A 144,179-nucleotide genomic window follows, 5' to 3' on the forward strand; every position below is an offset into this window, starting at 1 on the left:
CAGTTTCATATTGACTTTGGTAGAATAACTCGAGCTGACCGTGCAGTTTCAAGAAGATGCTCAAAAGTCCAGGCTTGGCAACATGAGTTTAACTCAGCAAGACATGGCTTCCAACAAAAAATGGACAACTGCCAGCATACAGCAAGTGGAAGAGTGGCCTTGGTGGAATCCCTGAACTAAATAGATCTTGCGGTCTCCAATTCTGTTATATGAGAGTACTTAGAACATGAGGGCCTAATTCATTTCCTTATTTAAGGGCAAAATGTTGAGGAGCATTAGTTTTGTGGAGAGGCATGGAAACGTTTGTACATTTTATGTTAAATAAACGCCTCTCTAAGGCCTGCCACCAAACCCACCGTGTCTGTCATGAGTGATTGATCTTTGCTATTGATCGTTGGCAGTGAGAGGGATCAAATCCTGGATGAGCCTCCATTTGCCATTCCACCTCCAGTTAATTCACAGCAACTGTGTGCACTTAATAGGTGCTGTCAAGAAACACAAGGGAAAGAGAAAAACACCAAAACACATGCACAGTGTTGTCAGAACAGTGTCACATACATTTATTAATTCATTTTGTAAGAAAATTAGCAAAATGTTAATGCTCTGTTTTTTTTTTTTTTTTTTTTTTTGGTGTAATTGTTTACATGTAAAAAGTGTGTTTGACTTGTGTTGATGGATGCTGCAGGAAAATCCATTGCATACTTCAAAGTCTTTATGTTGGTATGGTCTGTGCTCTTGTGTTTTGTTAGCAAGATTTATGCAGGAAAGAGCTGAAAGATAACTGATAATGTTGGACATATTAAGATTTAAGTTTTTTTTTATTTAAACATTGATCATTTACAGCATTATTGTACAGCTTTATTATTATTATTATTATTATTAATTTATTTTTGGTTAGCAAGGTTTCATCTGGCTAGACAGTAGAGACTTCAAATACAGTAGTTGATCTTTACCATTGTATAATAGTTGAGGAGTTTTGTTTCTGTGTATCTGTTAGTTTTCTTATTAATCTTCCTTCCTCAATGGGAGCCTATTGCAGCCCTATGAACCATAAGTAGGACAATTATGAAATTTGAGACACTTGTAGTGATGTTAATGAATAGTATTCTGACCAACTCTGGGGTCTCTAGGACCAACTCTATAGCACCACCTCACTTTTGTACTTTTGAACCCTTTTGGCTCATTTCGAGCGGTGCGGTATGTTTCGGTTCAGTACGGCAAACCCTGATCTGGCTTCCGTTTCCATCGCCAACAGGACCCTTACTTGATAGGCGTGATGTATGCTGTAAAGTAGCAATCGACGTCATTCTCGCGTTAAAAAGACAGTGACAGTAAACAACAGCTTTTGACTATGAAAACGGCAAAAATTGATTACCGTACTCTACTGAACTGAACCACTCAGTGGAAATGAACCATTTGATTTAGAAAAGTGAAACTTAGTACACCAGATTCCTCTCCTCATGCTGATCACATTCAACATCTTACATCTTAATTCATCTTATTAAGACTCTACCCATTAGAGCAGTGTTTCCCAACCCTGTTCCTGGAGGCACACCAACAATACACATTTCGGATGTCTCCCCTATCTGAACCATATATTACTGGTCTTGGAGTTTCTACTAACGAACTGATGAGTTGAATCAGGTGTGTTTGATTAGGAAGATTTGGAAAATGTGTACTGTTAGTGTGCCTCCAGGAACAGGGTTGGGAAACACTGCATTAGAGTTGTGGCCATTTTAAAAAAGTACAGTACTCTGTTTTTCGCTGCTACTCCTTCAGATTTTGCCTAATTCTTAACAAAGTTGGCCCAAAATTGGTTCAGAGGCTGTTTCACGGCCAAATTTGATAAATTGAAATAAATCTTGGTAGGCTTCATCAACCATATGATCTGATGGTCCATGCCAAAGTTGGGAACAGCGCCACCTACAGGTCGTGAGATTTGAAAAATGGCTCTTCTTGCTCATAATTTTTGAACAGTTTGTCAGGAAATCAAAACCTGATGTCTATGAATTCCCTGTGTCATTCCAATTCAGTGGATACCAGTTTTGGCAGGATCAGACAAACCATTGGTCCGCCATTTTGAAATATGCCATATCAAAAAAAAGCGTCAAGCCCCGAAACCACCAAAGCCTGTGGGCCCAGCTCACCCTCCTCCTCCTCCTGTGAGAGCTCTTCGGCCCCTGCCACAACGCCAGCGCCCTCACCCTCCTTCATCTGTTCTAGGTGAATCAAAAACAACCGATAACAGCTCTCAGTGATGTGAACCCAGTGTGCCTGCAGCTTTCTCTATTTCTGTTTTATTACGTTATAGAAAGCCTAAGGCCTTTTCAAACCGTTTGGCAAACCCATTTAATCTGCTACCTATTACACGTCAAACTAAGATTACTGTAGAGACAGAAAGTAAGACTGTTAAGTTAGCACTTTTAAACATCCGCTCACTTAAAAATAAATCACTTCTAGTCAGTGACTTAATAACCACAAACAACCTAGATTTTATGCTTCTAAATGAAACATGGCTTGAAGACAGATGCAGTGCAACAATCCTGAATGAAACAGCCCCTCCTAACTTTACTTTTATGAGTGTCTGCAGAGCTGTTAGGAGAGGTGGAGGTGTTGCTGCTCTAGTTAAAGATGTCTATCAATGCAAGCAAGTGTCATTTGGTGATTACTTGTCTTTCGAATACTTGGGTATTGTATTAAAAGGTGCTCCTCGCATTCTACTTATAGTTATCTACAGGCCTCCAAAATACTCTCCAGCCTTTGTGGAGGACTTTACAGAACTGTTATCAGCAATTTCCTCAGAGTTTGACTGTTTTGCTATTACTGGGGACTTTAACATCCACATAGAAAATGCAGAATCCAATATGGCAAAAGAAATCATAACTGTTTTGAATACTTTTGATCTGACTCAGCATGTACATGGACCTACACACAATCGTGGACACACTCTAGATTTAATTATCAGTAAGGGTCTAAACATTTCATCCATTGTCATTAAGGATGTAGCGCTATCTGATCATTTCTGTATTTTCTTTGAAATATTGATCTGTCCGACTGTTGAAGCTAGATCTGTCTCGGTCAAAAAGCGATGCTTAAATGAGAACACTAGTGCACTGTTTATGAAGGCTATATCTTTAACACCAAGCATATCTGCAGACTTGATTTTTTCCTTGATTCTTTTAACTCAAAAGTACAGAATGTCATTGATAACATTGCTCCTGTGAAAGTCAGGAAGAAAAGTGGCAGACAAAAAGCACCATGGAGAAACTCAACAGCAGTGCAAAATATGAAAAGACAATGCAGAAAAGCTGAGCGCATGTGGCGAAAGACAAAACTTGAAATCCATTATAACATCTATAAAGATATTCTTCATGCTTTCAATGTGGAATTAGGCAAAGCTAGACAGACCTTCTTCTCAAATATTATAAACAGAAACTTAAACAACACCCGCACTATTTTTGCTACTGTAGAGAGACTAACAAACCCCCCAAGTCAGATTGCCAGTGAAATGCTCTCAGACAGCAAATGTAGTGAGTTTGCTTCCTTCTTCTCTGAGAAAATTAATAATATCAGAAAGGCGATCAGCACATCCTTGAGCTGCCCTGGGGTAAAACAGATCAGATCACAACCTCAGAAAGCAGCTATTATGTCTGATTTCAAAGCAATTGATGGTAAAATTTTGGAAGAAACAGTACAGCACCTTAAAACATCAACCTGCGCCCTTGACACACTTCCCACATCTTTTTTCAAAAGAGTGTTAAACTGTTTAGAAGCAGATCTCCTAGAAGTGGTAAATGCCTCACTTCTCTCTGGGACTTTTCCAAAATCCCTGAAAACTGCAGTTGTTAAGCCCCTCCTGAAAAAGAGCAATCTGGATAACACCATATTGAGCAACTACAGGCCAATCTCAAATCTTCCTTTCATAGGCAAGATCATTGAAAAAGTTGTTTTCAATCACCTGAACAAGTTAAGGTTGAATGGATACTTTGACAACTTTCAATCTGGTTTCCGACCACATCACAGCACAAAGACAGCACTCATAAAGATAATAAATGATATTCGCCTTAACACAGATTCAGGTAAATTATCAGTGCTGGTTCTACTCGATCTCAGTGCTGCGTTTGACACTGTCGATCACAACATTCTTCTTGACAGGCTGGAAAACTGGGTTGGGCTTTCTGGGATGGTCCTTAAATGGTTCAGGTCATACTTAGAAGGGAGAGGTTATTATGTGAGTATCGGTGACCATAAGTCTGAGTGGACATCCATGACATGCGGAGTCCCTCAAGGTTCAATACTTGCACCCCTCCTGTTCAACCTATGTATGCTGCCACTGAGCCAAATAATGAGAAAGAACCAAATTGCATATCACAGCTATGCAGATGACACCCAGATGTACCTAGCCCTATCAACTAACGACTACAGCCCCATTGACTCCTTGTGTCAATGCACTGATGAAATTAAAAATTGGATGTGTCTAAACTTCCTTCAGTTAAACAAAGACAAAACTGAAATCACTGCATTTGGAAACAAAGATGAAGTTCTCAAAGTGAACATGTACCTTCACTCTAGGGGTCAAACAACTAAAAATCAAGTCAGGAATCTTGGTGGGATTTTGGAGTCAGACCTGAGTTTCAGTAGCCATGTAAAGACAATAACTAAATCAGCATATTATCATCTCAAAAATATTGCAAGAATTAGATGCTTTGTCTCAAGGCAAGACTTGTTCATGCTTTCATCACCAGCAGGGTGGATTATTGTAATGGACTCCTCACTGGTCTTCCCAAAAAGACCATAAGACAGCTGCAGCTCGTACAGAACGCTGCTGCCAGGATTCTGAGCAGAACCAGAAAACATGAACACATCACACCAGTCCTCAGGTCCTTGCACTGGCTTCCAGTTGCATTTAGAATTGATTTTAAAGTACTGTTATTTGTTTATAAATCACTCAACGGTCTAGGACCTCAATACATTGCAGATATGCTCATAGAATATAAACCTAACAGATCACTCAGATCATCAGGATCAACTCACTTAAAAATACCAAGGGTTCACTCAAAGCAAGGAGAGTCTGCTTTTAGCTGTTATGCCAGCCGCAGCTGGAACCAGCTTCCAGAAGAGATCAGGTGTGCTCCAACAGTAGCCACATTCAAATCCAGACTCAAAACACATCTTTTTATCTATGCATTTGCTGATTGAGCACTGTGCTATGTCCGAACTGTTTGCACTTTATTTTATACGTATTATTTTTATTCTTTAAATTCTTTTCCTGTTTTTATTTCATTTTTAATGTATTTTTATATCTTTTATGTATCATCATGATTCTGACTTTTAATGCATTTTAAATACTGTTATTTCTATTCCTTATGTTCTATTTTTATTCTTCTTCTTTATGTAAAGCACTTTGAATTACCATTGTGTATGAAATGTGCTATAAAAAAGAAATGGCCTTGCCTTGCCTTGCCTAAATTTCAATAGCATTTAATTGATCTGACATATCGTCTCAAAATTTGGTAGGGATCACTGACAGCATGACCTAAAAGTAACTGAGAAGTTTGAACATAGCGCCACCTAGTGTTCCAGAGATACCTTTTGAAAATATTGTCTAATTGTGTGTGTGTGTGCAATTTTTATCAGTTGTGTTTGTTTGTTGTCTTGTGCTAGTTAGCTTAGCATGTTAATTGGTTAGCATGCTAACCAGTTGCCATTCTTTGGCCATTCTAATGGCCTAACATGGTTGAGATTGCAGAAAAACTACATTTATTCATTCATTCCAATTTAGTTTTTATTTTATTTATTTTATTTTAACAAACTCTTAAAATTAATTTATTTAACAAACTCTCTGTTTAGTCTGTTTTTTGGGAAGCTTTGGTGTTCAACATTGTTTCAGAAATACAAACAATTAAAGATATAGAAATGTCAACTTCATTTGGTTGGTTTTATGTTGTTTAAGTTAGCTTTGAGAAAATAAATATGATTATTTGTAAAAGGAATTAGTTTTAAAAGAGGTAAACTTCTTTTTACCTCTTGTTTGATTCAGATTTAGTTAGATGGTCAGTTTACTATGGAGCCCCGCACATGACATGCAAGAAAAAAATAGTAGTAGGCTAAATCATGTGCATGATTTATAAATCAAGGGAATGATTACATTTTTTTTCTTGCATGAAATGTGTGAGGCTCCGTAATTTATACTCAGATGGTGCAACTTACTCAGAACTTTCCCCTAACCTGGGGTAAATTGAGCCACAGGAACACTTTTTCTAATAAGAAGCCATATTTTTTAGAACACTTCGTTATAGATGTATTCGGATCATTTAAAATGATAGGAAACATCCTGAAAGTACTTTAAATACTTTCATTGTGCTTCTGCCTCATTTTCCCTTATTTTGAGGACAACATAAGTGCAAAAAACTCATCTTACCCCACTCTCCCTACATAGGTTCTAGTAACAGCACTAGTACTTGACACTTATTTAGAGATAACATTTGACTTCTAAACTAAACATCCTAGCAGTGTCCATCTGTAGCAGATAAGTGTGGTGAATGACAGCCTATAGTCTGAGAGACACAAACACAAACACTGAAAGCGCTCATCTCTACCCTAGACCTTCACTGGCCTCCAGAGGTCCCCAGACCCTGCTGTTAAACCAGCGTGGCTTTGCATAACTCATATAACGTCTTTTTTTTAGTATTATTTCATTGAACACATTAAACAATAATGTTGTTTTATTAATTTAATCTCTGCCTTCAAAGGCTTCTGTTGTAATGGACATTTGCTGTAAACAAGCTTTGGTTCCCGCCACTTCCTGCTGCTGCCAGTCACGGAAACACCAGTGAGTGTGTGTGTGTGTGTGTGTGTGTGTGTGTGTGTGTAAGGATCAGTGTCAGCGTGCATGAATGGGCTCAGCGTTGACTGGGTTATAGTTTCTCATAGCAGATATCACTTGGCGCGCGGATCGACAGCTGTGGGCGCGCGAATAATGGTCGCGCACATGGCACATTATGGAGAAACCACACAGCTGAACGATGGGTGAGTATCTGCTTTAACACCATCATCATCTTCATCTTTCTGTGCAGGGCTCGCGCTACTGCTGCACGCGCTCGACGTAAACAAAGAGAGCGCGCTGTCGCGCAAAACCGAAAGTAGCACAGTAATAACAGTAATAACCGTGCAATAACAAAGCATTAATAATTCTCAACAGATCACTCTCATTAATGCACTATATCTGAAATGAGCGATCACTGCACGAGCGCATCGCGTCAACATCATTTAAAGTGATCGTGTCACAGTGAAGCGCCATGTTGTGTTTCATTTATTTCAGATAATTAGAAGGAAAGTTCTGGATGATCAAGACAAATCGTGCTTATAATGTAGCAAGCGAGCCTTGGATGCGAATGTAGTACTATGGAAAAGGCTCGAGTTATGAATATTAATAATAATGTGACGTAGGTTGGCCAGTAACACTACCTGATTGGATTAAAGGCAGATGTTTATAAATTCAGTTTATGAGTAATATTTAGGATTTATGAAGAACCCCTGGACCAGGGGTCTCAAAACAGTTACAACAGTTTTATTGAAATCTAGTTCTGTCCGTTCATTTAAATCCATTCAACCAAACTTTTTAGGCAGCTGCTGTTTACACTTAGCGATAGATGTTATTTGCATAAAGTGAAAAAGAAATATATTCTATTTACATTAAGTGACAATAGCATTTTCTTAGCGATATGCTAATGTTTTTACACTAGGTGAAAATAGTAATATTTTTAAATAGTAATTAGTTGCTATCTATACTTTATATTGGCAGATACTATTTGCACCTCAGTGTTTTTGTACATTAACAGGATGCAATAATATCATAGAGTGTAAATGATTGTATTTATTAAAATGATTAAATGGATGCTGCCTTATTGCGAAAATAAAAACCCTACCAAATAAACACTTTTAATATTATTAAACACTGGTTTGAACATTATTTTAATTTTTATTTTAAAGGTGCCCTAGAATCAAAAAATGAATTTATCTTGGCATAGTTGAATAACAAGAGTTCAGTACATGGAAATGACATACAGTGAGTTTCAAACTCCATTGTTTCCTCCTTCTTATATAAATCTCATTTGTTTAAAAGACCTTAGAAGAACAGGCGAATCTCAACATAACACCGACTGTTACGTAACAGTCGGGATCATTAATATGTACGCCCCCAATATTTGCATATGCCAGCTCATGTTCAAGGCATTACACAAGGGCAGCCAGTATTAACGTCTGGATCTGTGCACAGCTGAATCATCAGACTAGGTAAGCAAGCAAGAACAATAGTAAAAAATGGCAGATGGAGCAATAATAACTGACATGATCCATGATAACATGATATTTTTAGTGATATTTGTAAATTGTCTTTCTAAATGTTTCGTTAGCATGTTGCTAATGTACTGTTAAATGTGGTTAAAGTTACCATCGTTTCTTACTGTATTCACGGAGACAAGAGCCGTTGCTATTTTCATTTTTAAACACTTGCAGTCTGTATAATTCATAAACACAACTTCATTCTTTATAAATCTCTCCAACAGTGTGTAATGTTAGCTTTAGCCACGGAGCGCTATCAAACTCATTCAGAATCAATGTAAACATCCAAATAAATACAATACTTACGCGATTAGACATGCAGCATGCATGACGAACACTTTGTAAAGATCCATTTAAGGGTTATATTAGCTGTGTGAACTTTGTTTATGCACTGTATTATAGTCGAGAGCTCGGGGGTGGGGAGCGAGAGATTTAAAGGGGCCGCAGCCTGAATCGGTGCATAGTTAATGATGCCCCAAAATAGGCAGTTAAAAAAATTAATAAAAAAGAATCTATGGGGTATTTTGAGCTGAAACTTCACAAACACATTCAGGGGACACCTTAGACTTATATTACATCTTTTGAAAAGACATTCTACGGCACCTTTAAAATAAATGAGCTTGGCAAAAGGCGGATTCGAACCCGCGTTGATTGCGACATAAGCCAGGTCTGCTCTACTGATGTGAAGTTTTGCACTACTTTTTTAAAGCTTGAGTGGCTCAACCAGACAGTGGTGGGCGAAGCTAGTGTAAATAGCATTGGCACTTAGTGTAAATAGACACTCCAAACTTTTTAAGACATAGTTTTTTATTTAAGACAACATTACTGATGCTGCTGTTCATCAAGGTGACAAACTCATTTAACCTGTCCAAAACTAATGACTTCTGAGTAAGAGGAAATCTGTAGAGTATGAACTGTCGTCAACTTGCCATATGCGTGAGCATCCATTGTTCAAAGCATTTGCATGATATTTCTTTTTTTTTTTTATTAGGTTTATCAATAAGTATACAAAAATATACAACCCTATTAACATCAAAATCACAAACAAAACAAAAAGTAAAATAAAGAAAGAAGAAGAAAAAAAAAAAAACCATACAGGGCAGGGGTAATATTAAATATAAAAAGAAAGAAAATATAAATTACATTATATTAAGTAAAGGTGCCTCAAAAGGCACATTTTAACAGCCAGGTAAAAGGTCACACAGCATACTGTCAACTGTACATTATAGGAAAGAACCAATATTATGAGATGCACACAATGATATCGATTTTAAGGACTTAACATTGCTGGAGGTAGATAATGTATACAAGTAATACTTCAAGTCTTCACAAAATATAATAAATAGTGGCTTTACAGACAAAAATTTGCACTTAATCAGTGGTGTATAAAGTACTTAAAAAAAACATACTTGGGTAAAAGTATAGATATCTTACCAAAAAATGACTTTGGTAGAAGTTAAAGTCACTGTTTAGAATGTTACTTGAGTAAAAGTATGTGATTTTTTTGTATTTAAGTATGAAAATATTTTTTTATATATTAAACATACTTAAGTATTAAAAGTAAAAGTACAAGTAAATGTAAAATACAAAAGGAGCAAAAAAATATTATTAAAAATTGTTCTACACAGTTTGAGCAGCAAGATTGTGTTCAGTTTTAACTTTCTTACATTTTGTTTCTTTGAATTTAAAAAATGCTAAATGTTTATTGTGTTTTAAATAAAAAAATACTAATATATTAATTATACATTGATCGTTCATGTTAATTCATAGTGCATTATAACTAATGTAAGAGGCAACTTTAAAATGTTAAAATGTAAATGTTGAAAGTAAAAATGAACAATACATTTATTAACCTTATTTAATGTTACAAATGGACTCTTATTGTAAAGTGTTACCATTTCATAACAGTCATGCTTAAAACTTACCACCTTTACACACAAAGGCATAGCATGGGTCTATTATATGTATACTCTCACACATGATTTGCCTCTATTTTAGAAAACTTGATGATTATCTAGTGAAAATATGTGTTACAGCACCAATAAAAACAGAACTGAAATCGAATACATTTCTGATTTGTTATGCTTCTGTCGCTGCATGATGAGAATACAGTTTAAATATGCAACTTCGCTGGATAATGATGCATAACAGCGAACAAATGGATATAAACTACTGCAAATGAATGGTAACAATCATGACATTAAGCAGTTGCTGTTTTTGTCACATTGTTTTAACCGCTTGAGTTACTACTAATTTTATCATCCTCTCAGCGTCGCCAGCAAACATACTACTGTTCTCCGCTAATGCAGCGTGTAGTCAACAAACAAATTACTTTATAATGATATGAAAACATGTACTGTAGTGTACACTGTATACTGCTTTTCCATTTGAAATTTGCCAGTCACTGTGCGTTCACGACAGTGAAAACCCAAACGGTAATGCAATATTTACAATTGCATTTGGATTATGTCACAGTTTATGCATCCCCATATGGAAAACGCAATTGCAAAAACAATTTGCAGTTTCTTTAGAAAATAGTCCGGAATATCATTCCATACAGAATGATGCACTTCAATGTAATCTGAGCGCTTGGACTCAAAAAATGATCCTCGCTCGGAAGTGTTCAAAATAAGGAAGAGTTGGGATGAGGGAGGAATGCTGTCACTAGAGTGGCCCGCTGACTAGTGGTGGACCATATTGAGGGTGAAGAAATCCTCAGGATGAGATCCATTATCAGATCATTTGTGTTGAATTGAAAGTCACTGTTTTTAAATGATGAGTGCATGTGTGCTCTTCTGGATCTCTCTGCTGCTTTTACTTGAATTATAGTTTCTGCTGTTATTTTTAAGTTGGTTCAGGCAGTGAAGCCTGCAGTAGTTGCTCTTGTGTGTTGTGTGCGGTTTGTTCCTCTAGCCTGAGGTCAGAGCTCTGATGTGCAAACAGCCGCCCGCAGCGCTGATGACACGCTTCATGAAGCTCGGTGCTGCTGCGTGCACTTCAGATGACAGTTTGTTGACATACTTTGGTCTTTTTTAGTGTGAATCATCATAATTCTCCAGGACACGCGGCCCTTGACAGTGTTCAGTGTTTGTGTGACTGGAGGGAGTGGTGAAGTGATAATGTGATGCTGGCACTGCATCGTTTCCTGTGATTGTATCTCATGTGACGGGCAGAGGCACGTCAGGGCATTTTAAACGGGCTGGCACTGCCTCAAATAAGGGCCGTGAGTGACCATCAGGAGCTGAACACAAATCTGTGGACCACTAGTAAGAAGTGCTAACCTGCTGTTGTTATATCAGGGTTTAATTTCTTTTTTCTGTGTATAATTCTGTGCCTTTTCACTACACCTTATAAATAATTCTTTAAAATAGTTTATTACTAGATATTATAATTCTAATTAATGTGCAATTAAACCAGCACTTATAATAATAAATAGTATAATGGGACTTCATGTTCATATAATAAAGAAAATTAAAAACAAATCCCCATGCATTGTTTAGAAAGAATGATAAAGCACATACAACAATGATGATATAATATAGTAGTCAACATTTGAAGTGGATCAAAGCTTTTCATCAAAGTTGTTCAAAAATCTTCTTCTTAGGACAACTTTGATGAACTTTCTTGATCCACATCAAATGTTGACTACTATATACTCCATAAATGTCAAGGTTGGGAATGAGGGATGAAGTGACTTGGTGCAGAAAACAATGGACTTTATTTACTAATAAAATAAAGCAAACAAAACTACCCCAAAGGGGAAAAAAGGGTGACTTTACTTGGGACAGGGAGACATCACATGAGGGAGCACTGAATGATGATCTGACACAGGACTGCAAACACAAGGAGAACAAATAGGGAGCAAACAAAGAGTGTAACGAGGGAGGACAGGTGGAGCAAACGAACCAAAAATCAGGTAACAAGATGACAATAGACAGGAGAGCACATGGCTGGGTATCGATTCAGATGTCCCAATTTGATTCCATTTCGAATTTTCGATTCTCAATTTGATTTTCAATTTCGAATCTCGACTCGATTTTCGATTCAGAGAATTCAATAAACTATTCTTTTCACAGCCGTATAAAATGCACAACACCGCTGTATGCAGCGTCAAAGAGACACACACACTATGTAAACAAACCCGTTGTGCGTGAGAAGCACACGGCAGAACGAGTGAAAAGCCTTGTCCAAATACCCACACTTGCGGTCTTTGCTCTTGACCACTTGTCTACTTACATGACGTTTTTCCTGTATTTTGTGTTCAAGTGGGCTGAAGACTGCAAGTGTGTAGAACTTGTGATTGCCCAGATGGGACACATGTTTAGTCTTGCAAAACATGCAAGCGTTTACTGCTTTATTATTATTATTGTTATTATTTTATTATTTTCAATACACTTCTAAATGTCTGTTCAGTGGTCGCTATGTAACAAACAGAAGACACTTTTAAAATTGTAGTGCTTCTTTGAGTGATAAAAAGCAGTTGCAAATTTTGTACAAAATACTCACAGCCTACTCATCTTTGCATCAATAAAATGCGCAACACTTTATATTTTACTACCAAATTATATGTAACATATAATTAATTTAACTTACAGTCATATGTTTTCCTTGACATCTTGCGATTTCGGGGCATGTGAGTTCAAGAATACTTAGCGTTGAATATCGCTCAGAAGTGGTATTCAGGAAAGTGTGCATTAAGGGCATTGCACTTGGGCTTTTTTAAGACATGGGACAGTCTTGCACACTTACTTCCTGTCGCGTGCATGAGCTCTCAAGTGGCCAAGAACGCAAGTGTGGGTATTTGGACGAGGCAAAAGAGACGTGCTGAATGAAAGTGCACGTTCACTCTCTGACAGCAGAGGGCGCTGATGGAACGGCAGAAATGCAGCGGTTACCCCGGAAACCCCATAAACAAACCAACTGCGCTAGTAAAGTTTTAAAATGCTTCAAACAGCCATTCATTTTTTTGTAATCTCAATGTTGTTCATCACAGCACCAAATATTTAAAGACTTAATAGGCTATTTATTTTCAAACTTACACATTTTTATATTTTAATCTGGACTACAACATGCTCTAATAATTAGAAATGTTCTGATTATTTGTTATTGTTCAGTAACACTTGATGACCTAAGGCTTCATTAGTTAACATGTTAATTCATTATTACCAAACTGACAATAAAAAAATACTTTTATTATAGCATTTATTAGCATTTAAAATGGCATTTATTAATCTCAGTTAATGTTAATTTATAGTTAATTAACATTGCTAAAATCGAAAGTTGTAATTATTATTTAATGGACCTAAAACTAACAATGATCAGTTGTGTTTTTTAACTAATATTACATTCTTAATCTTAGTTGATACATTAACTAACATTAAATAATGAGACCTTATATAGTGTTACCTGTTGTTCTTTATAAGCACTTTAATCTGTTTGAAACATTTTACTTTATAATTTGTGTACTGCTTTATTGTATTTAAATGTTCAAAGTTTTTTTTTATAAGAAAAAGAGTTCTTAAACCTGTTAAACTGACAACACTTTTTTTGCAACTTACAATACCGTGATAATACCGTATGCCGTGATAAAACCTTCAGCAATTAATCGCAACATGAAAATTTGATACCGTCACATGCCTAGTTGTTTATTGTGTCACACCCAGAATCGCCTCGTCTGCTGCGTTATCCAGTAATTCCTCGTCTGATCACTCCGGCTAGAGCTGCGGCCCCTGTGGCAACAATCCCTGCCCCCACGACTGCCATGATCAACATTGCCGCTGTCAACATTGGCGGCTTACAGTAAAGACACCACGAATGCCACTGCCTCAGCGATGCCCAGAAAAGCACGGGCCAGTGTCTCTGTGGTCACTGCTGCAAGCCGAATTTGAAGATTTGTGTACACAATCTTTTTCGCTTGTTCTCGCTTCTCTTCTGGCAACACATTGACCTCGTCTACGTTCTTCATCTCCTCTTGAATCTCTTCCTCCACTATCTGAAGCAGCTCATTGGTGTAGCAGCCGGTTAGCTTCTGCTCGATGGTCTCCATCAGATTTTTCACCTGAACCCTGTTGCTCCTGTATCCATTTTTCCGGTTTTTCCAGTATTTACTGTCGATGACGTGACTGCAGCCTCCACATTTATCAACAAGCTCCTGCAGCTTCGGACTCATCTTCACAAATTCCTTGATGGTTTGACCTTCCAGCTGTTCGCCGTGAGTGAATAAAACCACTGAATGATTAAAGGTATCTTCTCCACAATACTCCACGATTTTATCCACAATCTCCATTTCTTGTCCCGTGTATCTCTCGACCTTCAGGACGATGATGAACATGTCTGGACCTGGAGAGCTTTCGATCACGGATCTAATGATCTCGGATTTGATGGTCTCCTCATCCAGAGCGGTGTCAAGGAGTCCAGGAGTGTCAATAACGGTTATATTTTTGCCATCGATCTTCCGTTCTGCACTGACACATTCAGCCGTCACAGACTCGGGTGAAGCTTTACTCTTGAAGACTTGCTGTTTTAGAATCGTATTCCCGGCGCTACTTTTGCCATCTCCGGTTTTCCCAAGAAGCACAATCCTTTTCTCAGGTTGAGATTTAGAAGCTGTTTGAGAAATATGCTGTTGTTAGTAAATTAATTTACTATTCTAGTAATAAACTATGAGGTCTACAGATCTTAATTATTTCTTAAACATATAACCATAATATGGAAACCCATTTCTGCCACATAAGAAAAAAAAAATCACTCTTTTGATTATGCCAGGGTTGGTTAACCTCTGTCCTGGATTGCCACAGTCCTGCAGAGTTCAGCTCCAACCCTAATCAAACACACCTGAACAAGCTAATCAAGGTTTGAAGGTTGCTGGAAAGCTATAGGCAGGTGAGTTTTTATCAGGGTTGGAGCTAAACTCTGCAGGACTGAGGCTCTCCAGGACCAGAGTTGGCCACCCCTGGAATATGCTCATGATTATGAGATAAAAACTGCAATTATGGCGTACTAAGTCATAGACTTATGATGATATTCAGTAATGCGATATATCACGATAATAAATAAGCACTATATTGTTATCGCAGGCACTTAAAAATACCGTAAATAATAATTTATTACCAATTATTAAAATTTTTATAATGCATATAAGAATATTTTCCATATAAATGCACAACACCGCTGTATTCTGCGTCAAAGGGACACGCGCTCAAATGTAATCAAGCCCAACGAGAAGCACATGACTGAACGAGTGAAGGAGACGCGCTGAATGAAAGTGCACGTTCACTCTCTGACAGCAGAGGGCGCTGATGGAACTGCAGAAATGCAGTGGTTACCCCGGAAATTAACAAAAAATAATACTTTCTGTAACAAATGTAGCTATTGCTCAAACTTAGTTAATGCAATTTTATACAATTTATGGGTAAAGTATTTTTATATGCATTATAAAAATATTAATAATTGGTAATAAATTATTATTTACGGTATTTTGAAGTGGCCACGATAACAATATTGTGCATATATCGCATTACCAAATATCAGCACATGTCTACTGTTAAATATTACTAAAATCAAAAGAACTTATTTAATGGACCTGAGATAAAACTAACAATGATCAGTTGTGTTTCTAAACTAACATTAACAATAAATAACACTTTCTGTAACAAATGTAGCTGTTGCTCAATCTTAGTTAATGCATTAAATAATGAGATCTTATTATAAAGTGTTTCCTGATGTTCTTTATAGCCCAATTCTTTTGCACTTTAATCTGTTTGAAAATGTTACTTTATATATCTTTTGTGTACTGTATTATTGTATTTAAACATTCAGAGTTCTTGAATGTTTAAATACAATAATATTTAAACATTCAAGAACCTGTTATACTATGACAACACTTTTTTTTTTTTTTTTGCAACTTATTTCAATATCATGAGCTTCAGCAATTAATCGCAACATGAAAATCTGATACCGTCACATGCCTACTAAGTCATATTGATGACATCAAAAGTCATAATTTATGCAATGAAATATCAAAATTATGTCAAACTCATTATTATGGCATAAAAAGTCAGAATTATGACATATTAAGGCATACATTTTAGGTAAATATTAGAGTGAAATTGATAAAAAAAAATGAAGTTATGATAAATAATGACATAAAAAAATTAACTGACATCTCAAATCTCATAAAAAGTTGAATTAAATCAATTAAAAGACAGTCAAAATTATGAAAAGTCAAAATGATTACAAAAGTTGACAATATCATAAAAAAAGTTGAAATTGTGCCATAAAATGTCGTAATTACTAGTCTCAGAAGCTATTTGAGAAATTATTATTTTAATAAAATCTAAAGACTTATATTATGTTTTTAAATCTTAAAAAACATTGAACCCCAATGATTTTAATCATAGGGGGAAAAAAAATGGAACATTTGTCAAAATATAATTTTTTATGTTCGACAGCAGAACTAAAGTCAAACAGTTTTGAAACATCATGATAACTGAATTTTAATTTTTTTGGGTGAGCTGTACCTTTAAGAGAGGTAGTGTGACCTTAAGTTAAAAACTTTTCTTATTAAATATGGAAACACTTGCAATTGTTCACAATTAAAAAAAAACACTTCAAAATTGTGTTTTAGAACAAATAGAATAATTTTAGAATTCAATTAAAAGCATATTTTTTAAAGATGTAGTTTCTTACCTCCCATGTTCTTGTCCTGTCTTCAACTGAGGTGCTTTAATGTCTGAAGTTATGTTGTATTGATGATGTCTTATCCGGTCTCAGTGGTTCTCAAGCCTGTGCTGGGACCCTCACCACTGCACATTTGGTATGTCTCCCTCATCAGACACACCCGATTCATTGGCTGATGAGTTGAATCAGGTGTGTTAGATAAGGCAGTGCAGTGGTGAGGGTCCCAGGACAGGTTTGAGAAGCTGACTAAATAACAAAAGCTACTATAAACACAAACACCATCTGATGTGTATCAGTGAACAGTTTCGCTGCTCAAAACACTCTTGAATGACAATACAGACGAGCTACAGGAATTACCAGAATGACCAGTTCTGTGCGTTTTCACACCTTCTGCTTCTGAACGTCACACCCTCATTTTCACAGCAAATTCCTTCTAAATCAGAGCCATGAAACTATGCCTGCGAGGTAAACATAATGTCAGCTCAGTTACTTGCAGTGAAAGAACATAAAATACTGAGGTATAAATGATTCATCAATACTAAACTTGTGAAGGTTTACCTAGGGGTTGTACGATATAGACAAAAAAATATATTTTGATATTTTCTGTGATTTTAACAATAATAATTTGACAAGTGTGTTATTGTGATAGCAGTGACAGAAATGATTTTTTCAAATACATTTCAATTGATTTTTACCTTTTTATGGGCATTTTCACCTTTACAATTCAATTTTTTTTTTTATTAATTATATGCATATGCATCATCTTTTGTGTCAATTTCATAAATGTGATCAAATTAATTTATAATAAGACACAAAAGGGCTGTTACCAATCAAATTAAATCAGTATCAACAAAATTGCAATGCAGAGGAAGGGTCATTGATTTAGATCATTTACACTGACTGTTTAACCCTTTAAAACCTGAATGTTTTTTTTTTACAATTTTTTTTCTGAGCAACACACAAAAGTAGAGACTCATAACTCAAGGAGAGTCAAAAGATTGGTATCATTTATACCTCACTATATTTTTAATTTAAGTCTGCGTCTGGAAAGGATACCTGTGTTATGGAAGACATCATGTATTGTACCAGTTCCTAAGAAAACTAACCCTACTGAATTTGCACATTACAGGCCGATAGCCCTAACGGCCCAGTTGATGAAGGTGTTTGAGAGGTTGGTTTTAAACTATATTAAGCAGTTACTATGTGCTTTTGATGATAAATTGCAATTTGCTTATAAAACTGCCATTGGTGTTGATGATGCAATTATCTATCTTTTAAACAGATCTTTAAGTCATTTAGAGACCTCTGGTAATGTTGTCAGAATTACATTTTTTGACTTCTCTAGTGCTTTCAACACTATTCAACCTGCTTTACTTAGGAATAAGTTAGAAAATGCCGGATTACACCACAGTATGGTCAGCTGGCTAACTGACTATCTCTTAAACAGACCACAGTATGTAAGGGAAAAAAACTGTGTGTCTCAAGTAGTTAAGTGTAGCACTGGTGTACCTCAAGGAACGGTTTTGGCACCATTTTTATTTACTTTCTATACATCTGATTTTCAATATAATTCCAAGAATTGCCATCTTCAAAAATTTTCTGATGATTCTGTAACTGTGGGTTGTATAAAAGATAATGATGAGAGTGAATACAGGGAACTTCTAAAGAACTTTGCAGATTGGTGTGAGATAAAATCTCTTAGGCTAAATGTTAGCAAGACCAAGGAAATTGTGGTTGACTTTGGCAGACATCCGTATCACGCTATGCCAGTGAATTTATACGAGTCAGATATTGAGATTGTCACATCATATAAGTACTTGGGTGTATATCTGAACAATAAGCTTGACTGGTCTGACAACACAACTCAAATCTATAAAAAAAGGTCAGAGTCGTATTCATTTATTAAGGAGACTTAGATCCTTTGGTGTATGTCAAGCATTGTTGAAGACTTTCTATGCCTCTGTTGTGTCATCTGTGATCTTGTATGGCGTTACCTGCTGGGGAGGAGGACTTGTGGAGAGGGAGAAAAACAAACTTAATAAGCTAATTAAGAAAGCAGGTTCGGTTGTGGGGTGTGTGTTTCCCACTATAGATGACATAGCTCAGGTTAGGATGACTGACAAACTGATTAACATGATGAATCATGAATGCCATCCTCTTTATGATTTAGTTCATGCTTGCGAGAGTTCTTTTAGTTCAAGATTAATTCAACCTAGGTGTTATAAGGAACGTTACAGAAGGTCCTGTTTACCAACAGCCATTAGATTTTACAACCAGTGCTATACAAGATAATTGTTAGAAATCTGATTGTGTATTGATGTGGAATGTGTACTTTATATGCTCAAAACTAAACCAATGTGGTGCAGTGTATAATGTAGTTGCTCAGGTTATTGTGCACAATTTGTTGTAATTGTTTGTAATTTTTTTTTTTTTTTGTATTTCTATTCTATTTATTATTCTGTGTGTTGAGCTTGCTGTGGCATGTGAATTTCCCTTCGGGGATTAATAAAGTTAATCTAATCTAATCTAATTTGATAGAACGCATTACATTACATTTTTGGGCATTTTCATGCTGAGAAACTGCTGATAAAAGGCAAAAAAAAATGTAATTTGTTTAAAATAATTTTTCTTTTTTTTAATTTGACTTGGAATAACTCATGAAGGCAATAAGAAAAATAAGCTGCATCTGGTTCAAATTTTGTGGTGATTGCATAAAGTATGGTTGAATAAAGTGTTATTCATTTTTTCGCAGCTAGATGGCGCCCACGGGTTGTAAACTCCGGTTTAGAGGCTCTTCTCAGCACTCGTTTAAAAAGATGCATTAAAAAGATGAGATTCTAAACTTATACCTATTTATACACTGCATCCCGGAGAGATGAGAGACGTGTTTTTAGCCAAGTATGTTAAATCATTCCGTGAGTAATATCTTGTGAGCAACGCAATATATTATTTTGATTTTGGATTCATGTTAATTGTGAGAATCTGATCTGCTTTAAATAATGATATGCATTTTCTAGGATCTGAAGTTATGAGCACGTGAAATTAACATATTTGTGTTCAGTTAGCGGCTGTGCTTTTTTTGTTGTAAACGCATATTTCTCAGACTCATTAGAGGGTGAAAACAACGCAACAGAAGCATGTTGGAGCACCGGGACTCCATTAAACTTATACTGATATCTTCGTGTGATATTTCTTAAAGGGTTAGTTCACCCAAAAATGAAATTTCTGTCATGAATTAGATATTTTCTTCTCAGACTTTTTTATTCCTGCTTTGTAAATGCGTTTAATTTCATATTTTTCATAACCAACTCTTAATCTTCAGAAGAGACATGAATTGCGCGGCTCTCTCGGGAGAAATGAATCAAACTGACGTTCTGTGTGATTGGCTGTTTGCCGCACGTGTCACACTTTCAGGTGCACTGTAAAAAATGACCGTGATTTTAGCAGTAAAAGACTGTAAAAATGCTGTGGTGAAAAAACGTCAATTGATTTACAGAAAGTTTCCGTACTATATACGGTGAATAACTGTAATAGATCTAACGGTACATTTAATGTAATTTTATGGTAAAATACTGTTAAATTCACAGTTTTTGGAAGTAAAAATAACAATTCATTGTAAAATTTACAGTGAAAAACCGTAAATTGACATTCCCACAATTCCCTGCGTGACACTTCACATTTGATATATTTTCGTTGAAATAACTCTGTTTCTTCTTAGTTTTTCTCATTTTTTTCTAATCAGTTATGTACATTAGGGTTTTATGTTACATCTAATGTTGTTAAATTAATGTTTATTGCATTTTTAAAATGTCATGCATGTTACCATGATGGTGTTTAGTGTGTGTGTGAATGACACTTTGTGCACCTTCTATATATTAGTGTTGTCCTCCTCAGCTTGTGATGAGCTTTGATTCATCATGTGACTCTCATCACCACTGTGTTTGGTGACTGTCAGTGTATTATAAAGATACAAAACAGATATTAGTACTTCATTAGGTTGGTAAATTAACATTATATCAGTTAATGAAATATGTTATTTTACCGTAAATTTAACAGATTTTAAATGTAAAATTCACATGTAACTCCGTAAGTATGTTTGCGGTTTGATGTCATTTTTACAGTATTGTTCTGGTAACCACAGCTGCCGGTATTTTTCCGTAGAAACAACGGGATTTTTTTTACAGTGTGCATGCACTTTGCAAACTCTGGATTAAACCTGAATTGACAGAGAAAGTTTATAAAGAGTGTTGTGCAACAGTTGATCCTGATCTAAACCAGGCTGGATTTCAACTCAGAGTACGTTCAACCAGCTTCATGCAGCACAGATGCTTGTCTGTATATGAGATCTGCTCTTCTCTGAATAACTTCAGTGTATATATCATTTATTTCTAGAATACGACTATTAAATACACTTACTGTGAAAAAATAAAGCTTTTTATCTCATTTGCATATTTTATTGTATTTGTAATGTGCATCTTTCACCTCGTCATGTCTTCAAGTAGTCATGGGTATTTAGACAGGCCTTTAGTTTCTCTCAGTTTTGGTAAGGGGCGGGACATTTCCTAAACACCAATCACAACACACTGCTCCAGTCGACCAATCAAACCAAAAGGACATAATTTGTCCTCTTTAAAAATGTTGCAAAACAATGTAATGGACATTGATTATTGGGACTTCTGTTCATGGAGATCTTGCACATTTATGAATGAAGCGCTCATTTTAAGTTTCCCGGTCTAAATGACCTTTGTTGTGACATCTGTATGACTTTATGATATCAATAAATCCACTTCAGCAGCTAATTACTCTTCGACCGCAGTGCCATAGAAACATACGGAGCTGCCGCAAAAACACGAGTTCACACTGAAAGTGCTTGTTTCTCTGGAGCATGCGGTCTGTAGCGTGTCCGTCTCTGGAGCTCAGCAGCAGGCGTCAGCTGACGGTCAGAGTCACGGCAGCACTGTGTTTGCATTACATTACAAGAGAATGGCGTGACAAAAGTTCACAGAATCCTCTCAGGACACGAGTGCGCTGTTGTGTGCATTTCCATAAGTGAAGGTCAATGCTAATGGGAAGGTCAAGATTGCAGCTTCCCATTGGTAGCAAAGTTATTATTGAATTTTCTTTCTCTGTTGTCCCACTGGAAGTTGTGAATTACATCTCCTCACGTCTGTCTACTTTACCACACGGCATTTCTCAAATATCCAAATTTGAGCACATATCTTTATGAACTGTGTTTGATATTCACACATAGTTTATTTGTTCTTTTCAGGAATGGAGAAGTTTCGCCATCAGACCTGAAGGGTGAGTGAATGTGTTCAGCATCCCAACTCAAATCACATTCATTTTATTAAGCTTGAACAGAGAGAAGGACATAGAGTGTAAAACAGTGTAACACATTCTCCAGCAGAGGTCATCATAACCTCACACACACACACACACACACACACACACACACACACACGCACGCACACACACACACACACACACACACACACACACACACACACACACACACACACACACACACACACACACACACACACACACACACACACACACACACACACACACACTCCATCAGCTCAGCTGCCGTGTCATTTCACTGTCATTCAGGAACTATTGTAGTTTTTATTGCATTTTCTTTAAATAAAGTTTCATTTTTTTATATGTTCATTTTCATTTGTTTTATTGTGTTTTTGTCATTTTTATTAGTTATTGTTTTTTCATATTTACAGTTGCACGAAAAAGTTTGTGAACCACTTGTAGAATCTGTGAAAATGTGAATAATTTTAACAAAATAAGAGAGATACAAAATACACAGTCAGGTGACCACACACAGTGTTAAGAATTCACATACTTTTGAAGCTGTTTTTTTCTTGTCAACTATGTATAAACATCTTTTATGTGAAGTATATTACTCAGGACAGTACTAAATAAATGATAATTATAATAATAAACTTTATTTTCTATAGCGCCTTTAAAAAGTAGCATCTCAAAGCACTTCACAGAAGAAGAAAAAAGAAAACATATAATTATACAAACGATACTTTAAAATAAGTGAGATATAAAAAACACACACCAAATAAGAACAAACTATCAAAAACAAGTAAATGAGAAATTTAACAATTTCAATATAATCAAGTAAAAGCTACCCAAAAGAAATAAACTTTAAAGCATTAGTTCACTTCAGAATTAAAATTTCCTGATAATTTACTCTCCTCCAATGTCATCCAAGATGTTCATGTCTTTCTTTCTTCAGTGGAAAAGAAATGAAGGTTTTTGAGGAAATCATTCCAGGATTTTTCTCCATATAGTGGACTTCACTGGGGTTCAACGGGTTTCAGTGCAGCTTCAAAGAGCTCTACATGATCCCAGACGAGGAATAAGAGTCTGATCTAGAGAAACCATAACCATAAATGCTCATCACAAGGAATTCCAAAGTCTTGGAGCGACTGAAGAAAACGCCCTATCACCCATAGACTTCAAACGGGTATCTGGGACGATTAAAAGGCTTCTGAAGAGCGGAGAGCACGCACAGGTGTGTAGGGGCTAAACGTTCAGAGAGAGTCAAACCAGTCAAAGCTTTAGAAGTAAGCATGAGAACCTTAAAATCCACCCGAAACCTGACAGGAGCCGATGAAGACTCCAAGACTGGAGTGATGGATCCCTTGTCCTGGTTCCAGAAAGAAATTTTGAACCAGCTGCAGCATTTGAGACACGACCAGCAAAGCGCTACAATAATCAATGCCAGAAAACACAAAGATATTGATCAGCTTTTCAGCCACAGGAAGTGACAGCATAGGACACAATCTGGTGATATTTTTAGATGAAAGAATGATGTCTTTACAGCGTTCTGAACATGGGGAACAAATGTTAAATGTGCATTAAATATCACCCCTACATTTTAAAACATTTTTAAAAATAATAATAATAACATGCATTTTGTATGATCTCTCTGATTTTGTTAAAATTATTCATTTTCACAGATTCTGCAAGAGGTTCCCATACTTTTTCTTGCAACTGTAAATATAACTTTTATTCAGTTTTTATTTCAGTTTATTTTAGTATATCAAGTTAAATTATTATTATGTTTTTTTATTTCAAGTAAGGAAAATGTGTGGTTTTAGTTTGCTAACAAGTGTGTGTTTATATCAGAGGCACATATTTAACAGCTCATAACCATCATTTGTCAGTACTGATAGTAGCTCTCCAACTCTCCCTTTGTGCATTTATGTGATTCCAAATAACTATTACAAATGACTAAAAGTGAAGTGATACTTTATGAGAAAGCAAAGTGTCGCTCTGTATCTATTAGTAGCAGGAGGGTGTTTCCCGGGGAAAGTAAAGACAGAGCGCCTGAATGAATCAGCGCTGTGAATGTGAAGTGCTGTTTATCTACGTCTTACTCAGAGAAATCAGTGGCTTTGCTTTATATTCACGGATGGATGAATGAATGGAGGTGATGTTGCTCACACATCTTAACCTGTTTTTTAGTGTTTGAATTAAATTATTTTACATAATATAATTATTTTATTATTTTAAGTTGTTCATTATCTTCATTAACCATATTACCATGCAGTATTTAACAATCACATGAAGTTTTGATCTCAAAAGCAACTCCATTTACATGTGAAAACACTAAAAATCAAGGAGTGAGGAGTAGAGATCATCAACAAACCAACACACAGGAACACACAGGTGCTAACCATCACAACAGGAAACAGGAAAACCAGGCTCAATAATAAGAGTCACATAAAAAATAAAATAGAAAACAGAATGGCGACCTCACGTGGTCACAGAAAGGATCAGAATACCTAAAGTACATTTAGCGTGACTGCTGGTTATTTTCTCTTTAAACGTTCTCTTGTGAATGAATGTGTATGATGTTGCGGTTTGGTTAAGATCATTAGTTCATGGACCCTTCTTAAAGCTTCACTGTAAAAAAAGAATAGTTGGTTTAACTTAAAAACGTAAGTTACAAGTGAGTTCATTGAAATTAAAAGTTTAAGTTTAATGAAGGCGATTGGTTTAATCATCAGAAACTCACAATATGATGTTGTCTGGACCACATTAAGCATCTAAGTTGTTGTAATGTTCCTGTTTTGTGTTTAAACAGATCATCCTGCTGAAAGTTCCCACAGCAGTTCAGGTACGTGAGTTCATTTAAAAGTCAAATCTGCTTCTCGACAGCATGAAACACACTGAAATACAAGAATCAGTGCAGCTTTTGTGTTTACCTGAGATTCTGCATAAACTGGTCATAAAAGTTTCATCTTCCCTTCCCTTCAACTTAAGTCACACCAGAAGACACATCACACAAAAATGATATGTTTTGATACCTTGTTAAACATCGAGTGTGCAGGGTGGAAACATTACGTCAACCCTTGGATTCTGTGTGTGTGTTTAGTGCTTCAGCAACTATAACCTCTACCCAACATTTCCTGTCATTGTGATCAGAACTGGAGGAAATGTGCACCATAATCTCCTGAGGTCTTGCCATCTCATGTGTTTTATTCTGGTCATTCTGTTGTTTTTCATAACATATATACCATATATACATCTAAAGCACAAAGAGTTCTTCTCTATATCAGTGTTTCTGAACTCCATCTTGAGTTTTCTTCACAATATTCCTCATTTAAATATGAATATATGCAGAATAAAGGGGCTGGTTGAGTTAGTTAGTAGTGTGTTGAAACTGGCGGTTATGGTAAGGGGCGGGACATTTCCCAAACACCAATCACAACACACTGCTCAAGCCGACCAATCAGAGCACATTATGCTTTTCAGAAGGAGTGGCTTCATAGAAACAGGGACTAAACAGAGCATCCGACATAACTACAATGCATTGTTGTAGAAACTAACTAGCAAGTCAACCAGCCCGAAACCAGAAACAATTTAGGACTGTCGTTCATGACATCACATGCAACAGTGATGACTTGTTCAAAAAGTTAAACATTTTAAACAAGTTTGTCATCTACTCATTCTCATAAACATTCAAACCTGCTGCACACCATATGAAGACGAGGCCTTCACTGATTGAGTTTTTCTCAAAGAAACATGCATGACACTATATTGTACGATGTGCATGTGTTTGTTCAGATGATACGTCAGCTGAGGAGAGCTCAGAGGAAGAGGAGGCCCATGAAGAGGAAGGGGAAAAAGAGTCAGGTTGAGATTTGCTCTCTATATATAATCTTTTCTGATGCTTTTTTGGTTTTCAATCCGATCAAGTGTATACATGTCCTCTCAATCGGATTAGAAAAGGAATAAACGAGCACTTCCAATCCGATTGAAATTTCATTCAGATGGAGCTCAATCAGATTAAGGTGTTTACATGAAAGATTTGAGTCTGATTACGCCATCAATCCGATTGCCTAAGCATTATTTGGTTGCATGGAAACATAGCCAGTGTTTCTACAGTGCCTCGCTGCTTTAAAGCAGAAGATGAAGTGCACTGAAAGCAGTACTAAAGCCTAATATATATACTGTGCATCCAGAAAGTATTCACAGCGCTTCACTTTTTCCACATTTTATTATGTTACAGCCTTATTCCAAAAGGGAACAAACAATACGCCATAATGACAACATGAAAGAAGTTTGTTTGAAATCTTTGCAAATTAATTAAAAATAAAAAATGAAAATAATCACATGTACATAAGAATTCACAGCCTTTGCTCAATACTTTGTTGAAGCACGTTTGGCACCAATTACAGCCTCAAGTCTTTTTGAGTATGAATAGTAACCTATTTTTGGGCAGTTTCTCCCATTCTTCTTTGCAGGACCTCTCAAGCTCCATCAGGTTGGATGAGGAGCGTCAGTGCACAGCCATTTTCAGATCTCTCCAGAGATGTTCAATTGGGTTCAAATCTCTGGCTGGGCCACTCAAGAACATTCACGGAGTTGTCCTGTAGCCACTTCTTTGTTATCTTGGCTGTGTGTTTAGGGTCATTGTCCTGTTGGAAGATGAACCTTCACCCCAGTCTGAGGTCCAGAGCTGTCTGGAGCAGGTTTTCATCAAGGATGTCTCTGTACATTGCTGCATTCATCTTTCTCTCGATCCTGTCTAGTCTCCCAGTTCCTGCCGCTGAAAAACATCATGACGCTGCCACCACCATGCTTCACTGTAGAGATGGGATTGGCCAGATGATGAGCGGTGCCTGGTTTCCTCCAGACATGGCGCTTGCTATTCAGGCCAAAGAGTTCAATCTGTGTTTCATCAGACAGGAGAATTGTGTTTCTCATGGTCTGAGAGTCCTCCAGACGGGCTGTCATGTGACTTTTACTGTGGAGTGGCTTCCGTCTGGCCGCTTTACCATACAGCCCTGATTGGTGGAGTGCTGCAGAGATGGTTGTTCTTCTGGAAGGTTCTCCTCTCTCCACTGGAGCTCTGTCAGAGTGACCATCGGGTTCTTGGTCACCTCCCTAACTAAGGTCCTTCTCTTCCAATTGCTCCGGGCGGCCCGCTCTAGGAAGAGTCCTGGAGGTTCCAAACTTCTTCTATTTATGGATAATGCAGGCCACTGTGCTCACTGGGACCTTCAATGCTGCAGAAACGTTTCTCTACCCTTCCCCAGATCTGTGCCTCGATACAATCCTGTCTCGGAGATCTACAGACAATTCCTTGGACCTCATGTCTTGGTTTGTGCTCTGACATGCACTTTTTTCTGTGGGACCTTATAGACAGGTGTGTGCCTTTCCAAACCATGTCCAATCGACTGAATTTACCACAGGTGGACTCCAGTCAAGTTGTAGAAACATCTCAAGGATGATCTGTGGAAACAGGATGCGCCTGAGCTCAAGTTTGAGTGTCATGGCAAAGGCTGTGAATACTTATGTGCGCATGTGATTTTTTTTGTTTTTTATTTTTAATAAATTTGCAAAGATTACAAACAAACTTCTTTCACATTGTCATTATTGGGTATTGTTTGTAGAATTTTGAGGAAAATAATGAATTTAATCCATTTTGGAATAAGGCCCTAACATAAGAAAATGTGGGAAAAGTGAAGCGCTGTGAATACTTTCCGGATGCACTGTAGCAATAAACAATCACCAAGAGACTTTATTGTAATGAATCATTTTATTTTTAGATGAAATGTGAAGCTAAAAAGTGAAAGATCAATCATAATGATGGAATATCTTGCTTTTTCAGACTCTGACACGAGATCCAGAGCAGAAAAACCTGCCGGTAATGATACTGCTCTCTGTTTTCAGCATGTTTCAGATGTTTACAGCATGAGCTGATATTGGGTGTTTGTTGTGTCAGTCATATAGTGTGTTTCTCTCTTAAAAAGCCTCAGGAGAGCAGCTTCAGCCGTGCTGTGAGAAGTGCAGAGCTCTAAAGGTCAGTCCGTCTCTGAACACTGGTTCATCAACCACCTTCATCAGGTGCATCATGGGATGCTTCTAAACACTAGTGTGATGGAGCCTTTCATGATTGGTTTTGCTCTTCACTGTATGATTTATGTAAATAAATTCATATTCAATGTTTGTCTACACAATGCATTTAATCCATTTAAGCGCAAGCCTTTAGATCAAAAGGTTTTAAAGGTAATGAGAAACATAATTCAGTGAAGTGCATCTTTTGACTGGTAGTGTATTTATATACCCTGTGGTTCTCAAATCTTTCACCCAAAGTATCACTTTCGATCACCACTTACACAAAGGAAGGGAAGATCACAGATGAGATCTTTTCAATATCTCAGATATTATGACGTTAGATAAAGAAGATACTGTTGATCTCACTGTGGCACTGTTGATACTACTGGTGATACCGACATGCAACTGTTTTTCCCTCACAGAATCCCAAATATGAGCTTGTCACCCCCAGGAAAATGTCCAGAGATCGTCTGCAGTAGGTTCCTCTTCTCCATACTATACCAGATTTGCTCACGGTTCATGCAGTACAGCGATCAGTCACATCTGACTCCCAGCAGTCATCACCACTTGCTTTATGACTCTCTTTTTTCAAAATGACCAGTGCTAAACTTGAACACTGCCAGGTTTATAAGAATCCAAGATGTCATGTGAGAATTGTCAAATGTGTCATTTAATTGTTGCTGTTGCATAGTGACATTCCCCAGTGAATAGAAGCTAGGGGTGGGTGAGATGTTCGAAAGAAGCCTCACCAATGCTGCATGTATTTGATCACTTTGCTGAATAAAAATATTCATTTCTTCCAAAAACAAAACAAAACAAATCAAAAAATCGTACTGACCTCAAACATTTAAATGGCACTGTGTGTAAGCAGAAAAAAAGGCATTTATACCAGTCTTGAAAGATGTTTTTTGAGGACTGAGATGTGATGTGTTGTGATAACTACATACTACATAAGATTACAGTGCTTACATCAGGAAATGCTGCAGATTCACTGATTTGACACTGACTTCCTGTTGCTCTTCCAGTGATGTCCAGTGTTGTTCTGCTCTGCTCTAGGCTACAGCTGGATGCTGAGGGGGTGTTTGAGTGTTCAGACACGGGGCTGGTGTTCGAGGTCTCCCAGCGCGTCAAAATCACCTACTGCATTCTCTCCTGGAGCAAGTTTAGCACCTACTTGACTGGATCATGGAAATTTGCTGGACCCATTTTTGATGTGGACTGCGATCCGTCTATTCTCAAATCCATCCAGTTCCCACACTCACTGTGTTTAGCAGGTACAGGGATATCAAGTCAAGTCACCATTATTTATATAGTGCTTTATACAATACAGAGTGTGTCAAAGAAGCTTTAAACAAGAAAATAATGGCTAGTGATGCAAACAGAATTCAGTTCTGCTGCTGTCATTATTCAGTTGATTCAGTTCAATAACTGTGTGAAGTTCATCCGTTATGAAGCAAGTTCAGCTATAAGCAGCTCTGCTGATGACAATAGTGCCATTATTCAGCTCAGTTTAAGTTTTGTCCTCATCCAATGGTGTCAGTGCAGTTAAATCACTAATATTGCTGGATATTAAGTGTCCCCAACTAATCAAGCCAGAGGAGACAATGGCAAGAACCCAAACTCCATCAGGTGGCAGAATGGAGAAAGCAAATTTAGGGGGCTCGGTTCTCCTCTGGCCAAATCATACCGTTTGAAAAGTATGAAACGGTGGCAAGTTTTCTCACAGGTTTCACAGTATGTTTTTCAGTTTTAAGTGCTCTTTTGATGAATTTGACATGATGGGAATTTCGAGAATTGAATCAAAATGTTTGAATTATTTAGCAGATAAAGACAACGAAGTGAAGTTCAGCGTGCTACACGTGAAGAACAGCCGTGGTCTGATCGAGCCCTCGGCTGATCACTCCGGGAGTCACGTCAAATGGACCGTGTCTTCGCTTTCACCCGTGGGCCCGATTGCTCAGACGTCTAAGTCAGCAGAGCATCATGGGGTGGTGCAGGTGTTCAAAGAGGTGGGCCATGAAAACTCCTTCTCCTTCAGAGTTTATCTGGCTGGAAACAACTGCTCTGACATCAAGGTGAGGAAACTAAAGGGCTTCTGCTTTCACAGAAACAAGTCAAACGGTTTTTACTGAACACGGCTGACTGGTCGTATTTTCGGTAACCCTGCGATGTAACCTTTTGGTAATCTGCTGTATTTAGATGTAAATTTAGAGCAGTGCTGTGCAGCATGTCTTCAGGGACTAGTGGCAGTAAGTAGGACTGATGACATCATCATTGACATCACACCACTTTCAGTTCTGCATCTCTGCCACTCTGTGCTTGAGTCTTACGCTGTGATGTTTGATTGTGTGCATGTTAGTGGGTGGCTTTGTGTTCCTGTGTAATAGTTTCATCATCTAATAAATGCCTGCAGCTATAGAATGGAAACTTTTATAATACCTGCCGGATCTCAGCATCATGCTTTCAGTTTTCACAGTATCTGGCACTTTCCATGACTATATAGAGCTTGAATAAAACATTGAACTTAGCCTTCAAAGATGTCAAACTACATAATTTATGAGCTATCTGAGATACAGTAGTGGCTAGGGGTGTGACGAGACACTTAGCTCATGAGACAAGATTTTTGCACAGAAATTTTAAGAAACCATCAATGACAAAATTCATGACTGGAAAAATAGACTTAACGTGTTTTAATCATCTTGAGTAATGAATGTCATTTCAGTTCCACTTTCTGAGTATGAATTATCATATGCATTGATAGACAACAATATTCAAGCACTGTAAAGGTTTTGCCACAAATTCAACTGGCTGGCTTCTGTATTAGCGTGCTTTCCCCCTTCATATCAGCCCGAGATGAGAGATTTATGCATTTTTATTCTGTAAAAAAGCCTCCGATGACGCAAAAATCATCATTTTGCGTCATCGGAGGCTTTTTTGGCCAGAGGCTTAAAACTACAGCCAGTAATAGCAGGTAGTTCCGCATTTTTTCACCACGTCCATACATATGCGCGTTTGAGGTTACTCACGGACATAGATCAAAGATTTTATCAAAAGTGGGTGTCAATTATATTTTTAAGCTTACAGTAATTAACTTTATTTTGTCTACACTACATCAGTGGTTCATCTCGCAAATTTATCGGTCTCTGCAGTCATCTCAACCAATACAGCAACAGGCTTTTGTGGTAACGTTAGCATAAATAGATAAATAGACTAACTCAGTTTTACAGAAGAGGCTTTACTTTGATGACAGTCAACTTATATGCAACTTATATGTAATCGTCTATCTAACGTTACTTTGCTAAGTTTGCAGTTTTACTACATATTGGTTACTGTGTTATCAGTCTAGTATCAGCGAGTCTTACCTCTGGGCGAATACGCTTAGTGCCAGATGCCCAGGCTGTTCGTCCTCTGGGAAAGTCAATATCGACGGTATCGCGGTGTCCTTCAGAATGGTTCTCTTCATTGCAAAGATATTTGGTTCATAGTCCTCGTGCTTGAAATGGAGACTACATATTCTGCGTTTTTTTTAGGTTTTCTATAACGGTGTCATCTCCAAACTTCGGGTGTTTGATGGCCCGCAGCCACTGTTTACATCGCTCCAAATCTTTAACTTAATCGGAAAATGATGGAAACTTACTTGTCCTTTCCTGGTTTTGGGTGTACATCCAGGTACAAAGCAGTTTAGCACCATTTCACTGTAAATGTATGAACTAACTCACGATTTATAGAATTAATATGTAACAAAGCAAGCCTAGTTGTTTGAATTTTCCTGGTAATGCCGCCTGTAACCGATAGGCGTGGTTTGGGCGTGGCCTCGCAAGGGCAGCAAAACAAGTGCATTCTGGGAGTTGTTGTCTTTCATCCACATTAGTCAAAAATACATTTTCTGCCTTTTCTCAGTCTACAAAGCTCCAAATTCAAAAATAATTTCACATTTCTACTACATAAATGACCAATTTTAAATACACATTCATCTTTCCAGGGGTGAAGTACCCCTTTAAGTGCTATTATGTCACGTAATTTGTGCACATCAGGTAACTCGCATTTTACTTTCGCTTTCAAATCCGCGTTCACACGTACTCTGTGAACAGGGAGTGGTGATGCTGAGCGTGCATTTAAAGATATTTAATTCTCTGTTGTGCAACAAATCCTTCATCTTGTCAGCCATCTCGCCTTACTCTCATCACGTGATCAGTGAACTGTGATTCGTGCTGCACTGTGTGACTCTGTGACGTGGTGATTGCAGCTCCTCCCGAACCTACATTTGAAACTTCATAAGAAAGCAAAACAACAGTGGAGACGGTGTAATGTAACGTAAATGTAACGGTGGCATATTCAGTCATGGCGATATCGCAAGACAGCTTTTCACTCGACAAGATATCTCGTCATGCTTTAATACTGCGAAATCTCATGGCACATCTCGTCACACCCATAGTAGTAATGTCCTGAGGAGATATTTGTTTTTAATGATCCTACAAGTTTGATTGAACCATAAAAATATGGTTATGTTTTGAGAATGAGAATTTTGAGAAATCATTTTAAATATGAGGGAAGAACAAAACACTAAACTTGGTTATGGTATTTATCTGACAAAATTATTTGGCAAATTACTTGGTTTTTTTGCATGTGTTAATAATTTCTTTGTATGAAGGTCTGGCCAAAAATTATGTCCACACATTTTTTTATTGCATTATCACAAATTAAAACAATTGACTCCAAGCATAACTATGCATTATTCGTACAAAATATTTAAGGTGCCTAAGTTACACATCATCAACTCTTTTATTTGAAGGAGAAGTGCAGGCCTGCCCTGAAGCATGGCAATGAGACACAGCATTTCATTCCCCTTCTTAGGGAACCAGGTTGCATTCGGAAAACTAAGACGTTCCCTTTTCGAAGTGGAACTTCGACACTGTTTCTTGATGTTGATGCTTTGGGGAAGGCAATGCCCACTATGCCATGCTGAAGAAAATGCCTGGTCTGCACTTAAATGACTCTACTGTTCCAACCCAGAGTCAGAAAGAGCGCATCAACACCCAAAGGCACATCCTATGCGAATTGTGCAAGAGATGCACAGTGACCCTGCTCTCTAAAGCCAGTATCCACAGGCACTTAGGCAGTAATCTCCAAAACTTCTGACCTCAGATGAGGGAAGTCCAGGTTTAGACAGCCTCAGCATGAGGAGCATGGGACACATGACGCTCTGCCCAATGTAACTTCATTACCAAACAACCCAGCCAAAGGGTGAGTTCGCTGCCCTACTTTAAAACCCACCAGGTGTCCTTGTCTAGAGGGAAGCTCTCTAGCCCTGCTTTAACTCCAATAAATAATTTAGAGACAGCGGTATAAAGAAGTGTGAGATGTATAGCGTTCTACCCATCACAGATCTCTTTATCAAGCTTTGTACTAGAGGTCTGCAATGGATTGATTTATTTCCACTCCTGCAAAATTGTGTGCCGCTCCCACCAAAAATATGTTATATTTTATCCTGCTCTTTCCCAAAATGTTGCCCTTTACTGCTCGTAAAAGCCCATAGGAAGAGCTCTACACTGATTTTCAAATTCTACACATGCGCTTGTGTGTGCTGTTATTATTAGATAATTATATTTTGAGGGAGCCCACGAATCATTTCTTTCTCCTGCTTCCCACGCACATCTGTTTTTAACAATTCAAAACGCCTCACTCTGTTATGTCGGGTCCTGCAGATGACCTCAGGATTGCAGACCTCTACTTTATGCCCAATGTTGACAAATAGCAACCCATCATCAAGGGAGCACATTATCTGCTTTTGACCCTTTTTACATGAGAGAGGGTAAAAGAGAGAAGATAATCTCACTCTTTATTAGGTCTACCCTGGAAAAAGAGTTCAGAAATTCAAGCAGAATAGCTGACCTTGGCAACAGCAGAGGGATTGACATCAGTGATCCATCTCTGTTCCACCAGTCCACTCCATTCAGGTGGAGGGGGCGGGATGTCCTTGGACATACAACCATAATCCAACACGTCAACTGAAAGTTTCTTGATGAATATAAGAATGCAGCAACATTTATAACATAAGAAAGCAATGCTAAACGTAATTCCTCAAAACTAGACACGCCACATTAATATGCTCTCACCCAGGTCGGAAGCTGCTACAGATGGGCTTCCTGAAATGACATGAGGGCAATGGTGTTTAATAAATCTCCATTTTGGATCAGAAGAATTAGCAGAGCAAGCTTGCAAATAAAAAATGGGACTCAAGAGCAATGGAGCTTTCAGAAATCAAATGGGAAAAAAACTCCCGCCAGACTCCTCCGCTTAACTTTCAATCCTCTCGATCGATCCTGCCCTTCCGCCTCGGGAGCCACAGGACCTGCAAGGTGCAGACACTCGACTCTTATCTCAAGAAAGAGCCAAGCATGGGTAGAACTCCTCACCCATAGTGAATGCATTCAAGTCCCTCGAGAGCAGAACGGGCTCCTTGTAAATGCATGATTCTCATTACTCTAAGATGATCAAGCAAGAACAGAGCTTCCTGTTGCAAATGCATTGCCATGAGTGCCTCCAACTTCCTTGAGAGCTGAAAGTGCTCAGCGCAAACACTAGATTCTGTCCCTTGAGAGAGAATCATGAACAAAATCTTGAATGCATCACAATGAGCACATCCAGCTCCCTCAAGAGTCGAACGCACTCCAACAGATTCTCATCAAAGCAGCTCCTGAAGACAACAGGAAAAAAGCTGATGACGTGTTACTCAGGCGCCCTTTTATATTCACGCATGCTTCGCACGTGACGTCATAGACTGCCATCTGCCAATGAATTTGGTGTTTTTACACATGCTTCAGACACCGGTCATGCTGAGGGAGCTTCCTATAGTGTCAACACCAAGACCCAGCGTCCACTTCCACTTCGAACTCTGACACCCAGTTAAAGGGTTAGTTCACCCAAAAATGAAAATAATGTCATTTATTACTCACCCTCATGCTGTTCCAAATTTCCTCTCTCAAGATCCATTAATGCACTAAAAACATATTTAAATCAGTTCATGTGAGTACAGTGGTTCAATATAAATATTATAAAGCCACTATGTTTTTAGTACATTAATGGATCTTGAGAGAGGAAATGTCATTGCTGGCTATGCAGGCCTCACTGAGCCATCAGATTTCAACTAAAATATCTTAATTTGTGTTCTGAAGATTAACGAAGGTCTTACGGGTGTTATGACCCGGGCCAGTGTTAAAGATGCTTGGAACAGTTGACGGGATTGTCACTGACCCGATCAGGTCACCATTGTCACAAAACTCTTATCATTTGCACGTGTTTTTAAGTTGCACATGCTCTTGCCAATTTAATAATTCAAGCGATTTTAAACAAAAATTTGGTACCTGCACACTGTTTATTTAATTTGAATTGTATTTATTTCTTATAATTACTATTTTTGTTCTTATTTTATTACTGACTGTATACTAAACTTTAAAAATATTTGAACTTTATATTATACTTGAAGTTATGTATTTATAACTTCAGGCTAGTAGTTTTTGTTGTGGTATAAAAATTGGAATCGAGAATTGTGAAACTTAATGGGTATCTATAATTTTGGTTATTACAATACAAGGTTACATGGGTCAAAACAATGAAAACAATAACTATTATATTTTATTTATTTATTTTTGTGGCAGGACAAGTGCAAAGTTTGGCTGGACTGGGGCTATAGAAAACATCTTTAGTGTTGAGCCCAGATGTTACTACAGTAGTTTATAAATATCAGATTGAAATATTAACAAATTGTTAATTCTAAGGTCAAGAATACATTTCATAGTTCATCATTCTTAGATAAAGGTTTATTCAAAGGAATAGTTCAGCTACAAATGAAAATGATCTCATGATTTACTCACCCTCAAGCCATCCGAGGTGTAGATGTCTTTCAGACAAATACAATCTGAGTTATATTTAAAAATATACTGGTCCTTCCAAGCTTTATAATAGTAGTGAATGGGAGGCACAAATTTGGAGCCCAAAAAAGTGCATTGTAAAAGCACTCCACATGGGTCCAGGGGGTTAATAAAGGCCTTCTGAGAGAAGTGATGGGTTTTTTTAAAGAAAAATATCTATATTTAAAGGTGCCCAAGAATGCTTTTTCACATGATGTAATATAAGTCTAAGGTGTCTCCTGAATGTGTTTTTGAAGTTTCAGCTCAAAATACCCCATAGATTTTTTTTATAATTTTTTTTAACTGCCTATTTTGGGGCATCATTAACTATACACTGATTTTGGCAGCGCGCCGCCCCTTTAATTCGCCTGCTCCCTGCTACACGAGCTCTCGACTATATTACAGTGCATTTACAAAGTTCACAAAGCTAATATAACCCTCAAATGGATCTTTACAAGATGTTCGTCATGCATGCTGCATGAATGCTTCGAATTATGTGAGTAAAGTATTTATTTTGATGTTTACGATTGATTCTGAATGAGTTTGATAGCGCTCCGTGGCTAACGGCTAATGCTACACTGTTGGAGAGATTTATAAAGAATGAAGTTGTGTTTATGAATTATACAGACTGCAAGTGTTTAAAAATGAAAATAGCGACGGCTCTTGTCTCCGTGAATACAGTAAGAAACAATGGTAACTTTAACCACATTTAACAGTACATTAGCAACATGCTAACGAAACATTTAGAAAGACAATTTACAAATATCACTAAAAATATGATATCATGGATCATGTCAGTTATTATTGCTCCATCTGCCATTTTTCACTGTTGTTCTTGCTTGCTTACCTAGTCTGATGATTCAGCTGTGCTCAGATCCAGACGTTAATACTGGCTGCTCTTGTGTAATGCCTTGAACATGAGCTGGCATATGCAAATATTGGGGTCATACATATTAATGATCCCGACTGTTACGTAACAGTCGGAGTTATGTTGAGATTCGCCTGTTCTTCGGAGGTCTTTTAAACAAATGAGATTTATATAAGAAGGAGGAAACAATGGAGTTTGAGACTCACTGTATGTCATTTCCATGTACTGAACTCTTGTTATTTAACTATGCCAAGATCAATTAAATTTTTCATTCTAGGGCACCCTTAAAACTTTACATCCTAAAATTACTAGCTTCCAGCAGATGAATGTACGCATACTGCATGAGTCGACTTGGGCCACAAGAATAACCCGTGACGCAACTCAAACTCAAAAATTCTCGTTTTGGACTAATTTGTGACCGGTGTTTTGTTTTGCTCTATCCTCTGTGCTTCTGCATTCATAATTGCATCATGCGTCGGGTCAGAGGTCACTCTTCCACCACAAATCGAAGCGCACTGCCGTCTTCCAAGACAGTTATTATAGTTAATAAAGTTTTAAATATGGATATTTTTCTTACAAAAATGCATCGCTTCACTTCAGAAGGCCTTCATTAACCCCCCAGAGCCGTGTGGAGTACTTTTACGATACATGAATGCACTTTTTTTGCTTTAAAATCAATCCCCCTGTTCACTCCCATTATAAAGCTTGGAAGAGCCAGAATATTTTTAAATATAATTCCGATAGTGTTTGTCTGAAAGAAGATAGTCATATACACCTAGGATGAGTAATAATGGGATCATTTTCATTTTTGGGTGAACTATCCCTTTAACATCTATTAGCTCTCACTCTGAAACACCAGACTGTGCTCTGTTCATCTTTACAGTTATGATCGCCTCTGGTTCTTCAGCTGATAACTGGAGGACCGTTTTCTCAGATTGCCTCAGATTTTATTGCAGTGCATGTGGGGAAGATCTATGAGCTGCACTTGATGATAAATATCAGATAAACCCTGTGGCTTTCTCCACTCAAATTACATTGCGGTAGTTTTTTGTTTTTTTTTTTAAAGATCAAAAATTACAGCACCTGACTCAGAGCAGAAGTTTCTGATTAGGTACTCACCAATGTGGCCAAGGCCACAACTCTTCAATGGCTTGAAATGTGATTGCTAAATGTCATTAATTAACTTTCCCTCATCATCTGACGTCCAATAACAGTTTGTGTTCTGCTGGTCTCTGTGCAGGGGTCTTCTGCTCTGCGTTTAGTCATCAAATTCACACGTGGAATGACTTCCTGCGGTCTGTGCGCACACAGAGCAGTTTCAGAGCAGCATAATTCACACTGTCAGAGAGGCGGTTTCAGTTTCACTCAGTCAAAAAATGTTTTCCTCGACATTAAAGGAAAAGTTCAGCGAGAAATGAAAAGTCATTTAGTCATTTACAGCACTCACCCAAATAAATATGACTTTCTTTCTTCTAAGAATGTCCAGGCCTCTCCTGTGTATTTGATGAAAGCAAATGGGGACATCTCAAAAAAAAAAAAAAAAAAAAACTCCACAATGTTACTTCACTCAAAATTTTGTTTGATTTAAGAGGCCTTTTCTATAAAGTACAGCAGTGGCCAAACTTGATGTCCAGCCTAGGAAAATTGACATCTTGACCCTTCATTCAAATAATATTAAATATGTGTTCAAGATTTTGCAGTCATATTGCATAGGCCAGGCTGTCATACAACGAAATTATGCGTGAACTCAAAAATGAGAGAACTAACAAAATATTAAAAAACAGAAAAACAAAAAGCAAACATTGACTACAACATATGTTTTTCTTGCATTTTTCTTTTGCATAGTAAAATAAAGTTTACTATGTAGCTGTAGTTTGCCTTTTTTTTTGACGAACAATTTTGTCAGATAAATACCTTGACCAGGTTTAGTGTTTTTTTCTTCCCTCATATTTAAAATATATATATATTTTTTTTTTAAAGAAAAGAAGTTGGTAACACCTTATTTTAAGGGTCCAGAATAATGCATTATTAAGCATTAATTCATGATTAACTTGTTCACAATTAAGCATTAGTTAAGAATAAACACACTAGTAATTAATGATAAACTTTACATTTTAAAGGTCCTGAATTATGCATCAGTTAAGCATAAATAAACTAGTACTTGTTCACAATTATGCATTAGTTTAGCATGGACACAATAGTAATTAATGATTAACTTAACACATAGTAGGGCATATCAGCCATTATTTACAAATTATTAAACATTTGAAAGATACACATTCATGCTATAAATAAACAAAAAACTACCTTTTAGTCATTATCTACAACTTAATAAACCATATATTATTTTTGTGTAGGGATGTAATTATATTTCTGTGGCATTCTATTAAATTAACTGAGCAATAAGCTAGTAATTATGTTTAATTACTGCTGGTTTTCAGTTATAATATAATAATATAATAAAATAAAGACAATTTGACCTCCAAAGTGAAAGTTAAATCCTCATTAATTATGGCACTTATTGAGTGATATTCAAGTTTATTGATTATAAGGATAACTTTCACTTTGGGGGTCAAATTGTCTTTATACTATTTTAGCAATTTATAACTGAAAACCAACAGTAATTAAACAATCACTAGCTTATTGTTCAGTAAACTTAATAGAATGGCAATTACATCACTACACAAAAATAATATATGGCTTAATAATTTGTAAATAATGGCTGATATGCCCTACTATGTGTTAAGTTAATCATTAATTACTATTGTGTCCATGCTAAACTAATGCATAATTGTGAACGAGTAAATCATTAATTACTAGTTTATTTATGCTTAACTAATGCATAATTCAGGGCCTTTAAAATGTAAAGTAAATCATGAATTACTAGTGTTTATTCTTAACTAATGCTTAATTGTGAAGTTAATCATGAATTAATGCTTAATAATGCATTATTCTGGACCCTTAAAATAAGGTGTTACCAAAAGTTGATTGAGTTCAGTTCAATAACGGTGTGACAGAGGATAGTTTTTAGCAAGCATCACAGTACTGCAGAAACCTTGCTGTATTTGTTTGGTTTTGTTACTGATCCAGTAACCCTGAGATGGTTTAACCTGTCTAGCTTCCGGCGTGTGTAAAAGACTCTTAATAACTAACACCCAAATACTGCAACCTGTCGCAGGACATCAGAAGGGCCGTTCGGCGGGCGAACAACTGTAAGAACAACAAGAGGTACATACATGTAGACAAGCCACCTACCTGCATGCTAGAGGAGAACAGGAAGTACCGGCTGATCAGCGAGCCTGTGGGTCACATCACACCAGAGGTAAGGGTCGCAGCCGGAGACCGCAGCGCACTCAGCAGCGCAGGCTTTGATAGATCACATGTGCGTGTGTCTGCAGGACATGCTCTTCACGCCTGTCATCGTGGAGGTGAAGGGGTACTTCGAGGTCTTCTTTGAGGAGAGTCCTCCTTTCAAACTGTCCTTGACAGATGCCGACTCGGGACATACCGTATGGACTGCGACCATCAGAGAGGGTACGGCTTCAACACACAGACACGAGATGGCGACACTGGTGCCAAAATATAACTTTATTCAAGATGTTACTCCTGAACTTACAAGAAATCCACCTCAAGCCTAGTAGCAGACCCAAAGAGGAGCACAGGTGCAAACATCCCCAGTACTCAACAATTTTAATGTCAAGGCCAAGTGTTAAACTTTACATTATTCCAGTACACAAAGTCTGGTAGTATCACTCAGTGCCTTATAAATGACTGATAACAGCCTCAACGTATGCTGTTATGGCCAATATAATCATAAACACACTGCTCAAGACTTGCTTCTGTGTGAACCATGTAGTCAAAAGTATTATTTTCATGTGTCTCCCTTAAATATGAAGTCAGAAAGATGCTTTTGTGTCAAAAGCGGGAAACGTCACAGCATAACAGGGCTGAACAGAGTGCAGGTACAAAGACAAATTCTGTGTTTGCTCGGAAAAAAAGATGTATTGTGCTATAAACCTATAAGTCAAAAGATGTGACTGTGTGTGTGTAATTTGGAAGGAACAATACATCTTGTATTAATTCTTTTTCAGGGGACTGTGTACATCATCTAGAGGAAACCCCCAGAAAACCAATGAAAGGTATGCAATGCAGTGAGTGCTGCAGGGGTGACGTATGTTGTTAGCACATCGTCCTGAAGTCAATGGGTTTTTGGTTAACTGGCTGAAATAAGGTCTGGTGAACACATTAAAGGGGTCATATCATGAAGTCTTTCCATGTTTAAGTGTTATAATCGGGTCCCTGGTGCATCTACCAACACAGAAAATGTGAAAAAGGACAACCCAGTAACTTTGTTTTGTTCTCTGCAAGCATGTGACAAAACAAACCGCTCAGATTTTGCTCCTCTTGTGACGTAGGAAGAGGATCTTATTACAATATTACCGCCCCTTAATCTGCATGTTTCCACCCCCTGAGCCGTCATTTTGTTTTCACAAGTGACAACAATGCACCAGTTCTAACACCGGGGCAAAAGTTGGAGCAAAGCATGCTAACTGTTCTGTCGTTGGCTGCACACTGAACACTATTTAGTGTTTTCAGTGGAAATCCCCCAGGGCTGCTTTAGAGAAGAGCAAGAGTTGTTGTAGTAGAGGGCAGTGTTAATTTTGACAGCAAATTTTCATTTAGTTTTAGTCATAGTCTTTTGACTAAAATTCCATTCAGTTTTAGTCATATTTTAGTCATCGGAAATTGTTTTAGTTTAGGTTTAGTCAACAAAATATCATAAGATTTCAGTCAACTAAAATTTCAGTTTGTTAAATTGTAATGCATTAAGCATTTCTCTAACAATTCACAGATCCTATGCACTGATATAGGGAGGCGTACATATTGCCGAAACTGTTTATGTTCACCCAACTGTACTTTGCTCGCCAAAGCGGACGTTTTTTGACCGTTCAAGTGCAAAAAGACACGAAAGAGCAAAATTCAGCATATTTCAGGGATTGACACACTTATCATTGAGGTACTATTATAGTTTTCGTTTAAAATATTTATTAGATTTGATTTTTAGTTTTTCTGTTTTCATTGTAATTTTAGTTAAAAGTTTTAGTAATTTTTTGTGTTTATGTCTTTTAGTATTTGCTTTTAAATGTCTATAAGTTTTTATCTCTGTTTGTTATTTTAATACCTCAGGATTTACTTTACATTTTTTATATATATTTATTTTTTATTTCAGTTAACGTTTACTTTAAGTAATGAAGATTTCTTTGGTTTTAGGTTTAGTTAACTATAATAACCCTTATACTTGTAAAATATATTGATTAATGTGTCAAATAATGTTCTTAGTCTTTCCTTCCTGTGACAGAAGACACAGTAGTTTACTATGAATTGAATAGAAATTAAATTAAATACAGTTTATTGTTTAAACAAAATAACAATGACCAGGAAAAAAATCATTATAAACCATCCTGAAATACACAGTGACTCTTATTCTGAAATGTCTGCAGTGTGTACTGTAGCTGCTCATGAGGGTGATAGAACATACTGCCATATAAACATTGTGTAGTAAACACTGCCATAATTCCTCAACATTAGCTTATAAGCAATCGCTTGGCATAAATGTGCACTATTCATTAATTGCAGAGCAGTCTGAAGTGCTGCTGCATGAGCCTGTAGAGGGCGCAACAGCGCGCGTTTTCCCGCGGTTAGATCAGCACGTTACACGTCAAATGTGCGCATCTTCCACACAGGACAGTCCTGACTGGATATCTTCCTAAATCGTCCCTTTCTTTCATTTTTGTCTTGTTTTTATTCGTTGACGACAATTAGAGTAGATTTTAGTCATAGTTTTAGTCATCCAAAACGCATTTTTATTTAGTCATCTTCTCGTTTTCATCCATGAAAAAAGGTCGTTGAATAATTTTAACACTGGAAGAGTGTTGTTGACATGCCGTCATTTTACACCGGACTGCTTCACAAACGAGGGTCAATTCAACACAAAAGATGAACATGACGGCACATGCTAGTGGATGAGTTGAATCAACTCCACAGCAACTACATCAATTTATCCACTAACCATTCAGAAACGTCTAAAAGTTGTAACTTCTTCCTGAGTCTCTCCATCAGTGTCGACTCCGGTTTGAACAATGTAAGGCTGAACACTTTCCTCATTTTGTCTGCGTGAGATTCTCCAGCTTTGTTGTTGTTGAGCTGTTAAAGCTCCGCCCTCTTCTGGAAAGGGGGCGGGGGCAGCAGCTCATTTGCATTTAAAGGGACACACACAAAAACGGCAAATTTGACAAGCTCTAATACATGATCTGTGGGGGATTTTGAGCTGAAACTTCACAGACATATTCTGGAGACACCAGAGACTGACATTACATCTTGTGTAAATTGGCATAATTAGTCCACTTTAAATTTGATCAGGCTGAACAGGAGAACTTCTCACTAGTCTGCTTTGTTGTGTTTATATTTGCACTCTTTCAAACTCTTCTAATGCAAACTTTTAGGGAAAATGTTTTTAATTAAAGACACTCAGGCCCTGTTTTCACCTGGTATTAAGATGCATTTTGCTTGATCAGATCACAAATGGGTGACACTAAATAAACATTTTGAGCTTGTCCACCTTTGACGACTTCAGAAGGTAGTCGAAAACTCATTCGACCAGATTGCTTCGGTTTTGGTAGTGTAAACGCTCATTCGGTCGAATGTGTTTGAACAGCCACTAAAGACTGCCTACTCTCCACCTACTGACCTAATGCGTAAACATTATGAAAAGAGCATTGGCAAGATGGGATTTAAACTTTGTTGGCAGAAGACCCAAGTTTGGTTTGAAGATGAAAAATGTACCAATCACAATGTTCTCTCACCATTCCTGATTTCTAACACACTCACTGATGCTTTCAGTCACGTTCATATGTAAATTGCATGAGCTAATTTCTTCCATTAGATCGAAAGATCTGAAAAACCCATACATTTACCCACCCCCTCGAAGAAATCAGGACAGAAGTGTTTGAAAGTGGACAAAAGAGACAACAAGAATGTGTCTCCCTCGTCCACTCGTGATCCGATCAACCAAAACACATCTTAATACCAGCTGTAAACAGGGCCAGAGAGTTGCTGAAGTTGCAAAATCAATATTTTGTGGTCTCGCCCTCTACAGGCAGAAAGAGACACAGCAGCACATCAGAGGAAGAGCTGTGTAAAAAGCCCAGTAAGAAATCTCGTGGCGTTGATGAGTCTGGTAGGTTCATGACGAACGTGACACCTCCTCCCTACTGTATTTGTCCTGCATATATCTTGACTGAAGTGCTGCCGTGACCTCAGATTGTCCCGCGACGGCCGCGGCTCCAGACCTGACGGACCAGCAGCTGATGCAGGTGGCCAAACGCATGGGGAAGGAGTGGAAGATCGTAGCCATCTGCTATCTGGGCCTCTGCAAACAGGATCTGGAGGAGATGGAGGCTGCAGAGGAGGACGTGACCATGCTGAAGTTCAACATGCTGGAGCGCTGGAGACGACGGCAGCCGAAGGGGAAAGCGGGAATTCAGGAGCTCCACAAGTGTCTCAAAGACAACGATGACGTGCCTAATGAGGTCATCGCTGTGCTGGACGGTGGGTCACGTGATCTTGTGCGTTTCAGTGTGAAAATGCTAGTCAGCTCAGCGGCAGGGATGCAATATTAAGGGTTTTGAGGTGTTTCTGATACTCTTTTTAGTGGTCGTCAGATTTATATCAGTCAATATTTGGCATTTTTTTGAATTATTGCCATTGGCCACTAAGATGTCCAATAAGAGCAGAAGTGGGATTTTTATTTTTATTTGTCTGTAAATAAAATAGTGTGATATCATATGATGCTCTCTATACCATATCATCCATATGGATCAACCGCTACTGAACATGCTGGTGATGAGACTCATGGAGTGAGATGCTGAAAAACAATCAGATGTGACATCGAAAGCATCTGTCCAATATAAACCAGCAGATCAAAAATAGCACAGGAATGCAGAAGAGCGTTCTGCGTGTGCGGGAATCAAGGCCACTTCTTCAAATGTGGCGTTTAGTCATGTGCCGCCTGTGATTTTAGCAATCTTTATTCCTGTTTACGCAAGACACTTGTAGCACTTGTTTTTTTTTTTTTGGGCACTGGACAAATTTGAGATTTTAGGCTTCTATAACATTTCTTCTTTCAGATTTGTGGAAAGAAAACATGCAAAACATATTAAAGTGTTCATTTAGGGTTTTTTTCCCCCCAGTTATAATACTTATCTTTAAAAGCGCTGAGCTTTTTTCACAGAAATGCTGTTTTTCGGTCTGTTGACAGTATTCTCTGATGTATGGAGTTATAAAAAGAGAAATGAAAAATCCCCTCTGTAAAAACCTTCAACTCTAATATGTCAGCAAATTCAAGAAATGTGAACCTGGCTTTACCCAGTGTTCTGGAAATGTATAAAAAAAAAAAAAATAAATAAAATTGTGCTAATGTACTGTGATTAATCCACTGCGGAAGGATTATGGTATATGTTAAATGTTTACCATAAACACATTCCTGCATGGAAACAACTTTAATGTCTTTGTAAAGTGGCTTGAGGAGTGCAGTTTTCCTCGGACGTGAAACTTCAACATTTCCGTAATCGTGCCAGTTACAGTTCCTACAGTGATCATTTTTAGATGATTTGAGAAGTTTGAGAAGCTTCAGAAGAACTGTTTTTCATTCTCTGTCTCATCGTTTTTCCCAGAGATGCTTCGAAATAATTCAGCTACGTGACCTTCAGCTGAGAGACGGGCCCACATCTGTCCGGACTCTGACCAACTCTCCGGGGTGTGACAGACTGTCAGAAATATCATCTTCAGCAGTCACACGGAGATCTGCAGTGAAACTGAAATCTGGTGCTAAAGTCAGCTCTGTGTGACGTCCTGACTGCATCTGAACATTGTTTGTACGCAGCTCTTTATTTCTGACAGGTTTTTTTAGATGTACATATTTTAATGTCTTCCAAAGGACTGTAAGCAGAACATTAGTTTTTGTCTCCTGGTCTTGATGTGTTGGTCTCAGGTGCAGACGTTATGGACTAATGTGCAGGAGTGTAACACCAGCATATGTCATGATATTCATGCAGAACACACACTTGAACGCATATGGTGTGGTCATACGACACCGGCTAAGACGCCTTACGTTTCTCTGTTTGTCGAATCCGCACCTTATGATGTACTTTCTCAGGGGAATTGCTTTATTTTGGTGGAATTACCTTGGGTGACTTTTCTTTAGATGAATAAATCATGAAACTGTGTGAAACGACTAACAGTGTTTTGGTCTAGTTTTTACACTCCATCCTTCAATAACGCCAGTCATTTTTGCAGTTCAGTAAACGCTCTTTATTACATGAAGTCTTCAATCAAAACATTCATTTCTGATGTGATCTTCCTTTACTTGGTCTTAGGTATCATCCACACAAAATACATTTTTTTGTCACACAAATAATTTAATAAATAGTCAATAAATAAAGTACCACATGCATGTAAATAAATAATTTCTCAAAACAAATAAATAATATTAAATAACAAACATTCAGCTCGATTAAATCATTTAGCTTATATATGAGTGTCACGCACTGGTTTCTGCTCGAGTCAGAGCCGCTTTGAAGCGGTGGTGCGGTTTGATTGATCATGTGAAGATTAACCTACTGAAGAAATCTGAGTAAGATGTAGTGAAATGACATCACTTCCTGTGGTCTCCGGAGGCGATGTAGGCGAGCGCTCTGTTCATGGTGATGGCCCGCACGTGGAAGCCCTTCAGCGTCTTGCACAGGGACAGACGGTCATCGAAGGACGAGCGGCTCCAGACGTCCCACTGCACACAGAGGAAAGAGCAGACGACAGGCCGTGACTGACTGAACGAGCGCGTCTGTGGAGCGTGAGCGTTCGAGACCACTACAGACACTCACCTCAGGAAACTCTGCTTCAGCCGTGCCGCCGCCGTTTGCTTTCAAGCACTTCAAATGAAGCACAATGTTGTGTTATTAGAGTCTTCATCACACACACATGACTGTTTTACTGTTCAACAGAGAAAATATGGAAGCTTGTTTCTGCCACTCAAAACATAAAAATGGTAATTGAGACTTTATAACTCACAATTCTGACTTTATAACTCAATTCTTACTTTATAATTCATAAATCTGACTTCATAATTCACAATTCAGACTTTATATCTCGCAATTCTGACTTTATAACTCACAATTCTGACTTTATAACTCAATTCTTACTTTATAATTCATAAATCTGACTTCATAATTCACAATTCAGACTTTATATCTCGCAATTCTGACTTTATATCTCACAATTCTGACTTTATAACTAAATTATTACTTTATATCTCACAATTCTGACTTTATATCTCAATTCTTACTTTATAATTCATAAATCTGACTTCATAATTCACAATTCAGACTTTATATCTCGCAATTCTGACTTTATAACTCACAATTCTGACTTTATAACTAAATTATTACTTTATATCTCACAATTCTGACTTTATAACTCAATTATTACTTTATATCTCGCAATTCTGACTTTATAACTCACAATTCTGACTTTATATCTCACAATTCTGACTTTATAACTCACAATTCTGACTTTATAACTCACAATTCTGACTTTATATAACACAATTCTGACTTTATAACTCAATTATTACTTTATATCTCACAATTCTGACTTTATATCTCACAATTCTGACTTTATATCTCACAATTCTGACTTTATAACTCACAATTCTGACTTTATATAACACAATTCTGACTTTATAACTAAATTATTACTTTATATCTCACAATTCTGACTTTATAACTCAATTATTACTTTATATCTCGCAATTCTGACTTTATAACTCACAATTCTGACTTTATATCTCACAATTCTGACTTTATATATCACAATTCTGACTTTATATCTCGCAATTCTGACTTTATAACTCACAATTCTGACTTTATATAACACAATTCTGACTTTATAACTCAATTATTACTTTATATCTCACAATTCTGACTTTATATCTCGCAATTCTGACTTTATAACTCACAATTCTGACTTTATATAACACAATTCTGACTTTATATATCACAATTCTGACTTTATATCTCGCAATTCTGACTTTATAACTCACAATTCTGACTTTATATAACACAATTCTGACTTTATAACTCAATTATTACTTTATATCTCACAATTCTGACTTTATATCTCGCAATTCTGACTTTATAACTCACAATTCTGACTTTATATCTCACAATTCTGACTTTATATATCACAATTCTGACTTTATATCTCGCAATTCTGACTTTATAACTCACAATTCTGACTTTATATAACACAATTCTGACTTTATAACTCAATTATTACTTTATATATCACAATTCTGACTTTATATCTCGCAATTCTGACTTTATAACTCACAATTCTGACTTTATATAACACAATTCTGACTTTATAACTCAATTATTACTTTATATCTCACAATTCTGACTTTATAACTAAATTATTACTTTATATCTCACAATTCTGACTTTATAACTCAATTATTACTTTATATCTCGCAATTCTGACTTTATAACTCACAATTCTGACTTTATATCTCGCAATTCTGACTTTATAACTCACAATTCTGACTTTATATAACACAATTCTGACTTTATAACTCAATTATTACTTTATATCTCACAATTCTGACTTTATATCTCACAATTCTGACTTTATATCTCACAATTCTGACTTTATATAACACAATTCTGACTTTATAACTCAATTATTACTTTATATCTCACAATTCTGACTTTATATCTCAATTCTTACTTTATAATTCATAAATCTGACTTCATAATTCACAATTCAGACTTTATATCTCGCAATTCTGACTTTATAACTCAATTCTGACTTTATATCTCTCAATTCTGACTTTATAACTCACAATTCTGACTTTATATCTCACAATTCTGACTTTATATCACACAATTCTGACTTTATAACTCAATTATTACTTTATATCTCACAATTCTGACTTTATAACTAAATTATTACTTTATATCTCACAATTCTGACTTTATAACTCAATTATTACTTTATATCTCACAATTCTGACTTTATAACTAAATTATTACTTTATATCTCACAATTCTGACTTTATAACTCAATTATTACTTTATATCTCACAATTCTGACTTTATATCTCAATTCTTACTTTATAACTCACAATTCTGACTTTATATCTCAATTATTACTTTATATCTCACAATTCTGACTTTATATCTCAATTCTTACTTTATAATTCATAAATCTGACTTCATAATTCACAATTCAGACTTTATATCTCGCAATTCTGACTTTATAACTCAATTATTACTTTATATCTCACAATTCTGACTTTATAACTCAATTCTGACTTCATAATTCACAATTCAGACTTTATATCTCGCAATTCTGACTTTATAACTAAATTATTACTTTATATCTCACAATTCCGACTTTATAACTCAATTATTACTTTATATCTCACAATTCTGACTTTATAACTCAATTCTGACTTTATATCTCACAATTCAGACTTTATATCTCGCAATTCTGACTTTATAACTAAATTATTACTTTATAACTCGCAATTCTGACTTTATAACTCAATTATTACTTTATATCTCACAATTCTGACTTTATAACTCAATTCTGACTTCATAATTCACAATTCAGACTTTATATCTCGCAATTCTGACTTTATAACTAAATTATTACTTTATATCTCACAATTCTGACTTTATATCACAATTCTGACTTTATAACTCAATTATTACTTTATATCTCGCAATTCTGACTTTATAACTAAATTATTACTTTATATCTCACAATTCTGACTTTATATCACAATTCTGACTTTATAACTCAATTATTACTTTATATCTCACAATTCTGACTTTATAACTCACAATTCTGACTTTATAACTCAATTATTACTTTATATCTCACAATTCTTACTTTATAACTCACAATTCTGACTTTATAACTCAATTATTACTTTATATCTCACAATTCTTACTTTATAACTCACAATTCTGACTTTATAACTCAATTATTACTTTATATCTCACAATTCTGACTTTATAACTCAATTCTGACTTTATAACTCAATTCTGACTTTATAACTCACAATTCTGACTTTATAACTCAATTCTGACTTTATAACTCAATTCTGACTTTATAACTCAATTATTACTTTATAACTCAATTCTGACTTTATAACTCACAATTCTGACTTTATAACTCAATTATTACTTTATAACTCAATTCTGACTTTATATCTCACAATTCTGACTTTATAACTCAATTCTGACTTTATATCTCACAATTCTGACTTTATAACTCAATTCTGACTTTATAACTCACAATTCTGACTTTATAACTCAATTCTGACTTTATAACTCAATTCTGACTTTATATCTCACAATTCTGACTTTATAACTCAATTATTACTTTATATCTCTCAATTCTGACTTTATAACTCAATTATTACTTTATATCTCACAATTCTGACTTTATAACTCACAATTCTGACTTTATAACTCAATTCTGACTTTATATCTCACAATTCTGACTTTATAACTCAATTATTACTTTATATCTCACAATTCTGACTTTATAACTCACAATTCTGACTTTATAACTCACAATTCTGACTTTATATCTCACAATTCTGACTTTATAACTCAATTCTGACTTTATAACTCACAATTCTGACTTTATAACTCAATTATTACTTTATAACTCACAATTCTGACTTTATATCTCACAATTCTGACTTTATAACTCAATTCTGACTTTATATCTCACAATTCTGACTTTATAACTCAATTCTGACTTTATATCTCACAATTCTGACTTTATATCTCACAATTCTGACTTTATAACTCAATTCTGACTTTATATCACACAATTCTGACTTTATATCTCACAATTCTGACTTTATAACTCAATTCTGACTTTATAACTCAATTCTGACTTTATAACTCTCAATTCTGACTTTATAACTCACAATTCTGACTTTATAACTCACAATTCTGACTTTATAACTCAATTATTACTTTATAACTCAATTCTGACTTTATAACTCAATTCTGACTTTATAACTCACAATTCTGACTTTATAACTCAATTATTACTTTATAACTCACAATTCTGACTTTATATCTCACAATTCTGACTTTATAACTCAATTCTGACTTTATATCTCACAATTCTGACTTTATAACTCAATTCTGACTTTATATCTCACAATTCTGACTTTATAACTCAATTCTGACTTTATATCTCACAATTCTGACTTTATATCTCACAATTCTGACTTTATAACTCAATTCTGACTTTATAACTCAATTCTGACTTTATATCTCACAATTCTGACTTTATAACTCAATTCTGACTTTATATCTCACAATTCTGACTTTATATCTCACAATTCTGACTTTATAACTCAATTCTGACTTTATATCACACAATTCTGACTTTATATCTCACAATTCTGACTTTATAACTCAATTCTGACTTTATAACTCACAATTCTGACTTTATAACTCTCAATTCTGACTTTATAACTCACAATTCTGACTTTATATCTCACAATTCTGACTTTATAACTCAATTCTGACTTTATAACTCAATTCTGACTTTATATCTCACAATTCTGACTTTATAACTCAATTATTACTTTATATCTCTCAATTCTGACTTTATAACTCAATTCTGACTTTATATCACACAATTCAGACTTTATATCTCACAATTCTGACTTTATAACTCAATTCTGACTTTAATTCTTGCAATTCTGACTTTATAACTAAATTATTACTTTATAACTCAATTCTGACTTCATAATTCACAATTCTGACTTTATAACTCGCAATTGAGTTTATATTTTGCAGTTGTGAGAAAATGTCATAATTGTGAGATAAAAAGTTACCTTTTTTATTTTTAATTTCATGGTGGAAACAAGCTTCCATATTAAACACTAAATTGAGAACTCGGGTACATTTGGAATGGAATACTAGCTTACTAACCAAATGTACACTTTTCCACACAAGAGGAACAGTCGGCATTTTCTCAAGAAATGTTTCCAATACTGAGATGATATGGGATTGATCCCATCACAATCACTTAAACTTACTTTGTCATTTATAAATCAAATTCAGTTCTGTTTAAAAACTTCCATCTCAAAATCTGACTGAATATTAATAGAGTATTCTGCGTAGTGTGCTCTGCTTTACTGCAAACACAGGCTGCTGTAATAGTGTGTTAGTATGCCATTCAGACTGATGTGAAGGTGGAGGTTCTCACATGCTTGAGGTCTTTTGTGGCCGTCATGACCGGGCTCAGATCGCTCACACTGGGCTCGTAGGAGTTCAGCAGCAGATCATAATAGTGCAGATCTCCTCTGATGTTCCTCAAACACTCAGTCTGTGAAGAAAACACCAATGCATTAGAGAGCGGACTCAAACCCGAATCATCAGCTGGACATGAAACATCACAGCAGACTCACCACGCTGAAAGAGGAGTCTCTGCGGTCGGAGCAGGACGTGTTCTGAAATCAGAGGCAGACAGAAATGAGTTACACTTGTAACAGCACAAACATGTATAATCACAGGGCCAAGGCAGATGTGTTTGTCATAACAGACCAAATTCAAACACCATGATCAGAGTCACTGTCTTCTAGCATTAATAACAGCAGAGTTTGATCTATCAGAAAAGATTTTAATAACTTGGGGACGGGCTGAAAATGATGAAAAATCTAGCTGATTTTGATGACGTTTCAAAGATTTGACCCAGGAAAGCTGGAGCTGCGTGTGTAAATACTCACATCAGTGGCGATGGGCTGACAGACGGACGCCGTTTGAGTGTGAGGAATCATCCGAGCCTCCAGATCCGTGCAGTTAAAACCAGCAAACAAATCCTGATGCTTCATCTTCCCCTCCTGCGTTCACACGACAAACAGAAGATGATCTGAGGCACATTCACATCAGAATCGCTAGAACACTTCAAACCTCAAACTTATTCAAAACTGCTTCAAACATGTTCAAATCATCTCTCTCTCTCTCTCTCTCTATACACAAATATTGATTGGTAAGTAAATATTGTTTATCAGTGTATGTTTCTGTAAAATCCCTTGAACAAGTCAACAAAATCCAGTTTCTTGGTGACATCATCATCCAGCAGATGATCATTTTGGTGGGAAAACGGCAGCACAAACATCAGCCTTATCAACAGAAATCTGGGATGTTTGAAATCAGCCTGATAATATGAACATTTCAGATGGAGTATTTAATGGACATCCGCTACACTCTCATCCCGCAGCGATTCCACTGAAGGACCTTTCTGGGTTCCATGAAGAACTTTTCAGTGATCAGTTCTTAAAGAGAACTCTTTGTAGCTAGTGTCAGGAACATTGTAATGGTCTAAAGAACCATGGAAAGATTCCGTGGGTGTTCCGGAAGCATCTATGCCAATAATAATGGCGAGTGAGAAACAACCGTACCTTCTCCATGATGTGCGAGAGGCTGCTGAGCAGAGATCTGGCGGCGGAGGTGCACGGACACTGCTGTGTGTTCAGAGGCACCGGAGAGCCCATCGCAAGAGCCACAACTACACAAAACACAGCGCCTACACACACACACACCATCAGACAGACAGCAGTCAATCAATCAAACAGTCCTTAACACATTATAACAGCTCTCAGTAATGCCACTATCAGTTCACTTGCAATCAGATAAAAGCGTATGAGCGTAAACATATGAATCACTATAAGAGCGGTCAGAGCTACTCACAGATCTTCATGGTGTGTGTCGTCAGGTCGGAGTATGTGTTCTAGTAAGAGCGTGATGGGCTTTATATTCTCTTAACTGATGGGGGAATCCCTCAATATGCCCTCAATAAAACATGCACAGAGTTTTTCTTTTGGTTTGTTACTAGAATAAACAAACATGCTGTCATCACAGTGACATCAGAGCACAACTGTTTGACATGACATGCTGTTTTCACCTCATTCAAGAGACTAACCACAGTTCCCCACACCTTCAATACTTCTCATCAAGAACAGGCAAACTTTTTGAGATTACAGAACTGAGCGTGCGTGGAGAGGAAAATGTCACTGAATGTGGTTTAATGACCTTATGTGTGCTTTGAGAGGTTTTAAGGCACATATTGTGATTTGTTTTTCCAGCCCTCCTTCACCATGTGGTCAATCAGAATTTCTTTCTGTCGCAATAATGTGTAAAAACTCTCAAATAGAATATGATACATAAAAATCATCTTCATCTGTGGGAGTTGACAAATTTCCAACGTAAAAAAAAATGATTCATTTGCAAAATAGCAAATAATTCAGACGGTAGAAAGAATGAAATGACTTCATGCCATTGCTGGAAATTATTTTTAGTGAAACATGTTTGTGGATGGAAAAATGTACAGCAAATAACATGTGAATGCTTAAAAACGTGATGTGAAAGTCAGCTGCACCTGTGCTTCGTTTAATCTTGTTAATCACATGAGCAGGTTTATTCTGAAGCGTTAAAGACGATGCGGCACACCACGGTCTATGAAACCAAGTTTTATTTTTCTTATTTTATACATATCTGTACATAAGCATCTCCCTCAAATAAAGAATCTGAATACAATAGAATGAAAATGATATTAACACACTTATTATTCAAATGACTCGTGTCAGAATCAACATTCACGAAATGTTGAATACCAATCGGAGTGAACGTTACCAAAAGCTACAAGTCGACTACAAGGCAGGCATGTTTCCTCTTTAGCACCTTCAAATCAATCACAAATCACCATGGAGAGGCGTCTGTTTTTTAAAATACTGTCCGACTGAAACATTTCCACGGTTAAATCACGGCTTGTTCAAAGAGTCTTCTTTCTTTTTCTTTTTCTTTTTTTAAACTTGAATTAAATTTCTCACAAGGTGCTTTTACACCATTTCATGTTTTGACGGTTATAATTTAGTGGCAAACGTAAAAGATTGGAACGGATCTATGAGAAAGCGAAGGCCGATCGCTGCACGGGAAGCCGGTGGCAGTATCCAGGACGTCCGCGAGTTCGTCCCGCTCCCATCTCGTCAGACACGGACCCCAAGCATCCTGGACTCTCACTCGGAGTTTTAGTACGTGAGGACGTGAGCGATCATCAGCAGTTATGAACCACAGAAGCAAAGGAAAGGTGTCTGGTCTGTACTGATGACTGGTGTGGAGGTGTGCGGCCTTCATTTGGACGGCGTCTTCTCCGCCAGGTGTTTCTGCTGACTCTGAGCGTGCCTGTGGAAACACACACACGTTGAGTTTTCATGTTTTATAGGGACATTCCATAGACATAATGGTTTCTATACTGTACAAACCGTATATTCTCTCCCCTAACCCCAAACCTCCCCATCACAGAAAACTTTCTGCATTTTCACATTTCAAAAAACACCGCTTAGTATGAATTATTAGCTGTTTTCCTCATGGGGACTCATTCCTCATTCTTTGTGGGGACATTTTATTTGATTTCAGTTAACAGTTTTAGTTTTAGTGGGCTCATGTTCAGGGATGTAATGTGTATTTGGGTCAAATTATATTGCATTTGATACAATTTACTTATTATGTACATTAATGTTAGTGCATTGTACAATTAAAGTACTTGAATTAAATTGCCAATTTGTATTTACACAAATGTTCCATATTTAACAAGTTATGAAGCAAAATATCTAGCTTCTGCCAGACCGCCTTCCGTATTCAACTTACGGAAAAAGTGTAACGCCTCTCGCGGTTCAAAACGCTTACGCTACGTCCTACGCCTTCCGTGTTCAAAAAGGCATAACTGATGCTTTTGAGGATGGATATTTTTCGTACACAAATGCATTGCTTCACTACAGAAGGCGTTTAATACGGAGCCCCGGAGCCGTGTGGAGTACATCTATGATGGATGGATGTGGATGGAGACACTTTCTGCAGCTCATACTCATTGATCCCGTTCACTGCCATTATAAATCTCGGATGCGTCAGGATATTTATTAATATACCTCAGATTGTGTTCATCAGAAAGAAGAATAAACTTAGAATGGCTTGAGGGTGAGTAAAGCTTGGGGTAATTTTCATTTGAAAGTGAACTAATCCTTTAAAGACTTTTAATGTTGTGTTCATTGGATGGTTTTAAGCATGCGCTGGTCACCTGGTCAAGTCCTCGATGTCCACTAACATGGCGTCCTGCTCCATGTGAAGCTCGTCCCGCATCAGCAGCAGCTGCACCAGCTCCTCGTTCAGACCTGCACAATCAATCACCCATCAGCTACACTGAGCTCCACACGCATGTATGAAGTGCTAAATGAAACGCAAAGAGATTCTCTCTATGATTCTATACGAGAGGAAGATGTGCAGTACCCTCGATCTGTGAGTGCAGGTCATTGACGATGACCTGCAGCTGTCCAAGCGTCATGTCTCTGAGGTCAGTGGGCTTCAAACTCCTCTTCATCAGACATTCACTGATGTGTGGCATGTGAGGAAGCTGGAAACACACACACACACACAATGAATACAAGGACACAACAAAAACATGTTCTAAGAACGTTTTGCCAACATTCCCATTAAGTCATGAAAGCGTTATTTCTGAATGTTCAAAGCGTCTAGTTTTTTAATTGTTTTAAAATGGTTTTTCTTGGTTATGGGAACATTAAGGGAACATTCCATTTGATCATTCTTCAAACATTATGGGAATGTTATGAAACAAGTAGTAACATTTAAGAAAAACAAAAAGTTCCATGAATGATGTATAAATAATGTTGTGCTAACGTTATTAAACACCAGATCAATTTGAATTTTGATGATTGACTGGTTACTGGAAGAACGTTTGTTCATAGCTTTGAGAGAACCTTCTGAGAACATTCCCTGTCAGCTTGGGACATGAATCACATAAGAGATAATGTGGATTCGGCCGGACCAATGTGCACGGGTCAGGGTGATCAGGAGCCGCGTATAGCTGATGTGTGATTATGGAGAGATATGACAGAGTCCTTCACTGCAGCATCATGATGACATCAATCAAGACTTCCAGAGAATTCCAGCAGTTTGTCCCTGATTACTGTGTCATTACAGTGAGTGTTGGGGGCTGTGCAGTGTGTGAGTGGACATGAAGGACACTGAATAAAATACGTATTAACACCAGATCTCTTCACAGAAACTAAAGCAGGTTTTTCACATTACAAATACTAGTATCACACATGGTAATTCTTCAGCAGCTTCAGGTAAATCACCCATCTGAAGTTCCCATGAGGACTCGATTCATTCTGATACAGTTTTACTTTCAAATTATTTCACTTGCCTGTGCTTTTTCCTGCTAAAATGTTTTTCCCCAATGAAGACAGATTGGAGCTGCATGAGATATTAAGGAACTGGGTTGTTGAGAGATGTATTAACTAGCAGAAGAATGTAATGTCATCTAGAATCAGAGTAACGTGTTTATGTACGGTCTGAACCGATGTCTGATTAATAAAGTCAACTCAATTTTTTTCTTCACATGTAGTTTTAAGTTAAAGTTTTAGAATACCGTGATGTTATTTCTTTTAATTAATATTCAGTAATATTATTGATTTGATTGCATCAGATGGGAACAAAAATCGAACTCGACTGAATAATGACACTACTGTGTTCTGTAGAGCTGCTTTTAGCTGAAAATGAATGTTTGATGTCTTTGTTATTTCCTGTTTATTACAGTGAATATGCTTTGAAATGATCTGTACTGTATAAAGTGCTATAGAAATAAATGTAACTTGACCTGCACTCTAAAAAATGCAGGGTTAAAAACAACCCAAGTTGGGTTAAATATGGACAAACTCGTGGTTGGGTTAAATGTTTGCTCAACGTGCTGGGTAGTTTTATTTAACTCAACTATTGTTTAAAAATGACTATATGGCTGGCTTAAAATGAACCCAACATTAAAAATCAGACACAAAATTACTAGAGGCAATAATAATAATCAAAAGGTGAACATTTATTAATAAGCAACTTAATAAATGTTTATTGTTTAATTATTATTAATTCAACTTATTTATAAACGTTAATTTAACACCATTGAAGAGACGGCGCCAACTTCAGGTGGCACAACATCTGGATCAACATGCCCATTCCCAATTTTCTATAATTATTGTTAATATGTAATTTATTATTTCCAGGAGCTCATTGCTTCTACCTTCAATGAATCTGCTAACAGTGATTGTAAATTAAATTCCCTAAAGTTGACATGCATTCTCTGTAACGCTGCTTTGAAACGATATGTATTTTGAAAAGCGCTATACAAATAAATGTGAATTGAATTAATTTCCCAAATACTTTGGGTTCATTTTAAGCAAGCAATACAGTCATTTTTTAAACAATTGTTGAGTTAAATAAAACTACCCAACAGGTGAGGCAGGCAAACATTTAACCCAATCGCTGTGTTTGTCCATTTTCAACCCAATTTAGGTTGTTTTTAACTCAACATTTTTAGAGTGTAGGTCACTTTAAAAAAACAAAAAACAAACAACAACAAAAAAACCCATTTTCATCTCTGTCAAGTGTCTGCGCTGTTTCTCTCCAGAAGTTATGACCAGTTTAAACTAGAGTTGCATGCTGTATAAATACAATATGCACATATAAAGAAATTCACATTTAAATTTACACTCGACGTTTCCTTTCACAAACAGTCTGAAGCGGATGCGGAGCGACCACACCCACGTCTGGTGTTATACTTTACAACACGCCAAAAATCAGCATCAGAGGAACTCAATCTATGAGTTACATTCTCACCTACAACCACAACATTAGCATTTGACTCTCACAGAGGAATCATCTTGTTACTAGCATACAGTAGTCAGATTTTGAGGATGCTGATTGGTTTTGCCCCTGAATTGGGGCAAATTTGACAAGCTATAATAAATGATCTGTGGGGTATTTTGAGCTGAAACTTCACAGACACATTCTGGAGACACCAGAGACTCATATTACATCTTGTGAAAGGGGCATTATAGGTCACCTTTAAACACACGAGACACGTTACACAGTGAAAACAGTCACAGCACACCATATCATAAGATATCTGATGCAACACTGCTCAAAGTGACATGATGAAGGTTTCTCCTACACACAGAGATTTAGTGTGATGAGCTTGAGATGATCTAAATAGGGGCTTCCCTGCTGACACGACCAACACTCTTAAAGTGGCACTTGTGATGCTGTTTCGAAGGAATTTTCACAGAGGTCAGTTTTGTTCTTACTACCAAAACCTGTGCAGAGATCGGAGGAGCTGCTGCAGATGTGTGTAAACCCCAGCAGAGCTCATGAGTTCAGGAGAGTGTGGGCAGCATCAGAGCGGCTAAACGCTGACCAGTAGCGACCGCGATTACCATGGGGATTCAAGCCGCATGTTGGCTTTTCTCGTGCTACGTGCTCCTCGCAGGAGAAATCCCCCACCGTGCCCCAGCGCTGGAAAACATGCCTCCTTACGCTGTGCTTCGGCTGTAAGACACATCTCAAGAGGAAGTGCATTTGGACAGTTTTTGCCAGCTGCTTCCTGTTTGGTGTGTCATAGTTTCAGTTCAGATGGTGACAGACGAAGAGCAACTATCTGGTGTGAGTGGAGGCGTTCTCGACTACGTCACTGAGTGTCGTACAACTGAGTCTGTATCATCATTTCTGTTTTGATTATATTTCTATATTAAACTGACCAGTAAGTCACCTAAAGCGTGTCATGATAATATTCCAACTGTGTATCTGACACCACGGACTACCCATCCACCAATAAAACATTACAACTGTGACAGTGATCGCACAGGTTTATGAAAAAGAGAAATGTCAGGAGTTATTACTATACCGCACTGTTCAGTTTACCGTAAATAGCTGTAATGGTGATTGTAAAATGACATGATTTTCACACTTACTGTGCCAAAATGTAGGCTTTCCCTTGTGAAAAGAAGTACACTTTAGCATGATTTAAAACGAGTACTTGATTTAAGTCTGACATTTAGAAGAATGACATCTTTACATGTAATTTCATAATCATTTATTGAAATATGGTTAAAGTGTAGTGATGAACTTAACGACAAGCATTTACTGTCAACTAAAATATACTTCGATGTCATTTCTATTGAAACATATCATGCATTTAAATATTTGTAATTGCACATTTGTAATTATGAAGTTGCAATTTAGTACATTTAAAATACATCAACTTTAATATCAAATAACACACTACTAGATAAAAATGTGACAAGATTTCTCGTAGAGGTGAAAAGCTGTCTCGTGAAATGAGCGTGAGGGTGAAGTTAGGACAGAAGTGACGAGATGACTGACGAGACCATGGCGGAGGATTATCTGCCGTGTAGAAATGTCTTATCTCAGCTCCACCGCTCCCTGTTCACAGAGATCACGCCATCGCGAAATTGAAAGCGAAAGTAAAACGCGATATCAATACCTCGCACTTTGAAAGATGCATGCAAATATCTCCCAATATCAAGCTATCTCATGCTGGGCTGTGTGGTTGTAACCATCTCTCAGATCTGTATCATGCTTGAAGAATAAATCTGGTCTCTGTTTGCACTTTGATTATTGAGACAGTACTTTGATTGCACTTTTTATTTATACTGCTATTATTTCTACGATCAATTTGCATAAAGGATTCATGGTCAAAGGTTGCAGAAGCTCATAAATCATGTACAGTAAGGCCTGAAGAGACTGAAATCATACAGAAGAGAAGTCAGTCAGTTGAGTTTGTAGCAAAACCATTTACAGTGCTTGAGTATTGTTGTGTTTTACTGCATATGATAATTGATACTCAGAAAGTGGAACTGAAATGACATTCATTACAAGATGATCAGTTAAAACATTTCAAATACACCTGCAGACCATTTTTCTAGTCATGCATTTCATTGAGGATTTCTTCAAATCAGTCTAAAAATCTCGTCTCGTTCTTATATAGATTATAATCAAGCACTTTACGTGTGCTTTAGTATGTTAGTCAACATGCACTTCTTTAAAGGACGACTACAGATTATTAAAACAATGTACATTAAAGTAAAACTTCTCACTTTTTAAAAGTGTATTGCTCTTCTTTTTCACAAGGGTTAGTTTAGCGACAGTCACGATAATAACTCACAGCCGTTGAAAAAGCCTTATCTGTTCTGAATATTGGAGAAATGACTAGCCGACATCTTTCATAATCAATGACACTTTCTTTTTTTCCCAGCCTGCACTAGCTCACACAAACACACACACACACTCGCTCTCTGCTCGAGTTCCTGTCTGCACACTGCTGTGGTTGAAGCACGAGCGCACGTGATGTGTGAAACGTGATGTGGGAGAGAGGAGCGCTCACCAGGTCTGCCACAGGGGACTTCTTACGGTTCTGCTTCTCCACCTCCACCTGCATCTTGGCCATGGGTTTGGCCATGGCGAGCGCCAGCTTGGCCTCGGCCTGCAGCTTCTTCTGTCGGCTCAGGAAGTCCATGTCCTCCAGAGACTCAGAGTCGTCCTCCGTGGTGTCTCTGTCCGAGTAGGACGAACTCTGTTTGCTCTGAAGACAGAGAGAACACAAGACAAATAATCAGACATTTCTTCACCTGACCACAAACCAATGCAACTAACAGAATGATTCAACCGAGTGTTATTTCCAAACGGAATATATTACCAGCATAACAAACTGAAGATGAGCGGAAATATGAACATGAATGTGTGTGTGTGTGTGTACTTGTACAACTATCAGGATATTTTGGCCGATCCTCAATTTTTTTTTAACTTTAGTTAGTGTGTAATGTTGCTGTTTGATCATAAACAACATCTGCAAAGTTACGACACTCAAAGTTCAATGCAAAGAGAGATATTTTCTTTTACAGAAATCACTTTTTAAACGGCTGGTAGGGACTTCAACGAGCTTCTTCCTGGATTAGTGACATCACAAACCCTACAATTTACATAAACCCCGCCCACAATAACACACAACAAAGGGGGCGGGGCCATGTTGAGCTGCTTTAGAGAAGAGGAAGAGTTGTTGTAGTCGAGTGTTGTTGTCATGCCGTCATTTTACACCAAACGAGGGTCAATTCAACACAAAAGATGAACATGACGGCACATGCTAGTGGATGAGTTGAATCAACTCCACAGCAACTACATCAATTTATCCACTAACCATTCAGAAACGTCTAAAAGTTGTAACTTCTTCCTGAGTCTCTCCATCAGTGTCGACTCCGGTTTGAACAATGTAAGGCTGAACACTTTCCTCATTTTGGCTGCGTGAGATTCTCCAGCTTTGTTGTTGTTGAGCTGTTAAAGCTCCGCCCTCTTCTGGAGCAGCAGCTCATTTGCATTTAAAGGGACACACACAAAAACGGCGTGTTTTTGCTCGCAGCCAAATTAGACAAGCTATAATAAATGATCTGTTTTGAGCTGAAACTTCACACACACATTCTGGAGACACCAGAGACTGATATTACATCTTGTGAAAGGGGCGTTATAGGTCCACTTTAAATGCCTGTTTGAGGGTCAAGAGTTAGTTTCAGGGGTCAGGTTATAATTAGGTTTAGGGTAAGGGTTTGGGTTAGGCACTGATAAGTAGGGTTAGGGTAAGGATTTAGAGAATGCATTCTGTCAACGAATGTCCTCACAAACACAGATGTACAAAAATGTGTGTTTGAGAGACAGAGAGTGGACTGATGTGACAGCGCGTGTCCAGGGGGAATCTACACATGTCGTGTGTGTTTAATGATTAAGGGTGATGAATGATGATTGTACAGGGTCAGTGTAGGTGGGGTCATTTCTCTGGCCTGTGACCCTCTCTGACTCATGCTGTAACGTTACTGTAACTGCTGGGAAGCCATGGCTCTCAAACCACATCCCAGATCAGGGGCATTCTGGACGGGGCTGTTTCGAAAACTTGCGTGTTTGACCTCTGTGACACTCGCGGCCAGAGTAAACATCCCACTGCATCCCTGACTGTGTGTGAGAGTGTGTGTTTGTGTACCATGGGTGACAGCGGCGTGTCCAGGCTCGTCTCTGTCTTGCTGTCATCTGCATCACTGTCTTTGTCGCTGCCGCTGTCGTTGACGAAACAGATCTGCAGGTTCATTCCGCTCTGGAGCCTGTCAAGATATCATCATTTTGAGTTCAGTTTATCAACAAACATATGTTCAGTATCATGTGATACACTGGTAAACTCCCTCACATGAAGAGAAAATAATAACCTAAACATGCTAAATATCCAAAACAACTGGTAATATATTATTAAACATCACTATCCTATATACGTCAGTTTACACCAGCAAAACTCATTTAGAAACAGCACTTTAATGTGATAACAGCAGGTTTACAGGTGCGCTGCTGTGGTTCACTAGCAGTATTTCAGTCTTTCTGAAGACATCAATCAGTTTAATCATTAATAATGCAGGAAAACCTCCCAGCGAGAGATACTGTATGAGCGGCAGGAGGGTTCGAAAGCTGAACCATCAGAAAACACTGATCAGAAACTGAGCAGAGCTGAAGTTTGTGATGTTATCGACAGTTTAAATGCTTTTAGCATTTAGCAAAAAAACCTTAAATAAGAAGAAGAACATTAAAGTGTAATGAATTTATAAAAGATGATTGCAGATTTAGTTTAAATGGCTGTAAAAAAAAAACGAGTTAATATTTACACACTTTTTTCTACAATTAATTGAAATGAGTTGCATGGTTAATGTCAGATTACAGCAGTGTTGCCAAGTCTGCGGTTTTCTCAGGTTGAAGTGACTCCAAATAACATGATATTTAGTCCCTGGAATGCGAATTTTACCAGGGGAACGCCACCAAAAAGCGGATTTTACCCTCCGGAACGTGATTTGTACTGGGGGACCCCCTGAAATGCGATTGGATGGGTTTTGTTGTGAAAACCTGGCAACCCTGGATTACAGTTCATCTATCACAGCTGAACAGGGTCAGATTTTTAACTAATTCACATCACAACTCTGTCTCCAGCTGACTGATCACAGTACATGACGACAACTGAAAAGTGTTATGTTTAAATATGCATATCATAATGAATAAAGCCACTGGGTCAAAATTCTCATTTGATTTTGTTGACATATTAAAGGTTTTTACAGAGGGGATTTTTCATTTCTCTATTTATCACTCCATACATCAGAAACTACTGTCAACAGACAGGAAAAAAGATGTTCACCATGTTTTGGGGAATAAAAATGTTCTATAAATCAGCTGAATGATACATGAAGAAACCTTCAGAATATATATATATATATAGGAATAAAGCTGTATAGTTTGGCGTGTGTAAATGTTTCTGACTCATTGCAGGAGAAAAAAACTCAACTTTTAAAGATATGTGTTGCAACTGAAATCTACAGACACAAATAGATAAAGTGCAATCAAATAAACACTTATAAGCATGTTCTTTCCTCTAGTGTGGAAGCACAAAATCTCAAAGTTGGTTTTGCTCTGGTGTCCTGCCTTAACGAACATGGGATTAATTTATTGCTCAGCTCAAAGTAACGTTATTCATCTAGTCTCGAATCCAGTGGAGGACGTAAACTGGGTCACAGTGTCAATGTTTACTGTAATAACAGCAGCATTATGACATTCAACATGACAAAACAATGACAAGAAGTGCTCATCGTGGTCATGTGAAACAGAAAGTGAGGCGCAGTGATTGAGGCTAAAGTCTGTGCGCTGCTTCCCTTTTGGGAAGAGTCTGTGTGTCGGGATGCGGCGCTGAAGGGGGAAACCCTCCGTGTTCATAGAGAGAGTGCACACAGAAACGTGACGCTGTTTCACTAGTGGAGCTCTGCTCTGATACTGCGGTCATGGAAAGTTGAAGAAAAGGCCCATTGTCCGCATGTCTCCTCTGTCTGATGTCACTCTATCTCACAGCAGTCCAACATGGACACAGAGACCACACACACACACACACACACACACACACACACACACACACACACACACACACACACACACACACACACACACACACACACACACACACACACACACACACACATGTGAGGTAAAAACATCCTGGTAGGCATCACTTACCTGAATCCTCACAAGTCATGCTGTCTGACTGAAACTACCAGCAGACTTCCTCAAAAACATGTAATAGTGCTTTAATAGACACGAAACGTGAGAGCAAAAGATCTGCTGAAGGGAACATCAAGTGAAACTCTCACTGATGTCATCTTTTTAGGTTTTTTATTTATAGGTTTGGGGTCAGTATGTATTTTTTGTTGTTGTTGAGAAATTAATACTTTTATTGAGCAAAGATGCATTTAAAATGTTACAAAAGATTTCTATTGTCTATAAAAATGTTCTTTGGAATTTTCTGTTCATTAAAGAAGAAGAACTGATTTCAACACTGATAATAATCATAAATGTTTCTTGAGCATTAAATCATCATATCAGAATGATTTCTGAAGGATCATGTGACACTGAAGACTGGAGTAATGCTGAAAATTCAGCTTTGATCACTGGATATATTATACATTTTACAATATATTCACATAGAAAACAGCTGTTTTACACTGGAATAATATTTCACTATTTTGTTCTTTTATTCTTTTAGACTTTTTAAAACTTTTTACAAACATACAAATTTTTTATGTTTGTAAACATAAAACCCCAAACTTTTTACCTATATATATATATATATATATATATATATATATATATATATATATATATATATATATATAAACCCTCCTGTGTTCAAAATGCCAGCTCAAAGCAAGACCACTATCAGAGTTGTTCACTTCACCTGTCAGTGCTCATAATGTTATGCCTGACTGATCCGTGTGAGTATATATATATAAATATATTATATTATGCAATATAGTTTATTTTCTGGACTTTTGATTTTGGTATAAAATATAATCCAGGCCAGTTCTAAAGAGATTCAGGGATCTGTCACACACACACACACACACACACTGACCGTGAGGACAGGCTGGGTTTGCCACTCTTGCTGCAGCTGGTGTAGATGCCCGGCCCATCGTCAAAGAAACTGCCCAGCGCCAGCTTCTGCCGGATGGACTCGCGCTCATTCTTCTGGGCCTGAGACAGAAGCAGAGGAAACACAGGTTGAACATGAGGACACACGCGCACAGAGACCAGCAGGTGGCAGCATTAGCACACACATTCAGAGCTGCTCGGGGAGATCAATGATTATCTCTACATTATCAGTCACACAGAAAAGCTGTCAATCAATCACACAATCACCACACTACAGGAGATCATGATCAGACAGCGCTGTGGAGCTCATGATCTGAAGACACTATATTACATAGTTAATAAGGTATATGTAATAATATACAAACAATATATATATATATATATATATATATATATATATATAATCTACACAATATGGTTAAGTAGGCACACACACAAGAATGAAAATGTGTTTTTCTCTCATTATCTGTTGCAGTGTTTTTTCTGCTGGATCAGAGCACAGGAAGTGAGCGTCATTCACTGCTGAGCCCAGAGGATTACGGGTGATTTAAACTGAATTACTAGTCTATCGTCCACATCCGCCTACCAAAATATCCTACAGCTACACTGAATCAGGACAAGCAATGCATGATGGGAGAATCAGGACAATATCTACTAAATGTAAAAACACAACATCATCACATTCTGACACCTGCAACACAGCGACCCCCGCTAATGTCTCTGTGAAGTTACATCAGCTCAGAATGAGTTGAATTTCTTTATACAGTCAATTACTGACACACAAGTATTAACAGTGTTCAGTTAGAATGACCTCAACATGCAAGAAATGGAGCAAAAATGTGCCTGTGTGAGTTTCTCTTATATTTACAATATTGTCAATATGGTCTGATTTTAACTCTATTTCACCACATAATATATTTCAAACAAATCCACAACAATAAAACTGCATTTTTGAACGACTCATTTGAATGAATGACTTAAGACAGAGACATGCCGCCACCTACTGGTGGCTTTAGTTTCATATTAAAAAATAATAATTTCAATATTCGTTGCATAATTTATGCATATTGTAATGGTGGTGTAAATGCTTTCATGCCATCTCTGAGCTGCATTAAGCAGTCTGTAAACACATCCAGATACTCCTCAGATACACGTCTCTTCTGCGGTGCAAAGACTGACTGTGATTGATTTCCTTTCATTAACAGACATATAGTGTCTCATTATTCTAATTGAGTGAATAAACAATGCATATATTTCATTAGTCAAGTGTAAATGTACATTTGTGTCACAGCTGTGAGCTGATCATGGCACAGGATAGGAATATAGGACCATGACAGCCCAAAACAACACGATCTCTTAGTACTGTGTATCTACAGCACGAGTTTGTCTGTATTTGGAGTGCTATTTATATGCTGAAATTACTTCTTGCATGCATATGATACACAATGGGCAGGATTAGTGGTGTGTGGGGTAGGGGCGTATTATATGTACACCAAAAGTGCATATCATATGCACGTGAAAACTGCGTATTATATGCACTTCAAACCCATGTCATACTCACAGCAACTGTAATTTCTGTGTATAAATAGTGCACTAAATAGAAACAGAATATCATGCTATTGATACACACTTTCATCAGATCAGACTCGCCGAAACCAGCACAAAAACACTGAGCAAAATATTGTCTAATTATTGTTACTGACAAAATCCTAGAAAATAGAGACTCTTTTTGGCATCACACACCTCTGACAAAATACAGTTTCATATTAGGGATGGAAAATTCAATATTCCCAAATGTAAAATGTAATTTCATTTAGTATGGATCATCTCCTTAATGCAGTCTAAATGAATGAATGATGAACACAGTGGTGGCAAAGTCCTCTTTTTTTTTTTTTCTTTTTTTTATATATCAAATGCAAATGTCATTAATATCTGCTGGACACTGTTACTTTATAAAAACAAGTGACTTTTACACTTTTTAATGTAATATTTGTGTCATTTTATTTTTGTAATATGGATTATTTTTCTCTATATTTCATCCAGTTTTTTTGAGGAGACGCTGGCTGAACACTGTCTGAGCCTAAACACTGTTCACATAAGAGCTACTGTGATCAGATCCAGTCTCAGCACACACACACACACACACACACACACACACACACACACACTCCTGCGGAATTTCTGACCATTACCGCAAACATGTTTGATAGAAATTGTGAAAAAATGACACAAATGCTAAACATTCAGAATAGCAGAGATAAAACCTTGAGTTTGACCAGAAGATAAAGTAACTTTAGCACCACAAATGACAAATTCAGACAGTTCTTTGTTAAAACTAAAAATAATATTTAATTGAATTACTTAACAAATAAGTGTTTATCCAATGAGATATAAAATAAATAGGAAATAAAAGCCACACTGATATCACAGGTGTTTGTGTAGCCTAGCGAATGAACAGAGCAAAAACTAAAATAAATAATACTAAAGAACATTAAATGTTCTTAACGAATAAATCAAATACCGAATGACTTTGGCATAGCCTGCAGAGGAAGAGAATGTTACTGACTGACTGTGGTGAGCTTCATCCGTTGACTCTTTGTTACTGCGGGACGGCAGCAAAGGTAAACCCGCCCGCTCCCGTGACATTAGATCCCGCGGGATCCCGATCCCAGTGCAGCCCTCTAACTGCTCTATTGTCACACTAGACCACTGCACTACTGACACATTAATACATCATATAAAACATATTTCCATATCGCTGTGTTTCTGTGACGGCTCCTTCTGAGACTCAACAGACACACCCTCAACATCAACATCATGGGAGAAACACAGCAAAATAATACTGCAAACACAAACAGATGAAATCAGTTTTTAATGCTGCAGGTCTGGTCATCCACACACACAGATCCTCGTTATGTGTGAGTAAACACTGAAGGCCAAGAGACACATTATTATTGTGCTTCTGCAGGAGAGACACAGAGAGAGTGTGTGAGGCTGTGCTGAACAGTGAGGTGTAAATAATGTGTGTGTGTTCAGGCAGAGACACAGACAGGCCGGCACCAGTCGTCTCCAGCGGGCGGTTGCCTGGATACCAGCCTAATCAAGAGGCCCCTGGAGGATTGGGCCCCGTCCCCAACACACACACGCATCATTTCCTCTCTCTGTTCCTCACCTGCGCCGTCTTCAGCTGTTATTCTGTCATATCTCTGCTCTCCCCGTCTAAATCAGCACATGAATAACTCTGTCTTTCAGCTCTGCTCAGATATTCCCTTCATTAACACTCTGTTTCCTCTGCTGCAGTTCTTCAGGCTCTCATTTCCTCTCCGTTTCCTTCCTGTCGCAGCTCATGCTCTCTATGAATAAACATGTACTGTAAAACTATATAGTTAGACTATTACTGCCAACCCAACATATGTTACAGCCTAAAAGTATCAATAGTTAATTACTGTCAATAACTGTAACCCTGAAAACTCTCTCTGAAAACATGCAACAAACCTGTTAAAGCCTAAATATAGGGGTGAAGAATGTATATAATGCAGGACTGCATTTATTTTATCACAAATACAGTAAAAAAAGAGAAATATTATTCCAGTGTAAATCAGCAGTAAAGTGTAATTTATTCCTGTGATCAAAGCTGAATTTCCAGCATCATTACTCCAGTCTTCAATGTCACATGATCCTTCAGAAATCATTCTGATATGATGCTCAACATTTATGATTGTCAGTGTTGAAAACAGTCCTATTTTTGTGGAAATGGAGATTCTTCAGGATTCTTCGATGAACAGAAAGTTCAAAAGCATTTATTTGAAATCTAAACAGAAGTTTGATGTTTAATGCATCCTTGCAGAATAAAAGTATTAATTTCAATAATAAATGTAGTGATTAAGGTATTAATTGTTAATAAAATGTCTTTATTTCACATAAATTCCCTCGCGTTTAGATCTGGTTCTCTGCTAAAATACGTTCTGTCCTAAAATAAACGTCTCTAAACTCGGTCCTGTGGTTTCCTGTGGAAAGTAGTCTTGTTACACGTCTCTGTCTCTCTCAGTGCTCACATTAAAACACAATGTAAATTGAAGCTCAAACAAACACAGGGCGGTAAAAGCACATGAGCCGTCCACTCATCTTCATCATCATCATCATCATCAGATCTGATATGGAAGAGTAATGAAAGAGATGACGACAGAATAAATGATCAGAGGAGCAGACAGCAGTACAGCGCTGGGTGTTAAATCCACAGATCTGCTTCTGCATGTCCATCAGTGTCCTTCACTGTTGTTATACACTACTGGCTTAAAAACAACCCAAGCTGGGTTAAATATGGATAAACCCAACCACTGGGTTAAATGATTCCCAAACATGCTGGGTATTTAACATAACTATTGATTAAAAATGACTGAATTCTTTGCTTAAAATGAACCTAAAATATGCTTGAAATGAACATTTATTAATAAGTTAAATGAATAATAATTAAACAATGAACATTTATTAAATTGCTTATTAATAAATGTTCACGTTTTGATTATTATTGTTTGATTTTTGTGTCTGATTTTTAATTTCCAACATATTTCGTGTTCATTTTAAGCCAGACGTATAGTCATTTTTAAACAATAGTTGAGTTAAATAAAACTATCCAGCAGATTGGACAAACATTTAACCCAACCACTGAGTTTGTCCATATTCAACCCAACTTGGGTTGTTTTTAACCCAGCGTGTAAAGCATGTTACATGAGCTGTGGCTCTATCCACAGTACAGCAGCAGCTCACCATCACACGGCTTTAATGAAGGATGAAAGTGATTTACTGACGGCAGTGATGTGTGTGTGTGTGTGTGTGTGTGTGTGTGTGTGTGTGTGTGTGTTGCTGAATAAAGTGGGCCGCTTCTCTTGAGGTTATGGGATGTATCACACACACATCACGACTACACGATCATTCACCTGAACGCGCTCGTATCTTCAGACTTCTGATGTGTAAAGCAGCACATCTGACCGTCATGAACTGATTTATCCGAATGAAATCTTAATGATCCAGCAGGAAAGCCTCTGCTCAGAAGATAAGCCTGCTCTCTCATGGCTCATTAGATCTCACTTAGGTCTCAATCTCAACTCGGTCTCAGATGTTTCTCCTAACATAAACAGCAATAATAACGGGAATGAGTCATCGTCCAGTAAGATGAACGTGGACAGCAGCTCAGATCATTTGATGAGAAACTGACTTTTGCTCAGTCTGAGACAGTGTTGAGAGGAGACGCATGAGAGATTCCTGGAGTCTTTTTCTCAGGAGAAACAAGTGAGACATCTCCTTTCCTCATCTGATCCTACCTGATAGGAGCAGCTGTCCTGGTGCACCATCTCTCACTGCATCCTCCGGATCCGCAGCGGCCGCAGGAGAAACGTCAGACGCCGGAGACCAGGAGTCCCACCCAAACAAGCAAACAACCGAGTGTCTCTGTCTCTCACGAGGTGTCTCACCACCTTCACGCCTCCGGCCTTTGCACACGATGAGGGAAAGATCCGATCGGAGCGCTCGCCACAGACGGGAACGGAGGGTGGGGCGCAGGGACACACAGGACTGCTCGAGGATCAGTGGGCGGGGCTGCTCGCTGCTGACCAATCAGATGGCAGCACAGAAGGACGGGGGATGGGGGCGGAGCTAGAGACAAGAGAGGGAGGGAGGAGTGACCTTACAGAGCGGAGCGGGGGAGGAAACGTCCCACGGATTGAGAGAGAGAGAGGGATGAAAGGAAAGCCAGTGAAGAAAAGCAGTGGGAGGAGAGGGCCGAGCAAAGAAAAGAGCCTTTCTGTGGCACATTCCTGCAGCTCAAGCATTCCTGAGACGAGAGCAGACGAGCGCACTGGAATTGAAATGATCTTGTGTTTCTCTGTCAACTCTTCACACATTCCAGCAGCCCAACACACACACACACACACACACACCACAGCAAACACCATCGAACTATGGTGTGTTTTAGCAAATGTTTAACACAATTCCACAGAACAGGTGCTGTTTGGGTCCTTCATTTACATATGTGTAAAAAACAACAACTTTAACAATGAACAGCTGATGCCAACTGTTAGTGTCAATACACACACTTCACACACACACACACCAGCATCAGTCCAGGAACTTCAGGTCATTTGTAAACGATTTCTCTCTTCTCGTTCTTATGATGTTTTCAGCCTGTGTCCTGCCGTGTTTCCTACTTCTCCTTGCCTGTATGTACGGATTTTGATAAAGCAACATTTTTGAAAACTAAATCTTTATATTTAGATTTTAGTTGATAACAGTGTTCCAAGGTTCTGTGAAGCCTTGTGAAAAAAATATAAAGACTTTTTTTAAGGAATTACAGAATTAACACACTTCAAAAGAATGAATGAATAATTAAAATGAAAAAATATTATAGTTTAAATTTATGTAAATTAATGCAATTAGTTGGAGTAATTAGTTAGTGTTTTTTTTTTTTTTTTTGATCCCCTGAAGAAGTACTATGGGGTGCCAAAACTGCCGAAATAATAAATAAATAAACAAATAAATATATGAATACATAAAAAAATGAAAGAAATGTAAAAAAATAAATAAATAAAATAAATAAATGTGTACACTCTAAAAAATGCTGGGTTAAAAACAACCCAAGTTGGGTTGAAAATGGACAAACCCAGCGATTGGGTTGTTTTAACCCAGCAGTTGGGTTAAATGTTTGCCCAACCTGCTGGGTAGTTTTACTTAACTCAACTATTGTTTAAAAATTACAGTATTGCTTACTTAAAATGAACCCAAAATAATATCTTGAAAATGAACATTTATTAATATGTTTAATAATTAACATTTTAATTTCATTTTAGATTCATTTTAAGTCAGCCATATAGTCATATAGTCAAACAATAGTTGGGTTAAATAAAACTACCCAGCAGGTTGGGCAAACATTTAACCCAACTGCTGGGTTAAAACAACCCAATCGCTGGGTTTGTCCATTTTCAACCCAACTTGGGTTGTTTTTAACCCAGCATTTTTTAGAGTGTACTTTATTTTCTTGTATAATTGTATTTTTGTTCCACATTTATTTATTTCCATACAGACAAAGAAATGTATAAATAAATACATGTGTAAATAAATAAATGTGAAAATAAAAAATGTAGACATAAATACATAAATAAATGAAAATAGATAAATCAATGATATATGAATAAGTAAATAAAAGTATAAATACACATTTATTATTTTCAATTTCTTTGTATATTTATGTATTTATTTATGTCTTATTTCTGTGGCTTTGGTATCCCATAAAGCACATCTTTATACATAATTTCATAATTCTATTGTCTTTGAAATATGGTGCTGCTGACGAGCATTTATGGTCAATTAAAATATACTATGTCATGCATTTAAATATCACGATTTCATAAGTGCATGTTTGTAGAAATATCAGCATCAGATTTTCTTTCTAAAAGTATTGTGTTGTTTTTACAATCCTAATCTTATGTCAGATTGTAAGATTGTCACTATACAATGGCACAATGCAATGTATTAACACACCGCTTGTTTCGTATACTGTAGCACTGTAAATCCTACAGAAATGTGCTTCAGAGCCCGATCCCTCAGTCTGGACAGGGCAAGTCACATGTATCTAATGTGAGGCTTTCTCTTGGAGAAGTGCAGGATAAACAGGAGGGAGTTTAATCTGTCTGTGCCATCTGGCCCTCAGTACACATAAACCAGATTAACTCTCTCCTCACTAACACACAAACACACACCATACACCACGTTCAGTGCCAACACACGCTCAATCTCAGAATACGGCTGGATCGCTTTATAAGAGTTTGAAGTCATTGTGATTCACACACTCATGTTGTGGACAAGGTTTCACGCTACTCTTAACCCCGGGTTAACATCTTTTTTAAATCCCTGGTTAAACAGCTACAACCCCGGATAAAGGAATGTAATTGTGAGGTTTAGTGCTGCATTTAACCCTGCGCCAAATCCAACGAATGTTAGCAACAGACAACCAATCATAAAGAGTGCTTGCCTCATTAAATATTCATAAGCTGAAAGTGTGCAGAAATGTCCATGTGTTGGGTTGTCACGATCCAGGAATATCTAACTTTGATATAACACCTTGGAAAATATTGATATTGACATTGTTTTAAACATTTTAGTTGTCACGGTTTCCCCTGTGTTTTGTATGTTCTGTGTTTTAGGACTTTTATTTTGAAGTTTATTTTTTTCACAGTGTTTACTTACTGTATTTAGTTCCTGTTTTACTTTGTTTCTTAGTTACCCTTATTTGTTTCCATGGTGATTGTTTACCCACACCTGTGTCTTGTTATTATGATTAAAGTATGAGCGTGTGAAAGCTGAAGGTTACGGAGGGAAAGTGAAACAGTAATGTAGAGCACAGATGACATCAGGTTTACTAGCGCATTAGTGCTCAGCTCGTCTGACTGTTCTCTGGCCATTAAATGATTGTCAAATCGCTTTCATGAGACACAAAGGACAGAGGATAATCGCCTCTCTCTCTCTGGATTACGAGCCGTCAGAAAGCAGCACATGTGTGTGTGAAATTAGAGGACATCACTGTCTTTAAACACACGAGCATGACATTAGTGTTTCTGACGTCACAGCAGTCGCTCTGATTCAGTCTGTGTGTCAGCGATGCTCATGAGATATCAGACATTAGTGTTCCTGAACACATCTGAGGAGGTGTGAAGCTTGCTGAAGTGTGTGTGTCCGTCTGGTGATGGTGCAGGATCTGGAAGTGCTCCAGAATGTGTATATGCATTATATAATGCACCGTGATGGCACAATCTTAAGATAGAAACAGTCTAAATACAGTGATGAGCAGCAGATACAAGTTAACTGATCAGTTGAATGATAATAGCACGACTATATTTTTACATCTGCTGAAGAACATGAGTGTAGCAGAATGACCAGAACCTCATAGAGTCCTCAGGCTAATAGTGAACAGGCGTGTCCTTGCACTGAAGATCGTTAAACCAGGGATGGAGGGCGAGCTTCCTGGAGTCTTGTCAGAAAGGTGAGTGGGGAAGTGCAAACAGGCTAGGAAGCCTCCAGGGAGGTGCCAACAGCTCAGAGGACCAGGGAGGTGTAGGCCGTTCAGGGAGCCAAGGGAGGCGACGGTTGTTCCGGGGACCATGGCAGCACAGGCAGTTCAGAGGGCCGTATAGGATTGGCTTCCGTAGCCTTGACTTTTGGCCCGGCCACAATGACTGGAGACATTTTGGCTGAGGGCTCAGGCGTGGCGGCAATGATGGAACGAGTCTCTGGAATGAGGGCCATGATGGGATTAGACTCTGGAATATCTTCCACTGGAGCAGATTCAGAAATTTCACAAACTGGAATGGACAGGGGAAAGGGAAAGGAAACCTTGACATGGACTTCATACTCAGGGAGCATTGTGACCAGTGGGAATGGTAATGCTGTATTCCTTGGAGTTGATGTCGTGTCTGGGGTAGACTCACGTGCGGAGATAGGGACTGAAGGGGAATTAAGAGAAGACACAGGAGCTGGGAAGGGCTTGATATTGAACTCAGGGGCTGTAGAAAATTCTAGAGTGGAATCTAAAGATGTATGGAGAGGATGAGACATTCTGGAGGACGATCAACTGAGGAGGAGTGCGCACAGGATGTATTGTTCTAATGAACAGTTGTTAGTGTTCCAGGACAACATCGAGTACAGAGGTTCATCAAGGCCTCCATGGAAAAGAGTCATCAATATATCATCCTCCAGGAAGACGGTGGAGGCCAGCTCCAAAAACGCCTCAGGAGCATACCACAAGGGAACCACCATTTTTGGAAAGGGAGCAAAGCTGATCAATAGGACATAGAGGAATGTTTATAGCTTCCGTCTGTTTTGGTCCGGTCTTCTTTTCATACTGTCAGACAAAGAGATAGAGGTTAACAGATGTTTTTTATTGACAGCACTTGAGTAGAATGTGGGAAGCAGGTAAGTTTGCAGTTCAGTAGATGCTTTGAATGAGACGAATAGAGCGATTGGAATTGAATGATTGGAATTGGAATGTCTTTCTATTACAGGAACTGGAGATCATGGATGGATGCACACACCTCACTAGGAACACAGTGAGTATATTTGCAGGCACACACAAGAGACTTGAGGAAGGAGAAGACGCTGGAGAAGAGAACAGGAGGAACACTGGAGACAACGCTGGAGGTAACTTCTAATATCATAGAAGATCACTGTAGTAACAAGGTTACTTCATAGGAACGAGACCGGACAATGAGTGAATTGAGGTGTGTGCTCAAATGGGTGAGATGATGATGGTGCAGATGTGTGCATGTGAGTACAGGTGAAGGTGATGGCCGAAAGAGTGCTGGTGAAATCAAGGGGGGATGATGGGAAAGATTTGTGACATCCTGACAGATATCACAGTTTACTTTGAAACAATTTTCACTCAGAAATTGGTAGTAAATATTAAATAATTATAAAAAAAATGACAAGGAACACAATAAATTAAACGTAAAGGTTTATCCAAGACTGAACAAGAATTTTCTGGTAAAATGTACTCAAATAATCTTTGTTTTATTTATTTGAAAAATCTTTTTTAGCAGTGTATTTCCACCTGTGTGATGACCACTTGTGATCAGATCACCACAAACGCTCCTCAATAGCAGGTCAGAACAGAGTCTCTGAGCTCTAGTACTGATGACTGATACTATATATGATGGATGTGTTTTCTGACATGAAGCTATAGTGGATGATGCAGTGTTTCTCTCTCTCAGATGTGAGTACTGGTCTCTTGTGTTGTTCTCTCAGTGTGATCCGCAGGGAAGAGCCACTTTTAGTGGAGTGACATTTCCACAGCGTTCGTTCATGAATGTTTAACTACACTCACAGCAGGAAGACGAAAACCACAGAGGTGGAAATAATGAGCTAACACTGTAAAAAAGCCTCTTCAGCAGAGAGCAACTTCAACACATGTGTGTGTGTGTGTGTGTGTGGTCCTGTTAAACCATAAGTTATGGGGACAAAATGTCCCCACAAAAATGGCAATATCAGAAATTCTTGTCCTTTTTTGGTCCCCATGAGGAAAAAAGCTTATAAATCACACTAAGTGATGTTTTATTGAAAATGTAAAAATGCAGAAAGGTTTCTGTGATGGGTAGGGTTAGGGGAGAGAATATACAGTTTGTACAGAATAAAAGTGTGTGTGTGTTTGTGTGTGCGTGAACACACTGTTGAAGGCTGATGTCACCCTATAGGCTTTCTTTCAAGAGAGAATGATCAAATCAAACATTATGAAATATGAGATCATGAATATTTTTCATGTGTAAATCACTCATTTATCTTTCGACAGCAACACCATCAGGTGAAGTATCAGCTATGTCTCTCCTGAGCTCATAGTGTTCTCACTGAAATCATAAAGCACATCACAAATGCTGACAGGAAGTACAAGGGAACAGTCTGGTGAGAGAAGGTAAGGTGGAGTCTCCGTCATGCTGTGATTGGCTCATTATCTGACAGAGTAATGTCACATTAGGGGCCCGATATACAAACAGCAAAGTTTTGTTTTCGCTTTGGGGTAAAAAGGCATCTCCATTGTCTGGTCTACGACTAGGACACAGACAACCTGTATATCTATGAGTCTGTGTTTCCAGACAGAAGACCAGACCAACACAGAGTAACGATAACATGAGCATCATTACCTTTGATCCAGCCACTCTGCTCCTCTCCATGACACAAAATAGCTGCCCAATTAAAGGGCACCTATTATGCAAAATTCACTTTTACATGCTGTTTGATGTGTGTTGGCAGTGTCTGAGCAAAACCACCCTAGAATGAGAAAAATCCACCCAGTGTTTTTTTTACAATCTCGATAATTCATAAGCACTGTCTCAGAACGCCCTGTTCTAAGATTGCTCTCACTGTGACGTAGAATTGCGCTAAGCCCCTCCCACATGGTTTGATTGACAATCTGGTTTTGGCATAGACCCCGCCGTCGGTGATCTGTCAACCATCCTCCATTGTTTCAACGAAAGAAGAAACATAAGTGTTCTGTTGTGGGATGTAATAATGAACATAGTAGTTTTCACTTACTTCCAACATCAGAGCCACTGAAAACGCAGTGGATGGATTTTATTTACGAAGGAAAGGCGCCACTCAAAATGCCATAATACGTTTATGTTTGCGCGAATCATTTTTTGACTGACTGTTTTGAGAACGAGGGTCAATTCAAAGCAGGTCTTGCTTCAAAGTTAATCCTCAAGTGTGAATCGTTGCCTACTGTTCGCGATCCAACATCACCTCCAGAAGAAGTAAGTGTATTTAATGTTTTTTGAGAAAATAGACATTTCAGTCGATGTCAGCCAATTCAATAACAAATGCGTCTAAAGTTGTTGTCGTCGCTCCAGTGACCACTCCTGCCCATGAGCCCGCTCCAGTGTCCACTCCAGCCCAAGAGCCCGCTCCAGTGTCCACTCCAGCCCATGAGCCCGCTCCAGTGTCCGCTCCAGCCCGAGCCCACTCCAGAGTCTGTTCCAGCCCATGAGCTCGCTCCAGTGTCTGCTCCAGCCCATGAGCTCGCTCCAGTGTCTGCTCCAGCCCAAGCCCACTCCAGTGTCCACTCCAGCCCATGAGCTCGCTCCAGTGTCTGCTCCAGCCCATGAGCTCGCTCCAGTGTCTGCTCCAGCCCATGAGCTCGCTCCAGTGTCTGCTCCAGCCCATGAGCTCGCTCCAGTGTCTGCTCCAGCCCATGAGCTCGCTCCAGTGTCCGCTCCAGCCCATGAGTCCGCTCCAGTGTCCACTCCAGCCCATGAGCTCGCTCCAGTGTCCACTCCAGCCCATGAGCTCGCTCCAGTGTCTGCTCCAGCCCATGAGCTCGCTCCAGTGTCTGCTCCAGCCCATGAGCTCGCTCCAGTGTCCGCTCCAGCCCCTGAGCCCACTCCAGTGTCCACTCCAGCCCATGAGTCCGCTCCAGTGTCCGCTCCAGCCCCTGAGCCCACTCCAGTGTCCACTCCAGCCCATGAGCTCGCTCCAGTGTCTGCTCCAGCCCATGAGCTCGCTCCAGTGTCTGCTCCAGCCCATGAGCCCGCTCCAGTGTCCGCTCCAGGCCGAGCCCACTCCAGTGTCCACTCCAGCCCATGAGCTCGCTCCAGTGTCTGCTCCAACCCCTGAGCCCTCTCCAGAGTCTGATCCAGCCCATGATCCCACTCCAGTGTCCGCTCCAGCCCCTGAGCCCACTCCAGTGTCCACTCCAGCCCATGAGCCTGCTCCAGGGTCCACTCCAGCCCATGAGCCCGCTACAGTGTCCGCTCCAGCCCCTGAGCCCACGCCAGAGTCCACTCCAGCCCATGAGCCTGCTCCAGTGTCCACTCCAGCCCATGAGCTCGCTCCAGTGTCTGCTCCAACCCCCGAGCCCTCTCCAGAGTCTGTTCCAGCCCATGATCCCACTCCAGTGTCCGCTCCAGCCCCTGAGCCCACTCCAGTGTCCACTCCAGCCCATGAGCCTGCTCCAGTGTCCACTCCAGCCCATGAGTCCGCTCCAGTGTCCGCTCCAGCCCCTGAGCCCACTCCAGAGTCCACTCCAGCCCATGAGTCCGCTCCAGTGTCCGCTCCAGCCCCTGAGCCCACTCCAGAGTCCACTCCAGCCCATGAGCCTGCTCCAGTGTCCACTCCAGCCCATGAGCTCGCTCCAGTGTCCACTCCAGCCCATGAGCTCGCTCCAGTGTCTGCTCCAACCCCTTAGCCCTCTCCAGAGTCTGTTTCAGCCCATGATCCCACTCCAGTGTCCGCTCCAGCCCGAGCCCACTCCAGTGTCCGCTCCAGCCCGAGCCCACTCCAGTGTCCGCTCCATCCAATGAGCCTGCTCCAGAGACCACTCCAGTATCTGCTTCAGCCCCTGAGCCAACTACAGCCCCTGAGTCCACTCCAGTGTCTGCTCCAGCCCATGAGCCTGCTCCAGAGTCCGCTCCAACCCATAAGCCTGTCTCTGAGCCCACTCCAGTTACTGCTCCAGCCCACGAGCCTGCTCCAGAATCCGCTTAAGCACATAAGCCTGCCCCTGAGGCCACTCCAGCCCATGAGCCCACTCCAGTGTCCACTCCATGCAATGAGCCCGCTCCAGTATCTGCTTCAGCCCCTGAGCCCGCTCCAGTATCTGCTTCAGCCCCTGAGCCGACTACAGCCCCTGAGTCCACTCTAGTGTCTGTTCCAGCCCCTGAGCCTGCGCCAGAGTCCGCTCCAGCACATAAGCCTGCCCCTGAGGCCGCTCCAGCCCATGAGCCCACTCTAGTGTCCACTCCATGCAATGAGCCTGCTCCAGGGCCATCCTGTCCGACACCAAACACCCACCCACTCTACCTCCATTCCTCCCTGGGTGGATTCTGTTTGGTGTGAGGTCACGTCTTCTGGGAGGGGGGAATACTGTCACGATTCACCTGTCACTTCTGCAATACATTTCCCATCATCCTCGCTGGCTTCCACCTGCACACACTCCACAATCACCCGCACCTGCCAGCAATCACCCTCATCAGCTCCACACCATAACACATCTCCATTGTCTGGTCTATGACTAGCACCCCGTCAACCTTTGTATGGACTACTTACCTATAGTTTCCTTCCTGTTATTGTCACGATACCAAAATTTTTACTTCGATACGATACCCAATTTAAATATCACGATACCAACACTTAAACGATAATATGGCAAAAACCTAAAACTGCAGGAAAAGTAAATAAAAAACACATATGACAGAACTTCTTTCTTCACCAGTGTGCAGGCTGATAATTCTGGATTTGAGCTTCATTGCTGTGAAGTTAGAATTAGATTTAATATAATTTTTAATGTTTATTATTTTCATGCTCAATAAAATTGTAAATTAGTCCTATTTGCTGTTATGCTTTTTTGCTGTTTTTTATACATTTAGGTGTTTTTGACAGTAAGATTATTGTAAAAATTTGATTACTGTAAATAATTAGAGCAATGTTATTAAAGCATAAATTGGTTTAAAATACCTGTATATACCCTTCACATATTTATGTATTTTTAAATTAATTTTATTTTTGCAACCAGATATCACTTATTAAACTAAGACTCAATAATACACCTCTGGTCTGCTTGCACGAGTAAAATAAATAAATTAAAAACACTCATTTAATGTTTGACAGCATAAACATAATGCTGGTATCACACTAACCTGTCGCTCTTTAAATTTTTTTTACAAATCGGGATGTTTGTCGGCAAGATGCTTTTGACTCCCTTCGCTTGCGTTATTTTGTAATATTTTTTGCGGACGGGCTTTGTGGTGTCCGTGGGCTTGCCCTGACTGTCGGCAATGTAAGCAAAATAATGCCATATTTTGCTTTGTACATCTGCTTTCTCAACAATTTGTGGACGGTCTGCAAGAGCACCTGTATATGCAGCCATACCTCTCATTTCGTCACCATGAAAGCCGTTGCGCAGTTGAGAGGAATAAACGCACTCAATGTGCCTTAGCCCGCAGCATGCACACTGCCCCCTGCTGTTGCACATTAGGAAATACAGCTGGCACTCAAAGTACCGGAACTAATAAAATGAAGAACCGGACCGTTTTTAAAAGCAGGGTATCGCGATAACTTTCTAGTACCGGTATATCATGCAACACTACTTCCTGTGTGTTGTTTCTTTGTATCCGCTGTCTCCAACTCCTCAAGTGGTAATCTCCAAAGACCGATAAAGTCATCTCAAAGTGTGTGTGTGGTGCAACTTACCTGGACTGTTTGTCATATCCTCTGTTATCTGCAAAAGCCTTTACTCACCTTGTACATGTTTGCTCAATAAACCACAGTAGTGTTTCACTGTGTATCTATGAGTCTGTGTTTCCTGATACTTTTCATCAGCATTTCACCATTTCATCTGAGAAAACTATCAGCAGATACACACACACACACACATAAACTCACAGCTCTTCACCACAACACGCCAAAATAAAAGACTGGCTTCACTTGTAGAAATTATGACAGAAATATATATTGTCGTTCAAAAGTTTGGGATCGGTAAGATTTGTAATGTTTTTAAAAGAAGTCTCTTCTGCTCACCAAGGCTGCATTAATTTGATTTAAACAAACAAACAAACAAACAAAAGGAATATTGTGAAATATTATTACAATTTAAAATAACCGTTTTCCATATTTTATAATATATATAAATTATTAGATATTTTAAAATGTAATTTATTCCTGTGATCAAAGCTGAATTTTCAGCATCATTACTCCAGTCTTCAGTGTCACATGATCCTTCAGAAATCATTCTAATATGATGATTTGATACTCAATAAACATTTCTGATTATTATCAATGGTGAAAACAGTTGTGCATATTTTTTTCAGGATTCTTCGATGAATAGAAAGTTCAGAAGAAATAAAACTGATTTTTTAGGGCCCCAGATGACTTGAATTCACACCACTGTAACCAACAACCTGTTTAGTTTGCTTCTGTTCAATGTAAATGTTAATGCAAAATCATAACCAGTGGAAAACACTCCTGTAAATGAGACACGACATATACCTGCAGTGTGTACGTGGCCACACACACACACGTATGCTTTCAGTTTGAGTTTCATGCTGTAAAAACTTTATTTTTAGATATGAAACCAGGCCAGCATACACACAGACACACACACACACACACACACACACACACACACACACACACACACACACACACACACACACACACACACACACACACACACATGTTTGTTTTTGTGAATTGTGGGGACTTTCCATAGACTTCAATGCATTTTACACTGAACAAACTGTACATTCTATCCCCCTACCCTGCCCCTACCCCTAAACCTAACCCTCACAGGAAACTGTGCAAACTTTTACTTTTTCACAAAAACTCATTCTATATGATTTATAAACCCATTTACATTGTGGGGACCGCTGGCTGGTCCCCACGATGTAGGTGAACTCAGGTTTATATTACATCATGGGGACATTTGGTCCCCACAATGTAATATAAACAAAAGCACAACGCTCTCACTGTAGCCTAAACATGTGTTCATTTCCACCGTCACACACCCTACATAATCACATAATACACCACTCTGTGTGTGTGTGTCCTGTAATTCTCTCTGACTCAAACCTGCAATTCACAACATGACCATTCAGACAACACACACACACACACACACACACACACACACACACACACACACACACACACACAGAGTTGGCGTGTGCTCAGGACGGAATGTGTTGCCGCAGGCCTTGAGTTTCCACAGCAAACACACTGCTGTCTTTCCGCCCCATTCCAGGACTCGCCCTGATGACATCATCCATGACATCATCCTCACCACACACTCAGGGTCAGTAACAGCACGCCTCTGAAGCGTGTCACGACACGGCAGGAGTCACATACGACCTCACAATCACCCTCAGACACAAAGAATCGTCACAGAAACAGAGAAGCACAATTTCACTCTGACATTATTTTCATGACAACTAAACACATTTAACCCCCAAATTCTCATATTATAATGCAAAAAAAAAAAAAAACAATAATGATAATAATAATAAATATTTATTATTTTAATTGTGAAGCATTGATAGTGATTTAAATGTTAAATGGTTCTATTAGTTAACTTTACAGCTAACTTGGACTAAAAATGAAAAAGACCTCTAAAGCATTTATTAATCGTAGTTAATGCATTTACTAATACATTATTAATATGAAAAATTGTATCTATTAATATTGTTTAATGACCTGAGCTCACATGAACTAACATTATTAAAGACTGTAACAAATGCATTGCTCATTGAGTGTTAATGCATTAACTGTTGCTTATTTATAAAGTGTTACAGCTTTGACTGTTCTATTTTTAACAATCACTGTATTGCAGCAATGATAACTGACTGGGAATCATCACCGAGAATAATGAAAATTGCAAACAAAAGTAAAACATCTGAACCAATTACAGTAATGAGATTTTGCAGTACAGTGATGAGAATGTGTTCAATTGTCAGGAAGATAATGTTATTCTTTCTTTCTTTCTTTCTTTCTTTCTTTCTTTCTTTCTTTCTTTCTTTCTTTCTTTCTTTCTTTCTTTCTTTTGGTTTTCGGAGTGAAATATGGCCTGGTCATTTGAATGAGATTGACCTGCATGTCATCCATTTCCAGCAGCTACAGAAGAGCAGATATATGAGAAATAATAATCTGAATCTGATCATGAACAGACTACAGTACTTGAGACGAGAACTGATCTCAGATCTGATGTGTTTCCGCTGCTCTTCCTCAAGCACACGCACAACAATTACACGTTTCTTCACAAAACCACTGTCAGAGACAGTCACACACACTACACTGAGAATGAATATACTGTAAACAACAGGAACTAGTAAAGCCAGTGACCCTTAAACACACAATCCATCCATTCTTCTTCCATTCGACAGTGTGTGAGTGTGTGTAAGGTAGAGAATCATGCTGTGTTACCTGCGTGACATCCAGCGCTGCTCTCATTCAGTCCAGAATGACTTTCATCACACACTTTCATCAGTCTCAATCACACACACACACACACACACACACACACACACACACACACACACACACACACACACACACACACACACACACACACACACACACACACACACGTATGGCAGCAGGAGGACATGCTGGATCCTGCAGTCATGTGAGTGTGAGGGCATGTGCAGACACACACACACACACACACACACACACACACACTGGAGCTGGGATCTAAATGTCTGACGCTTGACACTCAGTTTGGGAACAACTGTAAAACATTTTCAGCTGGTTAAACTTAAAAATGTGAGTTAACTCAACTTGAAGATAACCTTTGTTTCAACTCAAAATTGTCAAGACAATGCATTACTTTAAGTTTATTTTTAGTATTTTTGAGTTGAAACAAAGGTTATCTTCAAGTTGAGTTAACTCACATTTTTAAGTTTAACCAGCTGAAAATGTTTTACATATGCTCATTATTAAGGCTTGGTCTATATCAAGTGTGCTGCAAATGTTGAAAAGTGAAGCCAAATGATCGCCCCCTGGTGGCTGGCTGCAGTATAGGTCATAAAGCCAGCCCTCTCCATGTAAACGAATGGGGTGAGAGCCAAACTAAAAAATCTATTAATTACTCTTTTCTCAAAGATGGTTTCTGTAATTTTTGGTAGTTCTTATCATTCTGCCGTATGTTGAAGTGTTTTTACTTATTTATTTATTTATTTTTTAAAATATGTTTGGTCTCAGCCTCAGATGTCACGGCCCATTAGCTGGATATCTGATGCATATGGCACACAAAATATGAATCACTTCAGGAGTTTCGAAGACGTCATCTGATTGGTTGAATTCTACAGGATGTCTGTGTCACATTCTTTAACGGTCCGCCCGGAAACAAAGCCGTTGTGATGCCGAACCCCCTCAGAAAGCCGCTGTGTTTACGCGAGACTAGGTATTAGTTAGTTATTTGATGCTATACAGATGAGGCGTGCCATCATGATTGACAGCTGTGATTGACAGCTTCTCTGGGAGGCACCACAGCTCTTCTTTCAAGATCTTCGGGATGAAGCTTTAACTTTTAATTTTCCATAACTGTGATTGTTTGTTTCGCACGGACAGGTTCAGGGGGTGTGCTTAGAGGAGAGTGGGCGGGGCCTCGATCACTACTGCACAGACTCTGGCTCCGAATGACATCATCAGCAGCCGTTTCTGGGACATTCTGGTCTCAATTATTTTTTTACAGTCTATTGTCTATATATTGATATGTATGTATGTATTCACTCTGATTTCCGATAAGAGGAACATTCACAGTGTAGTGAAATAGTTTAAAATTGTTCATTTTCCGAAAATCCAGAAATTCTTTAATTCCTGTAAAATTCAGTAAAATCAAGTTAATATAATAAAGACATTTTTCAACCCAGTTTTTGACTAAATGCCACAAGGAAGACTCGATTTTCATTTATATTCAGCAAAAATAATAATATATAGTAATAAACATCAATATTTACATGAACTGAACACTGCATTCAGTGTTGAATGAATTATATATTTATCATTTATCTCACTTCATCAACCATACTGAATTATTTTTCATCACTCTGATGACTCCAGCAGTCTCTGATGAAGCTCTGCAGGTATTTTTGTCACATGACTGACTTACAGTAGTTGTTTTATCATGATCTGCTGATGGAGCTTCTGCAAGTCCATGAGAGTGAGATATTTCACACTCAGCAGAGCTCATGCTGGAGTCAGTGCAGCAGAAGAGGTGTCAGGACGACTGCTGGAGACATCACAGACTAACAGGGAACGCTCTCAGAACATTAGCTCACGTTGTGGCAAGGTTCTCTCAAAGTCGTGAACAAATATTCTTCCAGTAAATTTAATAGAATGTTCATTCAAAGTCATCTGGTTTTTAATAATGTTCTCAGACCTTTAGGACAAATCATTATTTATGTATTGTTCATGGATTGTTGTTGTTCTGCAGTGTTTTAGTTGTCTAACTTTTTAAATGTTACTGCTTGTTTCAGAACGTTCAGAGAACATTCAAAAGTAACGTTCCCATAATGTTTGAAGAATGATCAAATGGAATGTTCCCATCATGTTCACATATCCAAGAAAAAACATTATAAAACATATAAAAACTGGATATTTTGAACATTAAAAAAACATTCAGAAATAGTGTTTTAGTAACTTAATGGGAATGATAGAAAATTTGACAAATTATAGAAAATGACAATTATTAAAACATTAAACATTATATATAATTATTAATTATCACACATTTTTTGTCATTGCTTTAATTTTAACAGTAATCCTTGTTAAATTTTTATTTTTATTTGATTTGATGATTTTCAAAGATTAATTAAACTCTTATTGTTTCATGCCTTCATTTGAGTACCACAGTTTTTAAAATACATTTGTATTCAATTATAATTCCAGAAAAATTAAAACACAGAATTTCTAAAAAAAAAAAAAAAAAATAAACATTTCATAAGGCCATATTATTATGAAAAAATAATTTAAATAAATTAATAAATGGTTAAAGTTTTATGAATTCAATTGATTAGACATGTTTTTGAATGTTAAGATTAAATTAAATAATTAAAATGAAATCCAGAGGAAAAAAATAAAACAGAAATCAGGGAATTTGGGAAAAGTAACATGTAATTTGGGAAAAAATACAATGCATTTCATAGGGCCCTAAAAATATATTTTTGTTAAACTTTCAATAAATTGCTGTTAAACTGTATAAATTTAATCATTTAAATTAATTAGACATTATTTTTGATTACTAAAATTTTAATTTACCATTAAAATTAAGTGGATAAAATAGAATTTTGAAAAAAAAAAAGGTCATTTAAGGGCTCTAGGTTTATTCAAAATGATGTAGAAAGAAGAAAATGAAATTCTTTATCCAACAACAAAAGTATATTCAAGTGTTTTACGGGGATGATTTAGTTTTAACAGTGAAGAATATTACAATAAGTTTCTAATTGATTTTGATTTTGGGGTGAAATAAGAGCTGAAATTTTTGCAGGACAGAAGCGCTCAAATGAATCAGTAATGTTCCTGTCTCGCCACACAGGGTTCGTCTGAGGGTCACATGTGCTGCTGCTCTTCACACTAACCTGCAGGATCTTTTCTTTGTTGTGATTGTCACATTAAAGGCACTGGTGTCATGTGACAGACGACTGACCTCCAGTGTTCATTTAGAACGAATCCTCTGTACGACTCAGCGAGTTGACTCGGGAAGTGAACTAATCGATTCTGTTTCCTGTACTCACGACTCGGCGAACAGAATTTCGACACAGGAGACAGAATTGATCAGTTCACCTTGAGTCTCCTGGTCCAAGTCGTTCGTTCTTTCGTCACGTGACAGCCGCTTACAGGCTACGTACACGATATAGAAATGATTAGTTCATCTCCGAGTCCTTACTTCGGTCCGCTCCGGTTAGGAATGTAATGTAAAGGGGGGTCTAATGCTATTTCACACATACAGGAAAGCCGAGAGATTTTTCAACAATGTCAACTCAGACCATGAACAGAATGAATGAATAAAGCTCAGTTCTTTTTGCCGAATAAGATTCAAAGATGAAAAGAGAGAGAGATGCTAAATAAGAAATAACAGTCCGTGAACAGGAGTAAATGACACTGCTAAGACCAGGCAGCAGATGGCGAAATAAAGCGTGAGTTTAGAGGTGTACTGTACGCAGTTGCTGAAGAGAGGACGAGCGGGCCTTAATGAATATTTTACACGCCACATTATGAGTCCAGTATGCCTGCATCACATGTGCAGGATAGTGTGTGCTGGCAGATGATGACAACAACAGACGGTCAGAAGAACACCAATGTGTGCCGCCTGCTCTCTCTCTCTCTCTCTCTCTCTCTCACACACACACACACACACACACACAAATGTTAACTGAGTCCTGACAGGAAATTAAGCTGTAGCTCATAAATATTGATCATGGCTTGGAAACTTTCATGGAAGTAAAGTTGATGAATCACGCCCTCATAATAGTACATTTATTCACTGCATTCACATTAGTCATGTTACAATTATTATTCCTCACTTTACAGAAGTTATAATAACTTCACCGTCATTACACAATGAGTAACAGATCATTATATTAAGAAAAGTCATGTTTGATTAATGTAACGTCATTCATATTCATATCTGACTGTTCATTCTGATCTGTTAAACTGTAATTTCAGTTCAGATTGAATAGAGTTAAGTGTATGAAGTGTTAAGGGTATTCTGTAGTGATTCTTCATTGGGTTTGTCAGTGCCCATCTGACTGCAGACTTGAAGTGTTTCATCAGGGGCACAATGTACTGTAGTTCTTCACAGCACTATGATTAGACCTGGATTGTGCCTGTTTATTTCAGTGCTGGACTAGAAATGTCTTAGAAATCTGATCGTTTTTATCACACGCTACAGCAGCGCCATCTGCTGAGCTCACAACACACACACACACACACACACACACAGAGAGAGAGAGAGAAAGGGCACAGTCACACAACAGCTCCACATGTTCAGTGTTTAGTGACTGTAGCTTCACTGATAGTTAGCTGATCGACGAACCTGCTGTTGCGAGCAGCAGTCTACTTCAGCTGAGTGAATCAACTACTATTGAGATGTTAAAGTGATGGTTCACTCCAAAATTATCATTCTGTCATCATTTATTACTCTCATGTCAATCCAAACCTCTCTTTTTTTCTGTCGTACAGATTGGAAAGACGTGAATGTGAGTAAATAATGACAGAATGATCATTTTAGGGTGAACTATGGCTTTAACCTTACGGCTGCAGTCACATGACCATGTTTTAATTATGGAATGAAGAATGTGAAAAACATCAAACACTGATCCTGATCTAAACTCACTATTGTAATTATTTATATAGCTGGATTATCCATGTAAACTATATGATAATCCCTCCATCCATTTTCCAATCCGTTGCAGGGATAATCCAAGTCCATCCTATTATATTCATAATGAAACTGCAGATGTGAGAGTAAATGCTATAAAGGCATGAGTCACAGTTTGCCACTACACATTCTTTGTTACACAGCCCATTAGTTTCAGTTTCCCGTGCTAAATCAAACACACACCGTCATGTAAGATGGTTGTCACTCACTCGTTCACTGCCACTACAGCAATACAGATGTTCTTCTGCCAGAACAGATTGAAGAGAAACTGATCCTCATCCCGTGGGTATGAATCAATGTATATTTCAGTATATGCTAAACCAAGCACAATACACAATGATCCCGCTAGTCAAAGTGCTGATAAACCAACATTATTTGATTACCAGCTCGGATCTGTAATGAGAAGACCACGTCAGCATCAGCCCTCACTCTACTTCAGTGCATCAGCTACTGATGAATATCAGTCTTATTGAGATACGACAGGTGTTAATCTCTGCACATGTAACTGGTTCTACTCGACCCGCTCCGAGCGGGACTCGACCCGTGGCGCTCTAACGAGGGGGCTAAAGCCCGCAGCCTCTAGTGTCAGTAGCTCGTGAGATCAGGGGAGTGGGTTTTACGTGCACAGGTCTTGATAGCCTACAACAGTCACACTCACCCCCTAAACCTCACTCCCATCCGGGTCACAGCACCAAATGTAACCGGTTCTACTCGACCTGCTCCAAGTAGGACTTAAACCATGGCATCTGGCATGGGAGTCGGGCACTCTAACAAGGAGGCTAAAGACCGCACACAGCAAAATCTCCAGAGTTAAATCAACTCTGCTCAGAGTACTTATGGTCCCTCTCTAATTCACGAGTTCACACTTACAAATAATCAGATAGTCTATAGTATGCATATTTGGCTTGCTGTCCGAGGAGAGGGCTCCGAGCTCTGTATTTTGGCCCGAACCCAGAGTATTCCCCCCATATTCTGGTTAGGAAAGTAACCAGGCAGGTGTGAGGAGACGGGTGGTGGAGGGATGCTGTCAAATTGTCGAGGAATATGGGTGAGTGTCTATATATATATGCTTTCACTCATGCTGATTGGGTAGATATGTTGATTTACTGATTGCTAACAGCTGGCTGAAATGACGTGATGATAAGTCAGATTATTTGAACGTTGCTCCTCCTGAATTTTGTTAATAAAACATCATATAGTGTTAAAATAACATTAAAGAAGACTTAAAGTTAATGAGATAATTAAGCAATCAATTACGTGATGATTGCATTAGTGATGAACACCTGCTGTTAACAAGCAGAATCACTGAAGAAAAGAGAAACACAAGAACTACAAGTGACTTCAGACACAGCCTTATTAATTGCTTAATTATCTCATTAACTTTAACTCTGCTTCAGTGTTACTTTAACACCATTTAGAGAGGGACCATATGTACTCCGAGCAGAGCTGATTTAACTCTGGGGATTTTGTGCAGACTCTAGCATCAGTTGCTAGTTTACACACACAGCTATTACTGGCCTATGACAGTTACGCACACACAGATTCACATATACTGAAAAATTGCAATTACTTTGAGTGAAATGTGACCTAGACATGATAAAGTGAAATTCACCCAAATTCAAACTGAATTACAGGTAGAAATGTCTTTTCTGCCCCAAAACTATGAATAAAGGACCAGTGAAGTGCATGATTTCTGCTCCATCAGCAGCACCATAAAATAAAGACTGTTCCAAAATAGGCTTCCTAAACACTTCTTCTATTGGTTTATTGGAAATGACATACTGGAACAGCGTTGGGTGATTCTGTTCTGATCCTGGAGATCTGCCTACCTGTACCTGAGTTTAGATCCAACCCTGATCCAACACACCTGTCTGTCATTATCATCTTAATTTCTGTGTCAGCTTCATCAGGGTTGGAGCTGTACTTTGCAGGAAGGTAGATCTCCAGGAACAGGTCTGGTCACCCCTGTACTAGAAAGTATTGAAACACTTCCCATTTCAGTAAATGTGAACCAATCCTCAACCCCAGCAATCATGAACTTCACATGATCTCCAGCAGCATCAATGACACATGTGGACTCACGTTGGTGGAGTTGGTCCGGATCAGGCCATGGTTGTGGTTCTGTTGCTCTCTGAACTGAAGGCCCGCCAAGTGTCTTTCCAGAGCAGCCCAGTCCATGGCTGGAAGTTGGCTTTCCTCCACAAATTCTTCTCTGTATCGTCCCAGCCCAATCCCACCAGCTTCCCGTCCTGTGACGGCGCTTCCGTGGCTGGCTTTGCCTAAAGTCTTACCCTCACAGGGTGAGAGGGGGTGGTCGCAGGGCACAATGGAGTTGCCGTTCTGCTTTAGTTCCTGGGGCATGGAGGTGGCGGCGTGAGCTGCGAGAGGGGCGGCAGGTGCTTTGACGCTCTGGAGCTCCTCTGCCAGGCTGCGGCTGTTAACAGAGCCTTGGAACACTCCGGTCTGGCTGAAGTCCTGATGCTGGTTGTCTGCATAGTTCCCACCGTACTCCCTCTCCCAGTCCACCAGCACTCTCTTCTTGTACTGCTGGTAGTCCTCATCCTCCTCATAGTCCTCCAGTCCGGCCAGCTCCAGACTGGGAGAGGACTTGTACTCAGAACATGGCGTCACCTTGTTGGAGTTGGACTCAGAGCTGGAGCGACTGGAAGTATCGCTGCCCAGATCCATGCCATCCTCCCGGTAATCCTGAGAAAAAGACATAATAGCGCATTAAATTACAGGCATAAACATTCAACTTTGTGTCATTTTTTCTAAATTATAATAAAGAAAGATGAAGTGCATACATCTGTTACAGCCAAATTCCACACCAGTTACTGCTTTGAAGACCATATTCACTAGTCCACATGTGCCTATACAGCAGAATAATCTCACTGCACTTCAATCTTCATTATTTTCATCTTTAAAATGATTGGTCATTGAGACGGTACATCAGAGATATCATCAATTTTGGAAAGACGGTCCCAAATTCAACCCAGTATTCTGGTATGCATACACCATCCATCCACTAGGAGGCACCACTGAAAGCAAATGTACATTTTTATTAGTATACTCTGAAAAATAAAGGTTCCAAAAGGGAGGTTTCAAATATTTGCTTAGTTCTCACCAAACCTCGCTCTATTTTGCTGTGGATCATTAAACTGTTACGCTGCCACAGAAGTCTGTCCAAAATCAATTTTGTGAGTTGACTTCATGTGGAAACGCTGCCTAGAAAGTCACTGCCTAATAAGGTACGTTTTCGGACGCAGCTATGAAGTGGGTATTTCAGATAAAGGAGTGTCTGAAATAGCCCCCCATACCCTTAAATAGGGCCATTTGTAATGGTGTCCGAAACCATAGTGGACGCTATTGAGTCCATTCAATCCATTCATTCCATTCCATTCAGTCCATTCATTGGAAATCCCTGCCATAAAAGAACCTTTTCAGTTCCAGAAGAAAGAACTTTTCATTGAACAATTTTTAAAAGAACCATTTTAAAAGTGTGGTTGATTATGATTTGACTTTTTTAACTTTAGTTAGTGTGTAATGTTGCTGCATCTGCAAAGTTACGACACTCAAAGTTCAATGCAAAGAGAGATATTTACTTTTACAGAAATCAATTAAGGACTACAACAAACAGCTGGTATGGACTACAACAAGCTTCTTCCTGGATTAGTGACATCACTAACCCTAACATTTGCATAAACCCCGCCCCTGAGAACACACAACAAAGGGGGCGGGGCCATGTTGGGCTGCTTTAGAGAAGAGGAAGAGTTGTTGTAGTCGAGTGTTGTTGTCATGCCGTCATTTTACACCGGACTGCTTCACAAACGAGGGTCAATTCAACACAAAAGATGAACATGACGGCACATGCTAGTGGATGAGTTGAATCAAATCCACAGCAACTACATCAATTTATCCACTAACCATTCAGAAACGTCTAAAAGTTGTAACTTCTTCCTGAGTCTCTCCATCAGTGTCGACTCCGGTTTGAACAATGTAAGGATGAACACTTTCCTCATTTTGGCTGCGTGAGATTCTCCAGCTTTGTTGTTGTTGAGCTGTTAAAGCTCCGCCCTCTTCTGGAGCAGCAGCTCATTTGCATTTAAAGGGACACACACAAAAACGGCGTGTTTTTGCTCACACCCAAATAGAGGCAAATTTGACAAGCTATAATAAATGATCTGTGGGGGATTTTGAGCTGAAACTTCACACACACATTCTGGAGACACCAGAGACTTATATTACATCTTGTGAAAGGGGCATTATAGGTCCACTTTAGTCATCTGAAGAGCTTTTTTTCCATTATAAAGAACCTTTTGTGGAATGGAAAGGTTGCATGGATGTTAAAGGTTCTTCATGGAACCATCAATGCCAGTAAATAACTTTTATTTTTAGAGTGCAACTGCAGAACTGTAATCATTTGCAAACATGAAATTTGGTATGAACATGCAAAGAGGATTGTATGACAATTGGCCTCATGGTGGTGCTATAATCCAGAGTTTCCCAACCCTGTACCTCCTGGAGGCACACATCAGCACACATTTTGGATGTCTCCCTCATCTGACCCCTCTATTTCTGGTCTTGGAGTCTCTACTGACAAGCTGATGAGTTGATTTTGGTGTGTTTGATTAGGAAGAACTGGAAGATGTGTAGTGTTGGTGTGCCTCCAGGAACAGGGTTGAGAAAACACTGCTATAATCAATAAATTTATCTTTTACCTTCTGTCATAGCAATCTTAAGGGCGAGAATCCTTAGCCCTGTCCCAAATTAAGCACTTGAGGGGTTTTGCAGCAGCCACCGTGTATGTAATGCCCATGAATCTACCGGACCGCAGCGTGTCCCGATTGTCACTTTAGCTTTGAGGCCGTTATGTGTCCTGAATGAGCACTTCTGCAGGAACACAGCCGACAAACCTGACAATCTGCGACATTAAAACTGTGTGGAGTAGAGCGGCATTTGAATCTAGAGCCTGATTCAGCCTTATTGATTTTTCAGTGAAGTAACATTTTTCAAACTCAGATCAGACACACACCCTGGACAAAAAGGTATCAAAATTCATCAGATGGTTTGGTGTATAAGAGATTGTTTTAGGCATGACCCATAATAACCTCTATTATGTGTCTTCTAACTAGGACAGTCTTGGTCCTTGGTATTGATGCAGGAGTCTGATCTGGAGTCAATCCACTTGTCTTCACCGCAGAAACAGACGGATCTTGGCTGAAAATTACAACACCCTCGAAGCAGGAATGCGAGGGGCGTGATAACCTCAACTCTTCAGAGCAACAACAACTACTGAATCTGACAAGGCTGAAGTTAGTTAATTAACAAAGCCTTCCTGTAGCTCAAACTGTAGAGCACTGAACTAGCAACACCAAGGTCATGGGTTTGATTCCTAAGGAAAGCAAAAACTGATCAAATGTGTATCTTGAGGAGCTAAAAAGTGTCTGCCAAATGCATAAATGTAAGTTAACACAAATTTCCTAATGCAACCCATGTACAGTGTGCCTCATTGCACACCGTCTAAAACAACTTCATTTTTACTGTTTATCTCAAATAAACATGCTGTTATTTACAAATACAATGTGTGAATTGAATTCTAGAAATGTACTTGTTATATATTTAAATAACCTGAGACCATTGCATCAGAGCAGCTCATAACAGCATAACACGCTGAGTTAAATTCTTAAAATGTTTTATTAAATGGTAATGTAATATTATATTATTTACATACAAGGCCACAATGCCCTGTATTTGTTTGCGGGCAGGTTGTGTTCTTCTCAGTAAGGTGTGAGTTCAGCTCTCATGTGGTTCAGATCTCCAGGGCACATTTCATTAGAACAGGGGTATCTGAGGACACATGCCAAATCTGGAGCTAGGGGGCGCTATTACTATTATTTTATATTACAGTATATTATTGTGTGTAAAACAGCCATGTCAATAAATCAAATAAGCCAATTTCACTCTGAACTGGCAGAGAGAAACAGTCTTTAAGTTCAGTGAGGACTGTGATTGGCCCCTGAAAGCGAACACACAAAAACAGCACATGGGACTTCCTTCCTGAGCTGGAGCTCCTGGTACAGTGACACACACTTCCTCTCGGAGTGATCCTTCACCTGCACAGGATGTGACTTTCAACGCCTAACAATCAAGAATAAAACTCCTTCAGAACAGGCCTGGTGGAGCTGACGGACCAGCGCTGCACAGATGAGCATTATTACACATTTATGCTACAATGAATCAACTGAAAAATACAACACACTCACAGCTAGAGCGTTTCAGCGCAAAGACACTCAAGTTATGAATGGAAAGCAAGCCTGAGATACAGAATGTGCTCACAGATCATGTCCTAAATGTGTGAAGTACATGTGCATGAACAGAGAAATAACGTGATGATATGGGCTGATGCGGGGACGGCTGTTAATCTAAACACCATAAAAATATTTGTACATTTAAAACAAATGGGTGTAGAAAAGTCAGAAGGACATGTAAGAAAAACATGATCTGTCCTCAGATCCCCTGCTGCAGGAGAACCTCCAACATTTAGTGGCTCTTGTTACATCAGTGCTTTTACTGTGTGTTTTAATTTTTATTTTTCTTTGCGTGTATTATTTATGATGGTTTTAAACAAATTGTAGAAGAAAATAAGGGTTACACTTTATTTGAAGGTGTCCTTGTGATAGTATAATTATGCAAATAAGTACTGTTGTTATTATTAACTACATGTAATAACTATACTATAGGGTTAGAGTTTGATTTAGGGTTAGTTGTATGTAATTATGCATAATTAATTGTAATTACTACATATGTAACATGTACATATGACACTGTAAAATAAAGTGTTACCAAAATAAGCAATTGGAAACAATGAAAAAGGTTATAGTTAGTAAGATTTAACTCCCATGTAACTAGACCCAGTTAAATATTATATATATATATATATATATATATATATATATATATATATATATATATACACACTACACAATTATACGTATATCATAATACACAGTTATGAACACTTCAAGTCTCTGAATGAATCAGTGAATCAAACAATCAATGCGTTCAAATGTGAAACATCTTTGCTTTCAGAAACGGTTTTTCAGAGCTGCAGGTAAAGCTGTTCATAAATGTAGTGGCATATACTGTAAATATATAATGACACATGGCATATATATAAAATATATATATATATATATATATATACACACACACCTATATTGGCCATGACTGAACACTCGCAGCTTACATTCTTCATCTGTCAAAGCCTGCCCATTCTGAAGCTTTATGATCAACTAAAGGCTTTTAATGAAGTCTGTTTATAGAACAAATGCTCTTACATCGACACTTAAGACATGATGAGTCCTCGCGTGATTTGTCGAGATCAGAGCTTTAATCTCACGAGACACCGGCCTTTTAACACTAATGCCGCTGTCCGTCATGCAGATTTCCGTTCATTATGTTTTTTTTTCTTCTTTTTTTTCGTTTATTTATATATAAGTGATTGAAGACGAACATAAATGTGTTAGAAACAGCTGTGGTATTACACACGAGCGCGCGCGCGCGCACACACACACACACACACACACACACACACACACACACACACAGCGGTACAAAATTCACCCATTTTACTTGAGTCATTCAGTTCTCTAATGATGTCAGCGCATTCGTGTAATGCATTACACTCATATCTCACGCACACCCGGAGCGCGACGTGTTCGTGTGTTTTTTACAGTATAACATCAGTAATAACACACAGAGCTCCTCATTAAACCTCTTCGGCATTAAAGTAGCGCTCAGTCTGCAGTGTTTAAATGATCTCAGTCAGTCTGAAATGATGTCATGTTTCTAAAAGAGTCCTCACACCCTCCCATTAAACATCACAGCAGCAGCAGCACAAGACACATCTCACGGGAGCGAGCGCGCTCAAACTCCAGATACGATTCTTCTTCATATTTCAATGAAATCACCAAAGAGCCGAGGAGAATCCCTTAAGATCAGTGCCATAATCACAGAGAACTTACTGTCATCTTCTCTGCCGGCTCTTCAGTCTCAGGACATGTTTCTGTGGCAGGATGACGGAACACGGCTCGAGGTTTCGGCTCCAGACGCGCGAGAGCGGAGACCGTCCGCGGTGTAAGTCATGGCGGATCTCCACTGCTTCAAAACGCCCCGGCGGCTCTCCAGCGGCCAGACGAGATAACACAAACCCTCCCTCCGAGGAGCTGTCTCAACACCTACTGAGCTGCCTAGATAGACAGCAACTGTGACGCGCTCCGAATCAGCTGAGTGCGTGCGTGCGTGCGCGGGTGAGGGAGTGAGTGAGTGAGTGCGCGCGCTAGCGCTGCCTGTGATGGACAAAAATGTAGAAAAAAAATCAATGCAGGGACCTATGCTATATGTCACCCCTAAACACTGCACACTAATAAATTGCCCAAATAGGCTATGCTGCTCTTACTGTCCAACAATCTTGGATTGTGTCTTTATCGTGTCCATACTGTACTTGCCTCCTGCCTAACGTGTTGTTCCTATATTGACCAACACGTGGCATTAGCCCAATGCCCAAAAATGATCCCCTCCAGAGGAAGTCATGTGTCCTATATGGGTCATTAATCATTCATCATCCTTCATTCCACTATGTTTCCATCCACATATTTGTGGGAATTTTGACAGGAAACGACAAGCCATAAATTCTAAAAATGTGCATTAAAATGTATGCGCTCAACTGAGGTAGGTATATATCAGAAGACATAAGCACAAACTATGATGGAAACACATTTACTGAATATTAAAAAAACACTCATGTGACTTTGCCTCATCAGAGGTTGTGATTGGACAACTGGACTGACCAGTGGACCAATCACATCGCAGCATCTCAAATGTTGGTTTGGTGGTTCTGAAAGTCAAAGTCTGTCAGAATGATTTGGTTTAATCCCTCCAGAAGTGTCTCACATGATTGTGTTCCCAAACACCGTCATCCGAACGCAAGATCACGTGACAGCGTTTATTGTGTTTCATCTGCCGCTCTGAGACAAACTCATTAACTGCCATTACTGATATTTTTGCCAGTGCCAAGGTAAATTCACAATGTTGGATAGAAGTCCGTCTAATGAGAGGAGAAGAGACACAAGCAGAAGCACAGAGTTCATTATGACGGTCATCTGCTCACACATGCTGATCCAGATTTCAGTCTAAAGCAAAGCTTTATTCTTCAGCTTCTTCTGGATTGCAGAAACTCACCGAACCATATGCTATTTTATGTTAATTACTTTTTTATAGAACTGTTGCATTAATAAGGAGTGCTGTACTGTGATTATGGCTGAATCACGACTGTGCTTATATTCAATACAACAGCACTCCTCTTCGTGTCATATTGATTAAAGGGGTCCTATAACATCAGTCTCTGGTGTCTCCAGAATGTGTGTGTGAAGTTTCAGCTCAAAATCCCCCACAGATCATTTATTACAGCTTGTCAAATTTGCCTCTATTTGGGTGTGAGCAAAAACACGCCGTTTTTGTGTGTGTCTCTTTAAATGCAAATGAGCTGCTGCTTTCCAGAAGAGGGCGGAGCTTTAACAGCTCAACAACAACAAAGCTGGAGAATCTCACACAGCCAAAATGAGGAAAGTGTTCAGCCTTACATTGTTCAAACCGGAGTCGACACTGATGGAGAGACTCAGGAAGAAGTTACAACTTTTAGACGTTTCTGAATGGTTAGTGGATAAATTGATGTAGTTGCTGTGGAGTTGATTCAACTCATCCACTAGCATGTGCCGTCATGTTCATCTTTTGTGTTGAATTGACCCTCGTTTGTGAAGCAGTCCGGTGTAAAATGACGGCATGACAACAACACTCGACTACAACAACTCTTCCTCTTCTCTAAAGCAGCCCAACATGGCCCCGCCCCCTTTGTTGTGTGTTTTCAGGGGCGGGGTTTATGCAAATGGTAGGGTTTGTGATGTCACTAACACAGGAAGAAGCTCATTGTAGTCCCTACCAGCCATTTTTTGTAGTCCTTAAAAAGTGATTTCTGTAAAAGAAAATATCTCTCTTTGCACTGAACTTTGAGCGTCGTAACTTTGCAGATGTTGTTTGTGATCAAACAGCAACATTACACACTAACTAAAGTTAAATCATAATCAAGGACCCCTTTAAATATTAATATTCATGTAGTTCAGGTAAATCATGCTGCTATATCAGCCCTACAGCCCTTTTGCAGACCCAACAAGAAAATGTACATACAATGTATTTATAGGGTTAATATGCAAATTGTATAAACATAACATTCAAATATGTTCTGAAATTTTCTCTTAAAGTTAGCATGAAATGAAAATCCACACTATCAATTTTCTAAATGCATCTTATTGATTTTATTGTGAATGATTCATCTGTGCATTTGTAACTTTTTTTTTTTTTGAGCTCCTAATTTTTAACCAGAATGTCATAATTGTGTCTAATGGTGAATGTGAGACTTCTCTCTGCTGACTTCTTCATTCATTCAGTTGTCCTGTTGTCCCAAGCCCTGTTCGATTTTTCTTCTTTTTTCGATCATCCATTTCACTCAGATGTATGTCACGATACAGGAGAAAAGATCTGTCGATGCACTCTGAGGAAAAAAGTAGTGGACTACAAAAGCTGTCACTGGGACGGTTCTAATATTTACCTTTTACGTACTAATATGAACACTTTTGGTACCAATATGTACCTTTGAGTTACATATTTACTTATTTTGAACCACCCCAGCAACAGCTTTTGTACCGTTTTTTTCCAGAGAGTGTGCTTGCTTTACTTTCCAACTTTAGTCTTCTACAGACGCACTTGAAACGGTTTCAGAGTGAAAAGCATGTACATGTTAAGGCCGCCCGCATAAAACTGAACATGTAGATATTCACTTTGAGGGTATTTGCATTAATATCTCACTGTCGCTTTAATTTCTTGCTGCTCTCTTTTTACCGTGCTGAAGGATATTGTGAGCGATGTGCCCTGATTAGAACAGCAGCTCGACGGAAGAAACAACGCTGTTTTAGATGTTCCATTTGTATAGAGATGAGAAATGAGGCTAAGCATGGAAATACCAGTTTAATGGTCTATATTTTTTGAGTCAGGGAAGGGGATCGATTAGAAATGTTGATGTAGTCAGTTCTTTAAGTAGGCAGTGCAGTAAGGCAGCCCGTGTCTCTCTCTCACTCAATCTCTGTTTCTTGAGTCTCAGCTGATGTGGTTCAGTTTGACGGCTGCAGTCTTCAGCGGCTCCCACTGTTTCCCGCAGATACTGTGGGCACGAGAGGAAAGACGTCACAGGAACCTCACTGCACTCACTGACCTCACCAGCAAACACAAAAACAGCGACGCAGACAGGAATAGCATATCCACTGCTGGCCAAGCAACACCACCTCATTTTTTCTTTTTTTGCATGTTAACTCAGAGTAATGCACATCAATGGTTTTGTTTGGTACTGACTCACTAGATTTAAACAAGATACTCATTACAGTCACGTGATGCAGTTGGAACCAATGTCGGCTTTGAGCTTCTGTGTCGGTGGGTATTTTAGGCACATTCTCTGCACTTTCAGACAAACCTGTCCTTAAGCACCCTACTGCACATTTCGGATAATTCCTTCATCGGACACACTCAGTTCAAGTCTTGCAGTCTCTACTAACAAACCGATGTGCTGAATCAGGTGTGTTGGATGAGGTTGCAATTTTTAAAGACTTTATAGTCATTTGGGAACTTGTGTGTGGAGATCCAGCTGTTATTCACTGATTACAAAAAGTGAACATAGTAAAAGTTGTGTCATTGCTGTCAGGAGCATGAAATATTGTACTCAGTAGTTGAGAGTATGCACTTTTAACAATTGCTGAAAGACAATTAATTCATCCAAATTGAAGGGCCAAGTGCCCAACTAAATGGAACACTGATCACCATAACGGTGAATTCAAAAAGACTTCAACAACTTTTATACATGTACCATGTGAAATAAATAAAGCCAAACTGGTTTATAATAAGTGAACAGGGTGATGATGAAACATCCTCTAGTGAGATATCGATTTCATCGGAGGCTGTGTTCTTCTGCTGTCTGCTCGTCTCTTCTCTATTTTCAGTTCTTGTTGTTCCTCTCGTCTTCAGTCATTCTGCTTGTTAACTGTAGGTGTATCATCACTAATGAACAATCATCACTTGCAGTTAAATAGTGAAATCAGGTAGATTCATTCTACAACACTGATCATCTGTAGGACCATATGAAAACTAAGTGTTCGTTTTACACTCAGAATTTTGCCAATAAACCAATAAACATGTTTTTCTTTATTAAATAATGTTTTTTTTTTCACTAGAATATACTTAAGGTGTTGTTTTCCATCTATTTACACACTGTAAATACACTAAACAATGTGATTTTTATAGTCTATTTTTTCCTTCCCCCCACAGCCCTAAGACAGCTCAATCAATGGACCATTAGTGTCCACCTAGAACTCAGCACAGCAATTGATAAAGTTTACCACAGCATGGCACAAACGCTGAACTTCTTTAGCTAGCATCCTACCTCAGCAATTAGCAAAATGTACTTTCTTTTGAAAGCACAAAGCACCTCCAGTCTTGTGGAGTTCCCCAAGGCTCTGTTTTAGGACCTCTACTTTTTGTTTTCTATGTGCTTCCTCTAAAACAAACAACAGCAGCAAACAAACAAAATCATCAGCATGGAAAATACTGTCCATTGCTATGCAGACAACAAACAAATGCATATCTGTTCAGAGGCCAGGTCAGACTCCTCCCCCCCTCAAATCCTCCTGTATCCGTGACCTTAGGCCACTAACTTTTTAAACCTCAACCCTGGAAAAGTTTTGCTAGTTTGCTAGTGTAGACCTCAAGTGCCTTGTTTCACATTACTCTCATCTACGCCTATGGCTGATTTGATTCACCCAGACACTCCTGCTTGGCTTCTCAGGTCCTGTGGATCCAATTTATTAATGTTTTTCAAGTTCATATTGTCTTCTGTGAGTGGCAGGGATTTCTGTGGTTCTCTCTCTAGCATATTTGAAATTTCACCCCCCCCCACACTTTCAAATCCCTGTTGTTGTGTTATTGAAAAGTTTGTCTTTTTGCTGTTTTATTTTATTTATTTATTTATTTTTGCCTCTTTTTATACTTTATCATGTCTCTTATGTGGAATCCAATCTGTGCTGTGAAATGACCTTGGGTTTGTGAAAAGTGCTATTCACCTGTTTCAGCGGGGCGCTACTGTAAAAGAGAACGTGGGTACAACTTCCGGTGAGGCGGCGGAAGTAACATACCAATGGTATTTTGTGTGCTAATTAGCGAAGAGGCTAAGTGGTTTTTGGATCATTGTTTACTTTGTAAAGTTGCAAATCTTTATGAGAGATGTCGCTACGGCGCTCAGGGACAACATCTCAGTTTACTACATTCTTAGTTAATAATATCACACAATAAACAGTTTTAGTGCCCTTAATTTCCCTTTACTTTACTGACCTTCCACAAAAGTGCTGCTGCATGACTAGAGCATCCTGACCCTGCAATACACGAACAACCCGCTGTCTGTACTTCCCGTCACTGATGCACCAAAGCCATATGATGTGATATTTTACTCCTAACATGTCGTGCGTGCCAGAGCAGGTTGCGTTTCCACAGACATGCGATGCTAAAGGCTTCTTATGCTAACCACTGCGATAATAAATACACACGTTTATGGAAAATATCAGAGACTGCTTGAGGAACGAAGACAATTCTTATGTGATTATAATCGTGTATTTATTTGGTTTAATGTTTAATCTGTCTCTTCCCTGTGCCCGTTGATTCCTGACAAATGCATATCTTTCACAGATTCACACACTCTGGTTGACTCGTATAACTCATAACTCCTGTTGTCTTCTCTTGAGCTCCCTCTGTTGCTCTGGCTGAAAGGATCAGGATAGATAGATGAGAGATCGCGCAAACATCCTCGGATAGCAATCATCGCATAATTTAGAGGAAAATAAATAGAAATGCTCAGAAAAGTGACGTAAACATAGGGTATGTTATCAATATATTTCTAAATGTGTAAGCCTTTTGGACTTAAAAGCCTTAGTGGAGTTGTTTTTTGTGTTCTTGTGATCGTAAATAAATGGAAGCAGGCCTAACTGAATAGGTCTGTGTTTTCTTTTTATGTCAATATAAATATCAGTTAGATTTAGCATGATTGATGTGCACTCCTGACATAAATTAATACATTACTATTACTGTAACATTTTTTATTGTAAAACATTGTTTAAATATTGATGCGGGAATCTTAAATCTTTAAGTAAAAAACAAACGTTCGCAATTTTGGATCGTTAAATCTTGAATGACTGTCATCTGTTGAATGAATGAGTGTCACGTCCAGCTTGTTTACTTCGAACCGGAAGACGCTACCATGTTTGACGCAAGGCCTCATGGGGCGTAGGAAACTTGTGGATAGAAATAAAACAGTATGTCCATATATTATTTGAGAGACTGCATATGTACATGTAATAATTCACCAAAGTTAACAGCATGAAAATAGTGGAAAAAAATATAAACTTACATTGTAACCATTACAATCAAAAGCTTTATAGGATTAGTTCACTTCAGAATTAAAATGTCCTGATAATTTACTCTCCTCCATGTAATCCAATATGTTCATGTCTTTCTTTCTTCAGTGGAAAAGAAATGAAGGTTTTTAAGGAAAACATTCCAGGATTATTCTCCATACACTGGGGTTCAACGGGTTGAAGGTCCAAATGTCAGTTTCAGAGCAGCTTCAAAGAGCTCTACATGATCCCAGACGAGGAATAAGAGTCTGATCTAGAGAAAATTGTATATGCTTTATAAACACAAATGATTGCCTTCCAAGTGCTTCCGCTTTCCGTATTCTTCCAAAAGCTTACGCCGTATGTCCTACACCTTCCCTATTCAACTTACAGAATGAAAGCGGCGCCAGTTTCGTAAATCGACTGAAGCAAGAAAGACGTGAACATCTTGGATGACTTGGGGGTGAGTAAATAATCAGGAACATTTTATTTGAAAGTGAACTAATCCTTTAATCCTTGTTTCACATGTTCATGTCTGGTTAAATGAATACATGATCACAATACTTTGACACACTTACGATAACAGAATACCTCCTGATTGTAACACTGAAACATGCATTTTGTGCGAAGCTGCTTTGAAACGATATGCATTGGAGTTTGTTTGTCCATATAATCTTCACGTACACGCTAAACAGTTTTGGCTTGCTGTCCGTTATAGAGGGACTCGGGAGGATATTCTACTCGAGCTCGGATTTGCCCTGATGATTACATATGTGAAATTCATAAAGCAGGAGAAGGGAAAGAGGAGAACTGAAGCTGGGAAGAAATAAGAGGCTGCTTTTATATCCTGGTAATAATCAGAAGATTACCTCCTCAACTTACATTTAATAACTCGAGTTGTGAAATAGACATGAATTGAGAAAGTGTGCTTGTTTTTTATCATCTTGTCCCATAGTGTTGTTTAAACGCTATGGCAGGCGTCTCTGCATGACGTTCTGTTTATGTCTCTGCACTGAAGTCCTTGAAACAGGAAACCCAGCATGCACTGCTCTCAGTCGCTCTCCTCTCCATCTCTTAGTATTTTTGTTTCATTGTCTGGAAATAATGTGCGCATACTGAATTCCAGCTGAAAGAAATGCTTAGACTTTACAGTGTTATGATGTGATGGCAAGTAAATACTGAGCAGGGCCAGAGCAATATGAACTCTTCACACCTGCCCTGGCACTCCCTGACAACTGTGTTCAGCTCGACTGAAGAAGCTATCAGCATGAAATCACTACAAGCTTATTACTGACAGCAGGATCAGAAAGACAGAAAAACACCTCTGGCTCCTCCACCTCAGTGGCATTCAGAAGACAAACTGACAGAGAAACTGAAGCTTGTGCGCTTCTGATGCACTCACTGACTCTGACAAGACAAGCAAAGGGTGACCTTGATGTTTCCGCTAAGAAAAAGCTTTTTGACTTCATAGACTGGACTTCATAGACTCTACTCAAGCATGTGTGCATGCATGTAAAGTAACTGCAGCAGTAGTGAAAGCAAAAATGGCAGTGACACTCCAGTTCTCACTATTAACTAGTTGGTTATTATCATGCATATTACTAGGATATTTGCTGTTTATTAGTACTTATGAAGCACATATTAATGCCTTGGGTCCTATTTTAACGATCTAAGCTCATGGTTAAAGCGCACAGTGCCGTGTCCGAATACTCTTTTGCTAGTTTAAGGACGGGAAAAATGGCCGGCATCTAGAGATGGTCTAAAAGGGTTGTACGTAGTCTTGATGAGTAATGGGTGTGTTTTGGGCATAATGTGCAATAAACCAACAGAGTCTCGTCTCCCATTCCCTTTAAAAGCCAGTTGCACCATGGTGGAATTTGTAAGCGGGAATAACTGAACGCTTCTCCAGAGAGTAGTGTTGTAGTCAAGACCAATGTGTGTTGAGGCCAAGACTAGCACTCCTCAAATTCATCTGAAACATCCTCATTTACTGCCTGAGGAATGTCTTATTTTTTAACAGTAAATATGATTATAATAAGACACTATATAGAGCTGTTACCAGTCAAATGAAACAACTAACAACAAAATTCATCTTTGCGCAGCAGGGCTGGCACAGAAGCAGCATCTGAATTAGTAAAATTACAAAAGCATGAATAATGTTGGACAGATTTTGGACCTGGCACAACAGTTTAAATAAATCAAATTAGAAACAAGTTATTGATTGCAGCTGAAGCAGGAAATTTTACAGCCAATCACATTAATGATGTTAATAAATAAATCCGACAATTTGGTGTTGTCCCCACAGTTGTGGTCTTGACCGGTCATGAAACAAAATCCTGAGTCCTCATAGTCTGAGACCAAGACAAGTACAAATGACAAGACCAAGACCTTCAAAAAATGGTCTTAAAACCGGTCTCAAGTGCTACAACACTACCAGAGATGAATCCTTTTATTTTTAATATTTGGCATTTTTGTGTGCTGCTGCTGCGCGTCCCTGTGTGTGTAACAAGCACGCTGTGCACCCGCATATAGGCACATATTACTGACACACCCTTTAATTAAAAAAAAAAATACTGCGCCATTGACTTTAGACCAGTTTTCAGTTGGTCAATGGCGCAGTCGTTTTCAGTTGCTTCAAAATAGCAACGTGCCAACAGTGTGCCTGATCACACCTCATTTTCAGACCAGCACGCCCATGGGTGAACAGATGGGCGCAAGTGCATTTGCTATTTAAACAATGTTGCACAGGACGTGAAAATGATAACTTTGTAGAGCTGAAACTAGCAAAAAACACTTGCGTTGCACATACCATTGCTTTGCACCAAGTGTATGACAGGGCCCTTATTCTGCATGATCATATTCCACATGCCTTAAAGGTGCCGTACAACGTCTTTTCACAAGATGTAATATAAATCTAAGGTGTCCCCTGAATGTGTCTGTGAAGTTTCAGCTCAAAATACCCCATAGATTTTTTTTATTCATTTTTTTAACTGCCTATTTTGGGGCATCATTATAAATGAGCCGATTCAGGCTGCGGCCCCTTTAAATGCTTCTGCTCCCCACCCCTGAGCTCTCGACTATAATACAGTGCATAAACAAAGTTCACACAGCTAATATAACCCTCAAATGGATCTTTACAAAGTGTTTGTCATGCATACTGCATTCATGCGTCGGATCATGTGAGTATAGTATTCATTTGGATGTTTACATTGATTCTGAATGAGTCTGATAATGCTCTGTGGCTAAAGCTAACATTACACACTGTTGGAGAGATTTATAAAGAATGAAGTTGTGTTTATGAATTATACAGACTGCAAGTGTTTAATAATGAAAATAGCAATGGCTCTTGTCTCCGTGAATACAGTAAGAAACGATGGTAACTTTAACCACATTTAACAGTACATTAGCAACATGCTAACGAAACATTTAGAAAGACAATTTACAAATATCACTAAAAATATCATGATATCATGGATCATGTCAGTTATTATCGCTCCATCTGCCATTTTTCACTGTTGTTCTTGCTTGCTTACCTAGTCTGATGATTCAGCTGTGCACAGATCCAGACGTTAATACTGGCTGCCCTTGTGTAATGCCTTGAACATGAGCTGGCATATGCAAATATTGGGGTCGTACATATTAATGATCCCGACTGTTACGTAACAGTCGGTGTTATGTTGAGATTCGCCTGTTCTTCAGAGGTCTTTTAAACAAATGAGATTTATGTAAGAAGGAGGAAACAATGGAGTTTGAGACTCACTGCATGTCATTTCCATGTACTGAACTCTTGTTATTCAACTATGCCGAGATAAATTCATTTTTTGAATCTAGGGCACCTTTAATCCTACCCAATACCTAAACTTAACAACTACCTTACTAACTATTAATAAGCAGTAATTAGGAGTTTAATGAGGCAAAAGTCATAGTTAATAGTTTGTTGGCAATGGCAATTCTTATTTTATTGCAGATTTTATAATAAATAATTTAACTGTGTATATTATTATTATTATTTTTAAATCATGTTCCCTCATAATCATTAATCAAAGACATTAATGTCCTTCCTATGTTCGCTGCTGACATGTGCTCAATAACCTCTGACCTCCAGCAACCTGTGAAAAATCTCAACGCAAAATATTTTGTTTCTTTTTTTGCATGGGAAGTTTTGAGGGTTTTTTTTTTCAATTTTTTTTAAAAATTCAACTACATTGGATATATCCATTGGATAATCAAAGTAAATTAAGTTTAGTTTACTAAAATCAAAAACTTACAGTCACATGAGCTCACAACAATTAACAAATAACAATTATCCAACCATACAATCAATTCCCCATGAGCAAAATCAAGCTCTTCCTACATGCTGTTGTTGTTGAAGTTGTTTAATATACGTCACAATAGTCAAGTCAAGTCAACTTGATTTCTATAGTGCTTTTTACAATGCAGATTGTGTCAAAGCAGCTTTACATTGATAACTGGTACATTATTTTGGCTGCACAGCAGCTCTGAAAGAATAGTGTCAATGCAGGCAGATCAAAGCACTGTTGATTATCAAATGTCAAGTGTCCCCGACCAAGCAAGCCAAAGGTGACAGCGGCAAGGAACCCAAACTCCAACAGGTGACATCAGGTGTTAAAATGGAGAGAAAAAAAAACCTTGGGAGAAACCAGGCTTAGTCGGGGGGCCAGTTCTCCTCTGGCGAACAATGCTTTATTACGATTCAGGTAGCTATCATAAGTCCGATGGGATCGCAACATTCAAAGTATTTATAATAGAGAAGAACAGATGACTTTAATTCACACAGAACGACTTTAATTCAGGCTCCATTGCTCTCAGTGGTTCGGAGACAGCAGGTGGATTTGGTGTCTGCCAGGATAATTCAGTGCAACGACAAAACTGGATCAGGTCTCAGGTGCTGCACATGTTCAGCCTCTGTCGGGTTTAAATATGAGTGAGTGAGTCTGTCATATCATGGAAAACCAGACTGTCCTTTGTTCTGTTGTGTAGAAATACTGTAACACATTCACATCTCAAAACTCTCTCCCAACTTCAGGAGGAAGTTCCTTTAAACAGTTTGTTAAGCTGTTCATTCAGAAATCACCATTAATTATGTCATCAGTGATGCCTGTGACGTGTGTCTGGCCACCGTGAAGCAACAAGGAGCAAGTAGAACAGATATTCCTAAACTCTTTCTCAAACACTCACCTAGACAGAATCCTTTAGCTACAGCTGGTGTACATCTACAAATCCTCATGTGTTTCTCTAAGTTCTGTCCTCCTCTGCTCACACACACACACACACACACACACACACACACACACACACACACACACACACACACACACACACACACACACATCACCTCAAAACTCATTCGTACATTCATCTACAGGAGGAAACACTGACTATTGAACACTGCAGGCTTGTATTAGTGGTGTCTGCTAAGGATCACTGAAAATTCAGCTTTGATCACAGGAATAAATTACACTTTACTATATATTCACATAGAAAACAGCTGATTTACACTGGAATAATATTTCACTGTTTTTACTGTATTTTTGATCAAATAAATGCAGCCTTGGTGAGCAGAAGAGACTTCTTTCAGAAACACAAACATTTTTTTTTACTGACCTAGGGCTGTCAAACTTAATGTGTTAATGCATGTGATGATTTTTTTAAATAATTAATGCAATTAATGCAGCATCCATTTTTTCTGTCATCTATCGGCTGCACTAAAGTATATGACAACGCTATCATTAATTCAAGTGCTAATAAACCATTCAAGCGCGATAAGACAAAACCCCTGTTTTGCTGAGTCTCCTCCGTGTCATGTGACAGCAGCTCTTAAAGTGACAGCAGCGTAATAAGCCTGCTGCTGTATGTGTCATTACTGCTCATCAAACAACAAAAGAGTCGGTTTTGTAGCTTTAATAAGGATTAATCTATATTCAATTTATAATTTATGCAGTGATGTCAGAGTTTGATTATTCAGTTTCTGTATATTTACCTGTTGGACCTTCCTGAAGATCTTAAAGCACTGTTTACAAGATCACATATTAGCAGGGCAGGTAAAAATCTGAACCGTCCCGTCTGGGCCAGTAGAACAAAGCTTTAGCGTTGAGCTCTGATATATTAAAGGCACAGCTAAATGTGACATTTATTACAGTGGGTTTATGAGAAGATTGTTTTTATTGTGTGATTAAACAGTTATTTTTTAATCGATTGGTCTGCTTCTGAGAGAGCTTCACAGATCCACCTGACCATCTCCTGCTCCATCGGTGAAGCGATGGAGAAAACGGGCGGCAGTAATGAACACAACACTTCAACGACCAAACAAAAGCCCAGCATGATGATGAGGATGAAATCTGCACAGGCAAACACCGCTCACATGTGCTTTAGGAAATGTGAAAAAAGATCTAGTATGATGTGAAATTTGTGGAAAGGGACAACAGAGGGAAGGAGAGGAAGCATCTGCTCGTGTTTCAGGGCGATACAGTGCTGTTAGTCAGTCATGGCACGAGCCGCTCACAGATGCTACTGTAACCAGGCAACCCTGCGAGAAAAATAGATGTGTCATCACAGTACAGGGTTTCCTTGGAAACAGGTGACTGAGACAATTTGTAAGTGTGAAGGTGCGAGGGACGCCGGTGAGCACACAGAGATCACGGTGAGGGCTGACAGCAGACATGATCGTGATGTGGTCAAGATAATAAGGCTGCAGAAACCTGTCATGTGAGATGGAAAACGGGCCTGTGGTGACATTACGCTGCTTCTTGCGTATTTTACGACACGTCCAAAGAGAAATGTCCAGTGAGTGGCGCTAAAAGCGTGATCGAAACAGATGGATGCAAATCTGGCAACGTCATACAGTTCAGAAATGAATCGTGGTGCTCTGTCGCCACTGAAAATAACGTAGCACCTAAAACACTTCACTGTGAAGATACCGCGGGTCACGGCACCCTCATACTAGAGCTAATCTTCATCTCTCTCAGGTGCTGTGATCCAGCTGAAATGACATGAGATGTCCATTGACTGATCACTGCACAGCGGTAGACAGAAAAATCCTCCGGGTTCACCAGATTCTTCAGTTTTCCAGCATCTTCTGCATATTTGAACCCTTTCCAGCAGTGACTGAATGATTTTGAGATTCATCTTTTCACACTGGGGACAACTGAGGGACTCAACTATTAAAAAAGGTTCAAACATTCACTGATGCTCCAGAAGGAAACACGATGCATTAAGAGTCAGGGGTGAAAACCTTTGATAAAAATGTCCAATTTTTTCTATATATATGAAATATGAAATATATTTTTTATCGAAATATATTCATATAGTACTGCCCTTCAGAAGCAACATAAGACACTTACATGTTTGCCAGAAAACAAATTAAGTACAATTGACCTTGATCTTCAAATTCAAAAGTTTTCACCCCCGACTCTTAATGCATCGTGTTTCCTTCTGGAGCATCAGTGAATGTTTGAACCTTTTTTAATAGTTGAGTTTGAGTCCCTCAGTTTTCCTCAGTGTGAAAAGATGAATCTCAAAATCATTCAGTCACTGCTGGAAAGGGTTCAAATATGCAAAAATGCTTGAAAACTGAAGAATCTGCAGGATCTGGAGGATTTTTTTGAAGAACAGAGCTCAGTTTAACTGCTCAGAACAAACAAGAGACTCATGAACAACCATCACAAAACATAAAAACAGTCGTGGATCATCAGGTAACCACACACAGTATTGAGAATCAATGCTTCACATACTTATGAATGGGGTTATTTTAATAAATTCAGCTATTGTTTGTCTTGTGAACTAAATATAAACATTTTTTTTTTTTTGTAAAAAATCTCAGGACAGTACTAAATAAAAAAATATCATGCATTTTGTATGATCTCTCTTATTTTGATAAAATTATTCACATTTTCACAGATTCTGCAAGTGGTTCCCAAACTTTCGCGTGCCACTGTATGCAAACAATAGTAAAATATAATTCTCACTACTGTAATGCAACAACAACAAAAGAAATGCATAGTAAATATTAAAGTATTTACAAAGGAATTGTATATTCCAGTGTTCCAGAAACCGACGGAGAAGAACACATTACTTTCTGATGACAGTCATCACCCACTACCTCTGAAAAAGACTTCTCTTTAAGACCGTTTTAGAGATATGGTAATGGGTGTGGTGTTTCACAGCAGACTGGGCCATCTGACCAATCAGAGCAGAGGAAGCTCTCAGAAAGGCGGGGTTTAGAGAGAACGGATCATTGATCGATTGATTGAATTTCAGACATTGAGAATTAAAAGAGCTGATGCTGCAATGGATGTTATGAGATTAAATTAAAGTGCTTTTGACCTTGAATGCATGTAAACCTCCAAAACTAAATTAGCGACCTGTAAAATAGCATAATAGAGGCACTTTAAGGGCCTGTTTACACCTGCTCACTTCATGTGTTTTATCTGATCGGATCGTGAACAGACCGGCCTCCCGAACGCTTTAAATGTGATCTCTAAAAACACTTCAGGAGGTGGTCTGGGATGCATTTGAACTGGTCAAGTCTAAATGCATCTGGTTGTTGCAACCACATATGTAAACTTTACTCCTCCCAAAATGTTAAAAAATAAACACGTGTTATAGACTGTATGATGCTATAGACAGATATAACTGCATCACGCATCGCCGCAGACGAATATGATCTCTTGATGCACAAACTGACGCAAATCAAACTGATAATACGTGAGCAGGTGTAAACAGGCTCTAGGAATCAAACAACAAAAACAAAATGTGTTTCATTAAATTATACACTTTCTTATTCTAAGAAAAGCTTAAATCGATTGTAAACAAATATTGGTTTATTAAAGCTTTAAAAATATGTTTACGTCCACAAGATCACGTGATGTGTTTCTGAGATCAGATGTAGTGATGACAAGATGACGAGAAAATAAGACTGTTTATCACGTCAGAACTGTACATCATTACAATGTAAGAATTTAACTGCTGTCTCATCAACTGTATAACATGTTCCACAATGTAATTGTAGAAATGTAATTAATGGAGAGCGTTAAGAATCAGTGTGAGTGAACACAAATGTCCGTTTGATTCATTAATCATCATCACAGCACAGGACAGGTGAAGTCATCCATCAAACACTGGTTCAGTTTGGATGTTTCATTTACACACTCTGGTTCCTATAGGCTTAAATTAAGATTGTGAACTTTTTCTAGGAACAGTGTTTATGAACGGCTGTGGTTGTGAATCAGCGGTGATTCGACTGAAGAAGGCGTTTTGAGATGAAACGTCTGTCACCATATCGTAAATATTCCTGTATCGAAATGACTCAAAAGTGAAACGTCCAAATGCATGACAGAAATCAGAATAATGTACGGTGTGTTATGTCTTACAATCCCACAAAGGCACAGCGGATTGATTCATGAGTGTGTTGATAAAAACTTCACGATGATCAAGAATGATAATGTGAAGGAAGTGGAAGTGTTTGTCGGCTTATTCGTGACTCGGATCAAACTCCCCGACTGATTCAGAGAGCAAAAACATCTTCACATGCTCTCCAACATGAACCTGTCAACTAGAGCACAGATCTGACCTCACATGACTGTAATTCATCACTGTCTTCAACACATCTAAGCTTGGTCTATTTTTAAAGAAAACACTTATTATTCCAGAAGCACTTGAACTAAACTTAGTTTTATACTAAATATTTATTTTCCCCAATAATCTGGACTCTAAAACTGCTAGAAAATGAAAGCCATATGTCTAACCAATTTGTGTTCCAAATCTGAAGCTATTACAGAGACTGTGCCTGTTTAAAATGTTTCCATGGTAACGCAGTGTCCATTTTCAAAACAGTTTACATTCTGAGTGTTTAAGCTTTCAAATGACACCTAATTTACATGATAGGGAACACAGACAATGAAAAAGTGTGCTGCTAAGTGTTAACAGGAGATCAAATGTGTTCAAAGTGCACAAATCTCTCCTGAACTGATTACACTAATCACACACTAAAACAACAACAACAAAGAAGGCCAAAGAGTCACTAATCATCATGACGATAACTTCAAACCAAACACAAATAACCCCTACTTGAGCAGGCACAAGCTGAAGTGTGTGTGGAAGTGGAGTGAGAAAACATCTTTAATTGTTCCTGTTCTACCAAGAGCACATCGCCTCAGGCAACAGACACTTCCTCTCTCTCTCTCTGTGTGTGTGTGTGTGTGTGTGTGTGTGTGTGTGTGTGTGTTAAATAGATCGAGAAAGCGCAGCCGAGGGAGAGAGCAGAAACAATCTTCAGCTGTTGTATATCTGAAGACTTTCATTCATTCATAAAGTCCATTAGTCAGGCTGTCATTATAGTAACTGAATATATAATGAAATGTGGCACTGAATTTTTTAATTACGGTTTAATTAATGGTGATCCAGTGATGACTAACAAATGAACTTCAGCACAGCTAGAATGACGTCATGTTAAGGAATCTGTCATGAACTGCTCGGAGACATGAAGGTTGAGGATCCAAACGCAGTATTTATTAGAAGGGTAATCCACTATCGTAATCCACAACATGTAAAAGGTCATTAACAAGGTCGCAAACAGTCCAATCAGAGACCAGGACAGGAACTCAGACAGACAGGGACGGGGCAAATCTAGTGATGGCTGATTTCGAAACACTGCTTCATGAAGCTTCGAAGCTTTATGAATCTTATTCAGTACTATATTACTCAATGGTACTGAGTAATATTAAAGGTGCCCTAGATTCAAAAATTGAGTTTATCTTGGCATAGTTAAATAACAAGAGTTCAGTACATGGAAATGACATACAGTGAGTCTCAATCTCCATTGTTTCCTCCTTCTTATATAAATCTCATTTGTTTAAAAGACCTCAGAAGAACAGGCGAATCTCAACATAACACCCACTGTTACGTAACAGTCGGGATCATTAATATGTACGCCCCCAATATTTGCATATGCCAGCTCATGTTCAAGGCATTAGACAAGGGCAGCCAGTATTAACGTCTGGATCTGTGCACAGCTGAATCATCAGACTAGGTAAGCAAGCAAGAACAATAGTGAAAAATGGCAGATGGAGCGATAATAACTGACATGATCCATGATAACATGATATTTTTAGTGATATTTGTAAATTGTCTTTCTAAATGTTTCGTTAGCATGTTGCTAATGTACTGTTAAATGTGGTTAAAGTTACCATCGTTTCTTACTGTATTCACGGAGACAAGAGTCGTCACTATCTTCATTATTAAAAACTTGCAGTCTGTATAATTCATAAACACAACTTCATTCTTTATAAATCTCTCCAACAGTGTAGCTTTAGCCGTTAGCCACAGAGCATTATCAAACTCATTCAGAATCAATCGTAAACATCAAAATAAATACTATACTCACATGATCCGATGTATGCATGACAAACACTTTGTAAAGATCCATTTGAGGGTTATATTAGCTGTGTGAACTTTGTTTATGCACTGTATTATAGAGTTGAGAGCTCGGGGGCGGGGAGCGAGAGATTTAAAGGGGCCACAGCCTGAATCGGCTCATTTATAATGATGCCCTAAAATAGGCAGTTAAAAAATTAAATTAAAAAAAATTATGGGGTATTTTGAGCTGAAACTTCACAGACACATTCAGAGGACACCTTAGACTTATATTACATCTTTAAAAAGATGTTCTACGGCACCTTTAAGTAACCAGACGTACTTACTACTGGGTTAGGATTAGGGTTTGGTTTGGTTTAGGTTAGTTTCATGTAATTATGTATAATTTATGGTTATAACTATAGTAACTGCATGTACTGTAAAATAAAGTGTTACCAAGTTTTCTTTTTAGTACATTTTAAATAATTTTGTTTTACTATTTTGTGGTGCCAAGTATGCTGATGATGTGTTAACTAACATTCCTACAATACTTGATTATGATTTTAACTGTAAGGTAGTATAATATATAAGTTATTTTAAATGTAATAAATTGGAACTTAATCATTATAAATGTATTATATAAAAATATATTTAAATACATGACATACAAGTTTCAGTATTTATGACATTAAGAATATTTTAGTTGACCATAAATACTTGTCAGTACATTCAGCAAATATAGTTCATTTCAGAGACAATAGAAGTTATTATGAAATTGCATATAAAGATGTATTTAAGTCCTGCTTAAGTGGGTCAAACGTATTGCAAAGGTAAGTTAATTACATTTAATATAAATTCAAACTATAATACATTTTCTTCTAACTGCAGTTAAGGTGTATGTTAGTGTTTGAAAACATTAGATTTGGTTTGCACTTAAGTACTTAATAAGTACTCACTAAATAAGCATTGACTGTTAATGTTCCCATCCACCCCTGCACTCTGAAATCTCATGTTTATGCTGATATTTCGTGTGTGTCTGTGAACTGTTCTTTGAACAAACATACAGTATGGATAAGTGTACAGACAGAGTCTAAGTGTGCTTGATTACCCAGTGTCTGAGATGGCTCCAGTTCAGCCTAGCTGAAAGCTCAGTCAGAGTTAGTCAATCTCATAGATTGAATGTTGTCTGCTGAGTGTTAAAAATAGCCCTGGAGTCTCTGGGGCAGTGTGCGGGGTATCAGTGGCATCTGTTGCTGCATACTTCAGCATGAATGTGACCTCTGCACCGGAGAGCTCATCGATGCATGATTACAGATCTGGAGCTCATGTCACGCACACCATAACCTCAAGCACATCTGACATCCATTTGTCTTCAACAGATTCTCTACCTGCCAGAATTTGACCTTTTAACTGTTCTTTGAAATGAAAAACACTCACATCACTACATAAAGCAGTACAAACCTCTTTGGTGGACATGCAGCAATACTAGAAGAGATCAATACTGAAGTTATGGAAGGGATAGATCACCCAGAAATGAAAATCATTTCAAAATCGTTTCAAACTGTTACCTGAGAGATTTCTGTCCATCCTTTGAAAGTCTGTTCACCCCAAACTCTGACGCTTCAAAAAGTTCATGAAGAGATTGTAAAAGTGCTTTAATCCAAGTACGGTTTACCTTCTGTTTTGATGTGCTCTATGTATATAAGCCTAAATTAAACTGATTCATCATATAAAGCATTCATTTTTCCTCAGAAGACTAGAAATATCGGTAACACTTTACAATACTGGTGCACTAACATGCATTAATTCATGCATAACTAATGCACAGATAATATATGACTCATGAAGAACTAAACCATTAATTGATGATTACTGCATCAGCAACTCATAAAGAGTCTATATGATCAATAGATTAAGTAATTTATTAACTAAAAGTGTTATAAGTTAATGTGTTACCACAATTACCACAGTGGGTTGAAGCCATGTACTTCAACTTCCAATTGTCTGCTTAAATTAATCATTAACTAACGATTTGCAAATGTATCATTATGTTATGACTACTTATTGAGGCACATGACTATTTTAACTAATCGTTAAGTAACATGTCATTAATGGGTTTTGACAGATGCACATGCAGTGAGTGTAATGTCAGAGAATGTGTTTGAAGGTGTATTTAAACTGGACGCGACCATTATCAAGTCATGCCGCAACAGCTGTTTATGACAGACCATTGCAAGTCCATTTGTCCTTCATAACAGAAGTGATGTTTTGATGTGTTGTGTTGCGTCGTGCCGCATCCAGTGTCACTATCACTGATTATAATGGTTTCTATTCTCTTTGTCCGGTCTTGACACAGTGTTACGGCTTTGAATCCTAGACCTCAAGCTTCACCTGACATATTCATACACCATGAACAACAAGGTTCGGGATGCAGCAGTTCATCTGGTACAGTGCAATCAGTTGTAAAAGGCTGGAAATTGAAATCCATGGTTTAGTGTGGATGTCAAAACCATAATGACATGTTACTTAATAGTCATGTGCCTCAACAAGTAAAGTCATAACATGATACATTTGCAAATCATTAGCTAACGATTAATTAATATTTACACCTGAACACACTGAAAAAAAATGATACTTTGGACCAACTCAAAAAAAATTGCTGTAATTTGTTACAGCTAAATTTATTAGTTTTTCTCAAACTATATTTTTAATTTGGTTAAAACTTTACATTTTATTTTAATATCAATCAAAATAGTTCTTCAGCCCAAAGTAAAAAAATTACATTGAAACAAAGTTAAAATATTGTTTTTTATGGAGACCAAATAATTATTTTTACTTTAGTACCGCTTAAAATTTTTACTTTGGAAAAACTTAGTTTTTACCATAACATACAAGTATAATATTTACATTGGACTAAACAAAAAAAAATGCTGTGATTTTGTTACAAGGAATTTTATCAAGTTTACTCAAGTTAAATTTCTAATTCAGTACAAACTAGATTTTTAATAACACCTAAATCAATTTATTCTCTTTAGTCACAAGACAAAACGTTATGAGTTGTATACTATGGTGGCTCCCAGCATGCATTGCGACATGAAGCATGTCACCATTGTTGAGATTCATACGCTGATTCTTGATGTCTGTGTGTGTCAAATGTTTTTAAAAATTTTAACTTTAAAAGTCAAAATTCTGAATGTCTGATCTGTAGCAAGAAAACATTGTTGGTGAATATAATCTATTAAAAACAAATATGCTCTTTTGCTCTGGATAGCAATTAGTAAATGATTTTGCTTTATGATGATGAAAACTATATCACACCTTCATTTTGTTTCTTTGCAAAAAACTGTGTGTTTTGTTAAACACTGTTGCAAAGAGCACAAACTCACACAAAAAGCCAAGAGTCAAACTGCCCAACTATAGGAACCACTGACCACCAAAATGGTGACCAAACATTTTTAATAAAACATCAACATCTAAACCTGTTAATTCTCAAAAAGACTGAGACCTTGAGAGATTTAATGTCTTCTTTTATCTTCAGTTGCTTTCAGGCTGTGTGGCTTTGAGTCAGTTGTGTTTCATCTTCTGAGAGTGGAAGCATGATGTTGAACCAACATCTCATTGTAACCCTGATTCAATGCCATTACCATTGATTTATTGTTGAAATTTAACATTGATTTAACATTAATTGAGGGTGCAAAAGTGACATTGATTCAATGTCATTACCATTGACACATTGACATTGATTCAGTGTTATTTCGATCATTGATGCTATCTGGGATGTGCACAAACACAGTTGTCTGTAAAGTAATAACCTAATTGTCCATCCTGCCACTAACCATAAATGTGAATGAAAAACACTTATTTTTGTTAAAATAACACATTTTCGAATGTTGATGTGGAGTTAGTTGATGTGACGTCATGTGGTTTAAAATAAAAATACTAAAGTCAAATTGTTGTTTTTAATTTATTCTAGGGGCTTCGTTATTAGCTTTAAGGCAAACTGAAAAAAATAGGTTTAAACCAGAAACCATAATTTTCACTTAGTCCAATGTAAAAATGCCCTTTAAATGAACAACACAGTAGTTTCACTTTTTTCAGTGCAGATGAAACTTGTGACATTTCCAGAACACGCTCACCAATCACAACACACTGGGCCAGCTAACCAATCAGAGCACAGTTCATATTTCAGAAGGAGGGCCTTCATCGAAGCAGGAACTAAACGGCACATTCTAGCCAGACTCGGAATTAATATAACATATGTGTCGAAAATAACGCATTTTTTGAACTATCAAGCATGAAAACCTAATCTATGCCCTAAAAATAAAATCAAGACTTCGTATAAGGCCATAATAGGACCCCTTTAAGTACATTATGTTAACTAATTTAATAATATATAATAAAATTTAGAGTTCAAAACTGGGATGTAACTGCTTCTTACGCAAAACCAAAACTCATAAGCAGCTTTGAGCAGTATAAATAACAAGTTTTGATAGCACAAATAAATGATACACAACAGAATAAAGAAACTAATGAAATAAACAGTGGGTGCGATGTAGAAACTGAGAATGACATCAACATCAATGCACGACTGTGAAAAGCAGGACGTACACCTCACACTCTACATTACATCCACACTGTGTTTCCATCTGAGAAGGACACCTAATGAAGGACCTGCTGAACCGTCGCTGGTTTCTGCAGAATTCTAGCAGCATTGTGACCTGTCCTCATTCATTTCAGCGCTCCTTTAATCAATTCCTTTCATGTCCTGCGCTCTTTATTCATGAAGCATCATGGGAAGAATCTGAAGCAGTTCTGAGATCTATAATCAATGAGCAGACACACCACGAACAACAGATCAATGTTTTCAACACCTCCAGAAGGCTCTCTTCTGAGCAAACGTGAAGGAGTTACGACATTTTTACATTCACAGTCTTATTCTTTTGCTTTGAGGAGGATTTAGAGGTGTGTGTGTGTGTGTGTGTGTGTGTGTGTGTTCAGACATACTGACCACGACTGCGAAAACACAGTTGGTCAGAGAGAGAAACATATTGGTTGCATGTTTCTGCTATCTTTAAATTCATATATGTCATTCACTGACCAGCAGGGCGTGATTTATGCAGTCTATGATCGTTCCTCCTGGGGCCAGAGGCGTAGTGGACGGGATTGCTGTATTCACCCAAAACTGCTGCAGAGGGGGTCCGAAATTGCAATGATTTCAGCTAAGGGATTTCAGATATTGCCTGATACAAGGATCTGAGGTCTGGCTGAAGGATACCTTGACTAATAGCTAAGAACACAGCTGGGTCTGTATTCATGACGTTACTGTGTTCATGCTTGCTTATTCCTGCCCACACAGCCCCATTCACCACCACAGTCTGTTTCACTGCTGTATCTGAGTGAGCTCTCTCACAGACTCAAAGCTGGTCTTTCCCAGCATGCTCTGGTCCCTCTGTGTGGTGTCTGGTCTGACAGATAATGGTGTGCTGTTATTATGCATTCACATCTCGGCCTCAGGGAGGACGGGACAGAGATGGCTCAGTGGAGCTCCGGAGCGGGCAGCTTGAGCGTCAAGGTTAGGAGGAGAACTGTGCCTGATTGACAGATGGACACTCAAGGACACTCGACCAGTGCGGATTGCTTCAATAATAGCACGCTAGATGCACAGCTTCCCTTATTTCATAAGCTCTGTGCATCACATATTACTTTCCATAAAACCCTGTTAAAGCGAGTCTGCAGCAGACACCTGAACTACTGCGGAGTAATGTTGATGTGAGACCATCATGAGCGCTGTCTCAATTCAAGAACGTATCTGATTGATCAGGCCAACAATAGACTGACAGTGTTTGATTTGTTGTTAACCACTTGATTTCAATGGTCCACTTTAAATATTCTACTAGCTATCAACCATCTCTCATTAGAGTATTAAACCCTGGGTATACTTAAGTTCTGGCAACCACAGCTGAGATTTATTTTACAGCGTACGAGTCAAATGAAGTGAACTTTCCAAGGCTGTGTGTGTTCAGTCGTTCATGGATGCGTTTCCCAAAGCGAACTATGGTCACAAGTTCCGTCGTCACCAATAGAGTTCAATGGGACTTACGACCACAGGTGGCTAACGATGCTTTTGGGAAACGCACCCCATGTTGGTTAGGTAAGCTCAGTGATTAGTAGTAGTTTTGTAGGTGGGCAGCACTGCAGACACCAAAATAGCACACATGTACAATATTGATTCAGATTTTTTATTCAATATTGATAAAAAAAGAGAAGCCCAAGGAGGACACACGCGTGTCATGCTGCCTTTCATTATTCTTCCTTTATTCATCCGGTGTCTCTGAGGGCTTGTCATTCTCTCTCTCTCTCTGGGGTTTCTTGCCTGACAACTGCAGCCCATTTGATCTCTGGTGTGAATGATCTGAGTAGTGTGTACTACTCCATCTGTCTCACGGGGTCAGCAGGAGTCCTCTGAAGACACCAGCCAAATTCCCTTCATCCAACGCAATACCAACCTCTCAACAATATCAGCGTGATTCAGCCTGTCTTGAGTTTAAAATCAACTCGAAATTCAAAAGTCAACCTGTTTACTTTCTCAGTACACTGTCCTACATTCAATCAATGTAACGACTGCTTTCTTGAACTTAAAGTCGTAAAACTAAATTCTGTCATCAATTACATTCCACTGTTCATCTTCAGAGCACAGATGAAGATATTTCAGTAACACTTTACAATACTGGTGCACTAATATGCATTAATTCATGCTTAACTAATGCACAGACAATCATGAGTTAATGTAATGACTAAACCATTACTTCATGATTACTGCGTCAGCAACTAATAAAGATTCTATATGATCAATAGATTAAGTATTATATGAATTGTTATTAATTAAATGTGTCATAATGTATTAATTCCTGTTACATCCACACCTGTCCCGAACTCCGTTTCCCAGAATCCTCCTGTTCCGCACACACCCGTCTGCACTTCCCTCATCAGTCTTCCCGCCGTCCCTGGATTCCCTGCACCTGTTCATTGTCATTAGCACTCCCTTTAAGTTGGACTCACTCCCAGCACTCCCTGTCCGTTCTTATTGTTATGTTATATTGCTATATTATTATTGTGGATTTCCGTGCCTGTGTCGTCTCTACAGCTTCCTTAATAACATATTTTATTAACTAATAGTTAATATTTTAATTACCACAATGGTTTAAAACCATGTACTTCAACTTCCAGTTGTCTGCTTTAAGGATGGTATCAATTTGAAACCAACCACATTCAGTCCCTCGAGAATCTCAACGAACATGAGGATTGTGCAGAACGGATTTCCTCATTACATTTTAGAGTGGTATGTTTTTATGTTTTGTAATTTTCTTTTACAATTTAGATACAATGTTACCTACCATTCAATCATGAAATTTGTCTGAAAACTATAGTAATGCAAACAGTAATCAATCACAAAACCGTGGTTAATTTTCCAAACGGGGGTGAACAAAGAGCTTACAAAAGCCACAGTAAACACTTCATCAGCACTGTAATGTTCGTTAGCAGGCCAGCTTTGCCATTTAGAACTGTTAATAGAAAACACAACAGCAAATCATAAATCATATCTACAGGTTATGGTCCATAAACAACTGATTGTCCCAACAAAGTGGGAACTGCTCCATCTTTCAGGAGAAGCCGGCATTGTACTCTTTCAGGTTTTGGAAGCTGTCCTCTCTGCAGCACACAGATAAACGTTGGGGTTGTAATGCTCAGGAACAGTATTAAAATTATTTTTAACCACTCTGTTCGTCTGCCTAAGAAAGGCTAAACAATTGAGATGGGAAAAAAGCGTCTCTTCGTCTTCAGCAAAAACAGAGCTAGAAAAACTGCCCTCATTTCTAGATAATCTATGTGCCAAAAATGATGAAGGTCCCCCCCCAACAACCCCTGGCTGGGCAGCCATCGAGAACCGTACTCCATCCTGTGAGGGAGGTATCCATCAAGTCCTGTGATGGCAACACACCCCAAGAGCCTTGCCCTTGTTCAGGAACCATGGCTCTTTCCAAAGCAGAGGAGCACATAGCCCATGGTGCGTGACCCTCATGATCCTCTGCTTCTGAACCAGAACTGGAATGGTCTCTTGTGGAGGAGGCCTAATGACGTTGGCTGCTGCTACCATGAGACCTAAGAGTCTCTGAACCTGTAAGACTGAAAGCTCCTGACCTAACCTGATATCTTTCATGACAGTTAGGATCGACTCTACATGTGCAGGCAACAGATGGTCATGCATCGTGGTTAAATCCTACCACCAGAAAAGAGTTCTGTTGTCTGAACAGGAGAAAGGACACTCTTCTTGGAGTTCAATCTCAACTCCTACTTCTTCATATGGGTGATCAGCTCCTCCTCCTTTTAAACAGGAAGGAAACTCTGGACAGTGTTTCCAGTATTGTGGTATACTGACACATCTTACAAACTACTGATAAATGTTTACATATTACTTTAACTGTCAAACTGTTGAAAATGTATTTAACACATGATTATTTTAAAATGTTTATTTATTTATTTATTTTTTTAATTGTTAACTAATGCATTTACCATTAATTTTAACATTACATCCACTCCCATCCTCTAAATACACCCACGCTCATGCACCCCTTACACATTTATTCACCACAGAAGCACATCCGTCTTAACTAAACCTAAAAGCTGAATACACATGCATAGCACTGATGAGGGAACTGGGAGTCACTTCTGATTTAGACTTTGGAAACAATATTTTGAATTTTGGATTGCTATTTCTGTTTTTGTACATTTGGAAAATGCGAATAAACCATTGTACTTAGATCTATTTGTGTAATTACACTGTAACAAAGAACGCTTAAAATAAAATGTAATTTTGTTTTCCATCTTTAAGGAACTAAATGCATGCCGTCTAAAAGATTAAGATAAAGCACACCTGGGTTTCGGACGATTAACGTTTCTTATGTGGTCATGTTAATGCATAAGCAGTCTTTTACTCTAGAGCTCGTATAAACCCTCCTCCTGTGCAGAATGTTTTTCCTCCTTTCATACTCGTCTTGACTCCCTTATTTCTGCTCGTTTATCTCGTCATCTCTCTCTTTTACACTCTCTATCCTTCAGTCCTGCATCAGATTGTTTTTTGTTTGTTTTTGTTTTTCAAAATTATTATTTAACATACAAACCTGATTCCAAAAAAGTTGGGACACTGTACAAATTGTGAATAAAAAAGGAATGCAATAATTTACAAATCTCATAAACTTATATTTTATTCACAATAGAATATAGATAACATATCAAATGTTGAAAGTGAGACATTTTGAAATGTCATGCCAAACTCATTTTGGATTTCATGAGAGCTACACATTCCAAAAAACTTGGGACAGGTAGCAATAAGAGGCCAGAAAAGTTAAATGTACATATAAGGAACAGCTGGAGGACCAAGTTGCAACTTATTAGGTCAATTGGCAACATGATTGGGTATAAAAAGAGCCTCTCAGAGTGACAGTGTCTCTCAGAAGTCAAGATGGGAAGAGGATCACCAATTCCCCAATGCTGCGGCCAAAAATAGTGGAGCAATATCAGAAAGGAGTTTCTCAGAGAAAAATTGCAAAGAGTTTGAAGTTATCATCATCTACAGTGCATAATATCATCCAAAGATTCAGAGAATCTGGAACAATCTCTGTGCGTAAGGGTCAAGGCCGGAAAACCATACTGGATGCCCGTGATCTTCGGGCCCTTAGACGGCACTGCATCACATACAGGAATGCTACTGTAATGGAAATCACAACATGGGCTCAGGAATACTTCCAGAAAACATTGTCGGTGAACACAATCCACCGTGCCATTCGCCGTTGCCGGCTAAAACTCTATAGGTCAAAAAAGAAGCCATATCTAAACATGATCCAGAAGCACAGGCGTTTTCTCTGGGTCAAGGCTCATTTAAAATGGACTGTGGCAAAGTGGAAAACTGTTCTGTGGTCAGACGAATCAAAATTTGAAGTTCTTTTTGGAAAACTGGGACGCCATGTCATCCGGACTAAAGAGGACAAGGACAACCCAAGTTGTTATCAGCGCTCAGTTCAGAAGCCTGCATCTCTGATGGTATGGGGTTGCATGAGTGCGTGTGGCATGGGCAGCTTACACATCTGGAAAGGCACCATCAATGCTGAAAGGTATATCCAGGTTCTAGAACAACATATGCTCCCATCCAGACGTCGTCTCTTTCAGGGAAGACCTTGCATTTTCCAACAGGACAATGCCAGACCACATACTGCATCAATTACAACATCATGGCTGCGTAGAAGAAGGATCCGGGTACTGAAATGGCCAGCCTGCAGTCCAGATCTTTCACCCATAGAAAAAGTTGAGCAACTAGAAGCCTGTATTAGACAAGAATGGGACAACATTCCTATTCCTAAACTTGAGCAGCTTGTCTCCTCAGTCCCCAGACGTTTGCAGACTGTTATAAAAAGAAGAGGGGATGCCACACAGTGGTAAACATGGCCTTGTCCCAACTTTTTTGAGATGTGTTGATGCCATGAAATTTAAAATCAACTTATTTTTCCCTTAAAATGATACATTTTCTCAGTTTAAAAATTTGATATGTCATCTATGTTGTATTTCTGAATACAATATTGACATTTGAAACTTCCACATCATTGCATTCTGTTTTTATTCACAATTTGTAGTGTCCCAACTTTTTTGGAATCGGGTTTGTATTTAGGTCAGACACACTAAAGTTTAAAGGTTTGGGGTCGGTACGATTTTTTTATGTTTCTTCTGCTCATATTTCTACCACATATTTCTCTGATGTTAATAGAGAATATTCAGAAGATTACAACTCTGTGACTCTCAGATAACTCAATATATCTGTGCAGCTTTTGAATGTCTCCAGATGGACTCGATTGAACCTCATCAAAAGTTTTTCGTGTACTGCTTTCACCTGACACATCAATCCCCCAATAAAACAATGTCAACACTGCTATTAAATATCGATCCGCGTCTGGAGTGTGTATGTGTGTTCACGCTATCAGCCTACAGCCAGGAATAGACACGCGTCTGCTGTCTGTGGCTGAGTTACGCTCACTTCCATCATCTTCACCGCTGGGAAACACATCAAAAGAAGATGACAAAAGCTTCATTCTCACAGACAGAAACATACCACAGAGGTTACAAGTTTAACAAGGCACAGAGAGGTCAGACAAAAGTTTCATTCCAAACGAAAATGCAAAAGTCCCAACAACTTCCTCTACAAAACCCAGCAGAAGATCATTTATCAGTGTTTAGGGTTGGGTATTGTCTGAGTTTTAGCTATATCGATACACATATAAATAAAACCGAACAAAGTTCAGAAATTGAAATCATGTAAAATGGCACTGCATAGTTTTCTTTTTTGTAAATAAAATACAGATTAACTCTTAGTTACAAAAGTTATTCAGTCAAGATCAGTGAGTGATTTTCTTTAACATTAACAGTAATGACACAGACGGCAGCAGGTTTGTTAGGCTGCTGTCACTTTAAGAGTGAATGCACGGATCCAATATACTGTTACATTTGCGCTTTCTTTTGCAACTGTTTACATTCACTTAATCAGCTGTGTTTATTAGGATATGTTGACATCATTTTGTGTGTATTTGTCCATTCACGTGCAGGAAGTAGTGAAAGATAACTCAATTCAGTATTTGTGCACTGTATGAGAGGCAGCATTTTGTGTGGTGTGGAACAACATGAAGGGGAGTAATTAATGACAGAAATTAAATTTTTGTTGATTTGTTGAATTAAATGTTGATTAAATGCAAGTACTGTAAATATAATTGCATGTACATACTGTATTTAACAAGTATACTGTATCAAATGGTTATGTGCATAGTTAAGGCATAGGTTGTAATTTAGTGCACCTTTACTTTGCAGCTAGGCTATTGTAAATTACACACATCTGGTGCAGTCGCCTCTGGGCTCTTTCAGTTTGAAAAAAATAAATCTGATTTGTGATGTGTGATAAATAACCATGCATATGCTGCACAATCCCAGTCAACTTTTTTAATGCACACCTGCCTATGATTTTTCTCATGCGGTTCAGTATATATGAATCTCTGACATTAAACATGTAAAATGCCTTATGAATGTAACATTACAACCCATTCAGGAGAGAGAGTGTGAGACATACATATGTAGTGTGGTGTAAGCTATAGAGAGGGCGGCTCTGATTTGAAAGGCCACTCCCATAATGCATTGCACTGTCACCCCTGGGGAAAGAATTCTGCACATTATTGAGCCTTTAGATGGTGGTGACAGACTGATGATGAATTTATATGCGTATGTGTGAATAAATGCACAGCAGGTGTTCCTCTACAAGAAATGCATAAAATATTTCATGTTTTCAGAGAATGTATCGTGAATTAACTTTATCAAACTAATCAAAATTAGTGATGCTAAAACAATTGCCAATGTGGTTGTCAGGCTGCTTCTCAGATCTTGTTTTAAAGATATTTCAATATTTTTACTAGACAATAATACAAAAATACTGATTAGAATCATCATTAACAGTGTACGTCCAGTTGAGTCTGATGATTTCTTGTTCTGGTTCAAGTTAAACTCTGTCGAGTATCACAGGAAATAATGTTTGACTCATCTTTCCAGCACTGTCCTATACATAACAACTTGTGCGTTTGTGTAATTGTGTAAATTGCATTTACCGTATTTTCTGTATGTCTGTGTATTCTTTACATTCTGTATCTTGTACAGTACTTACTTGGCCAAATTAACTTATTCTGATTCTGAGATTTATGTAAATTAATTTGACACTCATGTACTCATGTAAAATAATCCAGGTTCATCAAGAGTACAATGAGGGAAAGAACACAGAGAAACAGAAGAGCATCTCTGTCTGGTCATCTGAAGCACGGCTGCTCACATTCTAATACATCTCCTCCACTTTTCTTTCCTTCTCTCTAGGGAACATACCCTGCAGGCATCTTGACACCTGAACCTGATTGAGCGCTTCCTCGGTGGAACATTTCTTTCTTAAACTCAAGAAAAACAATGTTTTGTTTGCTCACAGGAGCTTCCAGGCCAGACGCTCTCAAAGCATTTATGACTATTTCCTTTCCCCCTCTGGCACACTGTCACAGGGTGTTGCAGGGACGAGGAGAGCTGAGATCTATTAGCAAGCAGTCTTTATTAAAGGCACAGTATATAAGATTTATGGATTAAAATATCTAAAAACCACTATAACAGTGTGTAATATTTTGTTGACTACAATAATTTACTATGAATTAAATGGAAATCAAACTAAATACAATTTATTGTGTAACCAAAATACCAATAATGCCCAGAAGAAGAAGAAAAAAACTGAGCTTGTGACTTTTAATTATAAACAAGCCCGGAATACGCCGGGTCTCTTATTTTTTAAATGTCTGAACTATTGCAGGCTGATCCTTCAGATTCGTACAACCGTATAAAACATTTTATATAAAGGCAATAAAGTAGACATTGTAATAATTCATCAACTTGAGTTCATTAGCAATCGCTTGGCATAAATCTGCACTTTTCATTGATTGAGAATGACTTTGAAGTAGTCTGAAGCTCTGTTGCGTGAGCTTGTAGGAAGCGCAACAGCGCCGCCTTGTGACTTTGAAAAATGCAGCTCCCGTGGGAATGTCAGCGGGAGTAAACAGTTCTGACGCACACATAACGAGCAGGTACAAAACAACTAGTTAATCGATCGCAGATGGTTTCATTAAGAGGATAAAAATGATAAAAGCATAAATGTGTCTCCAAATATACTTGGGCGGCAGTTAATATACCTGGGCGGCCCGCCCAAATAAAGTCTATGTGTGGGAAGTACTGGATTTAATGAAAAATTATGAAGCATTTATAGGTCCAAACACCATTTTTGCTCATGTCCCACACCTGTGGTTTCAATTTTGAGATGCATAAAATTAGCTAATTCTTATACAATATGACATTATTTCAAATGGATTAGTTTCATATAAATGTTACTTTACATTATCTTAAAGTTCTTTTTGGTTTACTAGTCATTTATATGATTGTTTTCATAAATACACCTGTCCCACACTTTTGAGTCCTTAACGCAACGCTGAGAAAAGACTCTTAATATGACATTTGTTCAAAGCCAAACAAATCTAGTTTCTATGGAAATTATCATGTGAGCACATAGCTGACAGACTGGGCATTAGGCCACTCACGAGATCCAGAAAACTAAGATAAAGATCATCTTTTCTTCTTCAGTATTTATTGTGCGTCCTTACCATACGGCTTAGGAATTGTGTATTTTGAACTACATTTTAAAAATGAACTTCTATCACTGTTGAATACATGTATATGTGGTGCTAAAAGTCCAAACTGATGTATCAGACCTTGCTAGCTGCCAGTTATCAGCAATATTAGCAAAAATGTAATTTCTGCACATGTCTTTACCGCAGGATTTTTAAGTGTTGTGGTAAAGACCTTGCGTTTTATTGCGTTTTGCAACTCTAGATGATACAAAATTCATCTTATAAGATGACAGAAATGCAGAGATGTAACGAAAAAAGACCCTGACAGATATGAATAGTCATGGGAAAAGAGCATTAAAAAAAGAGCAGATAAACTGAAAAATCAGAAAAGAAAACAGTGGAGGATAAACAAAATAAACCAGTGGACAAAACAAAATACTGAAGTCCTCAAATTAGCTTGTTGTTATTGGTTGTTGGTTGTTGTTAGTTTAACCCAGTCATTCCTGAAATACCTCTTTGACAAAATCCCTTCTGTTGTCTGTTACTGTTTCTCTCTATTGTTAAGGTTACATTATTAACATGTCATTAATATTGTATCCTTACAAGCTGTCATTACCGCGGCAATGATTTATTTTAATTATTAATCAGACTGTTATTTGCAAAAATCATTTGAACCCTTCACTAGAGATGATTTACACATTAAAATGACAATATTTGTCATAAAAAGCTAAATATATATGATCTAAAACAATTGGGATCTAAGATTAGCATCAAAACTTTCCATGGCATAAAGAATATCATAAAATCCCCTAATTTTAAATGATTTTTTAATATCTGTATTTACAAAAATTGACAAATCTTGAAAATAACTATGTAAATGTATTACATTTTTATAGAAATCAAGAAAGAAAAGTGCATACAATTACTGTTATTGTAATGTTGCGGTAAGGACATTATAAAAAATAAACATGTTCCAGATTAAAATCTTAATGTCTACATTCAATGTTGTGTGCATTTTATATGTTTTACAGACTGTGATGGTTAAAACTGAAATTCATAGAGGTTGATTTTTTTTTTTTTTTAAGTTGGGAGTGTCAAAAGTGCCCGTTGTTGCAGAAACACTCAGGTCCTCAAGACTGGCAGAATCTGTGTGTTATGTGCCCTTTAAACAGAGGTGTGTTTGTTTTCATCTGTGTGCAGGAGAGAACATCCCCATCCTTCTCTCTGGAGAGAGTTTGTGAATGAACAGAAACACAGAGAGAGCCTCTGCACAGTCAGACTTCATTCAGTATTAACGCAGAAAGACGCCCATACCCATCATGCCCTGCTTTTACCGCTGGACACAAGACAGTCTGCCCTGATGCATAGAACATGAGCTGCTCTTATAACATGTTATATAACCGGAATTACATAAAAGTTTGCTCCTGTCCTCTCAGGTGATTGGCCAAGAAGTGTTCTGAGCAGACTGATGATATTGTGTATAACAGCACTGTCTTCTGTGTTTCAGTCTGTGTGTTTCTCGGTAAATCGCACAGTCGAATCACAGCTGTACCAATATTTGCAACAATGGAACTTTTTTTCATGTGATATTGCTTAAATATCAACTCTTCTAACCGAATGTTTAATGTAAATATCTTCTAATATACTCCTCATGAGATATATTTGATTCATTAGCCAGTACAAATGATGCTTTTAGTCTTGATTGACACTTATTTCATCAAAATCGATTAACTTGCTCCACCACTGAAATGACTTTCCTTTCCAGCTGACATTATCAATCTCTCTTATTTTTCAACCTCTGTCATATAGACACACCGTCTCAAGAAGGGGCAATCCAGAGAGAGGTCAGACAGGTGTGGGTCAGGCCAGAGCGATCAGATCCAGGCAGAAGACATTAGAGGTCAGGGTGAATCAGTGCCGAGGTCAGCGACAGGTAGGGATCATACATGGACTGACCGTACAACACAGTAATAAGAGCCAAGGTGTAATCCATTAACCAGAAGCTAAGACAAGGACAAGAGTCAGCAGTGGGATGGACGAGACAGTAAACCACAGCACTAACTGGACAGAGGACAGAAGATTAAACCAGGAAGACAGGGCTGAAGGAAGAGGATATAAAGCGGAGAAGTACTAAGGTAATGAACAACCATGCTGACTGCGGAGCGCAGGACTCCTGCTTAAAGTTCCTGCTGAAACACTAATACAAATAGACAAATAATTTGTAGCCGAGTACTTTATTTATTCATAATGTGCTATTTTGATGTTTGCACTGTTTTAGACTTCATGTTTCATCAGTATACAATAGCACAGATGGCAGATGTGTGGATGTTTGTGGTCCTCCTTTAGCCCTCAGAGTCTTTGAAAATAAAGGGCAAGTATTCTCTGGTGGAGTTGAGCTGTGCACATTCACACATCCACTGACATTTACATCCTCTGTTGTTTGATAATGTGGAGATCAGTAAAACCATCTAATGGCCTCTGCACTGACAGAGGGGGAATCTTCTCCCATCCATCACCACTAGAGATGCACCGATGTATCGGATGATTTTTGGTCAATTTACAGCCATCGATATGTGGTCACACTCACTGTGAAGCGGAAAGCAGCGTCTCGGACAGCATGTGGATACTGAATGGAGTTGTCTTTCGCTTCTTCTGATTCACACAAAATTACATGAAAATGGCCATCTTGGTGAGTATCATAGTAAACAGTTTTGTCTTAAATAAACGTAAACGTCTGAGAAATAAAACGCTTGTGTAACAGTATATTGGATCCGTGCAGCTCTTAAAGTGACAGCAGCCTAATATTCCTGCTGCACTGCTGTCTGAGTTTTAATGTTAACCAAACAATAAAAACTCTTGACTAATAACTTTTGTAACTTTATTAAGGATTAATATGTATTCAATTTATACAGTGAAGAATATGCAGTGCTATTTTACATTTGTTTACTTTATTTCTGAATCTGAAAACTACTATATCTACCTGAAAAGCACTGTTTATTTCATATGTATCTTTGTCCTGTTGTATTTATATATTTATGTTGGCCTGCTGAATGTTAAATGTTAAATTATTTGATGATGCAGCAATAAACTATGTAATATAAATTAATGCAAGCATTTTTGAACTTTGCTGATTTCAAATAAGAGAGCAAATGACAAATCGGATTTGGCTAATAATTGTTTGCTAATATCGGCATCAGTCCCCAAAAATATTTTCTCTCACCCTATTCGCCATCACTTTTCAAGTTCTTCACAATCATTGCAACAAATTCTGTTATTATTTTACTCACCTTTACAAAACCTGTGTCTTTCTTCTGGGAAGCACATCATTTTCTCATATACTTGTAACTATAGGAATAAGATGAGCACATAATCGATCACCGCTCAGGGGTGTTGCAATATAACAGTATTGATGAGGACCATGACACGTAAAAAATAAATAGTGATATCATAATACTATACATCTCACAGATATAGTTAAAACAGAAAATCGATTCAATTCTCATTTTTCAGTCTTTCTAGAAATATACACTCTATTAAGAGTTGAGTTCTTCACCGTCTAACACACACACACACACACACACACACACACACACACACACACACACACACACACACACACACACACACACACACACACACACACACACACACACACACACACACACACACACACACACACACACACACACACACACACACACACACAATGGCCAGAATTTTGTTGTGGAGGATGTACAGTTTAACTTTAGAGCAACCTGCGTTCACTTGACTGAAATATATTAAAGCATGTAAAACCTACTATTACTCTATGAAAGAGTTAAAGGATTAGATCACTTCAGAATTAAAATTTCCTGATAATTTACTCTCCTCCATGTCATCCAAGATGTTCATGTCTTTCTTTCTTCAGTGGAAAAGAAATGAAGGTTTTTGAGGAAAACATTCCAGGATTTTTCTCCATATAGTGGACTTCACTGGGGTTCAACGGGTTGAAGGTCCAAATGTCAGTTTCAGTGCAGCTTCAAAGAGCTCTACATGATCCCAGACGAGGAATAAGAGTCTAATCTAGAGAAACTATCAGACATTTTCTAAAAACAAATAAACATTTATATACTTTTTTTAATTCTGAAGTGAACTAATCCTGTAAAGATGTACAGCCGCTGGTATGGTCTGAGCTGAACAGAAGCCAGATTGCGTTGAACAGATAGCGGTTTCAGGACGGTCCTGAGAGAAGATCTGCTGCTTGCACAGACACACTTATCAAACACTGGCAGCTAAAATAAACAGCATTACACTGAGAGCAAAGTTCAGACGACTGACACTGATGACAGAAGTCATTTCCGAAGCACTCAAGGAATTCTCCAATATTCTGCACAGCTGGAAGAGAGAGAAAGAGTTGCTGGGGCACAAATCAAAAGAATAGTTTGCAAAATCCAAACTGAACCGCTTTCTAGCAAAGGAAAGCGACTCCTGAACATATATTAAGTTCACAAGTGTCTTTCTGCATCTACATCTTCAGTTCTTCACCAGCATGAGAAGGTCTGAGTGTGTTTTAAGTGCCGTCTGATGTGTGTGTGTGTGTGTGTGTGTGTGTGGGGGAGGTTTCTCTTCATTCTTCAGCTTTATTTTAGGAGAGTCAGCATCACACTGTGATATCAAGCATCCTTGACTCCAGAACTCATTGCGTGTGGCACGTATAGCTGTGAGAGTAAATGTAATGTCTGTCGGGGTAAACGCGGCTGAGGCACACTGCCGGTTCAGAAGTTCAGCGTCACAAACAGCTCTTTTATCTCCGCCACATACCTGCCAGCATTGACAACACGGCATCAAACACACGCGCCGCTCTCTACCAGGTACAAACATGACCCTGATACCGCATTTGTACTACACACATACACACAGTCAAACAGCCCTACAATACACCAACACTAATGGCCCTGGGCTCTTTTGAGAAGATGCTTTTTGTTAAAGTTTTGTTAACAAGTGCTAGCTCTACATCCAGGGAGCATTACGGTTTACACTGGGGTTGATGTTGGGGTCGGAGCAACTATTAATGTACAGAAAAGGTTATTTAGCTAAAAAAATCCTCAAACATCCACATAAAGTAAACTGAATTTACATTGCTAGTTTATTATATAATTATATTTTATGTCTCCTCATCTAACACACCTGATTCAGCTCATTAGTAGAGACTCCGATGGATCTGAAATGGATGGGTCAGATAAGGGTGACATGCAAAATGTGTAGTGTTGGTGTTCCTCCAGGAAAAGAGTTGGGAAACACTGCTTTATTAACAACCATTAAAAAGGCATGTTGATGAGTGAATGAAGTAGAACTTCTCAGGTAGGCCTCATGATAGTTTCACATGTGAGGATGTTAGTGTATTGTTGGCTGTTGGGTTTTGTCCTCTATTCCACTATATTTGCAGATGCCAGATGAAAAGTCTGACCCTGAGAAGAGTTTCGAAGCACTTCTGCATTCACTGTAGGGCACAGGTGTGAAACTCAAGGGCTGCGTTTAACTCCACTTTAACACATACACTTGTGAACTTCCCTAACTACTTCCCCTCGGGAACTCAATATGTACACTTCAGGCAGATCAATAGACCACAATGCAACATGATTGTGACATTGCTCACAGTGTATGATATTGGAGTTACTTTGACATTTAACCGCATCATACTTGTAGCTACCTTAAGCTGACTGTTATAGTTGATTGTATTTTTATCATTTTCATTTGTGTATTTTTTTATATTTTCTCCAATAGCCCAAGAATACATACAGGGTTACAGTAAATCAACTGCATAGCAGATTCCAACCAGCTACAAGAAGCGGCTGATGTACAGGGTAAAGGGTCAGGACTGAAGTAAAAAAACCCTAAAGAGATGTTTTCTTCTCTGACTCTCCCCTGTGGGGTTTATGAGGTAACTGGGGCTTCAGCACATCAGGAGCTTACTATATAGGACTAGAGTGGACTACTTCAGGAAATGCGCCCAGCCCTCGCAGCGGTTGCCCAATTGAAAGAAGGGCTCTTCATGGATATATTCCGGGTTCAGCTCGACACTCAGGCCCGTTCCTCTTCAGTCCTTGTCAGGACTGCAGATGGTAGGCGTATTGAAGTGGTCTGGACTGAGATCTGACCCATTTCCACCCTGCTAACCCTTCACTGAAACTGGGTATAGAGTACAAGAAATAGACTTCCTAATAAGCCTGAGCAGTCTGTCGCCCTCTCCATCCGTCCAAAAAACAAAACAAAAAACTAAGATGTAGACAATGTTGTGCTCTCCGATGGTTATCCAGTGGACAGGTGGTTAGATTTTGTCACCTGTTGGCCTCCTCCTATTCTGAGGAATGGGGGTAATGTTAGGGCTTATGCTCCCTTCTTAATGGATAAAGCAAAAACGGATGGAGGTGTTTTGAGTTGTGAGCAATACCCTCCCTAAACTGTTGCCCTTCCAGAAAGGATATAAGATGTAGAGCTCCTTATAGCTGAAATTGAATTTGCTTAATAATTGATGAATTTTGCAGCTTAACAGTTATTTTGTATTGTCACCCCCACTTTTTTTTTTAGACAAGAAAATGCACTATCCAAACTTAAATGGTTGTAATTCAAGCATACATTGGAGTATAGACAAAAGGCTGGTCTTGTTTTAAAGATGAAATTTGGCAGATTATTGTAGATGTAAGTGTAAGAAAAAACGTATGTAAGTGAAACAGAAAAAAAGTTATAGAAGTTTATGTTTATGAAAATGTAAAATGTAAAAATATAATATTTGATATTTTACATAAAATATATATTTTACAAAACAAGTTTTACTCTAAAGCTGCAAGGAAATCAAAGCCAAAAATCTGAACAAGTTGTGTTCCAAATTTCAGGTTGATATCTCAAAAAATGAGCTTTCAGTAAGATTTTGTTTGGGCGCAGTACCACACTTTTACACTAGATGACAACCAAGCTCCATTACTGACCATATAAGGGCGCCTCCATTTCCATATATGGTTTGAGTGATCTGAACCATATATTTACATTATTTTCATACAATTTATGAAGTAGATATCCTATATAGAAGTAGTATGGGAATTTAGGCAGAATTTGATATGAATTCAGCCTCTAATAAACATAAAAATAACATGCATGTAGGCCTAGGTTATAGATCGCCGCCACAATCATAAATGTATTTTTTTTCCTATTAAAAACATTTTCAGACCTTTTCTTCTCAAAAAATTGAATGGATGTTATCTTTTGAACTCTTGGCATGAAAACAAACATGTTTCAACCAATCTTTAATGATTTTTCATGTTCATTGCAATTTCAAAATAAAGGTCTGAACATGCCTTATGAGTATGAAAATATGCTTGTTGCAAATTGATAAATTACTGCTCCTCTGTAATTTATTTTGGAAATCACCAAATATGTAAACTAGAGATTCTAAGCTTTCAAATGATATATAGTTTGTCAAGATTCGTTTAGGTTTAGTATAGAATATTACTGTTTGAAATATGTAATGGCAAACGTCCCACCTGTGGGACAGTGACAGTTAAGGGGTTAAAACTGTGTTTTGAAACAATCTGTATCGTATAAAACGCTTTAGAAATAAATGTGACTTGGCTTGGCACTGATTCATAATAAAGATCGGGATAACTCATGACATCAAACGTATCGCAGTGAATATGTGCTAGAACAACTCTACATAAAATACACACAAACAATCATGTGATCACACAAACAGAAGACAAATCATACCACTGTTGATAATGAACTTTAATGAATCACTAGTGGGGCTAAATGAGCTTGAGCAAATAATATGTGAAGTTCCTGGAAGCTTTGTTTACGGATCATCAGAACGTAACAATTTTGCAAACTCAGTTTTTCTTCCCTTCTGTTTAGAAAAAAACCATCAGAGGGAAAAGTTTCCAGATGAACCACTCCACAGTCAGGAATCTGAACCCAACGAAGTTGATCTGAAAATCAGTGGTGTTTCTAAGGCATGATGGTAAGTGCTAATGTGTGAATCAATGTAGTTAAAAAGAGGCTTAGCTGGCGATCCAATAACAGACACTATCCATCTGCCAGGAACATTAGTTGAGGAGGTACGAGCTTTAGCTGAAACATTACAGTTGGTGTTGTGAGAAACTCTTGAGTTGCATTGCTTTGGATCAAAATGCCTTCTTTTTTTTGTAGTATCTGCTTATTTCAGCTGTGTGGTCAGATTTATTTTTTAAAACTAATCCTCCATCCCACTACTTACATTACAGAATTCTTTCCATCCATTTTGGTCATAACCTGTGGACAGAATTGACTTTTAGGCTTGAGATCTATTTTCTGCAGAAGATGTACAATTATGGAAAAGAAAGCTTTTCTCAGCTGCGGATACTGAATATTGTGCAGCACAGGACAGACACAGTCACATAATCTTAATGTTTCAAATAAAATAGTTTACATACAGTATCTTGACAATATTTGGTAGTTCTGGAGTGAAGCGAGATCCTGAGTGATTCAAAGTCAAGCTGTTTCAGCACTCTATCAACATCTCAGCTCAGCTCAGTTTAATTCCAACTTCTTTTGAACATACTTTACAAGAAGGACTGTGCCTTCCTCAAATTTTTACATCATTAGGTGTTAAATGATCATAAATACCCAAAGTGGGTTCTTTCTGAATCTGAAGTGCTCTCAGAAAGCGTTTGGATCCAAAATATTGGTGAAATCTTCTTTTGTAAAGAGAGAAAGTCTCTTATCTAAAGACCAAACAAATAGATCTCGTCACAGTCCAAAAATAAGCTGTATTTTATTTATGCATACACATAAATTAATTAATAAAATACTTTCTTATGATGCTCTCCTGCAGGATATATCTCTGTATCACACGCACACAAACCTCTGGCCTGTTCTGAGCATCAGTGAAGTCAGTCTGATCCATAAAAGAAGGGCTGCGCTGCCACATTCCTGCTGTGAATATAGATGATTTTCCACACAGGCCAAGGCTCTTGGATGGAGGGATAAATGAAAATCAATAAAGACGAAGAAAGCAGAAACAATGTCACTGTCCCAGTGAATCGATCCACAGCTCCTCTGGCTAATGTCCTTGATTCAACAGCTTCTTGTCTTCAGGAAACCCGCCACCGGCAGCAAACACAGACTGTGGGTTTTTATTGAGTGATGTAGTGATGTCATAATCTCTGATTCTGTCCAAAGGTCAATGTTATAGATGTGGGAGATGGGATCAGTTGTAACTCCACTGCTTAAGAAACCAACACTAAACCTTGCACTCAGACGAAAACATACCATTCCTTCTCCTCCGGTTCAGAGTGAAAACACTCAAACAAGCTATTCATTCAGGTCTTCAACTCAAAACAACCTGCTAGACAACAGTTGCTCAGGCATCTAACAAATGTTCAACTGACATTGCCTTGCTTTCTGTCACTGAAGCCCTGTGCTGCTGCCAGATCATCTCTCCTCATTCTGCTGGACCTGTCTGCAGCATTCAGTACAGTAAATCATCAGATCCTCCTGTCTACCTTCTGAACACTGGGCATCACAGGAACAGCTCTACACTGGTTTAAGTACTAACTTACAGGTAGATTTTTCTGATTGTCTCAGAGGAAATCCATGTCACACCAACTAATCCACTGGGTGTACCTCAGGGTTCGGTGCTTGGCCCTCTCCTCTTCTCAATATATGCAACATTACTGGAGCTTATCACTATCACCGCACTGCAATTCAGATCTTTCATCTCAGCCTGGATGAAAGAACACTATTTCCAACTCAATCTAGCAAAGATGGAGCTTCATGTCTTCTTAGGCAGTCAAGCAATTCAGCACAGTATTACCATTAAGGAAGGAGCATTGATGATAACACCATATGATGGAGGAAGGACACAAGGGCAAGTTCTCTGCTCTTTATGTCCTCTGTGGATTCCAAAAAGCCTAAACACCCTCTTCTATGAGCATTTGAAATATGCTTAAACTAAACTAAATAAATGTAAAGAACTACCACAGACATTGGGGAACTAACATTAGATGATACAATGGCTTAAAAGAGTCTTAAACTGTTATGTCCAATCCTAAATATGGTACAGCTATACAGTAGCATCACTCTAAAAATAAAATTGAGGAAAAAGGGGTAATGAACCAAGTTTTCATGGATGAACTGTGAAAATGTAAATTTGTGAATAAGAAGTTTAAAGGTGCCCTTGAATGGAAAATTGAGTTTATCTTGGCATAGTTGAATAACAAGAGTTCAGTACATGGAAATGACATACAGTGAGTCTCAAACTCCATTGTTTCCTCCTTCTTATATAAATCTCATTTGTTTAAAAGACCTCTGAAGAACAGGCGAATCTCAACATAACACCGACTGTTACGTAACAGTCGGGATCATTAATATGTACACCTCCAATATTTGCATATGCCAGCTCATGTTCAAGGCATTACACAAGGGCAGCCAGTATTAACGTCTGGATCTGTGCACAGCTGAATCATCAGACTAGGTAAGCAAGCAAGGATAATAGTGAAAAATGGCAGATGGAACAATAATAACTGACATGATCCATGATATCATGATATTTTTAGTGATATTTGTAAATTGTCTTTCTAAATGTTTCGTTAGCATGTTGCTAATGTACTGTTAAATGTGGTTAAAGTTACCATCGTTTCTTACTGTATTCACGGAGACAAGAGCCGTCGCTATTTTCATTTTTTAACACTTGCAGTCTGTATAATTCATAAACACAGCTTCATTCTTTATAAATCTCTCCAACAGTGTGTAATGTTAGCTTTAGCCACGGAGCGCTATCAAACTCATTCAGAATCAAATGTAAACATCCAAATAAATACTATACTCACATGATCCGATCCATGCATGATGATCATTTTGTAAAGATCCATTTGAGGGTTATATTAGATGTGCATTAACTTTGTTTATGCACTGTATAACTGCACTTATAGTCGAGAGCTTGCGAGGGCAGGGAGCGAGAGATTTAAAGGGTCCGCAGCCTGAATCGGCGCATAGTTAATGATGCCCCAAAATAGGCAGTTACAAAAATTAATTAAAAAAAAATCTATGGGGTATTTTGAGCTGAAACTTCACAGACACATTCAGGGGACACCTTAGACTTATATTACATCTTGTGAAAACGTGTTCTAGGGCACCTTTAAGATATTTAAATTCAGGAGTACAATGCAGTAACATAATACCCATAACACTGTTCTCGGAATATTGCATGACAGGATCTACGCACTGTTGAACACTCATTGATTTCAGTAGAGCTCTTGTAAAAGGGGAATTAGTCCAGCAGCTCAAAGGAACTGAAGTACTGAAGGAAGTTAATGCATCATTACCCAGAATTTACCCACAGGTCCTGTTCTCTCACCCCAGCCCAGGACATAACGGCCACTTTAGTAGAGAGAGAGAATTAAGGACATAAAAGGGAGAAACAAGAGAAGAAAACGATACCATGGCTTCAGATCTTTTTAGCAGAGAGTGCCTGTTGTTTTCAAGTCTATATGTGGAATTAATTTACAGTGGAAATGTCAAGTCAATTAAAACAGAAGAGAAGAGAACACAGATTTCTGTTCCAAACACTCTGTCGTTTACATCAGCAGGGTGCAGAAATAACAGGTGAAGAAACTGGACGACTGTAAATTGCTGGAAGGTTTACATCAGAATAAAAGCCAGAGTGAAAGCAGAATTCAGAAGCTGACATTCATTAAAGACACCAGAGCACAAATACGAGCTGCAGGGAAATATCAGCAGCAGGGCAGATGAAATCCAATGAGCGGGTGGATAGTTCAGTACTGTCATGGCTAATTCAGGGGTGTGAAGAAGATCTTTAATGACTGTCAGTAACACTTTAGTTTAGGGTCCAGTTCTCACTATGAACTAGCTGCTTATTATCATGCATATTACTAGGATATTAGCTGTTTATTAGTACTTATAAAGCACATATTAACCTTATTCTGCTTGACCATATTCTACATTCTTAATCCTACCTCATACCTAAACTTAACAACTACCTTACTAACTATTAATAAGCAATAAAGTAGGAGTTTATTGAGGGAAAAAGTCATAGTTAATAGTGAAAATTGGACCCTAAACTAAAGTGTAACTGAAAAAAAAAGTATAGGGACGTGAAGTGTATAAGAGACATTTAAAATTCAGATATTTTTTCTTCACAATAACATGAACTAATGAACTGAACATAAATAGGCACAATTTCATGTTGACTTTAACTCTCATAATTGATCATATATTGATTTGAGATTCTGTTCACTGGTTAAATGAGAAGTGATGATGTTTGTCACACAGACATGAGCTCCAGACTTCAGTCACTGTCATCATATCTGCCCTCAGGAGAGCTGCACAACCCTCCTCGCTGAAAACATCCTCCTCAAATCAATATACGAGTTGATGAAAAACAATAATAAAGACTGAGCATCTTTTTGTGGCATTCCCTGTGTGTTTAGTTCATTATGTTGAGGGATCTTATCTCTCTGCACTGGAGTCTGCTGCAGGTTTCGTGTTTCCTCCTGTCATATAAACTCTGGATCTTCGTCCTTTTGATTTAAATAAATCTCGTTGGATTTGTGAAAAGAGTTTAATCTCTGCTGTACCCTTATATCTCTAAAGCATAGAGTGATATGAAAAGCAAAAGGCCCGCTTTTGAGAGACAATGTTTCAAAACACAATGGGGTTTTAACAATATTAATGTCTTATATTATGCTGAATGACACTGAGGGAGGAAGGATATATAACAATTAAATTCCTCCAAGAATCTGTTTTTGCATTGCAGTGAAACATGCAGCGGTTTCACAATAAGCCGTATTCACGCTCCGTCACGGCTGAAATCTTGGTGTGTCAATCCCAAAACCTGAAAGTGTCACCATGTGTCACTGTGAGAGACTATTACAGTGAATAATATTACTTTTCTGCTATCCAGAAACTTTTTAAAAGAGAAATGACATTAATTCAATAGATTTGACTGGCTTCTCCAGACAGTGACTGTTCTTGTCAGTAATTGGTAATGGGATTGCTACGTGTTCAAAGAACAAACAATTATAATTCTGTCCTTATTTACTGACAGTCATGTCACTCCAAACCTGCATGACTCTGACAGATGGATTTGAATGCATAAGATGAGTTTTGAGGGTGTGGAAAGAGCTGTGTCAGGAATACAGAGATTTCTGAAAGTACAACAGGAGATTCTCATTGGTTAATGGATGCTGCTCCAGAGAGAGCACTGCAGAGTGTGCTTGTTAAAACGTCTCGAGCATCACTCAACATTCTGGCAATATACCATCTCTACTGACAATGAACGGATGGAAACATTCTCTGCTGTACAGTGAGTGTGTGTGTGTGTGTGTTTATGCAGACATGAGTTCACTCTGTGTGTTTAAACGCACGGGTCTAGCGCTGAGGGCCGTTTAAAGGCCAATGTTCTGCCCCACTGCATACAGTAATTACTGACACCAGAGAGCCCGTGTGTGTGTGTGTGTGTTTATGCTAGTATAGAGGTTAATGAAGCTTATGACACCTCGACACTTCCTGTCAGTTCATTACACAGACTGCACGTATCTTCAGATTTAGTGACGAATGAACTGCCACTGTCTTTGGTAAATGCTCTGAACTCTAGAGGTGAGCTGAACACTTCATAAATGACACATCCGATCCAAAAATGAATATGAAAGCACAGTCTCTAAAGTGAACTCACCCATGAGGAGAACTTAACTATAATCTAAAATAAAGAATACATTAACTCTTTCCCCAACAATTTCCATCATTTATGACACAACGCTTCCACATCATTGACAGAAATTCCACATAATTTAGTAATCATTAAAAACTAGGTATCATTCGAAAGCTCAAAATTCATTGTGTGTTTGTGTAACGGAGCTGGACTCAGGCAGGGATCCAAATGCAAAGCTTTTATTAAAAGTGAGCGTGGTCGTACAGGCAGGGTCAAAACAGGAACAAACAGGAACAGCAAAGGACAGGCAGAGTCGTAGTCAGTGCATGTGACTGGCAGGGAGGATTATGGGAAATGGAGTCCGGAATGAACAGGAACGTGACAGTTTGGAAATTAAACATTGCATATCTATGGAAATTATACTTTAAATCCATTTAGCGGGGCACTCACCTCATGTTTCAAATTTTACAGAATGTACGGCACTATTTTAGAGTCAAATCTTTATCTAATATTGATAGCACATTGTTGGAAAGGAAAGTTGGAAAGTCATAATAAAAGTCCCGCTGCTCGTGAGGCGTGTGTTGATCAATTGCTCCAGCTCCTCGTTCAGCTCCACAACACTCGCTCCTGCTCTGCTTCACACTACAGTAACGTTAATAATCACATCCATGAACATGATTTCTGCCCGAGTCCAATCCCTGTTCTTTTGCACCGTCCGTTGAGATGGAGACCACATGTCCCAAGATTCCGCGCTCAAACTTGGCATCA

At 38.3% G+C, this 144,179-nt stretch overlaps 4 protein-coding genes across 8 annotated transcripts; 1 reads left to right on the top strand and 3 right to left on the bottom strand.

The window, feature by feature from the left end:
- Nucleotides 1-6,878: 6,878 nt before the first annotated feature.
- On the top strand, nt 6,879-46,538 carry si:dkeyp-97b10.3 (NACHT, LRR and PYD domains-containing protein 1a). 4 transcript variants are annotated; one of them, XM_067364813.1, is made up of 16 exons: nt 6,879-7,029; nt 22,292-22,323; nt 25,139-25,171; nt 26,122-26,190; nt 28,172-28,207; nt 28,314-28,363; nt 28,821-28,873; nt 29,455-29,672; nt 30,223-30,473; nt 40,355-40,498; nt 40,575-40,710; nt 41,073-41,138; nt 41,268-41,315; nt 44,333-44,413; nt 44,497-44,784; nt 45,909-46,538. In XM_067364813.1, exons 1-16 carry the CDS (start codon nt 6,893-6,895, stop codon nt 45,935-45,937), a joined length of 1,671 nt encoding a protein of 556 aa, XP_067220914.1. In that variant the 5' UTR covers nt 6,879-6,892; the 3' UTR covers nt 45,938-46,538. The 4 variants fall into 4 exon arrangements, with proteins under 4 accessions (XP_067220914.1, XP_067220913.1, XP_067220916.1 ...); XM_067364812.1 differs by having other exon boundaries at nt 30,220-30,473; nt 45,909-46,535; XM_067364815.1 differs by lacking the exon at nt 40,355-40,498 and having other exon boundaries at nt 30,220-30,473; nt 45,909-46,536.
- LOC137005159 (GTPase IMAP family member 7-like) lies at nt 14,024-17,038 on the bottom strand. The gene is made up of 2 exons (XM_067365965.1): nt 17,032-17,038; nt 14,024-14,949 (listed from the first exon to the last, which is right to left on the bottom strand). The coding sequence occupies exons 1-2, from the start codon at nt 17,036-17,038 to the stop codon at nt 14,138-14,140; spliced, it is 819 nt and encodes a 272-aa protein (XP_067222066.1). The 3' UTR covers nt 14,024-14,137.
- Nucleotides 46,536-54,680, bottom strand: il12a (interleukin 12a). Its single transcript, XM_067364819.1, has 6 exons — nt 53,735-54,680; nt 53,060-53,173; nt 52,742-52,783; nt 52,540-52,659; nt 47,115-47,162; nt 46,536-47,020 (listed from the first exon to the last, which is right to left on the bottom strand). The coding sequence occupies exons 1-6, from the start codon at nt 53,876-53,878 to the stop codon at nt 46,889-46,891; spliced, it is 600 nt and encodes a 199-aa protein (XP_067220920.1). The 5' UTR covers nt 53,879-54,680; the 3' UTR covers nt 46,536-46,888.
- A 147-nt stretch (nt 54,681-54,827) lies between these two features.
- Nucleotides 54,828-97,942, bottom strand: schip1 (schwannomin interacting protein 1). 2 transcript variants are annotated; one of them, XM_067364817.1, is made up of 8 exons: nt 97,614-97,942; nt 91,672-92,295; nt 66,169-66,287; nt 63,220-63,337; nt 61,579-61,776; nt 56,616-56,739; nt 56,407-56,500; nt 54,828-55,514 (listed from the first exon to the last, which is right to left on the bottom strand). In XM_067364817.1, the coding sequence occupies exons 1-8, from the start codon at nt 97,617-97,619 to the stop codon at nt 55,463-55,465; spliced, it is 1,335 nt and encodes a 444-aa protein (XP_067220918.1). In that variant the 5' UTR covers nt 97,620-97,942; the 3' UTR covers nt 54,828-55,462. The 2 variants fall into 2 exon arrangements, with proteins under 2 accessions (XP_067220918.1, XP_067220919.1); XM_067364818.1 differs by lacking the exons at nt 91,672-92,295; nt 97,614-97,942 and adding an exon at nt 71,507-71,931 and having other exon boundaries at nt 54,831-55,514.
- Between the last annotated feature and the right edge of the window lie 46,237 nt (nt 97,943-144,179).

The sequence above is a fragment of the Chanodichthys erythropterus genome, chromosome 17 (assembly GCF_024489055.1).
Source record: "Chanodichthys erythropterus isolate Z2021 chromosome 17, ASM2448905v1, whole genome shotgun sequence".
NCBI classification, from domain to species: Eukaryota; Metazoa; Chordata; class Actinopteri; order Cypriniformes; family Xenocyprididae; genus Chanodichthys; species Chanodichthys erythropterus.

Excerpts from the sequence above, each read along its gene's own strand:
- il12a (XM_067364819.1), bottom strand. The coding sequence starts at position 53,878 with ATGGTGTGTGTGTGTGTAGGCGCTGTGTTTTGTGTAGTTGTGGCTCTT. Across the intron at positions 52,660-52,741 it reads GAGACTCCTCTTTCAGCGTG|ACTGAGTGTTTGAGGAACAT; the intron begins GTGAGTCTGCTG and ends TTTTCTTCACAG. Across the intron at positions 47,021-47,114 it reads CTGAAGCAGAGTTTCCTGAG|TGGGACGTCTGGAGCCGCTC; the intron begins GTGAGTGTCTGT and ends CTCTGTGTGCAG.
- si:dkeyp-97b10.3 (XM_067364812.1), top strand. The coding sequence starts at position 6,893 with ATGAATGGGCTCAGCGTTGACTGGGTTATAGTTTCTCATAGCAGATAT. Across the intron at positions 26,191-28,171 it reads GGAAGGGGAAAAAGAGTCAG|ACTCTGACACGAGATCCAGA; the intron begins GTTGAGATTTGC and ends TTGCTTTTTCAG. Across the intron at positions 28,208-28,313 it reads CAGAGCAGAAAAACCTGCCG|CCTCAGGAGAGCAGCTTCAG; the intron begins GTAATGATACTG and ends TCTCTTAAAAAG.
- schip1 (XM_067364817.1), bottom strand. Across the intron at positions 61,777-63,219 it reads ACACGCCGCTGTCACCCATG|AGCAAACAGAGTTCGTCCTA; the intron begins GTACACAAACAC and ends CTCTGTCTTCAG. Across the intron at positions 55,515-56,406 it reads GACATCGAGGACTTGACCAG|GCACGCTCAGAGTCAGCAGA; the intron begins GTGACCAGCGCA and ends GTGTTTCCACAG.